The sequence below is a fragment of the Centropristis striata genome, chromosome 13 (assembly GCF_030273125.1).
Source record: "Centropristis striata isolate RG_2023a ecotype Rhode Island chromosome 13, C.striata_1.0, whole genome shotgun sequence".
NCBI classification, from domain to species: Eukaryota; Metazoa; Chordata; class Actinopteri; order Perciformes; family Serranidae; genus Centropristis; species Centropristis striata.
Genome location: NC_081529.1, coordinates 1,301,423 through 1,408,439, shown reverse-complemented (window position 1 = coordinate 1,408,439; position 107,017 = coordinate 1,301,423). Strand labels below are relative to the sequence as shown.

The 107,017-nt window shown below is 35.6% G+C and overlaps 3 protein-coding genes across 4 annotated transcripts; 2 read left to right on the top strand and 1 right to left on the bottom strand.

Moving 5' to 3' along the window:
* Window positions 1–28,540: 28,540 nt before the first annotated feature.
* Window positions 28,541–64,567, bottom strand: LOC131983736 (histone acetyltransferase KAT7-like). The gene is made up of 15 exons (XM_059348526.1): window positions 64,379–64,567; window positions 61,255–61,399; window positions 55,755–55,991; window positions 52,501–52,782; window positions 50,564–50,646; window positions 49,363–49,449; window positions 45,709–45,807; window positions 43,501–43,611; window positions 41,015–41,206; window positions 38,917–39,006; window positions 38,639–38,779; window positions 36,181–36,274; window positions 34,365–34,511; window positions 30,610–30,716; window positions 28,541–29,157 (listed from the first exon to the last, which is right to left on the bottom strand). Exons 1-15 carry the CDS (start codon window positions 64,391–64,393, stop codon window positions 29,059–29,061), a joined length of 1,929 nt encoding a protein of 642 aa, XP_059204509.1. The 5' UTR covers window positions 64,394–64,567; the 3' UTR covers window positions 28,541–29,058.
* Window positions 64,568–66,487: 1,920 nt separating this feature from the next.
* Window positions 66,488–88,044, top strand: aldh16a1 (aldehyde dehydrogenase 16 family, member A1). Its single transcript, XM_059348591.1, has 17 exons — window positions 66,488–66,782; window positions 69,274–69,373; window positions 69,463–69,589; window positions 70,618–70,787; window positions 70,874–70,951; window positions 72,966–73,153; window positions 74,268–74,426; window positions 75,261–75,419; window positions 76,107–76,263; window positions 77,215–77,290; window positions 78,062–78,167; window positions 80,345–80,484; window positions 81,103–81,273; window positions 82,662–82,866; window positions 83,667–83,852; window positions 84,776–84,901; window positions 86,792–88,044. The coding sequence occupies exons 1-17, from the start codon at window positions 66,693–66,695 to the stop codon at window positions 86,957–86,959; spliced, it is 2,406 nt and encodes an 801-aa protein (XP_059204574.1). The 5' UTR covers window positions 66,488–66,692; the 3' UTR covers window positions 86,960–88,044.
* Window positions 88,045–96,199: 8,155 nt separating this feature from the next.
* LOC131983769 (ferritin, middle subunit) lies at window positions 96,200–102,322 on the top strand. Of its 2 annotated transcripts, none has more exons than XM_059348583.1 (4): window positions 96,200–96,520; window positions 99,381–99,527; window positions 100,779–100,904; window positions 101,975–102,322. In XM_059348583.1, the coding sequence occupies exons 1-4, from the start codon at window positions 96,419–96,421 to the stop codon at window positions 102,128–102,130; spliced, it is 531 nt and encodes a 176-aa protein (XP_059204566.1). In that variant the 5' UTR covers window positions 96,200–96,418; the 3' UTR covers window positions 102,131–102,322. The 2 variants fall into 2 exon arrangements, with proteins under 2 accessions (XP_059204566.1, XP_059204567.1); XM_059348584.1 differs by lacking the exon at window positions 96,200–96,520 and adding an exon at window positions 97,033–97,092.
* Window positions 102,323–107,017: the final 4,695 nt, after the last annotated feature.

Here is a 107,017-nt window from a genome sequence, read left to right as displayed (position 1 = left end):
TTTTGGTCATTTTCTGTCTTTTTTTGTCATTTTGTGTCTTTTTTTGGTCATTTTCTGTCTTTTTGGGTAATTTTATGTCTTTTCTGGTCACTTTGTGTCTTTTTTGGTCATTTTGTGTCTTTTTTGATCATTTTGTGGTCAATTTGTGTCTTTGTTGGTCATTTTGTTTCCTTTTTTTGGTCATTTTGTTTCTTTTTTGGGTGATCTGAACTGTGCGTGTGAGATTGTGTTCAGTGAGCGGGGGTCGCGGACATCATGCATATTAAATTGGGGGTCGCGACTCAAAAAGGTTGAGAACTAAACTAAACTGAAAAACGAACTAAAGAGCTGGTTCTGGTCTAAAGAGCTGGTTCTGGTCTAAAGAGTTGGTTCTGTGGTTGGAGCCAGGTTGGAGCCACTGGAGGAGGTGGTGAAGAGATGACCTGTCAACATGTTGGAGGCCATCCTGAAATACCAGATCATCCGCTACACAAAACCTTTATGGACCAAAACAACAGCAGTGGACGGCTCCTCTCTCTGCTGCAGGACGGAGAGATTCAAAAGATCCTTCTCTCCTACAGCCATCAGGCTGTCTCATTCTAACAGAGTTATCAGACTAACTGAATTTCCCCTAAGGGGATAGACAAAGTAATTTTGATTGATTATTTTGAGTGATAAGACAACCTACCGGAACGTCTTCAAAATTAGCTGCCCTACCACTGGCAGTCGACATTTTAAACACATTATTAAAGATGTGAAAGGGTTACAGTTTGATTAGGTTTAAGCCATATTCATATGAACTAGTTTTACCAGGGGACGTCATGTGGGTCATCATGTGCCAAATTTTACAAATATTAATACTGTATTTTGTGGCAGAATTTTTAATTGACAAATTAAGGACATGGCAGATTCGCACAGGATTAAAATCACAGAGAACTTAGAAGAAGAATTATCGGTGTATGAATGAATTCCCATTGGTGGCAGGTGTGCCCTGGTAACCTTGGTCACCAGTATGAATGAGTGTGTTAACAGGTGAATGAGCGCAGTCTGTAGTGTAAAGCGCTTTGGATAAAGTGCAGTTAATTTACCATTTACATACCTGGATTCTCTTTTACTTGGTTACATATTTAATTGTCCTCATTTTGATTTGCCTGTTGTTGTTTTTTTCTTGTGATCCTTTACACAAAGATTAGTTATGCCGATTTAATATAAATCGCATAAAAAGAGTTTTGAAAAAACAACAACAATTTTGAAAAAAAAACGCAATAAAAGAAAAATGGACATTTAAAGTACTTACATAGGTGACATAAGTGATGGAAAGCGTGACATAGACTTCACACAGAAGTTGAGTTACGTAATTTCTATGGGGTTGTTCAAGTGAATGTCTCACTTGCTAGCTTAGCTTAGCATAAAGAACAGGGATGCCTGGCAAGTGCTCTCATTGTTATCTTTTGTACAAAATAAAGTCAAAATGTTGAGTCTTTCTTGTTTACTGATTTATCTTCTTATATATAATTTATTTTATGTATTATCATTAACCTATCCGCCAGAGATATGATATATGATATGTGCATTTCCTTCCTTTAATGTTTGAAAGTGGTGAAGCTGATCATACAAAGTGAAGCTGAGGTTGAAAAGAAAAGAAAAATGCATGTAATTACTTGTTTATTTACTCCCAGCCTCTCTCTTTCTCAAGACTCTGAGCAGTGCTGAGTGCAATTAGCAAAAAACAAAAGCACATTTGTTTCATGGAAGTGATCCCAGGCCATGATACAATGGGGAAATTAGCAGCATGCATCTCTTCTTCTAACACAAATTCAATACCCGTTTTAATAAATTTCAGTGAACCAAAGCTACATGTAACAAGCCATTGTCTCAAAAGAATTCATTCCTGTTTTAAAACACTAACACATTTTAATTATCTACACATGCATTAATAAATTATATGCAAGCTCACACATGCAGCCAACAACATTCATTGCACAGAAGAACAAACATGTACTTGTGTACACACACAGACATTAAAATACCCTCACACAACACAAAGACATATATCTCTCTCTGCGTAAGCCCCCAGCAAAGCAAAAATCTCTACAGCAAATGATTGAGCGATCTAATTATGAAGTGGGGAAAGCATCCAGTCGTATTTACTACCAGTATTCATTACCTGTTGTGGTGCTGCTCAGCAGGAGGAATTTCAGTGGAGACCTGTAACATATGGAGCAAATTAATGCAATATGGATTCAGAGCTTCTGGGCTAGAAGACCAGGATGACAAGTTTGAGAAAGATGTAAGAATAAACATACATAAAGTTGCCTACACTCACAAGGGAGCAGTAGCTGATTTTGCTTTGCTATTAGTTAGCCAAGAGCCACCTCAGTGACTTTATAATATACCTTTTTAATGTATCTGTAACTATAAGGATACAGTTCTGATTTAAGAGGCAATCAACACAATGAAAAAGAAGAAGAAATACAATGGCGGACACTTAATTTAGATTGTCCAGAACCCTGATATATACTTAAAAATAACATTGTTTTTTGCTTTTTTTTTAAATTGTATTTTTATCTATGTGTATTGGCTGGTGGAAAGATTATGGATTTGAAATTGAACCTCCACCACAGGGATTTTCATCTCTAGCCCAGCACCAGTCCTCCAGGAGACTAGAAATGTATTGCTGCAAAGCACAATAAGATTTATGACCAAAATATATAGATAAAACATGCCAGTACATAAAATAAATAACACAAAATACATGTTATTATTCATTAAAACATGTTTCTATACCATGAGGCCTCATGTTGTCCACCGTGGTCTGCAGTATTGTAGTGGTAGGTACTATTTGGCATGTACACTTTGCTAATTTAATTCTGCTTAACTAGCCTGGAGGGCATCATGTGTTTGGTCACATGTGACTACGTGAATGTTTATGTCTGTCAGTCTGTCCTCAGCTGATTTCAAATACTACTGCACTGCAAAAAAAGAAAAGTTGGGTGAACTCAAAATTTCAAGGCAACAAACTTCGATAAAATTTTAAGTTGGACAATTAAACTAAACATTTTAAGTTTTGTTTTTGAGTTTGCTCAACTCTGAATTAAGATTTTTGTCAACTCAACTGTAAATTGTACTAACTTATAATTTAACATTGTAATAACTTTTAATCCTTACCTCTGCTAACTTCTGCAATGTGCTGAATTGGCACGATTGTAACGCCGCTATGAAATGTCAGCTAATGTTGCGACTACAATTTACAGTTAGCATTGATACGCTAATGGCTACTCTTTTAGCGTCAGTTAGCCGCTAGCATCAGTTAGCCGCTAGCTTTCGCTAATGACCGAATTTCCCCGCTTTCCCGCATTTCCCAACAAAGAAATAAGAGTTATCAGAACTATTGTCCCTTGTTGTGAACCCCAACTTAAAGATATAAGTAACAACAACTCACCAACTTGTTTTTGAGCAGACAACTGGCTTCCTTTGTTGTGCTAACTTACATTATTGCCCTAAATGTCAATAATTTATATTTCCAAGTTTTACCAACTTAAATCACTGTTTTAGGCAAAAAATACAAGTTGGCTTTTTTTGCAGTGTGAGAGTTATGCTGTAGGTTGTAGTCTGATTTTGGGTGATGTTCCCTGCTGGGATCAGGACTTTTCAGTTTCCAAACAGTGCATCATTGTTTCTATTGGCTGACTATAGCTTCTTTCAGGCTGCTGTTTCAAGCTGCGATATCTACACCTCTGTGTTGCTTCGCCTTTAAGCTGAACATCCCAGAGGCATAATGGGGGAACCAAAAAGTAAGAGAGGCGTTAAATTGGTGCAACTGTTCGAGACTGGATCAATGTGAACTGGTGGAGCTGGCAAGACAGGAAATATGGGACGTAGGCCTACAATTTGCGCAATCAACACTCGGGTAATAAGAAAAGAAGTAGACCGTGTCATCAGAAACACGCCTCTCACTTGAGTCCGACAGTAATCAAATCACGTTAAGCAAAATGCAGAACAACTTTGCTTGAGTATGTATAATTTCTACAGTGAGTAACCACCGCTACCTGAAGCCTGACAAGATGGATTTGCGTTCTTGCGATCCTGTGTTTGCAGGATTTTAAGATATAGCAAGAATTCAGCTGTTGTGCAAGGTAAGACCCCTTCAGGATGTCACACAAGGAAGCATGTCCAAATTCATCCATTATAAAGGCGAGTGAGAGATAGAGCGACTATTCCTAAGAACGTGACCAATGTGATAAGGAACCTCGAATGTCTGTGCTGGTTCTCTCCCTAGTTCTGAACTATCACCAGTGCTATCGTTGTTTTCTTGATGACAAAGTTTAGTGCTTTTGTTGGCGCCATATTTGTACCATTTTTTGCCCGGTTAGCTAGCCACTACTGTTTTAATTATACTCATTAATTTTACACTCCATCACGAAGCTTGCGGGTTATGGAACAACAATAAGAGAGTGGATATTTGTTCCACCAATCTGCCCATGTTTACTTTGGTGCTTATGTTGCCTGGGAGGAGGCTGTCAGCACAATGAGCGAGAGAGGCAACAAGGGAGGGAACTAAATGCAGAAAGTGGAGGAAGCATTATGATATGAGCTGTTTACTGGAATCAAAAGGCTTACAGACACAACAAGGTAAGCAGGTAAGAGCACATGTTGCTTTAAACTAAAAAGCACATGACTTGACTGAGTTGATCGAGTTAATCAACTGATCTCAGTCTTCAGACAGTTGATTGGTCAAACTGTGTGCTTTTGCTTGGTTGAAACGAAAACCTGCAGCCACACGGCCCTTTGTGGAATAGTTTGGACATGCCTGCATTAGCGTATCAAAGCTAACTCAAAATTGTGGTCACAACATTAGCTGACATTTCATAGCGGCGTTACAATCGTGCCAATTCAGCACATTGCAGAAGTTAGCAGAAGTAAGGATTAAAAGTTAATACAATGTAAAATTATAAGTTCAAAAATCTGAATTCAGAGTTGAGCAAACTCAAAAACAAAACTTAAAATATTTAGTTTAATGGTCCAACTTAAAATTTTATCGAAGTTTGTTGCCTTGAAATTTTGAGTTCACCCAACTTTTCTTTTTTTGCAGTGTAACAGGCTGTGATCGCTCCACTCAGTTTTGTTTTACCCACATTGAAACAAATACATCTTAAGTGTCATTCATTGAATTCATTGAACAGAAATGTATTTGAGCAGAAAGACAAATCTTTCTCTTGTTCAGCAGACTGATATAAACTCACAGGGAGCAATTTGGAGAGGAGGAGCTTGGGATCCAAACAACGGTCCTATGATTAAATGACAACCTCCATCACCTGAGCACTTGGTGGAAATATGGTGCTCTTGTCTGCTGTGGATCCTCTTTGTGATTGAGCCTGATCACATCTGCCCTTTTTGCACTAAAAATATGCAGCTTTACTTGCTCTTGTGTCTAATAAAAGAAGACTGGAAGATGGAATCAGTGAATAACAAAGAGACAGACGCACATCGATGACAGAGCTTCCACTGCTTCTATATTATTAATCATAGTGGTCTGATATTACCTGTTTTTTAATAGTAGCCTCATGCTATGAAGCCATGCTAAATTAAAATAGCAGATCAAGTGTGCACATATATTTCTCTGTTTGTATTGCCTGTGTTGACCCTTCTGCATCCTGCTTGTTTGGATTCAGATGTGCAGTATTTGCTGTTCAGACCGATGGACAGCAAGAGAGAATGATGTCAGATGACAGCGAGGGAAAGGTGAGATTAGTCTGATCAGACAAATAAAAGCTGATTGGATCTGCAGTAAAATAATAGACAGCTTGACAAGAAGCTGCCATCATCACCTCCAATCATGGACCTGGGTCTACACACAGAGCAGACACTCAGAAATATCCCTTTTTCTTCTGCTTTTCCAGTCGTAGTTTGTGTTATTCAAAAGAATCTTTTGCAGAAAAATGGAGGAAGTGGCCATGAGATGATGACATACGACTAAAGTCATGACTGAGCTGGCTGAAATGGATGAATGTGTTGACATATTACATATAATACTTACACTACCGGTCAAAAGTTTTAGAACACCCCAATTTTTCCAGTTTTTTATTGAAATTCAAGCAGTTCAAGTCAAATGAACAGCTTGAAAGGGTACAAAGGTAAGTGGTGAACTGCCAGAGGTAAATAAAAAAAGGTAAGCTTAACCAAAATCCTTGGAGTCTGGGGCTATTTTGTCCATTTTTGAATTCTTTTAATGTCTTTGTAAGTCATTTTGTGTCTTTTTTTGGTAATTTTGTGTCTTTCAGTGTCTTTTTTTGTCATTTTGTGTCTTTTTTTAGTCCTTTAGTCCAACATAAAATGTGATTTTGAATCTTTTTTTTACTTTCAAAACACTATCATGCTCAATAAAGAATTTTAATGTTGCAAATGTGCATTAATTTCAGAGTACACTGAGACATTAAACTGCATCATTTTCAATAAAATTCTGGAAAAGTTGGTGTGTTCTAAAACTTTTGACCAGTAGTGTATGTCATGCATAAATCCAGAAAATTAAAAGAAAGAAAAACCCTTGATAGAGATTCTAACAAACCTTTAACCGAGCATATCAAGTTTTGGATTTTTCCACACGTTGAATGTATTTGCATGGATGGAAGTAAGTGAGAAACTGTTTAGAGAGTGCAATTTCTTTTTTAGCCTTTTTAAAAAGCAAAAATACAAGCACAAAAGGGTAAGAATCACCGTGAAATTCTTTAAACAGAATACTAGCTGAGGCTATTAAATGTTGTTGTCTTCTGCTATTTACCGTTATTATTATTATTATTATTATTATTATCCTGCTGGATATCAGCGTCTTCTTCACCACCCGAGGTGCCCGAATAGAAACATTTCCAATCAGCGCTGCCACACACTCCTCTGACTGGAACAGAATTATTAGTAAATGTAAAGAGGTGAATAATATCTCTCCATCATAATAATAGCAATAGGCTATGAGGCTTTATATATCACAATGTATAAATTAAATGATCCAACCTCACCAGGAGTTGGATGGTCTGCTACTCTGCTGACAGCACCACTGATTTCATTTGATGAAACTTTTTATTCTGCCAAACTAAACCAGTTAGTTGTTGCAGCTGTTGGACGTCAGTGTTTCACTTTCTGACTCTGAGAAATTCCTCTTCTTTTAGAATTAAAACATACTTTAAAACATTGTTTACCTCCTTCAACCAAAGAGCTGTTTGAGTTTATAACTATAGGTACTTTTATTTCATAAACCTCTGTCGCTGCGTATTTCTGTAATATGTCTTTTTCGCTCCTGGTGTTATTTATAACGGGTTACGTTGCTAATAAAGCTGACACTGGATCCTCTTTTTGGCCGTATTGTGTCCTTCGGTGTGGTAAACTCTCGAGGCAAGCCTTCTGAATCAGGTATATATTATATGTATATTATATATATTACGGCGTGGTATTTCGATGACGCTTGTTTCAAGCCGCCACATTTATCAACAGCTGATCATTCTTACGCTGTGGTTGGAGTGATAAGCTCGTTTTTTTTTTTTTAAACAATATGTTTATTGATTTTCACAGCACACAGTGAAAAACAAACAAACATAAAGAACAATCAAACAAATAAAATAGAATATATAAAAATAAAATTAAATAAAAATAACCCACACTGGGCTATACTACACTAAAACTCGGCTCACAGACACAGAGAAAAAAATAAAAAAATACATATCGACAGATGATTCAGAAATTATATAGATACAAAAATAAATGACAGTTAAGCACCCCACATGTTCCAGTCCTATGTAAATCCTCGTGTAAATATGGTTGAAATATTCATACCAATGTATAACATAAAAGGGGAGATACGATTATTTGTTAAATCCCACGTGAACTCTGTCGTAAGAAGAAATATACAGATAAAGTCCATATCTTCTTAAAACATATTAGTCAATCTCTTCCAAATATATCACGATGAAAATTAAAAGACATTTAACAGAGGAGTGTGCCTGAAAACAAGATTATTCCAACTTTATGGCCAACCGTGTACAATAGTCTAGAAGCTTTAAGGTCTTGGGCTGAAATGGGTGCTCCTTTCATTCTTATAACTTATTTTCTGCACATTTTAGGTGGTAAATCTGTAACTGCTATTATTTTAAACTACATATGTCATGTCAGAGCCTAAAGCTTTCATGCTGATAAAGAAAAAAAAAGAAATGTCTATTGCACAGCAAACGCAAAGCAAATTCTTTTTTTTTTTTTTTTAACCAGGTTTTGGTTGTTTATTTGACTGCATTATTTTTGTCTTTATGGGAATCATTTTGGGATTTAACGTTATTAAATTATGATCATGAGTCATAAAAACATGGCAGGATAATTGAATTAGTAATTTGCCTTAAATGGATGGAGAAACCTTGTTGACACTTCCCACCAGCTTTGTTGTCTCTGCTGATCCCTGGAGATGCTGCTGACAGCCAGACTGATGCCTCCTATTTTGTTTGGCAGGAACTGCTCCCTTGGTGGTTGACTGGATTAAAGCCTATCTCCATCTTTGTCCACAGAGTGATCACAAGAGTCAAACGTCTCCTGGATGCCGTCTATCATGGACCTCTGAGATTGGTAACTGGTTGTAAAGCCCTCACACACCATTGGACTCTCTATTCTCCCGTCAGTTGGCCTTCAGAATCCATGCGCAGAGTTTTGCACTGGTACAACTTCATTTACAAATCCTGTCTTGGTCTGTTGCCAAATCCATATAAAATTCATTGCATTATAAACTGAACTGTCTTTCCCATGCCAGGCACTGGAAATAAATGAATAAAGCGATATGTTTAGGCATTTCCAGCGAGTCCATGCACGGCAAAAAAAGAAAAGTTGGGTGAACTCAAAATTTCAAGGCAACAAACTTCGATAAAATTTTAAGTTGGACAACTAAACTAAATATTTTAAGTTTTGTTTTTGAGTTTGCTCAACTCTGAATTTCTCTGGCACGATTGTAACGCCGCTATGAAATGTTAGCTAATGTTGTGACCACAACATCACTAACTGGCTAACTGATGCTAGCGGCTAACTGATGCTAGCGGCGCTGCTTGTTACAGCTACAAGAGTAGCCATTAGCGTATCAATGCTAACTCAAAATTGTGGTCGCAACATTAGCTGACATTTCATAGCGGCGTTACAATCGTGCCAGAGAAATTCAGAGTTGAGCAAACTCAAAAACAAAACTTAAAATATTTAGTTTAGTTGTCCAACTTTTCATCCTGTAAGATAACATGTCTTCTTGTTCTTGCGCAGAATGCTATGTCAAGTCCTCAAGGTCGTAAGACTGTGCCTCCTTCCCAACACACACACATGTATTGTAACTCTATAAAAACTGTTTGCTCCCTTTGTCTGCAGATTCACTCTGTGCAGACCTTTTTGACTGTACCTTGTGCTCTCCTAATTGCAATTGGAATAAACCTTTTTTGCTTATACTCCAACGTCTCAGTGATCTTTCCTCCTTATAACGATTTTTGCCACTACATATCTGATGGAAGAAGTATGAATTTCTTGTGTGATTGGCTCTTACTACACAGAAGAAGGCAGGAGGACCAAACACTTCCATGCTTCTATTAAAGTTGCAAGATAATTGCAATGCTTCTCTAGTCACCCCCAGTGACTTCCACTTAATATATTCACAGACAAAGAAATAATAGTCTCTGCACAGACACAAATGTATAAATGTTTGATTATCGCTGTCAGTATAAGTGAAGTTCAACACAGATCCTCAAATGTTCTATAATCATTGACATTTTCAATTTGAATATTCATTCCAACAATTATGTGAGTCACTTAGTCATCATGGTAGAGCGGTTAAACATAACTGAGGTAATGACTTGACTGTGAGTCATGCAGCCGTCCAGCGTCATGTCAAGGCAGGCGGTCTCAGGTACTGAGGACAGGGAAGTTTGTTGTGTTTGACTTGAGGATACAAAGAACAAACACAAAAACACGTGGCATTTTGGCATGCTTTAAATTATGTTTGAAGTGCTGCATACTGGCACAGACCAAGACAGAATTACTGTTACTTACACCAGTAGTTCTCAACCTTTTTGAGTCGCGACCGCCAATTTAAAATGCATGTTGTCCGCAACCCCCGCTCACTGAACACAATCTCACAGGCACAGTTCAGATCACCCAAACACAAACAAATGACTAAAAAGACACAAAATGACCAAAAAAAAGGAAACAAAATGACCAAAAAAGACACAAAATGACTAAGAAAAGACACAAAATGACCAAAAAAGGAAACAAAATGACCAAAAAAGACACAAATTGACCACAAAATGATAGAAAAGACACAAAATGACCAAAAAAGACATAAATTGATCCAAAAAAGACACAAAATGACTAAAAAAAAGACACAAAATGACCAAAAAAGACATAAAATGACCAAAAAAATGACCAAAAAAGACACAAGATGACCAAAAAAAGACACAAAATGATGCAGAAAAGAAACAAAATGACCAAAAAAAGACAAAATGACTAAAAAAAACAACACAAAATGACAAAAAAGACACAAAATGACTAAGAAAAGACACAAAATGACCAAAAAAGGAAACAAAATGACCAAAAAAGACACAAATTGACCACAAAATGATCAAAAAAAGACACAAAATTACCAAAAAAAGACTAAAACACATTAACACATGAACACTTTAACACAGTGGAGACAGAGCTGACTTCCAAAATGATTTGGCGACCCCCAGAAATCATCTCGAAATCACTGTTTTAGGCCAAAAAATACAAGTCGGCTTTTTTGCAGTGTATAAACTGACCACACTGAAGTAATATATTACATCTGTGTTGTATAAGCAATTTTTTAAGCAACCTTCAATGTACCAGAATAACAGGAGAAGTTTCAGTCTCTGAAACCTTTTCATTGTTCTGAATCCTACGCCGTGTGGATTAAATGTGCATTTAACCAGCACCTCTCCGCTTGTTCTCCTCTTTCTTCAAACCTCAACAAAAATGAACACTATCTAGTACTTTGGAAAATAAAACTTCTAGTACTTAGTTTCTTAAGTATTTGGTCCTAAACCAACCTGTTGCAAAAGGAGCAAGAACATGAAATACAACATGACGCTCCCTATTTTATTCTCAATGGTTCTTGATTGTCAGAAGAAACTGAGTGCACCTAGTAATTTCTTCTTTAAACCCAACCATTGTCATTATATTAAAGAAGTGGCTACATAAATGGCTAATCAGTAGTCAACTGTAATTGATGCCACAGTTAAAGATGGCTGATTGAAGGTCGGCTCTGTGACCCTGAACTGAAACAGGCTCATATGGAGGACTAAAACATATTGAGGGTATCATTACTAGACTATATTTAGAGATCAGCTCAGGTCCTTTTTCTTTTTCACCACAACGGTCTGGAATAACGGCTGCATCACTGCTGATGCTGCACTGAGTCACTTTACCCTCACTCATCAACTCGACCCTGAGATACTTGAACTTCCTGTCTTGGTGCAGTTTCCCACCACCAACCTGGAGGAGCTACCCATCATCACCACGGCCTCAGACTTTAAGGTACTGACTCATCCCAACTGCTTCACATCATAGACGGATAAATAATGGACACCCATTTGTGTGTGGCCCTATTCTCAACCTTGGGGTCGGGACCCCAATTGGGGTCGCGAGATGATTTCTGGGGGTCGCCAAATCATTTTGGAAGTCAGCTCTGTCTCCACTGTGTTAAAGTGTTCATGTGTGAATGTGTTTTAGTCTTTTTGGTCATTTAATGTCTTTTTTTGATCATTTTGTGTCTTTTTTTAGTCATTTTGTGTCTTTTTTTAGTCATTTTGTGTCTTTTTTTGATCATTTTGTGTCTTTTTTTAGTCATTTTGTGTCTTTTTTTGGTCATTTTGTGTCTTTTTTTAGTCATTTTGTGTCTTTTTTTGATCATTTTGTGTCTTTTTTTGATCATTTTGTGTCTTTTTTTAGTCATTTTATGTCTTTTTTTGATCATTTTGTGTCTTTTTTTGATCATTTTGTGTCTTTTTTTAGTCATTTTGTGTCTTTTTTTGATCATTTTGTGTCTTTTTTTGATCATTTTGTGTCTTTTTTTAGTCATTTAATGTCTTTTTTTGGTCATTTTGTGTCTTTTTTTGATCATTTTGTGTCTTTTTTTAGTCATTTTGTGTCTTTTTTTGATCATTTTGTGTCTTTTTTGATCATTTTGTGGTCAATTTGTGTCTTTTTTTGGTCATTTTGTGTCTTTTTTGGTCATTTTGTGTCTTTTCTGGTCACTTTGTGTCTTTTTTGGTCATTTTGTGTCTTTTTTTGATCATTTTGTGATCAATTTGTGTCTTTTTTGGTCATTTTGTGTCTTTTCTTAGTCATTTTGTGTCTTTTTTTGTCATTTTGTGACACTTGTATTTTACTCAAGTAAAATAGAAGTATGTCAAATTTGTACTTCAGGACAGTACTTGAGCAAATGTATTTACATTCCACCACTAGTGTGGGGATACCAGAATACACAAAACAAACAAAAAGTGCTTCCAATTACAAAGTCTGTAGAACCACAGAACCAAATTGCTAAATGCAGCATGTTTTCCTTCCAGCTGGTCACAGAGTAAGGCAGACATTAATTGTTGTCAAAGACTGTTTGCTGCAGCGATTATTTAAAGTATAAATTCATCATGCTAGCTACCGGGCCACCCACCTGCAGAGTCACACAAACAAAGCATGAATACATCACAGCTGAAAATCAAATTGCATCTGTTGAAGGTGACACAAGCCATAAAGATGACACAAAACATGACGGTGACTCGGAAGGCAGGCCTGAAATTGAAAATATAACCGTGTCAGGATTATTTGTGATTTGGTTTGGCATATTGCGCTCTTCAATCTGTCTTTGCTTGAGGCCCTTTTTTCTTCTTCTTTGTGGTTCTTTATGGATCTGATAAGTCAAACACACGCTAGAATGCACACACTGTAAAACCAACTTGTTTCAACTAAAATATTTGAGTGTCGATGCTGCGAAAGAATTTGATGTCAAGACAACGAAGACAATGGAGTTAACTCAAATGAATTTAGCTATTTTGACTCAATATTTTAAGTTAAAATGACTTTTTGCACAAATCTTTGTTGTATTGAAAAGGAAAAATGAGTTATAATGACAAACAAGCAACATTGGCGTTTACAGTGCAGTTTTAACTCATTCATACTACATTCTGAGCGTGCCAAAGTGCCCTCTAGAGCAGCTATTCTCAACCTTGGGGTCGGGACCCCAATTGGGGTCGCGAGATGATTTCTGGGGGTCGCCAAATCATTTTGGAGGTCAGCTCTGTCTCCACTGTGTTAAAGTGTTCATGTGTTAATGTGTTTTAGTCTTTTTGGTCACTTAATGTCTTTTTTTGGTCATTTTGTGTCTTTTTTTTTATTCTTTTGTGTCTTTTTTAGTCATTTTGTGTCTTTTTTTGATCATTTTGTGTCTTTTTTTGATCATTTTGTGGTCAATTTGTGTCTTTTTTTTGTCATTTTGTGTCTTTTCTGGTCACTTTGTGTTTTTGACTCATTTTGACTCAATATTTTAAGTTAAAATGACTTTTTGCACAAATCTTTGTTGTATTGAAAAGGAAAAATGAGTTATAATGACAAACAAGCAACATTGGGGTTTACAGTGCAGTTTTAACTCATTCATACTACATTCTGCTGCTTAATGAGCTTGTCAATCATGTGAGTAAAAGAAAAATCACAGTGGAGTAACAGAAACAACTGTCACTGTCTCCTGTCTACGCACATCATGTCACTTAATGTCTTTTTTTGATCATTTTGTGGTCAATTTGTGTCTTTTTTTTTGTCACTTTGTGTCTTTTTTGGTCATTTTGTGTCTTTTTTTTATTCCAGAATACACAAAACAAACAAAAAGTGCTTCCAATTTGACAACTGGTGTCAGGATTATTTGTGATTTGGTTTGGCATATTGCGGTCTTCAATCCTTCTTAGCTTGAGGCCCTTTTTTCTTCTTCTGTGTGGTTCTTTATGGACCTGATAAGTCAAACACACGCTAGAATGCACACACTGTAAAACCAACTTGTTTCAACTAAAATATTTGAGTGTCGATGCTGCGAAAGAATTTTATGTCAAGACAACGAAGACAATCCTCCTTAAAAACACACTTTTTCTCCCTGGCTTTTAATCAAGTTTAAGTGGACATCTTGCAAAAACAAGATTTTATTTACATTTTTAATTTATTTTATTATATTTTTAATTTATTTTATTCTATTGTTGCACTGTGTTTATGTATTTTAGTATCTTAGTTTTTACCGTATTTCCTGCAACTGTAATATCTGTACAGCACTTTGGTCAACCCCGGTTGTTTTAAATGTGCTCTATAAATAAAGTTTGACTTGACTTGACTTGACAATGGAGTTAACTCAAATAAATTTTGCTATTTTGACTCAATATTTTAAGTTAGAATGACTTTTTGCACAAATCTTTGTTGTATTGAAAAGGAAAAATTAGTTATAATGACAAAACAAGCAACATTGGGGTTTACAGTGCAGTTTTAACTCATTCATACTACATTCTGAGCGTGCCAAAGTGCCCTCTAGAGCAGCTATTCTCAACCTTGGGGTCGGGACCCCAATTGGGGTCGCGAGATGATTTCTGGGGGTCGCCAAATCATTTTGGAAGTCAGCTCTGTCTCCACTGTGTTAAAGTGTTCATGTGTTTTAGTCTTTTTGGTCACTTAATGTCTTTTTTTGGTCATTTTGTGTCTTTTTTTGGTCATTTTGTGTCTTTTTTTAGTCATTTTGTGTCTTTTTCTGATCATTTCGTGTCTTTTTTTGATCATTTTGTGGTCAATTTGTGTCTTTTTTTGATCATTTTGTGTCTTTTTTTGATCATTTTGTGGTCAATTTGTGTCTTTTTTGGTCATTTTGTGTCTTTTCTGGTCACTTTGTATATTTTTTGGTCATTTTGTGTCTTTTTTTTTATACCAGAATACACAAAACAAACAAAAAGTGCTTCCAATTTGACAACTGGTGTCAGGATTCTTTGTGATTTGGTTTGGCATATTGCGCTCTTCGATCTGTCTTTGCTTGAGGCCCTTTTTTCTTCTTCTGTGTGGTTCTTTATGGAGCTGATAAGTCAAACACACGCTAGAATGCACACACTGTAAAACCAACTTGTTTCAACTAAAATATTTGAGTGTCGATGCTGCGAAAGAATTTTATGTCAAGACAATGAAGACAATCCTCCTTAAAAACACACTTTTTCTCCCTGGCTTTTAATCAAGTTTAAGTGGACATCTTGCAAAAACAAGATTTTATTTACATTTTTTATTTATTTTATTATATTTTTAATTTATTTTATTCTATTGTTGCACTGTGTTTATGTATTTTAGTATCTTAGTTTTTACCGTATTTCCTGCAACTGTGATATCTGTACAGCACTTTGGTCAACCCCGGTTGTTTTAAATGTGCTTTATAAATAAGTTTGACTTGACTTGACTTGACAATGGAGTTAACTCAAATGAATTTTGCTATTTTGACTCAATATTTTAAGTTAAAATGACTTTTTGCACAAATCTTTGTTGTATTGAAAAGGAAAAATGAGTTATAATGACAAAACAAGCAACATTGGGGTTTACAGTGCAGTTTTAACTCATTCATGCTACATTCTGCTGCTTAATGAGCTTGTCAATCATGAGAGTAAAAGAAAAATCACAGTGGAGTAACAGAAACAACTGTCTCTGTCTGTCTACGCACATCATGTCTGAGTCAGACAATGGAAAAAAAAAAAAATCTTCTCTTTAATGTGAGTCTGGAGGAGGTGGGGAGGAGCGAGCAGAGGGTCTTTATAAGAAGAACCGGAGACCTCCACTCAGGACCAGAGCACGACCTGCACCACTAAACCCAGTTTCTTCTCGCTTTGAACCCACTTGGCTCCTGTATGCGTCCAGACCGGAGCGGTTTTTCTTGACCATCTTGCAGCCACTTTTCATTCTGGCAGCCTGAGGAAACCATGGAGGCTCTGAAGTTTGCAGCGGTGCTGCTGGTGGTCGTGTTCGTGCAGGTTTTCGGCGCTCTGGGGACCCCGCTGTCCAACGAGGATGAGGACGGAGAGATCTGGACGGTGGAGAACTGGCAGGTAAAGAGACAGAGACAGCATCACAGGCTGATTTATGGATTTTATTGGATTTTTAAGTTCCATAGTGGATTAAAAAAAGCCTATATTTACGCGAGAAAGAGATCCGTGCAGAAAAATACACGTGCCTTATGATAAAATGCCTATGCAATATTAATTCAAACATAGTTTTATTGGGACTTTTATTGGGAAGTTATAATAGCTCCTATTTGCACCAATTTATTCTGATAATTATTGGTTCTAACCGTTAATGATTTCTCAAATGAAGAATAAAGGTTAAATCTCCAGAAACACAAGGAAGTGTCATTTATTTGCTTTTATTCAGTTATCTGTTTATTATTGTAACCTACATAATTAAAGCTGGTGCTCACATTTCACCAGTTTCAGTTGGCTTTGTTTAATTACCAGCCAGCCGATTAACGGAGAGAATCAAGCAGATGACAATTAAAAAAAAAAGAAAAGAAAACACAGCAATTTGAAAAGCAGCTGGAACATTAAACTTTTATTTTTTTAATTTTATTTTATTTTTTACAATTCTCCATAAGTCTTTCGATAACAGGACAAACAAAATTAAACTCACAAAATAGTTTATTTATTTAATTAACAATTTATTTATTTTAAGCATGGGTATTTCGATACTATGGAACACACCGTATTTAAAAATGATCGACGTATCGATACATAGTCTTATTGGAGACTGTTTAAAAAGTGGATTACAGAAAGGGAACATTAACTCAACAGCATTCAGAAAATACTGTGGGAGGCACACCAAGTCAGAAGTTCTTCTATATTATTTAGTTTGAAATAATATAATAAGTTATCTTGTTTTTGAATTATCCATTTATAGTTAATTATTAATTATAAATTAATTATAGTATGTAGTAGTTCAGTTCTAGCATCTTATTGCAGTCTCAGCTGCTTTTTAAGCCCTGAACACTGCCTGCAGGCTAACTCTCAGGCTGCAGGTACAATCTATCAGAGGGTCCGCAGGAGGCTGCTGAATGTTATAACTAATAGATAGATAGATAGATAGATAGATAGATAGATAGATAGATAGATAGATAGATAGATAGATAGAGTACTATACATACATTAAAAATAAAACAAACTTAACATATAAATAATAAACCTATGATAAATCTAAACTTTACAATAAAAACCTTTGCTAAAATACTTAAACATTTGCAGAGAAACTGGACATTACTGTGAAATATACACATTTGCAGGAAATTAAATTAAATAATGTGTTGATCAATTAAACATGTGCAAAGATGACCAGAAAAATAGTGCAAAAAACAGTCAAATAGTGCAAATAGTGCTGTGAGCGCACCAAAGACAGATGGATATCTATTTATATTTTTTACTGTCACACCCCTAGTGAACACTGAGGATGTGGATGCACATTACATTGATTTAAATGAGCTTATTACATTCTACCACAGTCCATAGAGACTTTTAAAAAAGGACTAAAAACATTCCTTTTTAGCAAAACCTTTGGTTCCTCCCATCTAGATGGTTTTTAGATTATATATGTATGTTTTCTGTTTTTTTGGCTGTTTTTCCCCCTTTTTTTTAATCCTTTTTATAATTAGAATGTTAACCTGTAGCACTTTGAGATTTCCTGTAATGTAAAGTGCATTACAAATAAAATGTATTATTATTATTATTATTATTATTCTGCTCAGTTTCAGCACCATGGACAGCACCAGCTCTCCCAGTCTGCAGCTGGACTGGATGATTTACAGCAGGAATAACTTGAACTGCTTGTCTGAACCAAACCTGAGATGACTCACAATGGTGGTTTGTTTCCCTGTGTGTGTGTGTGTGTGTGTGTGTGTGTGTGTGTGTGTGTGTGTGTGTAGGGCTACCCGCTAGAGAGAGGAATCACCATCCGGTTGGCAGACCTCATCAAGCGCTCCAAAGCACAGCAGTTCCACGGCCTGATGGGACGAAGCTTAGGTAATCAAACACATATTTTAGTAATTGTACTTTGTGGGAATATTATAGTTATGTTATTGTATTTAGGATGTGGTCTTATTCTATCTGCTCCTAAAACTGTTTAAATATCACCACTACACTATATCTCTGCTTCGTTTCAGGCACAAATCAACTTGTGAAAATGGGCAAGAAAAGTGAGTAATTACACTATCAGAAAGAAGATTGTTTCTTTTTATTTGTCTTTTTTTAGATTAATTAATTAAGATAATTTGCTTTTCTTCGACCCTAATGGAGATCTGTTTTCCTCTCTATCTCTATCTGTTTTTCTGTCCCAATTCATAGGAAATAAAGGCGAAATGTTTGTTGGACTCATGGGCAGAAGAAGTTTAGGTGGAGGTAATGATTAATAAATTAATTCTACAATGAGACTCTGGTGTAAGATGAACAACAAATGTTGATTCAAACACTGATTTTTTTGTCAGGAAAGTTATTCTGTTTTAAGTTTTTAGGATATATTTCCTTCTCTGCTTTAAAGTTTTAGATTTCTATATTCTTCACTGCTTCATGCATCAACTTGAGAGTAATATTTTGCTTTTTTTCTCTTTTTTTCCAGAGACAGAAGAGGAATGGAAATCTGACTCTTACTGAAGATGAAAAATAAAATAAAATAAATCATCATAATAATCTGATTCAATGATATGTCCTGTATAATTCAGTCCCATGTTGTTGATCAACAGGACATAAAGTATCACACAGTCTCACCAGGACAGATGGTCTCAATCTCTATAACCAACATTGTTATCAAATAAGTTTATTCATATTTCAATTTATGTACATGTATGCCTTATGTCTTTTAAGGGTGTTTGCTTATTTCACGCCAAATCCATTAAAGTTGAAAACATTAGCGACGTGTGTCTTTCTTCTGTGTTGCCAAATTAAAGACTAAAACTGATGAATTATAAAGTTAATTAAAGAGATTATTCACCATCATCAGGATGAACCAACATGACAAATAATTCACTTAAATCCTTGTATTTTTCATACAATTTTCCTTGTTGAGGGAAAAGAAAATCATACTCTAATAACTCCATAGTAATATAGTAATTAAATTATGTTGCAGATTAATTTATAAAACATTATTTTGTTCATATAGTTGTCTGTATTTGCTTTTGCATATTTCTATTTTAAAATAATTGTTCTGCATGAACTGGATTTTTAATTTAATTTTAATTACTTTATTTTACATTGGGAATATAATGCTGACATCACATCCCTTAAAGGGGAACTCCAGTTAAACTGTTTAAAAAACAATGTGAAAAAATGACAAAATGACTGAATCAGTAAAGCTGTATCACTTGTTGTCACTGGTATGGATAAAACACTGAATCCTACAATTCCCATAATGCACCTCAACAGCTGCTCTCTCTCTGTTTTTGTTTTTATTTTTTCACGGATGCTGAATACATTCTTATTAACACTGAACGTGAGATGTTAATGTTGGACTCTGTTGTAAGCTAACGATAGCCCGCTAACGTTAGCACACTAGCTCGCCTGTATTAATCACATCGAAGTTAAGAAAAAGAAAAGAATGCTACATGCCTTAGTTGGTCTCTCAACGGCACCAAGCTGGTCTGGGTCTTGCTAGCCCGCTAAGTTGTGATTAGACAACAAAGCTTCGGCATTTTTTGTTCAAAAAAAGGGCTTAAAACACTCAGTTACCATTGCTAAAGTCTTCTCTTTTTTTTTTAAAGCAAAGACCGCCATCTAGTGGGGTCAAAAAATAAAGCAAATGGTTCAAGAAGCTTCATTGTTACTTCACTACCGCTAACGTTAACACACTAACGTACCAGCTCAGATTTGGGAAATCCCAAGTGTGTTTTTCATAACAGGAAATTACAGGATGTTGAACCTTAGTTACACAGAAACAATGACACACCAACCTGCAAAGTAAAAAGAGAGAAACTGGGTGTTGTCTCTCAGTGTTTTTCTGACTTTTGGATTCGTCTGACACCTTTGGCATCTGAATCTGTTTTTTGATACTTGCTAAATAAATCCCGCACAAGGCTGCTATTGGAATCGACCTGGTCGTCAGTTGTTTTTCTTTAAAGATTTTCTACAACATCACCAGCTAACGATAGCACTAATGTTAGCCTGACGTAAGGTTATTATAGTTAACGAAAACTAACAAAATAACAAAAACTAAAATTGAAAAAACATTTTTGTTAACTGAAATAAAAATAAAAACAAGAGTTTTTTTTAAAAACGATAACTGACTGAAACTGTATTGTGTGGTTACAAAACTAACTAAAACAAACTAAAATTATAGTGAAAATGTCCTTAGTTTTCGTTTTTGTCAACTTTTTTCATACATAATTCAGTGTTTCTATTTGAACATGCAACACATGGTGAATATGTTTACTGAGACTGGGATGTTTACACTAGAACCAAAATACAAAATACCCAGAACTGTAAGAGTTAATAACCTTATTGGTGCTATGATGGATAAACCAAAGGAAATGAAGGCACATACCCATTACAGAAAAACTAAAACTAACACTAAAACTAATAATAACTAAATTAAAACTTAGCGTTTTCAAAAAATAAAAACTAAACTAAAACTAGCAAACTCACTCTAAAAACTAACTAAAAATAACTGAATTTGAAAACAAAAATTCACAACGAAATTAAAACTAAAACTAATGAAAAATCCAAAACTATTATAACCTTGCCCTGACGTAATCGGTTTGCAGTTCAAAACCAGCAAAGAGTTGGTGCTGCTCTGGAACCAGCTGGTTGAAAAGCCCCAAGAAAGGCAACAGTAACTCAATGAACTCCTCTCTAGTGTGTACAACCTCGCTGTGGTTAAGGTTTTATAAGTTGTATACAAAGGAGCCAATACTCCACCAGGTCCACCAGGGAAAACAGCAAACACACCAACAACACATGAGACCAGGCCCAACATTAGTTTCACCATTTGCATTTATTGAAGGGGACAGAAGGGGAGAAGCAAGTACAAAAGCACATTTGAGCTACATATCGATGCCACGCTACTTTTGTGTGTCGCTGCTTTGAGTGCGTAGTTTTAACAGGTAGCAGGGTGCGTTCAAGTGCTGCGGTACAACAACAGCTGACTGGTGGCCTATGGAAGGTGATGGTTCCCCCAAAGGAACGTTCACCAGCTGTGTTAATCACCAGCAAGGTGCTCTTAAGCTGCCCGTCTATAGCTGCCACTGGCACAGAAAAAAAACCTTTACACAATTAAATGTGATCTATTTGTGATGCTGTAGTGTAGTCGATGCTTTAATCAGCTTTTTCCAGTGAAGAAAAGTTACATTCAGGTCAATGTGTGTCTGTTGATGATGAATTGTGTGTGAAATATTAGCACAAAAAACCAGAATTGCTATTTTAATCACTCCTGTGCAGGTAATATTTAGACATAACAAAACAACAACAACAAAAAAAGTACAGTGAAGACCAAAAGTCATATATGAAGTCATCATCAAGGTGTTTTAGGATGGATTTTTTTTTCTGTCAAAGTGCACTTTGCTGTAAATGCACTTAAGAATTGGCAAAACAACCCATTTACTTTCACTTCCAAGTAATTTCAGAAGGCCATTTCAGACTGGTTTATTGAGAACAGGTGCTAAAAGGATAATTGTTTGAAATGCATGGCCTGTTTGTATTGATTTTAAGTCTGCTAGTCAGTGAAGTGACACTTGAACCATCTCACAAAAAACCCCAAATGAAGACAGGAAACCAAACCACAGGATTAGAGAACAAACAAACAAACACATATACATAAATCCACAGATGGTAGAAATATAAGAAAACAAGAAATACATCTTCAAACAAACTCAAAGGCAACATTTCTTTTATACTATAACACGCTAACGTAACTCTAGGCTGTGGTCTGTAAAGGGAAGATTCCCTCACATATGAAATTGTGACACAAAAGTATTCTGAAATAAAAGGTAACAACAGATGATTCATGCTGACATTGGTGGCCAACACCTCCAATTTCACAGCCAACTGCTGTCTGAGCTTATGATCAATGTTTAACGAGATAATTCAACATCTTTGGGAACAAATCTTATTTGCTTTCTTGCAAGAATTAGAGAAGAAGATTCATAAATACTAAATATTCTAAAATACTGCCTAATGCTAAGCTAGGTTAGCCTGGAAACAGGGATATAACTAAATATGCAACAATATCTTCCAAACAGCACCTCTAAAGATTTCTTATTAACACGCTATTTCTTATTTGTGTAATTTTTACAAACAGTGAAGTGTAAAAACAATAATTTGTTTGTGCTAAGCTAACTGGCTACTGACTGTAGCTCCATATTCAGTGTACAGACTACAGATTCTATCAAAATTATCTATTTTAGCTGTCATGAATCTTGATTTTTGGCCTTTGCCATATTGTTTCTTTGCAAACAGAGCATGGGCAGAACATATTGAAAGCTGGAATGATGCCATGCATAAGCTACCGCTAGAGCTAGCTAGCTAGCTTGGTTAGCAAGGGGTGATTGTACCTTTTACCTGTATCTTTTAGTCAAACCAAACACTGAACAAGACATTTCTGAGGGGCCAATACTTATGAGAATGTAGCTTACTTATGAGAAACTGAGGTAAAAAAAAAAACAAAGAAAGCAAAAAGAAGAAGGGTCATTTTCCTATTGACTTACATACAATCCGACTTCTTTTTGCAACCACTGGAGGGGAGAATTGCAGGTTTAAGGCACTTCCTTATTTGCTTCACTTTTCAATTTTATCAGAACATAACATATATTGTCTTTTTACAACTGAATACACGTCAAAAAGGGTTAGAAAATTATCGCATTGTATTTAATTTACATTTTAGACAACGTCCTAACATTTTTCCTGATAATTTATTTGTTTTTCATTAGTTATTTGATGCTCTAAAATAGAGGTTGGGTCGGATGTGGCCTCATAATTGACAGCTGTGACTGACTAGAAATATCAGTCAGGTGATACGGTGGCTAAACACTACTGCAGACTCTGGCTCCAACAGAGCAAGATGGCTGCCCCCTTGTGTGGGATATTTTGGCTTCATTTTTTTAAAAGTGGGAAGAGTCGAACTCTCTTCTCATCTAACACAAAACAGCAAATATGTATATATCCCAAAAATGTTGAACTATTCCTTTAACAAATATTAAAAGCTGGTTACAAAGTGAATATGTGGATCTAAATCAATAAATATAAAGATTGTCATTAAAATAAAATGTTTTTTAATCACACACAGTGGGCTGTAAAGAACAAAAGTAATAGAAAAAATGCTGCTGACCATTCTTACGCAGAAAGCTTGTGCTTGTATTTTCCTTACTGCTTTCAGCAGCAATTATGGTGGTAACAAGTAGTGACAATGTGCGAAAGTGACGTGTTTTGATTCAATCACGTCACTTTTGATTACAGGAGATAAAACCTCTGAAATGTAAAGTACTTCTGCCATTGTCTGTTGGTGGAGGATGCCTTGGATTCTCCCTCTTGTACCTTTACAGAAATTCTAAACACATTCAAACCTAAATAAAATTTTGAGATAAATATTCATATTCACAAGGAAGCTGGTCCTATAGAGTGCCTCTACTAGACAATGTCAATTACGTTCTACGCAGTTTTTTTTTAAAAGAATATAAATAGCATATATATATTTATTTTTTAGAAATCTAGTAAAAAACAAACAAACAAAAAGACATATACTGGCTGAGCACAGCTATATAGTTTCACATGTTAACACACAGAATAAAAAAAGAAATAAGAAGCTTAAAATGGGCCGTTGTAGCTTTTGTACAGTGGTAAACCTTAGAGGTAGAAAAAGTATAAAATATCATTGAGAACTTTAACAAAACCACCACAAAAAGACACAGAAAAGACAGCAACATGTTTGTGAGCTCCATCACTGAGAACAGCAGAGATTCTCCATGTACCTTTTCCATTCACAATATGACTGTAGACATCCTAAAACACCACAGCCGTCCATAAGATAAAAGGTTAAAAAAGAAAAGGAAGACAGGTGGGAATTAAACACATCCACATAGGTCCAAACATGGCCAATGGCAGCTATAGCTTCCTGACTTACTAGTCTAGACGGATTTCAGAATAAAGGCCTTCTATAAGAAGAGAGGAGCATTTATGGGTACAAGTCAGGAACCGGCCTACCTTACAGATCTCAAGGGTGCTGAGTCCAAAAAAATGGTTCCCAAGTGAAATTTTGAGTTTTTGACCTTCTAATTTGTATCAAATGGCACCAAATTGCCCATCTTGCTCAGTCGTTGGACCATTTCCCCTTAGTTTTTTTGTAAGTAGGCAATCAAAGATGAGGAAATTAAGTTTCTGGATCTATAGTCTAGAGTCAGAGCAAGAATATAGTGGAGGCTCAGTGTCCTTTTTATGTATATATATATATATATACAGTACAGGCCAAAAGTTTGGACACACCTTCTCATTCAATGCGTTTTTCTTTATTTTTATGACTATTTACATTGTAGATTCTCACTGAATGCATCAAAACTATGAATAAACACATATGGAATTATGTATTTAACAAAAAAGTGTGAAATAACTGAAAACATGTCTTGTATTTTAGATTCCTCAAAGTAACCCTTTGCTTACTAGAATATAAGACATGTTTTCAGTTATTTCACACTTTTTTGTTAAGTACATAATTCCATATGTGTTCATTCATAGTTTTGATGAATTTACAATGTCAATAGTCATAAAAATAAAGGAAATGCATTGAATGAGAAGGTGTGTCCAAACTTTTGGCCTGTACTGTATGTATATGTATATGTATATATATATATATATATATATATATATATATATATATATATATATATATATATATATATATATATATATATGCAAAATACCAACTGGAACATTTAAAAGTAATATTGATTGAATATTTATGTCGGCCTTAAAAAATGACACAAATAATGCTTAATTTCAAGTTAAAAGTTGATATTTTGCATAAATAAATATATATATATATATATAAAAAGGCACTGAGCCTCCACTATATTCTTGCTCTGACTCTAGACTATAGATCTAGAAACTTAATTTCCTCATCTCATTTCCTACTTACAAAAAAACTAAGGGGAAATGGTCCAACGACTGAGCAAGATGGGCAATTTGGCCGCCATTTTGATATGCAAATGAGAAGGTCAAAAACTCAAAATTTCGCTTGGGAACCATTTTTTTGGGGATTCAGCATCCTTGAAATAAGTAAAGTAGGCCGGTTCCTGACTTGTACCCATAAATGCTCCTCACTTCTCCGTCTAGACTCTACCGGCTGACTGCTGTGATTGGTTAAATACTGGACACAAAGTGTGTTTGTTGCATGAGACGGATGCTGAGTTGCTCATTAGCTCAAAGGGTTCAAACAGCCACTGTCATTATCGGAAAAATGTCTGAAGGCTCTGGACCGTAGATCCATTTCTTACATAGAAATTAAATCTATAGAAACACATTACTGTCACTCAAATGTCTGCAATCATTTTTCTAAAACAGAATTGTAAAATCTGCAGTTCATCAGCAAGTGTTGTTTGGATATTTCATTTTTTTATGGTACAGAACACAGGAGTGGCTGGACTAAAGCTGCCTTAATGAGTCGGGTTTTTTATTGTGTGACTTTGTGTGTTTTAAAGGGTTCGTTTGGATTTAACCAAAGTCACACAGTAATTAATCCAAGCAGCTACACCAGCAACTGTGTTCTGTGAGCTAAAATGACGAAAAAAATGAAGTCTGGCGGATAAAGGTGCATCTCAATAAACTAGAATATCATAGAAAGTTGATTTATGTCAGTAATTCAATTCAAAAAGTGGAAATAACACATTATATAGATCCATTACACACAGAATAAAACATTTCATGCCTTCATTTATTTAATTTCTTCTAATTATAATAATGATGGGTTACATTTAATGAAGACCTAAAAATTAGTGTCTCGAAAAATTTGAATATTAAAAAAAAAAGACCAATTTTAAAAAGTCTGTTTAATATGGAAATGTTGGCCTCTGAAAAGTATATCCATGTACAGATAGACCACCCTTTTTCTTCAATTTCTTGTTCATTTTAATGTCTGGTACAACCAAAGGTACATTTGTTTGGACAAATAAAACGATAACAACAAAAATAGCTCATAAGAGTTTAATTTTAGAGCTGCTATCTAGCCATTTTCCATGTTTTTTTTTTTTATAATAACCAAAATCATCAAGAAAACCATGTACCAAACCAACTAAATGTACCTTTAGTTGTACCATTCATTAAAATGAACAAGAAACTGAAGAAAACAATGGTGGTCGAATAATTATTTCCATGACTGTATATGCACTTAATACTAATAATTAATAATAATGATGGGTTACATTTAATGAAGACCTACAATTTAGTCTCTCGAAAAATTTGAATATTAAAAAAAAGAGACCAATTTTAAAAAGTCTGTTTAATATGGAAATGTTGGCCTCTGAACAGTATGTCCATCTAACTTGCTAACCATCTTTTGCACATGTTGAGGGATTGATTTTTTTTTTTTTTGTTCTGTGTATTTGTTGTTCGCTTCCATTTTTATTTATTTATTTATTTGGTAATTCTTCTTACTATTAGTTATTCCTTATCTGATTTCATTTTATTTGATGTATTATTTTTATTATTATTATTTTTTTACTTGTTACACTTGACACTGTTTTGACTCTCGTAATGTCATCTCTTGATTTTGTTATGTCACTGAAAAATCAGTAAACAAATATTTAAAAAAAATAAAAAATACTTGGTTGGGGCTGTTTGACTTGAACTACTGGAAATTGACTTTTCCCATGATATTCTAATTTATTGAGATGCAGCTGTATAATGGCAAAAGGGAATATTTTATTCCTGGTTTTATATTAAAAAAAAAAACTCTCAAAGAAATGATCAAATTCAAGTGTTTTCCAGTACGGTTAGGACGTACGGTAAATCAAGATCTGGGTTTCTATTTCTAGAAACTTTGCACTTTTTGTAGCGGTGACTTGTCCGGTTTAATCAGAGCCAGCTGCTCTGTGTCCGTCAGGATGAATTGCATGAGTCAACGTGCTGCTGACCTGCGTTGTGTCATCCGTCTCCAGAAACAGAATGAAAAGCAGCAACAGGTTCAATACCGGCAGCCGCAGATTGGATTAGCGTGTGTGCCTGGTGCTCTGAGCTAATCAAGTGTCTGTGAGTAGCTGCACGATTACTTTCAGCTAACTAACGAGCTGGAGGAGATATGAGCCTGATGCTACGTAGACAAACATCACCGGCTGCTGCTGCGCAATTCATTATTTTTGCATTTTTGTCATACTGTTTGTTGGAGCCTGACGCTAAAAATAAAACACCAAAAAAGAAATGTTTATAGACTAATTCTCTTCTATTAGTCCGGCGGTTTAGGACCAGATTTGGGAAGAAAGGGGACACGTCGGACAAAAGCACCACATTTTTTCCACATGCTCTCTATCACTATAGGTTTCAATTTTTGGTAGGAGCCATTTCATCAAGATTGCAGATCGGAGATGGCAGCCATATAAAATCTATGAGAACCAGTATATCTTCTAAGCCACTTAGAAGGTCAATCTTAGTGTCAAAATATACATTTTCTGGGTCAAAGAATAATTTAAAGCTACTGAGAATATCACTAGATGATCAAATAGATATGTTCATTTTGGCCATGTATTTACATAATTATTAGATTCCAAACGTTTTCAGCTCAGGATTCCCTGCTGCAGCACTTGAAGCGAGTTGCCTACCAGTCTGGGTGAAAATGAACATTTCTATTTGATCAAATAATCATCTAGTGATATTCTCAACAGCTTTAAATGATTCCTGGACCCAGAAAATGTAGATTTTGACACCAAGATTGACCTTCTGAGTGGCTTGGAAGATGTATTGGTTCTCATAGACTTTATATGGGTGCCATCTCGGATCGGCCATCTTGATGAAGTGGCTCCTACCAAAAATTGAAACCTATGGTGATAGAGAGCACGTGGAAAAAATTTGGTGCTTTTGTCCAGCGTGTCCCCTTTATTTAGCTAAGCCGCCTGACTATATGGAACTCCAAAAAATACAAAAAAAGACACACATAAATAAATTGTGTAAAATATATAAATCAACCAACAATTTGTAAAATAATTGAAGATACTATTAAAATTCTACTCAAATTACCAAATTTCCCAAAAAGTTATGTAAAATATTAGTAATTTAAGTGACTAATAAACAGTTAATTTAAGTGACTAATAAACAGTTATTTACATCTATGACATAAATAACATTTCATTAAACTATAACTCTTTTGTAACAATTAAGGTATTAAGAACATTTGAAGTAGTTTTTGTTTCATAGGTTATTAAACACTGCTGCAGATTAACCGTGACTGATTTGTTATTTTCCATATAAAATTTTAATTTTAACTACTAGTTTGGTCTAATTTTGCAGAGCCAGATCTTTACCATAGAGACTTTTAAAAAAGGAAAAACCTTTGGTTCCTCCGATCTAGATGGTTTTTAGATTATGTATGTATGTTTTCTGTTTTTAGCTGTTTTTTTCCCCTTTTTTATCCTTTTTATAATTAGAATGTTATGCTTTTAACCTGTAGCACTTTGAGATTTCCTGTAATGTAAAGTGCATTACAAATAAAATGTATTATTATTATTACCAGTGATCATTTGTTCAGGTCCAGATTCATGCACAACTTCCGTCTAATTTTCCGTCACGTCCGAAAAAAATCCTCTGGACAGACACTATTATAGCTTAGACTATTTTATTACTGCAGTCAGTTTTCTGAATGATGACAGTGGCTGGTGAACCAGCAGGTAGCTGACGCTGCTGTAGCTGCTGAAAGCGTTTTATACAAGAGTGAGTGTGTGTGTGTGTGTGTGTGTGTGTGTGTGAGGGTTTAAGCCCAGGGTCATTGAGCATGCCAGTGTTTGGTGGATGATCTGTGTGTGTGTGTGTGTGTGTGTGTTTGGATGTTCAGAGTGTGAAGGAAGCTCCTCTACGTCCCTTTAGGTGGAGTCCATTTTAAGGCTGTGGGGTCGATGGTCTTGCTGTTACCACGTTTGGTCTCCTTGGCCTTCCAGTCATCGATAAGGTCCTACAGAAACACAAGGACATTTAGGCTACGTTTACACGAGGACAGTCTGAACAGAAGACGCAAAAGTGGCGTCACGTCTTCACTTTTTATTCCTCGTTTAGACGAGCGTTTTCAGGAGGAAATCTGCTGCATACGGTGATCTAAAGTGTGTGAAATGTGATTGTATGCAGCCAGGCGGCATCACTTAAAGCCATAAGAGCATCTTTGGGCATGCAGAAGTTTTCACGCCACACATTTTCATCAGCTACTCCTTCCACAAAGTTCTCCACCATCACTAGATCTCCCAGGTCTCGTTCACAGCCGTCTGGCTCCTCCCACCAATCGCTGCATCCAGAATGTGATGGAGGTAATTCCAGATCCTTCTCTGTTCACTAATACTATCTGTACATATCCTGGACATTTGGTGGAAAGACTCCTGTAAGTTTATTAGAGCTGCCAGAGCAGCTTGAAGGTCCCACCATGGAAATAATCCCACGTTTCTTTATTTCCTGTCCTGGAGCATGTATGTGACGTAAACACATACGTGACGTGAGCAGATCAGATCAGAGTTTTGTGTCTTGTCAGTGTAGACGACACGCTACGGAGGAGAGGATCTAACTTTTACACTTTGGAGGGTGGTTTCAGATTTTAGCGTTTTTAAGCCCCCAAAACGCCGTCACCGTCTAAACGAAAGGCACTTCCCATAAAATATTTTGTCGTTTTTACCCGCAAGCGTCCTCGTGTAAACAGGGCCTTAGTTCAGCTGTTCTCAACCTTGGGGTCGGGACCCCAATTGGGGTCGCGAGATGATTTCTGGGGGTCGCCAAATCATTTTGGAAGTCAGCTCTGTCTCCACTGTGTTAAAGCGTTCATGTATTTTAGTCTTTTTGGTCATTCAATGTCCTTTTTTAGTCATTTTGTGTCTTTTTTGGTCATTTTGTGTCTTCTTTTATCATTATGTGGTCAATTTGTGTCTTTTTTGATAATTTTGCTTCCTTTTTTGGTAATTTTGTGTCTTTTTTTTGTCATTTTGTGTCTTTTCTGGTCATTTTGTGTCTTTTTTGGTCATTTTGTGGTCAATTTGTGTCTTTTTTGGTCATTTTGTGTCTTTTCTGGTCATTTTGTGTCTTTTTTGGTCATTTTGTGGTCAATTTGTGCCTTTTTTTGGTCATTTTGTGTATTTTTTTTGGTCATCTTTTGTCTTTTTTTGATCATTTTGTGTCTTTTTTTGGCCATTTTGTGTCTTTTCCGACAAATCCCTGAGTTTGTATGATCTGAACTGTGTGTTTGAGATTGTGTTCAGTGAGTGGGGGTCGCGGACAACATGGATGTTAAAATGGGGGTCGCGAATCAAAAAGGTTGAGAATAGCTGCCTCAGTTAGCTGCACTAATGTAGAACAATGTAATGAAGCAGAAGTTCTTCGTGCCCGGTAACAGTAACAGAACAGCAGATTTGATTGTTTTGTTACCTACCTGTCTCTTTAAAACCAGATGCTTTCCCTTCCAGTATTTGAGCATCTGAAGGGATTGCAGCGTGCTGACAATATCCACCGGGTTCACTGCCGTCTCCTGGCTGATTTCTGAGAGCACAAGAGTGGAAAACCAGGGGGTCAGAGGGATGAGACTGAGGCTGCATTCACACCACGGATAGCAATAATGTTAAGTCATTATGATTCTTGTAAAATATAGTAAAAAGAAATATATACTTTCACACGGTCACACAGATGCTCTTCATCTGCAATCCGAAATCCCTCCAAATTACAGAATCATTGTTTTTTTCTTAGGAACTAGCTCTTGCTAGTGTGCAGAGAGGAGCAAACAAATAGTGGTCATAAGTTAAGGCAACATCAAAAGATATTATATATATCGGTGTGGCGGTTTTGTCTCAACTACATATCTCTTTCTAAAATATATCTGTATAACTATAAACACCAAAATACCATTTTTCGTTAATTTGAGTTTTTATTTTGCTGTCAATTTTTGTTTTGAAATTCAGTTAATTTTAATTAGTTTTTGTATTTGCTTGTTTTAATTAGTTGGAAAATGCTTAGTTTTGATTTAGTTTTTTTTAGTTTTAGTGTTAGTTTTAGTTTTTTTTGTAATGGGTTGTGTGTTGTTGGGTGCCAGATTCAAAGAGATCACAATAAATGTTTCCTTTATTTCCTTTGTCTGATCCATCTCAGCCCCAATAAGTTTTAATAAGTCATAAAACCAGATAGATGAAATAGGTTTCATATCAATCAAAAGGTTTATGTATGAAAAAAGTTGACAAAGGTGAAAACGAAGGACATTTTCACTATAATTTTAGTTAGTTTCAGTTAATTTTGTAACCACAAAATACAGTTTCAGTTAGTTCTTGGTTTTTTTTGAAAACTCGTTTTTATTTTTATTTAAGTGAACGAAAATGTTTTTTCAATTCTAGTTGTCGTTATTTTGTTAGTTTTCATTAACTATAATAACCTCAATACCGCCCAGCTCTAATGCAAAGCTATTAGCTTAATTTCTGAGCTCCGATGTCGAAGTTCTGGCAGGTTCTGATTGTAGCATTATGATTCTTTTAAAATATAGTAAAAAGAAATATATACTTTCACACGATCAAAAAACTGTAGTTCCATCAGTATCTAGCATCAAACCAACCACAGCTAAACAACAACAGTGATGTCACTGGAATTTAAAGCAAAATCACACATTTTTATAATTTAAACATCACTATGTTATGCATATTAAACCATATGAAATATAATGAATAGTAATGAAATTACCATTCACACTTTTTTTTATGTTTTTAACTATATATTTATCATTAATAAATGAGTCCCATATTGGCTCTTACACTCAACATTTTAATTGTTTGCTTGTTTTTCAGCTATGCCAAGGTGTGTTTGTTGCTGTTTGATTATTTTAATGTTTATGCAAACCAAAAGTTCTGGTACTTTCATTTCAGATTTCCAATATAAAACTGAAAATATCAAAAGCATGATGATACTTAAAACTGTCTAGTTTTGGTCACTATAATCGTAATATGACATTTTCATAGCGTGGTATAGTCAGAATGTATGAAAAGGCTCCTAAATGATGACAGAAGCCTTTGTGCTAATCTCTGCAGGCCTGGCAGAGAATGGGAACACACCTTGAATGTAGCCTGGAGTGACTATTTGTATTTCTCTGTGTGAGTTGAAAAGATCTTCCTAAAGTCAAAATAACATGCAGAAATTATTTAAAAAAAGAAAAAGTAGACAGAAGGACAGGAAGGAACACGGTGTTACTGAACTATTGTTGGGTTTGTCATGGTTGCTGTCTGACCCTGCAGACAAAGTTTTTTTTTTTTGAGTGTGACAAAAACATTTTTGAATTGCAGTAAATCAGTTATTTGTAAAAAAAAATAAAATAATAATAACTCGACTGCAGCCTTTGTCAGCTGGAATTGTCTGAACAGATTTGAATGATCTAAAATTCAGAAACTAAAAAAAAATTGTTTTTTGAGTATATGATTGCCAGAAAAAACAATGTTAAAGGGAATTTCCATTTAGTATGGGATTATTTTGTTCAATACATTAAGGACTTGTCACAGTAAGCATATGTTGTCCTCGTTTTGGGTTGACTGCCGTTCTTTTTTTTTTTTTTCTAATTTAATTTAATTTAATTTATTTATTTAATTTATTTATTTATTTTATTTTTTTCCTGTCTGTTTTTGGTGTCTGTCTCGGTTGTTTGTAAGTGTTTGTATTATATGTTGAAAAATTAAAAATTAAATAAATACTTCAATAAAAAAAAATAAAATAAAATAAAATAAAATTCAGAAACTAAAGTCATATTGGGTGTATTAGCACCTTCATCAAAACATCAAACTTCCAAATACCTGCAAAACTAAAGACAATCCCATCAATTTTCTATAACGTTAACAATCAATTAATCGATTAATCACTGCAAGCATACATGGGCAAAATAAAAAATATATATACAGTACGATGCAAAAACCTGTTTTGATAACAAACACTTTTATTTTGAAAAGATGAAAAGAGACTTCCTGCCAATCTTAAAACTAACTCAACTGAGATTAAACTGTAAAAAAAAAAAAAAAACATCAGGGAGTTTAATGTTTTATGTTTTAGTCCGCAAAGAGGCATGATGTTAGTTTTCACAGTAATCTTGCATATTTAAGTGGGTTTTGTTTTTAAATTAATTACGTTTTGGATAAAATTAAACCTAGTAATTCATGCTAGCAAGGTTTGATACAGTTAGCTAGTTTTGCTCCAACAATACTCTTGTATTTCTGTGTGTTTTATAATTGTTATTGCAACTTTCAGTTTGCAATTGAACTAAATATTTTAAGTTTTGTTTTTGAGTTTGCGCAACGCTGAATTCTGATTTTTTTTGTCAACTCAACTGTAAGTTGCACTAACTAACTAATATAATTTACATTGTAATAACTTGTCAGCTAATGTTGTGACCACAATTTTGAGTTAGCATTGATACGCTAATGGCTACTCTTGTAGCTGTAACAAGCAGCACCGCTAGCATCAGTTAGCCGCTAGCATCAGGTAGCCGCTAGCTTTCGCTAATGACTGAATTTCCCAACAAAGAAATAAGAGTTAGCAGAACTATTGTCCCTTGTTGTGAACCCCAACTTAAAGATATAAGTAACAACAACTCACCAACTTGTTTTTGAGCAGACAACTGGCTTCCTTTGTTGTGCTAACTTACATTATTGCCCTAAATGTCAATAATTTATATTTCCAAGTTTTACCAACTTAAATCACTGTTTTAGCCCAAAAAATACAAGTTGACTTTCTTGCAGTGCAGCTTGATGAATAAACAACACAAGGGTGCAAAAGTTTGTTTTCATCACAGTAGCAGAGCTTTTCTCTAGAATAGATACGGCCAGGAGAAACAAAACAAAAAATGTGTTTAGGATGACCCAGTTTTGATCAAGTTGAGGTTCTTGTGTGTTTCCACCTTCATTTATCACCTGAACACTGACTCAGAGTGGCCTCAGTGCTCTTTGGTCCATTCACAAACACAAACACACACACATGAATGCTTGCATGCACATATTAAAACACATACAGTTTCAGACTCGTTGGCCTTTTTGGACCTTTGCAGATTCCTGATATTACACAGTTTATTTTACCGTTTTCTCAAATGAATGAATTGCTCAACAACGACTCTCTCTCCAGAGGTTTTCCTATTTCTTGCCAGTATTTCTTGGAGTGTAGTGCAGCTCTGACCTTTGATGGAGATCTCTTTGCCCTGAAAGTTGTTCAGGTAGCGCAGCAACACCTCCTTCCAGTAGCTCCGGTAGCTGATGAGTCCCAGGTCGGACAGGGGGCGCTCCGGGGACCCCACCTTCTCCTCCACCTTGGACAACAGGTAGCCTGGAAGGACAAATCAGGTGAAGCATTTTAAGGGTTTTTTTGTGTATTTATTTTCATTGTTTTATTGTTAACAAAAAGATATATACAAATTATATATACAAACTAGAATATTTCCTCTGGGGAAATTTTGAAAGGGCCACGGGGGCTACTGCCGGTGTGTGTGTGTGTAATTAAAATCACATAAAGTTACTGTGTGTGTGTGTGTGTGCATGTGTGCGTGCGTGCGTCTTCCCTTTTTCCGAAATCTTCCTGCGTTTTTAATATGGGAGCCAATGAGGCTGTTGGTGGTGTTGGTGGATCATCTGTGCGTCCTACGCCCAAACTATAACTCTGACAGCTTTACCAGAGGATTGTGAGTGAGAAGACTAATTTTCCTACGTTTCTATGTATAAATTATTTCTGTAGAGTGGAATTTGCGGCCTGGAGCGCAGTTTCCAAATTTATTTTTTGACAGTTTTTTCTCTCCCTCTACACTCTGGCGATGATGTCACACACTGTGACACGAACATTCCGTGCAATACACACCCATTATAATCTCAGAATTTCTCCAGAAATGATCATGGTCATTGAACAGGGATTGATAAAAAACTATATGACCTATCGAAACGAGGATTATTACACCAATACACAAGACTTGTGTCTACTGTTTAAAGTTTAAATGGAGTCTCTAGGTGAAATTATGCCGGAGAAGTAGACGTTTAAAAATCTCCAGTGATTGGTCTTTTTCGCTCATTTTTTGTCGGCCGTCCCATTCATTTCAATGCAAAATTTTGAGCAGTTTTTCACGACTTACGTCGCGAAAAATTAATATTCTGTAGAGAAAAGTAATAGCACACCGATCTCGATCAAACCGCACGTTTTGATATATAATTTGTCCTGCAACTCTTCAAGTTTTGCTCACATTAATCCTCTTGTATTTCTGTTTGTTTTATAATTGTTATTGCAACTTTCAGTTTGCAAACTGAAGCTTTATCCAACTTAATTCTCAGCTCATTGGTTTATTGAAGTACGGCTGCAGAACTGAACACTCGGCCGTGTTTCATTTCAGTGAGTACTGATCACGTCAGAGATAAAAATAAGATAAAAAAATACACAGATCAATTAAAAATTCCATGTGATCAACCAAATTCTTAACGAAAAATAATCGACCAACGATTAATTAATCCCATCCCTAGTTCATGTTACAGATTATTTTGAAATTTTAAAATGCAACATCAGAAAAAACAATTCATAATTTCCTACTTCCCATGTGTTAACATTTTTAAGATTTCTGAAAGAATGATTTAAGGTATTTTAATAGCCAATAAGGCCTTTTTAGATTCATGGATTTAATGCCTTTTTACGACTTTTTATGATCCGTTTGAACCCTGTTTTTTTTGGCTGCACTCCTCTTAATGATTTCCTTCTCCTACTGAGAAAATGGAAATAAGGATACAGAAAAATAAAGTGAAAAATTAATGACTGTAATACACCAAAAAACAAGAGAGTGCAGAGTTTCCTCAGAAGGGCAAGTGCTTCAGACAGCCTCCTAAATCTGAGGTTATTGTGCTGTGCAGAATCCTCGGGCCAGTGTTCACTTTATGAGACAAAAACACACACAAAGATGAACACACACACACACACACACACACACACACACACACACACACACACATTGGCGTGTACTCACTGAAGTCTATGAGCATCTTGCCGTAGCCCTGCCTCATGTACTGTGGCATGGTGAGGATGCAGGACACGTTGTAGTTCAGGAACGAGTTCTTCTCCTGCAGACGGAGAAGAAATAAAGAAATCCATAAACACAAAGGTTGGTTTGCTGCACTAATATTTGGGAGTTTGAGCTCACTGATATTTTGCGTTGATATTTACACAAATGGCACAGCAACAGAATAGCACTAATTCAGTTTTTAGACATTAAATCAAGAAAAGGTTGCCAGATTTTAAAAAAGATATCCTCTTTTTTTATCCTCTAGTCCAGTAGTTCTCAACCTTTTTGAGTCGGGACCCCCAATTTAACATGCATGTTGTCCACGACCCCCACTCACTGAACACAATCTCACACGCACAGTTCAGACCACCCAAAAAAGAAACAAAATTACCAAAAAGAGTAAACAAATGACCAAAAAAGACACAAAATGACCAAAAAAGACACAAAATGACCAAAAAAAGACACAAAATGACCAAAAAAGGACACAAAATGACCAAAAAAAGACACAAATTGACCATAAAGGACACAAAATTACCAAAAAGGAAACAAAATGACCAAAAAAGACACAAATTGACCACAAAATGACCAAAAAAACACACAAAATGACCAAAAAAGGAAACAAAATGACAAAAAAAGACACAAACTGACCAAAAAAGACACAAAATGACCAAAAAAGACACAAAATGACCAAAAAAAGACACAAATTGACCAAAAAAAGATACAAATTGACCAAAAAGGACACAAAATTACCAAAAAGGAAACAAAATGACCAAAAAAGACACACATTGACCACAAAATGACCAAAAAAAGACACAAATTGACCAAAAAAAGACACAAAATTACCAAAAAAGACACAAAATTACCAATTGGGGTCCCGACCCCAAGGTTGAGAACAGCTGCTCTAGCAGATATGATGTACCTGACACATTTCCCAGCTCTCTCAACCACATTTCAAATGTAGGAGCCCTGTCAGATTTCCAAGACTGTAGCATTAGCTTTCTGGCTAACAATGTTGAAAGGGAGATAGCCTTTAATAGCTTCATCACTACTTTTTACACTATCTGGATTTTAAGGGGTATTTTTAATGCCGCTTGGAAGAAAAAGTAGGACCAGTTTTACCAAAAGCAACGAACAATATTACTTTTGTAGAGCTTACAATAAGGTAAATACACTTAAGGTGATGCTAATACGAGTCAGGAATGCTAACTTCAATACTTTTCGTCTCAAAATGCCAGTTTCTAATCTTATTTCAAGTAGGTAGTGGACTTAAATCTAGAACAGTGTCACAATTATAGAACTTAAAATTAGTCAAATACACTTGAACCAAACAGGATGAAAAAAAAGAAGATACTTTTAAGGGGAAAATACTACTTTTGAGGATAACAACCTTATTATGAGACACAAAACATCACAATTCTAGTCAAATATAGCTAAAAATGAGTTTTCGCAGCTAATTTCAAGATCACTCTAATCTTAATATAATGTCTTATTTGAAGAAATCTTACCAAGACAATTTTCACTTGTTCCATTGGCAGATTTTTTGTGCTTATTACAAGCAAAATTATCTTGTATTACGTTTTTTTTGCTTATTTTTGGAGTGGCCTTTTTTCCAGTGTAAGAGCTGTCATCAATTTCTTCAGGTTACGAATGCCCAAATGTTTATTGTAACATAAAACAAGGGTGGAGCAGAACTTGGAAATATCTGGCGTTTGTTTGCCAAAATGTTTTTGGCAGTTGATGTTCCTTACTTTGTATTTGGTTTTCCACCACTTTTATTCCCATCATGCAAATTTTATTTTACCAAGATTACATTAGGTTAGATTATGTAATCTTGGTTAAAAGGCCAATTTTCATTTAATTTGCACTTCCTCTTGTCATTAAGGGTTCAGTACACTGCATCATATTAATGCAATTCTGTACATTATATATATATATATATATATATATATATATATATATATATATATATATATATATATATATATATATATATATAGTTTATGTTAGGGATGGGCGTTTGGAAGAAACCTGCCAACTCGATTATCCATAACGTTACTGATCAATTAATCGCTGCATGCAAACATGCGCAAAATAAAAGATATATATACCGGACGATGCAAAAGCCTGTTTTGATAACAGATGCTTTTATTTTGAAAGGACAAAAAGAGAGTTCTTCTCCTGCAGACGGAGAATAAATCCATAAACACAAAGGTTGCTTTGCAGCACTAATATTTGGGAGTTTGAGCTCTCTGATATTCTGTGTTGATATTTACACAGGCAGAGAATATATTGTTGGACACAAAAAAGTTGTTTTCGTCTGATCTTTTCCTTTTCCAGAGCTCATTACTTTTGGTTTGCTTATGCTAATTTTGTCTTCTATCCATGTGAAAGCAGAAGGACGGTGTAATTGGCTCCCGGTTACCTTGGAGAAGTATCCGACTAGATGGCAGCCTGTGTTGTCGGCTTCGGTCATCACGTAGAAGAGGAAAGGTTCAACATCGTAATAAAGAGTCTTATGGTCCAGGAAAAGCTTCGCCAGCAGACACAAGTTCTGACAGTAAATCTGTCAAAAAAAAAGGAGCATCAGAGTTAATATTGTGTATCAAAGTTTACAGGAAACACAGCTGGTTTACCTCATTCAGACAGGTATCCATCTCATTAGGTATGGAGTCTAGACGGATTTCAGACATTTTTTTTTACCTTGTTCTTCTTTCCATCCACCTCAAAGACAGAAATGTTTCCCTTCCTGTAGATCTCGTCTCCTGGAGGATGCTTCCACACACACTTGGCCTTTATGCAACAGAGATAAGATGAGATAAGATAAGATAAGATTTATCCCTCAGTTGGGAAATTTAGTCGTCAAAGCAGCTCAAGATACAAACATCGATATAGAAAACAGAATAAAGAATATAAACAATAAGACACATACATACATTCTATACTCATTATATTCATAACTTTCTGTTATTTGGCATTTTATTCCTTGGCTTTTTAACACTGCGTGAGTTTTGTGGTCCTCTGTGTCTTTTATTTATTTTATTTATTTTACTACTTTTAACTGCGTCTTTTATTTTATTTTACTATGTTTATCTGTTTGATTGTATTGTTTTATTTATGGCATCATTTTAGATTGATACACTTATTATTTATTGCTGATTGGTATATGGAATTGTTTGTTTTGTTGTTGATTTTATGTACAGCACTTTGGAGACGTTTGTGTTGTTTAAATGTGCGAAACAAATAAAGTGGATTGGATTATTATTAATATATTTGTTGTGTTTGTTTCCAGAAAGTACTACGGATATTGCACATTGGAGAAAATATATTGAACATGTTAAAGAGAGATAGAAAGTACCACTGGTTACATATACAAGGTTGGAAAAGTTTCATAAAGTGATCATTCTGGACTTAAAAACTCTTTTCAAGGTACAATTTAGACATGTAGCATGTGACCAGGCTTTAAGTATTGCACTTAATAAAAATGAGGTACTCACAACAGAGAGATTTTTTTTTTAAATGAAATAAAGAAAAACAAAGAATGGTCCAAATCAAAGCAACACAAGCAGAGATGACTTTCGGTTCCAAAAGCACTGAATCCTTCCTGCTTGTTAATGCCATTATTATTTAAACAAAGTTTATGTGTAAAAGTTTTTAATCCCAGTGTAATGTTGTTATTAATGTTGAAATTATAATTTTCTTTTTAATGGTAATACAGAAATGACCACAGTGTTGTTGGACATCAAAGCTTCAAAGCATCAAGTTCAGCAGAGCACCGAGTCTTGTAAAGGTCCTCTTTCTCTTCTCCCTAAAAATCTAAAACGAGTCTGCATGGTCTAGGAATATAATTATGAAGTGCCCTAGGCGTTAAGATAGTGAGGTTATAGGTGGAATTAAGGCAACAGCCCAGACTCATTTTGTGCCACAGTCCATTTTCACTTTGATGCTTCAACATCACTGAGTGGAAACTTCAATCTTTTTGGTTATCAATCAGAAACAAATCAGGTAAGATAAAGTACTGCTGCCTCACCAAACCTGAATTTATATATATATATATATAAAAGGCACTGAGCCTCCACTATATCCTTGCTCTGACTCTAGACTATAGATCCAGAAACTTAATTTCCTCATCTTTGATTTCCTACTTACAAAAAAACTAAGGGGAAATGGTCCAACAACATTTGCATATCAAAATGGCTGCCAAATTGCCCATCTTGCTCAGTCGTTGGACCATTTTCCCCAAGTTTTTTTGTAAGTAGGCAATCAAAGATGAGGAAATATATATATATATATATATAAACATATATATATATATATATATATATATATATATATATATATATATAAACATATATATATATATGCAAAATATCAATTTTAAAGGTGAAATTGAGCATTATTTGTGTCATTTTTTAAGGCCGACATAAATATTCAATCAATATCACTTTTAAATGTTCCAGTTGGTATTTTGCATGTCCTTGCTCTGACTCTAGACTATAGATCTAGAAACTTAATTTCCTCATCTTTGATTTCCTACTTACAAAAAAACTAAGGGGAAATGGTCCAACGACTGAGCAAGATGGGCAATTTGGCCGCCATTTTGATATGCAAATGAGAAGGTCAAAAACTCAAAATTTCGCTTGGGAACCATTTTTTGGGATTCAGCACCCTTGAAATAAGTAAAGTAGGCCGGTTCCTGACTTGTACCCATAAATGCTCCTCACTTTCACTTTTGGGACAATTCCGTCTAGACTATTTGTGAAACACTGCATCAGACCAAGCTGTTGAAAAGGTGCCTTACCATGTGCCTGCGTAGAATGGTCTGGCTCTTCATGTACTTAAGGCAGAACTCGCACATGTAAAGCCTCCCGAGGCGAGCGTACTCCTCCGGGTACGGAGAATGATACCACGTGTCCAGCTCGTAGCGGCCAAACACGATGGTCTTGATCATGTTGCTGCCCTCCGACACCTGGCCGGCCAGACGCAGCTTCTCCTGTACAGGCAGGACAGCAGGGGGAAGAGGGATATAGATATAGGGAAAGGAAGTGAAAAGGTACAAAAAAGGGACAACAAGAGAGGGCAGGCAAGTAGGCAGAGAGAAGGGGAGGAGAAAGAGGAAACATTACGATTATTTAGGGAAGTGGATCAGCTGAAGTCAAGATTGAACATAGGAAAAACCTCAGTGGAGGCAACCAGCCACAAAAATATAGATAAAATACCAACAAGATACAGTGAGAAAGATTGGGATGAGGAACAGATAGGAGAAGGCTTTATATGGATCCTTGTTGTTGTTTGACAAATGTAAAAGATTTGCATGAAAATAGTGCACTTTTGGTACCACAGTGATTTAAAAATCTCTGAAACATTTAAATGGTGTTAACCCTGATTACAAAAAAAGTTGTGATGCAAAACAAAACAGGTGATAGTGTCATGTTTGGGTAAGAAATGGGCAAAAGTCCACCACTTTGTCCACTTTCTCAATGTATAATTGTAAGGAATGTAGAGCTTTCACCATCTACAACTCATAAATCATTTCAAGATTTAGAGATCCATATGATTCTCTTTTTATCCTGGAATCTGTGTATATTACCAGTCTCTCTATATTTCTGTTTGGGCTGAATTTATGTTGTTGTGTGTTTTTTTGTGTGTTTTTTTTGGTCGTCTGTCCTTTTTCGCCGTGTGTCTTTGTACTGGTGTATCGTTGTTTTCATTTTTTGTTGTTGTGGTTATCCTTTATATTATTCTTTGTATGTTATTTGTGTGTACATTATGTCTAATTTGTAAATATGTTCCTGAGTCTTTGTTGTCTAGAATTGTGTTTTAGTGTTTTGTTTTCATATTGTGGCTCCTAATAAGTAATCCACTGTTCTTTTCTTTGTTTCTTCGTTAATAAAAATAATAAAAAAAAATAAAAAATAAAAAGATTTAGAGATCCAGAGTAATGTCAGTACGTAAAAACTATCAGGCAGCAGTGCATTAAAAACTATAACGATCAAATAAAGTATGTTACTAAATGGGCTCGGGACACTTTGGAAAACAATTGCCAAAGTGTGCTGTAGTCTGACCAGTCCACATTATGGATGGCCGTTTTGGAAGAAACCTGCCAACTCGAGCATCTATAACCTTAACGATCAATTAATCGATTGATCGCTATGTTTTTATACATTCTCCAGTATGTGTAAAACATACATACATGGGCAAAATAAAAGATATATATACAGCACTATGCAAAAGCCTGTTTTGATAAGGGACGCTTTTATTTTGAAAGCATGAAAAGAGACTTCCTGCTGATAGTAAAACTAACTGAAGTGAGGTGAAACTGTAAATATAACATCAAGGAGTTCAATGTTTTATGTTTTAGCCCCCGAAGAGGCATGAGGTTAGTTTTCACAGTAATCTTGCATATTTAAGTGTTTTTTTAGTGTTTAAATACATTTTTGGATTAAATTAAACTCAGTAATTCATGTTAGTAAGGTTTGATACAGTAAGCTAATTCTGCTCAAATTAATACTCTTGTGTTTCTGTGTGTTTGACAATTATTATTGCAACTTTTAGTTTGCAAACTGTAGCTTTATCCAACTTAATTCTCAGCTTGTTGGCTTATTGACCGACGGCCACAGAACTGATATGCAGCCAGAGGTAAAATTTTAATAAAAAAGGTACGCACAGGTTTTGGATCAACATCCAGACACCGTGTTTTCCAGGGACGTCCCTGTATAATTCAGCAAGACGATGCCAAAACACATTCTGCACGTGTGTAAACAGCATGGCTTCAAAAGATACTAACATACCCGGCTTGGCTCATTTAACTGCAGCAGTAACGATGAATGTGTCATTAGAGATTAGACAGAGTTCATATTTACGCACAGCATAATTCATTGGTTATTTTAATCTCCAGAGTCAGACGCGTCCATAGAGTTGGCTAACAGCACTTGGCTGAGTTGATAATCAGTATTTGTTGTGGGTTTTGTTAAGTACATACCATTTTTTTTTTCCTTTGGGACTTTTTAAGAGTATGCCTGATTAAAAATGACAATGAGCTTTTGATCCAAATGGGTCACAAAGTAACAGAGCAGAGGAAAAAAAAACAACACAGAATAACAGGAAGGGATTGTCCAAACTACCAAAAATATCTCAGACTCCTCCTGTGGCTGCAGAGGAGAGTTTGCTGACTGAAACAGAGAAGAAGAGGAATATAATGCAGAAAAGGGGGGGAAGGGGGGGCAAAAAACAAAGGGAAGGAGGAAAGAGTAAGGGAGGGAGGTGATGATGAGTTTTCTCTCTTACAAGGTCCTCCGAGGCACGTGCCTGCGCTTTCCTGAACAGCTCGAGGTCGTAGTCGCTGGTGATGTTCTCCAGCAGCGGCTCCCGGCTCGTCCCGTGGCTCTGACGATGCTCCTAAAGTAAACACAGAGACTCTTAAAATATAGTATGGGAAAGGTGTGTAATATAGTATGGGAAAGGCGTGTAATATAGTATGGGAAAGGTGTGTAATATAGTATGGGAAAGATGTGTAATATAGTATGGGAAAGGTGTGTAATATAGTATGTGAAAGGTGTGTAATATAGTATGGGAAAGGTGTGTAATATAGTATGGGAAAGGTGTGTAATATAGTATGGGAAAGGTGTGTAATATAGTATGGGAAAGGTGTGTAATATAGTATGGGAAAGGTGTGTAATATAGTATGGGAAAGGTGTGTAATATAGTATGGGAAAGGTGTGTAATATAGTATGGGAAAGGTGTGTAATATAGTATGGGAAAGGTGTGTAATATAGTATGGGAAAGGTGTGTAATATAGTATGGGAAAGGTGTGTAATATAGTATGGGAAAGGTGTGTAATATAGTATGGGAAAGGTGTGTAATATAGTATGGGAAAGGTGTGTAATATAGTATGGGAAAGGTGTGTAATATAGTATGGGAAAGGTGTGTAATATAGTATGGGAAAGGTGTGTAATATAGTATGGGAAAGGTGTGGAATATAGTATGGGAAAGGTGTGTAATATAGTATGGGAAAGGTGTGTAATATAGTATGTGAAAGGTGTGTAATATAGTATGGGAAAGGTGTGTAATATAGTATGTGAAAGGTGTGTAATATAGTATGGGAAAGGTATGTAATATAGTATGGGAAAGGTGTGTAATATAGTATGGGAAAGGTGTGTAATATAGTATGTGAAAGGTGTGTAATATAGTATGGGAAAGGTGTGTAATATAGTATGTGAAAGGTGTGTAATATAGTATGGGAAAGGTGTGTAATATAGTATGGGAAAGGTGTGTAATATAGTATGGGAAAGGTGTGTAATATAGTATGTGAAAGGTGTGTAATATAGTATGGGAAAGGTGTGTAATATAGTATGTGAAAGGTGTGTAATATAGTATGGGAAAGGTGTGTAATATAGTATGGGAAAGGCGTGTAATATAGTATGGGAAAGGTGTGTAATATTGCTCACACAATAGATTCTCATCCATTTACCATTAGAGGTGTGTGTGTGTGTGTGTTTGTGTGGGGGGATCGATACAGTATAGCAGAGGTGTCAAACTCTGGCCCACGGGCCAAATTTGGCCCGCAATATAATTATATTTGGCCCAGAAAGGCAATACCAAATTATTATTATACAGCGCAAATAATACTACAAATCCCAGAATGCTCTGCTGGTGTTTTGGCTTGAACACAGTAGATCAGTGTGTAGCAAACTGAGCAACAATTAAAGTCAACCTGGTCTCACAGGAATCCGTGAAATAGCCACGGATACGCTTAACTCAAAATCCGTGGAATAGCCACGGAATCACTCAAATTTCCGTGAAACTGACACGGATTTGGCTACAATGCAAGTTAATGACAGTCATATCCCGTGGCTATTCCAACATACAAAGTGATTATGTACATTCACTGAGTGAATATTTAGAAAATAAAACATATATTTCTCGCTACAAATGTGATCAAAATCCATTTTTATGCAGAAACTAAGTCAAAATATTATTTTTTTTCACTAAAAATGAGAGAACTGTCCGCCATGTTTTTTGTTCTGACCGCCGGGACCTTGAAAGTCACGTGACTTGGAACAAACCAATAAGAAAAATTATTAACTTGCATTGGTTTTTATTCAGGAAAGTGACTCACTTTAAATGCATATTGTATTAGAAAAGATGTTTTGTGGATTAACACAGAGTTAAATACATTGTTTAGAATGGCAGAGGCTTGTAATCTCTGAGTTAAAATGGCATTTTGGATAGTTCAATGTGACTGGAAAAATAGGAAATGTGCTGTAATATTCACCTGCCAGGCTCTCTGATTCTCTTCTTTGACAAGACAATTCTTGATTTAATTTCATTTTGTGGACACAAAATGCAGTTAAACAGTTAAATCACAATATATTGTATTGGAAAAAAACTCACCATATCGCAAAATGCTTAAAATCGCAATAATATTGTATCGTGACTCAAGTATGAGGATAAAATCGTATCATGGGGCCTCTGCTGATTCACTCCTCTACTCACCATGTAATTGTCCTTTTGCTCCTTATTGAGGCCTGAGTTCCTCTTCCTCCTCAGCTCCGTCACCTTCTCCTTGTAGCGCAGCTGACGGTCTGAAGGCGCCTAACACACAGAGAGAATTTTACAACTTCATTACCTCTTGCTGAATTATATACATTTCCATTATTTCTGTACTAGTACTGGTTTTAATGGAATAACCTTAGATTTATACGAATAAGGATTTCCCATCAAACGTTTAAATGCCAAATAAGGACAACAACTTTTTTTAATTATATATTTGTTTCATAAGCTGTCTTGCATGACACTGAGAAGTGAAGAAGACAAAATACACCAAACGACTGTGTTTTTAGGACTTTAACCACTTAACATGTGACTCGTGTAGTCCAAAATATGGCACAAACTATCACCTTCATCATGATTATCAACCTGAATCAAAAGCAAACATTTTGAGCTTCAATTAATTTGTTTTTACTGCACTACTTTTCCATTTTAAGACGTTTCTGTTATCTTGTCCAACCCCTGGCGTTTGTGATAAACATAGAAACAACATTAAAGAGAAACAAAAGACAAAAACAGGACCACATGTGCATTGTGATAGTGTTAAAGGTGTTTTTAAGGTTAAGTTTTCCTTTAAATAAGCAGGTGTTGGGCTGGACCACAGGGCTTTGCCTGGACTAGGATGGTTCCCTATTTCATCACTTTGTAATATTAATTTATTTTTAATTTAGTGTATTTTCTGGTCATTTTCTGTCTTTTTTGGTCATTTTGTTTCCTTTTTGGTCATTTTTTGTCTTTTCTGGTCATTTTGTGTCTTTTTTGGTCATTTTCTGTCTTTTTTGGTCATTTTGTTTCCTTTTTGGTCATTTTCTGTCTTTTCTGGTCATTTTCTGTCTTTTTTGGTCATTTTCTGTCTTTTTTGGTCATTTTGTTTCCTTTTTGGTCATTTTCTGTCTTTTTTGGTCATTTTCTGTCTTTTTTGGTCATTTTGTTTCCTTTTTGGTCATTTTCTGTCTTTTTTGGTCATTTTGTGTCTTTTTTGGTCACTTTGTTTCCTTTATTTGGTCATTTTGTTTCTTTTTTGTATGATCTGAACTGTGCGTGTGAGATTGTGTTCAGTGATAGGGGGTCGCAGACAACATGCATGTTAAATTGGGTTGAGAACTACTGGGTTAGAGGAAAATTAGCATTTTTGATTTTGGTGTGAATTGTCCCTTAAATCATTTGAGTGAGTGACTTCTGTTACTAATGTCCTTGAATGTTTTCTTTTTTCCTGACTTAATAGGTACAGCTTGCAGTTAACTACCATGTGTTACACTGTGACATCTTTTTTATCCAGTGTATTTTTGTTTAAGGGTTCCTTTTTTAATTTTAGGCTCACATAAACTTTCCTCTGAGACCAGGAAGATTCCTCTCACACTCACTGTGACTCAACCTACACAAAGCCTTCATCACTTTGCCTCTGAGCCGCTACACTGAGGAATCACAGTGTGACCTGAGGCATTACTGCTTTAAGAGTGATGCTGCAGTGTTTGTGTGTGTGTGTGGAATTCCCCTTCACACACACACACACACACACACACACACACACACACACACACACACAGACACACACGAGCAGTTCATGATGAAGTGAATCTGACAGGTGAAACTGAGCGAGGCTCACAGCTTTCACCTGGATTCACTGAAGAAATAACTGTTCCTGATATTCTGCAGCCTTACAGAAATCATGCACAACAATTGTTAAGTTAAAAAGGCTTTTAAAAAATGATATGCTAAAAAAAGGACATTCTTGTAACTGCCTTCAGTGTTTTGATTTGTTTGTTGTTTGTTTGTTTTCTTTGCGGGAGTAATAGAAATTCTCAGATCTAAGTTGTTTGATATACTATGGTTGACTAATAAGAAAATAAGTAAATATATAATAATAATAATGATAATACATATTTATTTAACATTAAGTGGCAATATATAGAGATACAAAAGTGTTGAGTATAGAATAGAATAGAATAGAATAGAATAGAATATATCTTTATTGTCTGTTCAACAGAGCAGAAATTTGTCTTTCGACACGGCTATAAAAATTCATGCAAAACACACAACAATTACATGAAGTTAGATAAAACAACAACAGCACTTCAGTAAAAACACAACACCAATAAAAAGAATGACGTGGGGTACAGTGCTACCGGCCACTATTTAGTATAGCGACTGCAGATGGTAGAAATGACTTTTTATAAATGTTTTTTGTATCAGGGGAGAGGCCTAGATAAGTATTTAATACTTCAGCCTACTCCCTTTTTTTGGAACCAAAATTATAAAAGGAAATGCATATTGAATATTAAGTTAACTGGTTCTTATTTCTATCTTATTACTTAAACGGGGCAGATGCATGTATATGTATAGGGCTTTATATACTGTATGTGTAAATGTTTATATGTTTATGTACATCTGTTTAATGGTGTCTATGTGAGTATGTGTATGAATATGTATATGCATCTAGCCCAGTAGTTCTCAACCTTTTTGAATCACAACTCCCAATTTAACATGCATGTTGTCTGCGACCCCCGCTCACTGAACACAATCTCACACACACAGTTCGGATCATACAAACTCAATTGATACGACGTATTTTGGACAAATAATGAAGCAGACAACAACTAAAAACAGTCAGCTTCAAGCCAGAGAACCAAATTGACCACAAAATTATCAAAAAAAAGACACAAATCGGCCAAAAAAGACACAAAATGACACAAAAAAAAGACACAAAATGACCAAAAAAAGACACAAAATGACCAAAAAAAGACACAAAATGACCAAAAAAGACACAAAATGATTTAAAAAAAGACACGAATCGACCAAAAAAGACACAAAATGATCAAAAAAAGACACAAATCGACCAAAAAAGACACAAAATGACCAAAAAAGACACAAACTGACCACAAAATGATAAAAAAATGATTAAAAAAAAGACACGAATCGACCAAAAATGACCAAAAAAGACAAAAAAAAGACACAAATCGGCCAAAAAGACACAAAATGACCAAAAAAAAGACACAAAATTACCAAAAAAAGACACAAAATTACCAAAAAAAGACACAAAATGGCCTAAAAAAGAAACAAAATTAGCAAAAAAAGACACAAAATGACAAAAAAAGACACTAAATGACTAAAAAAAGACACAAAATGACCAAAAAAAGACACAAAATGACTAAAAAAGACACAAACTGACCACAAAATGATAAAAAAATGACACAAAATGACCAAAAAAACACACAAAATGACCAAAAAAAGACATTAAATGACCAAAAAGACTAAAACACATTAACACATGAACACTTTAACACAGTGGAGACAGAGCTGACTTCCAAAATGATTTGGCGACCCCCAGAAATCATCTCGCGACCCCAATTGGGGTCCCGACCCCAAGGTTGAGAATAGCTGATCTAGCCTACGCTGTTGTAGTTTATGTTGTTTATTTTTTTCGGTTCGAAAAGAAGAATTAATAAAATGAAAAAAGAAAAAAGAAAAAATGAAAGACAGTATATGTATATATGTGTTGACATGTTTCTGTGTTTCAGGTGTCAGCATGTGTTATTCTTGTCTCATGCGCCTCCACATGCTGTTTACATGTATATACATATATGTGTGCTTGTGTGTTACCTGGTTTCTTGTGGAGTGTCTGTTCTCGTCCTGGCGGTGTGACAGCGTCCTCTCCTCGGCCTGTTTGTCGCGCGTCGATGCTTTGCCCTAACAAAACATCAACACCGTCACCACCAACCATCACAAACACCCCCACAGCGCTAAAAACTGCAGCTACCGCCTCCGTGTTCCTGGAGGCTTCGCAGCTTGACAACTTCTATTTGAGCCTGTTAGTCTAGACGGATTTCAGAATAAAGGCCTCCTATAAGAAGTGAGGAGCATTTATGGGTACAAGTCAGGAACCGGCCTACCTTACAGATCTCAAGGGTGCTGAGTCCAAAAAAAATGGTTCCCAAGCGAAATTTTGAGTTTTTGACCTTCTAATTTGTATCAAATAGCCACCAAATTGTCCATCTTGCTCAGCCATTGGACCATTTCCCCTTAGTTTTTTTGTAAGTAGGCAATCAAAGATGAGGAAATTAAGTTTCTAGATCTATAGTCTAGAGTCAGAGCAAGGATATAGTGGAGGCTCAGTGTCTTTTATATATATATATATATATATACATATGCAAAATACCAACTGGAACATTTAAAAGTAATATTGATTGAATATTTATGTCGGCCTTAAAAAATGACACAAATAATGCTTAATTTCACCTTAAAAGTTGATGTTTTGCATATATATATATATATATATATATATGCAAAACATCAACTTTTAATATATATATACACATTTATTTATACACATTTAATACATATATATATATATATATATATATGCAAAACATCAACTTTTAAGGTGAAATTAAGCATTATTTGTGTCATTTTTTAAGGCCGACATAAATATTCAATCAATATTACTTTTCAATTTTCAATTTTTATGTATATATATATATGGCAAGTTAAATATATATATATATATATATATATATATATATTTAACTTGCCATATATATATATATATACATAAAAATTGAATTACTGACATAAATGAACTTTTCTACGATATTCTAATTCATTGAGATGCACCTGTATTGTATAATACAAGCAACAATGTAGTAACTGAAGCAATGTGGCATAATTTGTCTGAAAAACATCATGGTTTCACACTCTCTTCATAGTCTTGAATCCCTGCTGATAAATCTTTGTGTAAGTGTGTGTGTGTGTGTGTGTGTGTGTGTGTGTGTGTGTGTGTGTGTGTGTGTGTGTGTGTGTGTACCTTGCATTCATCAGCAGAGAGGTTGTGGTAGAGAGGACATCCCGATATGGAGAAATGTCTCTCATGCCTTCCTGTTAGATGACCTGAGAGAAAAACGGAAAAAGGAAAGGGTGAGGGACACAGAGACGTAAAGAAAGAGGGATGTAGACAGATTGATAAAGATTGGTGGATCGGAGCAGCCTGGCTAACACCAGACTAATCACAAATGAGATTAGTCTGGCAACCAGCCGTTCATTTCTCCGTAGAGGAGGTGTGGTTTACGATCCTCCAGAGCCGTTTATTGGGCGCTTAGAATGTCTATCAAAGCGTCTGTAGGTAGCTCTTAGCCAATCAGATCAGTTATACCAGATGACGTATGTAGAGCGACAGAAATGAATGTTTACATAGCCGGACTAGCCCTCTAGCATCTCTACTTTGAGACTAAAATGCTCAATTCTGCTTCTGCAACGTTTTTCTGCAGCATGTTCTGACTGCTGCTTTGCTTCTCCAGTTCTCGCTTTCTGCAAGATTATTAATTTTTACGCCTTATTTCCCCCTCATGTCATTCAGCCACACACATCCACTGATTTTATGGGCAATAGACGAGCTGCTGGGGGTCTCTGGGGGCTTCGCTGTCCCCCGGCTCGTAGCCAGATCACCTGCGTTACAGAAGCGAGCGGTAGCGGGGCTAGTAGGGTGGCTAGTAGCGGCGCTACTAGCGGGGCTAGTATCGGGGCTAGTAGCGGCGCTAGTAGCGGGGCTAGTAACGGGGCTAGTAGCGGGGCTAGTAGCGGCGCTAGTAGCGGGGCTAGTAGCGGCGCTAGTAGCGGGGCTAGTAGCGGCGCTAGTAGCGGGGCTAGTAGCAGCGCTAGTAGCAGGGCTAGTAGCGGGGTTAGTAGCGGAACTAGTAGCGGGGCTAGTAGCGGGGCTAGTAGCGGCACTAGTAGCGGCACTAGTAGCGGGGCTAGTAGCGGCACTAGTAGTGGGGCTAGTAGCAGTGCTAGTAGCAGGGCTAGTAGCGGGGTTAGTAGCGGAACTAGTAGCGGGGCTAGTAGCGGCACTAGTAGCGGCACTAGTAGCGGGGCTAGTAGCGGCACTAGTAGCGGGGCTAGTAGCGGGGCTAGTAGCAGTGCTAGTAGCAGGGCTAGTAGCGGGGTTAGTAGCGGTGCTAGTAGCGGGGCTAGTAGCGGGGCTAGTAGCAGCGCTAGTAGCGGCGCTAGTAGCGGTGTCTGATGGCTAAAACAGGGCTAAGAAAGTTTTTATTTTTTCTATTTTTTACTCCTGTTTTACTGTATGTGTGCTTTTGAAGTGAATGTGAATTGATACTGATAATATCATACACAGTTGGTACAGTATATGTTGTTTATATATCGGACACAAAATGCTAATAAAAAATTAATTACAAAAAAAAGAAAATGGCAAGTTACAACAAGCAACAGTGCACACATTTCATATTTTTAAATGACTGTTTAGACTGGAAGTACATTAAGGTGTACCCAGATTACATCATTTTAAATGTGCAATATGTAATGCTAGTTGGTAGATTAGGCTTTGGCCAAATCCTGTCGGAAGCAATTCTAAAACATCCTTTTTCGCTGTGAAACAGGAGTGTAAAGTCAATTGTTGTTCTTCTTTTAAAATAAACTTTCACTCTAAACTATTTAAAACGCTGTCAGCTAGATCGAAAGAGAGTTTCGCGTCTGCAGCAGCCATGTTGGATCCGTAAGAAAACTACAAAACTACAAGCTTCCGTCTGCCGAGTAGTACGCGTCATCGTCTTGCCGTCCCTCCCCGCTCTGTGATTGGATCCTAAAACAGGGCAAAGAAACCTTCCTGGTTTCCAGACTGGATGGAGGTTTGAAATGAAATTCGAGCGTGCAAGGCATTATGGGTAAACCCAGGCTAGGATCGGAGCATGACATCTAATCCAATATAAAAGAAAGTGTTTTTGCCCTCACCCAATGAGTTGCAGCCAGGTGTGGGACACTTCATGTTGAAGTTGTAGCTCTCATGGAAGCGCCGTCGCTTGGGCCGGTGGGAAAGGTCGTGGGCGGCGGCCTCTTTGAGTGACAGCTCTTTGGCCAATCTCTCGTCCTCCTCTTGTGAAACTACGATGTCGTTGCTGGAAGACACGAGGTCGTTGCCCGGGCTGGAGACCTCGATGTCTGACTCTGAGGACGGGGCGTTGCCTGTCGGGGTCCGAGGAGGGGTTTCGTCTCGGTCCGCCCCTTGCTTCAGGTCTGCTGAGCCAATCAGAACGAAGAGAATGAGAAAGGAAGCAATGCTTCAAAAGATGCCTGAAAGCTCATTTAACTGCTGTTTTGTAATTCTAGTTCACACACAAATACACTTTTTTGTCAAAAAAAAACTGTGTCAATGATTCAAAATCAGTGTATGTCCCTACGTAGCCTTATTAACCATGAATATTTCCACTTCTTTAACCTCTACTGCTAAATATCTCTTACGGGAATTCTCTGTAGGTTGCAAATGCGACCACATTCAGATACAGTGAACAGCCTGCAGCAGTAGCTGCCTGCAAATAAATCCAATAGTGGAGACTGATGTCGCTGCAGTAGGAAACCAGTGTTTGAGCTCAGAGAGCCTGGCAGGTGAATATTACAGCACATTTCCTATTTTTCCAGTCACATTGAACTATCCAAGATGCCCGGCCATTTTAACTCACAGATTGCAAGCCTCTGCCATTCTAAACAATTTATTTAACTCTGTGTAGCGATATTTCAACAACTTCCCGACCCGATATCCTGACGCACATGGTGCCAGCTACGGCCTCTGGGGAAAAAAATGGCGTAAATACGCCGAATGCTAAACATCGATACTTGGCGGACATGAATCGATATAATATCGGCACGCAAAATATCGCAATACTATGCTGTATCGATGTTTTCCTTCCCTCTACAATTTACAAACTTTTAAACTGGCAAATTAAAACCACCATGGGCCCTGAAATAAGCCATGTGGAACACCAGATTTAACGTTAACAAGAGCTCATTCCTTACACATTGACCTTCACCTTTAGGACTGATGGAAAGGTTCAAGAAAATGTCTTATTATCATTAGCATACATGTGGTTCGTCCATAAAATATGTTTAAGCCATAGATAGTTGCAATATGAGTGTTCACTAGTTAGAATAATCAAGATATAATATGTAGTGCTTTGTTTTTTTCTACTTCGTATTGTGCAAATAAACAAACTAAATAGGCTTGCTGTGTGACATAAACATGATGAGAATTGTGTTTAATTTGTATTATTAAAGCAGCCTAATATTGTTTTCCTGATATGACTCAATGTTAAGACACTAAATAATAAAATTAAACAATCTAAGCACAGATACAGATCACCATCTGCTACAGTGTCTCTGTCAGGTCATTTATTGGGCCAGGATATGTACTGAGACATATTTGTCTTCTTTGTAATCAGGAACACACTGTGATCACAGTGACATTAGTTGAATGGCACGAAAATGAATGAATGCAACAAGCAGATAGATGCTCTTCCTCCTCCTCCTCCTCCTCCTCCTCCTCATCTTCACATCATTTCTCTTTTCTCTGCCCTTCCAGCTTCCTTTTCTTTTCTTTTTTTATTTACTTTTTATTCATTTTTCCTTAGTAACATACACATAAGTGCATAAGGGCACAAGAACATACAACATAACATAAACCATGCTTTTATGCTTTAATGTTTTTATGTTCTGTGTTTTGTATTTGTTATGATTATTTGTTTGTTGTGTGACATTTTTTACTACTGAATGCAGAACAAATTGCCCCTCGGGGACAATAAAGATTTATCAAATCAAATCAAATAAACGTAAACATAACATAACAAGGGGAGGATTGTGCATTAAGTAAAACAGCAGCAACATCATACATATAAATATAAGGATGCTGCTTGAAAATATTAAAGTGTTAATGTTAAAAATTCCTTCCCTCCCTGAAGTAAAATCCTTTAAGAGTTTCTTGCTCATAAAATCCCTGGGTAACACTTTACAATAACCAACTAATTTATGTTTATAGATGGTTTATAAACCAATTATTAACAATTTACTACATATTTAATCTTTAAATGTTTTCAACCAATTTCTTAAATGTATATGAATCTTTTCTAAATCATTAACATACTTAATATGGTGTCAAGATGTTATAATGGGTGCAAATTAAACTATTAATAAACTAATAATTTTAATTTAATTGTTTCTTAATGGTAAAGTAACTATAAACTTACATTAATATACCATCTATTTGCCATTTATAAATGATTTAGTTAGTTAAACATTAATAAATGATCTATTTACCATTATAATGGCCTATAAACGGTTTATAAATGATGATTAAACATTAATAAACTATCTGTTATCCATTTATAAGAATTCCTGATTTGTATCGAAAATGATCTTGGTTTTGAAGACCAAAATTTTTCTTTGAGGTCCTGGAAACTCCAGCTTCCTTTTCAACTCTTTCATCTCCTCATCAGTCTTTCCTTTTAGTCTCTCTTTTGTCCTTTTCCTCCTTCCCTCTATCCCCCTGACTAAACCGCTCTCTTCACTTTTCTCCCTCCCTCTTTTCATCACCCCTTCATTCAGTTTCCACTCTCTTTTAATAAATGGATTTGCTTGAGATTTCCCAACTCCTGCTCCTGCTCCTCTTTTAATAAAAAATGTTGAAAGCGTCCTTTAATGTAGTACACAGATGTAGTTTCTAAGACAGGGGTGGGCAACCTGAGGCTCCGGAGCCACATGTGGCTCTTCAGGCCATTTGCAGTGGCTTCCTGTGGCTGTGACAATAAAATTATAAGAAATTAATAGGTTATTTATTCAAATTGTAATGTTCATTTATCATTGGTGTAGGCCAAAAGAAATTTGTATTCTTCAGTTGTAAAGATGTATCGCTTATATACAGCGTTTAAAAAGTTTTTTGTCAACTAAAATGTGCAGCATAGCTTACGAAAGTCTACAGCTCGGTGCCTTAAACTCTAAATTTTTACCGACAAATAAAATCATTTTAAGAAATTCTCATTCATTATGACCTATTAGTGATGCTGCTAGGCTGATTTATCTTCATTGGAAGGCCGAAAAAAAGGTTTGTGGCTCCATTTGGACATTTTTTTCTCCTTTTTTGGCCAACAATGGCTCTTTTGTTAGTAAAGGTTGCCGACCCCTGTTCTAAGACATACAGGATACACTTCTTCTGCTCTCACCATTTGCCTCGGTGTCTGAACCAGACGACCTGCTCTGACGCAGTGGGTATTTCTTGGCGGTGGTGTTTGTCGCCCCCTGCTGGCTGCGTGTGATCCTGCGCCCGGAGGAGAAGACGGACGCTGCAACTGCTGCACCTCCTGCTCCTCCTGCTCCTCCTGCTGACTCTGCTGCTGAATCTGGGCCTTCGTCAGGACCAACAGCTGCAGGAGAACTGCTCCGTATAGAGCTGCAGTTATCTAGGAGAGGAGAGGAGAGGAGAGGAGAGGAGGAGAGGAGAGGAGAGGAGAGGAGAGGAGAGGAGAGGAGAGGAGAGGAGAGAGATTACTTTGGATTACATCCTGACCAGTGGTGGAATGTAACTAAGTACATTTACTCAATACTTAAGTACTATTTTGAGGTACTTGTACTTTACTTGAGTATTTCCATTTAATCTAACTTTATACTTTTTCTTCACTACATTTAAGAGGGAAATATTGTACTTTTCACTCCAAATTATTTAGCTGAAAGCTTTAGTTATTTTTCAGGTCAAGATATAACATAAAAAAATAGCATCAATTTAAAATGATGATGCATGTTTACAAATGAAACCACACAGAAGTATATTAATTAGTTAAATGAGCCCTACCTGGACAACATTAAAATGCTAAAATAATCTAATAACATCTTCAGACTATAGTGAAGTCATTTCAGTGTGGTATTAGTACTTTTACTTAAGTAAGGGATCTGAATACTTGTTCCAGCACTGATCCTGACTGATACTTGGGTTTTGGGGCCAATACGGATACCAATATTATGGAGAAACAAAATTCCCATTTCGATGTATCAGCCAAGTTCATTCAGAATATTTTTATTTCTCTCAGATTTGGCTGTTCTATATGAAGATTCAACTGTTTTCATTTGTTTTTGTAATGTGTCTGTTTACAACATTGTAACTTATGTTAGTGTGTCACTTTTGTGCTGATTTATAGTTTTAACCATTAACGAAGATTATAATGGGTGTGTATTGCATGGAATGTTCGTGTCAGAGTGTATGACATCATCGCTCAGAGTGGGAGAAGTGGTCTGAAATTGTCTGAAACGTTTCTCTTTCCACACTCCTGGCCACAATTTACACTCTATACACATTATTTTTTCCAAATTTGTAGACAAACTTCTTTTGTCTCATACAATGTGCTCAAAAAATCTGAGAGACATATGGAATTTAAATGGCCAGCCTCCAAGTGCGGCCATGTCTCTCTCTGCTCCTCATTAACTGTAACACAAAGATTTTCTGAGAGAAGCAGAACGGATCCGTTTTAAAATTGCACATGTCTTTTCTGATAGGAGCTATCGTTTGGTCAGAATAATGACAGAATAACAAATGTGAGACGAGCGCGAAACGAGGAGGAAAAAAACTCTTTTTCTCCATGTTTCTGTGGGTCTCTGCCTGGGTTGCCTCTGTCGTCATTGACAACCACCTGAAGTTGCCGTGGTAACCTCTGAGCCTCAGGCCACAGGTAATGAGTACAGTTACAGATAGATACACACACACTATGTATGTTGTATTGCACATCTCATGTAATATAATATTAGATCAAATTGTCTTTTATTTTTATTTGTGAGTTTATTGTTATTCAATTATGTATCTTGTATTGGATTGGATTTTGTTGTTGTTGTTATTCAGTTATGTAAAGCACTTTGGTCAACCTTGGTTGTATATAAGGTGCTCTAGAAATAAACGTGACCTTGACACTATTGAGCTGAGCAGAATTTGAACCTATAGTATGGGCTCAGTATTTTGCACAGGACACTTCAACTGTGAGAGCCGGGTCCGGAATCAAACCGCCGACCTTATGGTGGACAACTTGATCTACTTGAAAAGGAATGCTTGTTGTAGGTGTGCTCCTTGTATATAATATAGTATCATAACATTACTATTATTAATTGTTTGACATCTCTGAAGAATCTCATCATAGTGTACACACACCGGCAGTAGCCCCCGTGGCCCTTTCACTATTTACCCAGAGGAAATTTTTGATTTGACATTGATTTTAAATTAATTTGGCTGAGATAGTGCACAAAGAGTGGTATAATGGTTGGGAAAACCCTGGCAATTAAATGATAATGAAGATAATTTCAACTAGGATTGTAAACTTTGGAAAGGAATTTTGCTGCAAAAACTACTGAAGAGAGGCATTAAAGTGTTGACAAATTCCAGATTAATGTCTTAAACCTCAGCAGTGTGTAACTGAGCAACTCCAAGCAATTGTGATAAGAAGAAGACAGAGTTACTTGTTGCAAATAACCTCAATGGTTATGAAGAGACTAATCCCATCACAGGAGAGAAGACCGGACCTCTGAATCCATTTCTTTCTGGGAGAAAACGAGACTCTGTTTTGTTTCTAAGCCTCAACTGGGACCAGGAGAGCGTAGCCAAATTCTCTCAGGAACAAAAAGCAGAGGAAACAGTGTCACCTTTTCTTTCTCTGGTGTAAATCCCCTCTGGCAGCCACAGCAGAAAGAGGTCACACAGAGGGTGGGAGTAGAGTTTGTAGAGTGTGTGTGTGGGGGAGGACGGGCTGTCTGAAGCCATTCATGCTTTACAGGCTGCCCATATATAAGAGCTACAGCTGAACTGTTGAAGTAAAGGGGATTTCAAGTCTTTCAGAATAAAAGCATCCATCCTCGTTCAAATTACACATATAAATGAAGGAATATCTGGGTTAATAATCAATACACTACCGGTCAAAAGTTTTAGAACACCCCAATTTTTCCAGTTTTTTATTGAAATTCAAGCAGTTCAAGTCAAATGAACAGCTTGAAAGGGTCCAAAGGTAAGTGGTGAACTGCCAGAGGTAAATAAAAAAAGGTAAGCTTAACCAAAACTGGAAAATAATGTACATTTCAGAATTATACAAGTAGGCCTTTTTCAGGGAACAAGAAATGGGTTAACAACTTAACTCTATGGAGTCTTGGGCTATTTTGTCCATTTTTGAATTCTTTTCATGTCTGTGTAAGTCATTTTGTGTCTTTTTTTTGGTCATTTTGTGTCTTTTTTAGTCATTTTGTGTCTTTTTTTGGTCATTTTGTGTCTTTTTTTAGTCATTTTGTGTCTTTTTTTGTCATTTTGTGTTTTTTTTGGTCATTTTGTGTCTTTTTTTGTCATTTTGTGTCTTTTTTTAGTCATTTTGTGTCTTTTTTTTCATTTAGTCTTTTTTGGTCATTTTGTGTCTTTTTTTAGTCATTTTGTGTCTTTTTTTAGTCATTTTGTGTCTTGGTGTCTTTTTTTGTCATTTTGTGTCTTTTTTTTCATTTCGTCTTTTTTGGTCATTTTGTGTCTTTTTTTGTGTCTTTTGGTGTCTTTTTTTGGTCATTTTGTGTCTTTTTTGGTCATTTTGTGTCTTTTTTTAGTCCTTTAGTCCAACATAAAATGTGATTTTGAATCTTTTTTTACTTTCAAAACACTATCATGCTCAATAAAGAATTTTAAATGTTGCAAATGTGCATTAATTTCAGAGTACACTGAGACATTAAACTGCATAATTTTCAATTAAATTCTGGAAAAGTTGGTGTGTTCTAAAACTTTTGACCAGTAGTGTATGTTTATATATATAAATATCTGGGTTAATAATAAATATGTTTGATAAAATATGTATGGATAGCTCCCGAAATCCAGTGTAGGTGAAAAGCAAAACTGTAATATAATAAATAGTTTAGATTGTACCTACAAGGATAAATGTTCAATAGATTCTAAAATCCATGGCAAGATAAGGTTTGGAAAGGTCTTCCTAAAGTTGTGAAATACACAACATTACTCTGGTGTAATGGTGAAATAAATTGTTAATGTAATTACACAAAGGTTATTCTGAAAATATAGTCATGGAAAAAATTATTAGACCACCCTTTTTCTTCAATTTCTTGTTCATTTTAATGCCTGGCACAACTATAGGTACATTTGTTTAATTTAAGAGCTGATATCTAGTCATTTTCCATGGTTTTCTTGATAATAACCAAAACCATTATTAAGAAAACATGGAAAATGGCTCGACATCAGTTCTTAAATTTAACAAACAAATGTACCTTTAGTTGTACCAGACATTAAAATGAACAAGAAATTGAAGAAAACAAGGATAGTCAAGTCAAGTCAAAGTTTATTTATAGACATTTAAAAACAACCTCAGTTGACCAAAGTGCTGTACAGTTATTAAAATAGAATAAATCATACACAAATAGGTATAAATAAAAACAATAAAATACTAAAAACAGTAAAACAATAAAATAGAATAGAATAAAATAGTAATAAAAGCTCAATCCAAAACAGAGTTAGAGATAAAAAAGACAAATAAAAGAGTAAAAAAGTAAAAAAGAAAGCCAAGGATTCTTGCCTAGCTGGGACTGAACGCCAAGGAGAATAAATAGCTTTTTAATAATATTTTATGGTCTAATAATTTTCCCTTATCGAGGGTCGATACTGCCACATTACTTTTGTCTCTTTTAGGTTAAGGTTTCTACTTTTTTTGCAGTCAATACATGATTAAAACCAACTAAAAGTGCTGCTAAAGCTATTACAAGAGCTACAGAGGTAGGGAAATATACTGTATAATATATGAAAACGTCTGCTAAATGCTGAAAAAACTTATCTTCAATAATTATATAATTCTCATAAATTGGTTTGAGGAAAAAATATAGTATAACAGAACCAAAGCCATTACTTCAACACTGTAAATGTATGACAGCATAGCATGTAGCTGCCACTGATGCTAGCCTACATACTGTATTTATACATTCCTTTAAGATGATAAAAGTTCCTCTTTTTGTTTCTACTTCCACCATTTTTCATCCTAAATGTATAATTGTTCCTGTGCATGTGCAGTGTTATTGATTTATATGATTCTTTGTTATTCCTATGATCAGTGGTGGAATGTAACTAAGTACATTTACTCAAGTACTGTACTTAAGTACGATTTAGAGATATTTGTAATTTACTTGAGTATTTCCATTTTATGTTACTTTATACTTCTACTTCACTACATTTTGAGGCAAATATTGTACTTTTTACTCCACTATATTTAGCTGACAGCTTTAGTTACTTTTCAGTTCAAGATTTAACATAAAAACATAATTAATATGAAATGTTTGCGAACATGTTAACATGTTTTAAATTGATCATCATAAGAGTATATTCAGTAGTAAAAATGAGCCTTACCTTGGTAAAAATTAAAGCGGTCCGTACATAAATGCATCAAAAATAATAACCCAACAATATATTTTTAGAATATATAAAACAATCCAAGTGGGTCCATTCTGCATAAAAAGTACTTTTACTTTTGATACTTTAAGTACATTTTGATGCTGATACTTTTGTACTTTTACTTCAGTAAGTTTTGAATGCAGGACTTTTACTTGTAGTGGAGTAATTTCACAGTGTTGTATTAGTACTTTTACTTAAGTAAGAGATCTGAATACTTTTTCCACCACTGCCTATGATTACATTTTTTTCAAAAAACTTGAATTGTTTACCTTGTGAGCTCCGGCTGAGGCGCAGCGACGCGCGAGTAAGGCGCGTGCTGGTGCGCCTGTGCGCGCTCTCGGAAGCTTCGGCGTGCTCGAGATCGGCGGAAAAATCCGAGTCCTCAGTCCCGTCCGAGCTGCTGCCGGCGGTCCTCTGCAAACAGCAACATTTATCAGAACAAACCTGAGTGATTTAAATAAAAAAATCTGGACTGATGAGCTTGAGAAATTATGTGAGACTGATTTTTAGTAAATGTTTTTTTTTTTTTTTCCTACCAGCGGATAATTTAACAAAGATCCCATGCTGGGGGAGGAGCATCAATCACCTCCTCCACATCTCCTCCGGCTCAAAGCCAAGATGGACTTGTCAATAAATATTAAAAATAAACCTAATGGACATCACCACAGGGAACATCCAGAATAATGCCGATTGCATCTATTGTGCCAAGTGCCAAACCCAATTTGCCACAACGTCTTTCGCGTGAATTTCCAGTTTGTTGTCAATTGACTCGACTAACAATCACCAGGAGCGCCTTACAACTCACTTAATACATAAAACTAATAAAATAACAGGTCCAATTGACTTGTTTTACGGCATAATTTCTCAAAAGTACAGGCTGTCTGTCTCCCTGCCACACGGGATGAATGGGGTGATGCTGCTGACGGAGGCTCACCCTACACCAAAATCCTTCTGGGTGGGGGTGGGGCAAGGGTGCTCTAGTCATATGTCATTTGCATTGAACATTGAACATTGGGGCCCCCTGCATCCTCTGAAATAATATACCAAATGTGATATTATAGGAGCTCCTACAGCTGCACAATATTACATCATGACCAAAGAATTTGCATGCATGTCTGGGTGTGTTTATGTGTTTGTCTAAACTGGGTATTTTGAATTGTACATATTTTTCTTTTTATATTTATATTTTTATAGACTTAAATGTTGCACTTACTGGAGAGCACTTTGAATTTCGTTGTACATGTGACAATGACGAATAAAGACCTATTCTATTCTATTCTATTAAGCTATATACAGTTACAGAATAACAACTACAGTAATTATGAAAACAAAAACCAGAAAGCTCTGTACAATAGAATACCCCACTGTACAATGCTTTATGTGTAAGTGTCTTTGTCCTATTCTTATTTTTGTTTTTTTCTACCTCAGTATTTTATTCCATTGTATCTTTTTATTTATTTATTTATTGTATTCAAATACCCAACTGCTATGGCGACCTTTTTTCCCTTTTGGGATGAATAAAGTTATCTGTCTATCTATCTATCTATCTATCTATCTATCTATCTATCTATCTATCTATCTATCTATCTATCTACAGGTGCATCTCAATAAACTAGAATATCATAGAAAGTATATTTATGTCAGTAATTCAATTCAAAATGTGGAAATAACACATTATATAGGTCCATTAAAAACAGGTGAAACATTTCACGTCTAAATGTATTTAACTTCTTCTAATTATAATGATTATGGCTTACATTTAATGAAGACCTAAAATTCTGTGTTTAAATAATGTTAATATTACAAAAGACTAATTTTTAAAAGTATGTTTAATAAAGAAATGTTGGCCTCTGAAAAGTATGTCCATGTACAGATAGACCACGCTTTTTCTTCAATTTCTTGTTCATTTTAATGTCTGGTACAACCAAAGGTACATTTGTTTGGACAAATAAAATGACAACAACAAAAATAGCTAACAAGAGTTTAATTTAAGAGCTGCTATCTAGACATTTTCCATGTTTTTTTTTTAATAATAACCAAAATCATTATATATATATATAATATTACAAAAGACTAATTTTAAAAAGTATGTATAATAAAGAAATGTTGGCCTCTGAAATGTATGCCCATCTATATGCACTTAATACTTGGTTGGGGCTATTTGACTTGAACCATTGGAAATGGACTTTCCCATGATATTCTAATGTATTGAGATGCACCAGTATCTATATCTGTGAATTAATGTAGAATTCGTGCAAAATAATGCTAATAACATCACCATTAATACTAATAAAATTTACTAAATTTTCATACTAGTAAAAGACAGAAACAATCAATATACAAGTGGGAAAAGCAGGAAAAACATCACTCTACATCAGCTGTTCTCAACCTTGGGGTCGGGACCCCAATTGGGGTCTCGAGATGATTTCTGGGGGTCGCCAAATCATTTTGGAAGTCAGCTCTGTCTCCACTGTGTTAAAGTGTCCATGTGTTTTAGTCTTTTTGGTCTTTTTTTTTTTTTTTGGTAATTTTGTATCTTTTTTTGATCATTTTCTGGCCAATTTGTGTCTTTTTTGGTCATTTTGTTTCCTTTTTTGGGTAATTTTGTGTCTTTTTTTTAGTCATTTTGTGTCTTTTGGTCATTTTTTTTCTTTTTTGTGTCATTTTGTGTCTTTTTTTGGTCATTTTGTGTCTTTTCTGGTCATTTTGTGTCTTTTTTTGGTCATTTTGTTGTCATTTTGAGTCTTTTTTGGTCATTTTGTTTCCTTTTTTTGGTAATTTTGTTTCTTTTTTTGGGTGATCTGAACTGTGCGTGTGAGATTGTGTTCAGTGAGTGGGGGTCGCGGACAACATGCATGTTAAATTGGGGGTCGCGACTCAAAAAGGTTGAGAACTACTGCACTACATGGCAGCATGGACCAGAGCGCACATTCAACGCTAAGTATCTTTGACAACTTCACAACAAGTAGCCGAACGCCTCATTTGCATACGACCAATTAAATTAAAGAGGAGGCGGGGCTTAAGAGAGCCCGGCCAATGAACGCAACGCTAGTCCGGATCCTGTCCAATCACAGCGTTGTTTTGGTGAGGACGCTTCGTTCCATCCTGGCAGTCAAAGAACAGGCTGTTCCCAGCCCTACCAACAGTTAAAGCTGCTGCCGTTACTGACGTTAACGGACGCACGGCAGCATCTTTACGCGCTTCGCCAACTTGGTGGAGATGTGAGCAAAAATTAGCAAAGTCTAAATTATAAAAAGCTCTCCAAACTATACCAGGAAGAAGCGACACTTTATAAACAAGATCACATTCTTGCAATGGCTACCATTAGCTATGACGTTATGTTGTGTGTCCGATCTGCAGCCTGCTGCTCTAACGGCTGCAGACATCTCTTACCTTTCTCCGGGGCATCTCTTCAAAGGCCTTTTGGCAGAATATTTCTTCCTCCTTTTTGGGGAATATTTATCCCAGGTTGTATAAATAAGGAGAACAACAATTCGCCAGCTTTTGATATGAGCCAACTCAGCTGAAAAAAGCGCACCAATTTTTCCGCACTTCCTTGTGAGTACAGCGCAAACTCGTTTGTTTTGAGGGTCCGTCGACCAAATGCGTCCGTGTGAAACATGTAGCGGTGCTCCGTTCCATAGATGCTCCGTTCACTCAGCTAAAACACATACAAACATAATTTTCCCCGCATAGATACTACAAATAAAAAAAATAAATTACGAGAAAAGATCTCGTAATTACGAGAAAAGATCTCGTAATTATGAGAAAAGATCTCGTAATTATGAGATAAGGTGTCTATTTTTTTTATCTCATTATCTCATATTTATTTTATTTTATCTCATTATCTCATAATTACGAGATCTTTTCTCGTAATTATGAGATAAGGTGTCTATTTTTTTTTATCCAGTGAATGCAATGCGGGTCCGTAACATATGGAACAATAAAAATATTATATATAGAAACAAATCCTTATTTTACCCTTATTGGTTTATTCACAATATAGTTTTAATTCATTTTTAAGTCATTTAACTCAAACGGATCATTACTTACATATCAATAATTGATCATAAAATAAAGAATCCCAATTACTATTAGCGAATTTAATATTGTCATAAATACAATCCATCTAGGTCTAATTTTGTTATTTGAAAGTACAGTAATAAAAAATCCATCATTATTGCCCTTTGAAATCGGCCAAATTTGTTTTTCCTCTACACACAATAGTAACCGTAATATACGCTCTATATTTCAGAAAGAAGTCGTATCAACTCCATATGTAACAACCTATTGGAATAACTTTATTAATAACCTTAATTGGGAAAATATATGGAGTTTACCTGCTAGATATATAATCAATAACGGAAGTTTTTTTGTGTTTCCTGCAAAACTTGAAAAAATGAGTTAGATGATTATTATTATTTTTTTATTCACAATAACAATTTACAATATATACAGTTTTTGCCAGGGGGTTAAGAAGAAAGAACACAAACAAAATCAAATAAACAGCAATTCCAAAATAAGGGTAAGAAACAGACAAAACAACAAATAAATACATAAATAAATAAATAAATAAAGATCATGATGCATGATTCCTCAATCAATAAGGTATCGGTCCAAAACAAAGTCAGTTTTCAGAGCCTTCTTGCTCTTAAGTCCTTTAATAGAAGTGCAGTATTGCTCCAGTTCCTGTAGAGCAGGGGTATCAAACTCAAATACACAATGGGCCAAAATTTAAAACTTGAATAAAATCGCGGGCCAACATTGAACAAATAAACCTTTTAATATATACCAAACATGTTTTGCTTTAACATTAAATATGGAACCAGCAACGCTTATAAACATACAATATATAACTAAATAGTGCAGACATGCAAATCAAATTTAAAATAAAAAACACATCAATGTCATTAATTTATTAAATAAAAATTGTATGCCTCTTTTCTATTTGCATCCTTCTGATTTAAATATAAATCATATATATATATATATATATATATGAAGATGATATATATATATATATATGAAGTCACAAAGGCATGTTCAAAAAATTGCCTAAGTCACATTTTATTTTGACTTAGGCATAACAAGTCCGCTTAAGTCACACACTTGACATAGGCCATATATATATATATATATATATATATATATATTAAATGCGCGGGTCAGCTTTTATAGTACAATAATTATATAATAATTTGGTATTGCCTGGCGGGCCAAATAAAATTACACTGCGGGCCAAATTTGGCCCGCGGGCCAGAGTTTGACACCCCTGCTGTAGAAAGTGAACAAAACTGGGTTTGGAGTCAGAACATTTCTACTTATGTATCTGAAATTTCCCTAAAAACAGAAGTAACAGAAGAGTTAGGTGATTATTTTTAACAGGGTGACGATTTCAAAAAACGTAAACATTACGTTGTTTCCTACTTCCGGTCACAACACCGGAAGTAAACAGGAGGGATTCCTCTTGCTCCGCGGAGTTCAAGGAAGGTCCGCGAGCTCTGCAGGTTCACTTGTGCAGCAAGTCTCGTGGGTTTTTCTGAGTGGGAGGGAAGCTAGCACGTTGCATTTGACGTGGAGTCGCCTTCCTGTTCACCTTTTCCTCTTCAGCTTCTTTAAAGTGCCATATTACCCGCTCAGAGTTCAACTTTCCACTCAGGAAAACGCTACAATAAGGAGACTCGCTTCCTCGCTGATTGTAACTATTATGGCCGGAAGCACCAACAAGACAGTGCAGGACATTTTTCAGAGCATGGAGTCCGGACCAGCAGCTCCCTCCAGCGCTGCCACTGCACAGGTAAAGTTATTAACCCAGACTGAACGGCTGTGATTGGCTTAAAACGATATTGTGGCAAATATTAACATGTTTTACTGCACACTGGTGCACTGTTTGCGCCCATTTGGTGCATGTGAAGTTCATTAACTGTTAGCTGGCTGGAACTCACAAGACAAACATGTGACTTTCTGTACAGTTAGAGTTAGTTAGGTATGAAATGTCAAGGGTGACAAGGGCCAGATGTTTGAATGTTTCCTCTTAAAGAGGATTAAAAATCTGATCTGACTTGTGACTTCACTCTCTCATGTAAGCAGGTGTTCAATATTGGTGCTGTTTGTTTTTAGCGATTAGAAAATGTTCTCATATCCCAGTCAAGGTTATTATAGTCAACGAAAACTAACAAAATAACAAAAACTAAAATTGAAAAAACATTTTTGTTAACTGAAATAAAAATAAAAACAAGTAACTAACTGAACAACAGGTCCTGAAACTGTATTGTGAGGTTACAAAACTAACTAAAATATAGTGAAAATGTCCTTAGTTTTCGTCTTTGTCAACTTTTTTTATACATAATTCAGTGTTTCTATTTCAACATGCAACACATGGTGAATATGTTTACTGAGACTGGGATGTTTACACTAGAACCAAAATTCAAAACACCCAGAACTGTAAGAGTTAATAACCTTATTGGTGCTAAGATGGATAAACCAAAGGAAATGAAGGCACATACCCATTACAAAAAAACTAAAACTAACACTAAAACTAATAAAAACTAAACTAAAACTAAGCATTTTCAAAAACTAAAAACTAAACTAAAACTAGCAAACTCACTCTAAAAACTGACTAAAACTAACTGAATTTGAAAACAAAAATTCACAACGAAATTAAAACTAAAACTAATGAAAAATCCAAAACTATTATAACCTTGGTCCCAGTACAGTTCACCAAATGTGTTGCCATATCGTCTGGTAGTTTGATGAACATATCCAAGTTGACCTCTCCTCTGCAGTCTGTGTTAATGCTGTAACAAGAGACTGAATAAAGGTCACCAGAGGGAAATGTAGCTGTGCAATAATATAATGTCATATCAGAGGAGCTTTGGTTTGGTCTGTTTCCTAACCGAGGATGAGCTTGGTGGTTCATAGTGAAGAGCAGCTCTGTACTTTGGTCTTCTGTCTGTAAATAGTTGACACACTGTCTTTTTATCAGCCGTGGTCCAGCAGAGGTGGAGGTGATTCCTGACCAATAAAAGCTGAGCACAGGTCTGGGGATCTCTCATGTACAGGATCAGAACTGCCTCATTTAGAGGCATTTTGGCAGGAAGTTTTCATCGTTATTGTTCTTCGTAGTAGCTTATATTTAGGTGGAATTTATTTTGAAGGGGTGGTTGCCTGGTCTCTACCTCTGTAACTTCAAGGGGACATATTAAGTTCATATTCAGGTTCAATATCTCGATTATTTTTTGTAATTTTCCGATAACAGTAATGTGACGATGAAGCTGTTGAAATTCTTCTTGCTTACCAGGACATCTGGGTGGTTGACGTGAACTCAAATTCAAAGTGAAAAAAAGAATAATTCAAAATTTTTTGTCAAATGACATACAATTATATTCCCTTATATGTGAATAATTCAAAACTGAATGTGTCCATTTCTAATTCTTCATATATTTAGCATATTATTCACTTTTTGGTGTGGTAGTCCTAAAATGTGTCCACCGGTGCAACAAAATAAAGAATGTCATTATTTGATTCAGAGAATGTTGGACAGATAAGATAGATAAGCCCAAGGCATATTAGTTATGAATATTTTTATCAATTTACATTATTTTCAATGATCAATCAATGTAAATTGATAAAAATATTCAGATCAATGCTTAAACTGCGTTGTACCAAAGGACTACCTTATGACGACCAGTTCCAACACTGCACGGAAATAGTAATATAATAATAATAATGATAATAATAATAGTAATATTATGAAAATATTTGAGACAGAAGTGATCTTGTGTGCAGTCCACCTGCTCCAGAGATTCTTCTGTCCTTCCTGGTTCTGGAAGGACCCCTCTCAGTAATGGGCTGGTCACATTAATGCCTGTTTTATATCGACATAATGGCGTTGCTCCAGGAGGACCAGTTTTTGGACAAAATGTAATGTGTCATAATAACTCTACATAGGGACCTCATTAAAATGAATGAATGAATGCTTTATTTCGGTTACAAAAAAACAACAAAACAAAAAACAAAGACAACACAATAAAATCATGTTTTTACAAAAGAATCCATCAGACAGCAACCGAAAAAGGAACGGGCTGAAGCCCCGAGGCTTATTTTTGCCTCTCCTGTACCATCTACATGCATATACATTACATTATATACATTACGTTAACTGAGTAATTCACATTGTTACAAAACACTTGTTACCTTAAACTGAAAAATCTAATTTTAATCAAATTTCATTGTAACCCTGGATAATGATTACTTCACCTCTACTTCTCCTCTCTCTCCTCCTGCAGGCTTGGCTGGATCACCATTCCCGTTCTCTGGGTCTGTTCGTCGATGGAAAGTTCGTCCGTCCAGCCGGCCGACAGACTCGCTCCCTGTCTGACTCTAAAGGTAAGAGCTGCCTGGAGGTATGTTATAAAGAGACATGCAGATTCTCTGAAGAACAGAAGATGAGTGTGTTTTCCTGCTCTGGTCTGCAGGAGGTGATGTGTGCAGCATGGTGTGTGCTGTGGAGGAAGATGTTTCCCAGTGTTCCTCCTCTGCTGTTAACGGCTTCAAGGCCTGGAGCAGCCTGAGCTGCTACCAGAGGGCCAAGGTGCTGCTCAGGTACAAATAACTCACTCTGACACATCTTAGTATGGCTGGGCGACATGGCCAAAAATTCAGTTTATTATAGCTGAATTTCACAAAGCATGCCTCAAAGGGCTGTACATAAAGTTGCAAGAAAAAGTATGTGAACCCTTTGAAATTACCTGGTTTTCATTCATTATATAAATATATATATATTGATCCGACTTCACTTTGAGCGTCCCGAGTTCTTCCTGAACGTCTACATGTGATTTTTTTAAAGAAAAATTTAAAAATAGCTTTGTTAGAGCGATCTAAAAAAAACAGTTCATCTTCCTTTTTTCCCAAATCTCCCTGCGTTTTTAATATGGGAGCCAATGAGGCTGTTGGTGGTGTTGGTGGATCATCTGTGCGTCCTACGCCCAAACTATAACTCTGACAGCTTTACCAGAGGATTGTGAGGGAGAAGACACATTTTCCTACGTTTCTATGTATAAATTATTTCTGTAGAGTGGAATTTGCGGCCTGGAGCGCAGTTTTCAAATTTATTTTTTGACAGTTTTTTCTCTCCCTCTACACTCTGGCGATGATGTCACACACTGTGACACGAACATTCCGTGCAATACACACCCATTATAATCTCAGAATTTCTCCAAAAATGATCATGGTCATTGAACAGGGATTGATAAAAAACTATATGACCTATCGAAACGCAAATTAATACACGAATACACAAGACTTGTATCTACTGTTTAAAGTTTAAATGGCGTCTCTAGGTGAAATTATGCCGGAGAAGTAGACGTTTAAAAATCTCCAATTATTGTTCTTTTTAGCTCATTTTTTGTCGGCCGTCCCATTCATTTCAATGCAAAATTTTGGGCAGTTGTTTGCGACTTACGTTGTGAAAAATTCGTATTCTGTCAAGAAAAGTAATAGCCCCGAGCACTGGTCCCTACAGCTATTGCTGTATGGGACCAGTGCTCGGTGCGATTGCCCCGAGGCCCTAATTATGACCTCAGTCATAACAGTGTCCAGTATAGAGATGAATGTGTGTCCTCCTCTAACAGGTTGGTGAGCGTCCTGGGGCAGCATGGTCAGTGTGTGTCGGAGCTGTGTGAGCTGTGCTCCTCCTCCTGCTCCTCCTCCTGCTCCTCCTCCTCCCTCCTCAGGCTGCTGCAGTACTACAGCAGCTGGGCTCAGCTCAGAGACGCTCTCCTCTCCAGCTGGACGCCACTGGGTCAGACTTACAAACAAGCATTTACTGTTAATATTCATTTCCAGTGGAGCTTTTAATCATTTCCTGTTTGTTCTTCCTGTTTCCAGGTGTGGTGGCGGTCGTTGTCTCTGATGACTGCTCTCTCTATTCACTGATGCACAAAGTCCTGCCGGCTCTGGCCATGGGTAATAACACACAGCGTTATTTAGAGCAGTAGTAGTTAGAGCAGTTCAGATCACCCAAAAAAGAAAGAAAATGACCAAAAAAAGGAAACAAAATGACCAAAAAAGACACAAATTGACCCCACAAAATGATCAAAAAAGACACAAAATGACCAGAAAATACACAAAATGACCAAAAAAAGACACAAAATGACCAAAAAAAGACACAAAATGACCAAAAAAGACACAAATTGACCACAAAATGATTAAAAAAAGACACAAAATGACCAGAAAATACACAAAATGACCAAAAAAAGACACAAAATGACCAGAAAATACACAAAATGACCAAAAAAAGACACAAAATGACCAAAAAAAGACACAAAATGACCAAAAAAGACACAAATTGACCACAAAATGATTAAAAAAAGACACAAAATGACCTAAAAAGACACAAAATGGCCAAAAAAAAGACACAAAATGACCAAAAAAGACATTAAGTGACCAAAAAGACTAAAACACTTTAACACAGTGGAGACAGAGCTGACTTCCAAAATGATTTGGCGACCCCCAGAAATCATCTCGCGACCCCAATTGGGGTCCCGACCCCAAGGTTGAGAACAGCTGATTTAGATACACATGAAAACACTTCCCTTGTGTTAGGATCAAATATTTCTGTTACGTCCACCAGCTCTTAAAGGGGTAAAAGGAGGTAACATAAACCAGATGTAATGGTTTTAACTGATGTGTTTTTAATAAGAAATAAAATAGCGGTAAGATATATTTACAAACAAAAGGACCCTTCAGGCTAAAGTTTAACAAAATAAAATAACAACAAAAACCAGGGTCAGTTTAACTGTTACACAATAACTAAAGAACAACCACAACTAATCACAGCGTACAATATAACGAAGAACCGTAACAATTTCACTGCAACTAATGATTTGTTTCATTATCAATTAAGCTACCGATTGTTTTCTAATACCTGGAAATCCTGAAAATGGCAAAATAAAACCAGTTTCTTGGAGTCTAAGATGATGGCAGCATCTTGTTATGTCCGACCAGAGTTCAAAGATATGCGTTACATTTTTATTTAAGAGGTACCACATTTAGATAAACCAATATCCCCCATCAAATGATAATGCCAGCGCTAAGTAGCACATCTGGAGAGCTAACAGCTAACCACACAATGGGACTGAAGGTTTCTGTTTAGAGCAGCTATTCTCAACCTGGGGGTCGGGACCCCAATTGGGGTCGCGAGATGATTTCTGGGGGTCGCCAAATCATTTTGGAAGTCAGCTCTGTCTCCACTGTGTTAAAGTGTTCATGTGTTAATGTGTTTTAGTCTTTTTGGTCATTTAATGTCTTTTTTGGGGTTATTTTGTGTGTGTTTTGGTCATTTTGTGTGTTTTTTTTTGTCATTTTGTGGTCAATTGGTGTGTTTTTTGGTAATTTTGTGTCTTTTTTTATCATTTTGTTGTCAATTTGTGTCTTTTTTTGGTAATTTTGTGTCTTTTTTTGATCATTTTGTGGTCAATTTGTGCGTTTTTTGGTAATTTTGTGTCTTTTTTTTATCATTTAGTGGTCAATTTGTGACTTTTTTGGTAATTTTGTTTCTTTTTTGGTCATTTTGTGTCTTTTTTTAGTCATTTTGTGTCTTTTTTTGGTCAATTTGTGTCTTTTTGGTCATTTTGTTTCCTTTTTTAGGTCATTTTTTCTTTTTTGGGTGATCTGAACTGTGCGTGTGAGATTGTGTTCAGTGAGCGGGGGTCACTGACAACATGCATGTTAAATTAGGGGTCGCGACTCAAAAAGGTTGAGAACTACTGGTTTAGAGGAACATGAAACTTTAAACAGTGAACTGCAGTTTAATGTGACAACACAACATGTTGACAGTAAATAGATGCATTGTACTTCAAGTACTTCAGCTAAGAGTTTGGCGTTACAGACACTTTACATTGTAAAGTCAAAGAAAGATTGTTAATTATCTATTTATTTTGTGCAAAAATATTTATTATCTATTTATTTTGCCTTCCAGGCAACTCCGTCATTGCTGTCGCCGGGCAGAGCAGCGCCCCGCTGGCGCTCCTATTGGCCCAGCTGTTCACGGGAGCAGGACTTCCTGCTGGGGCTCTTAATGTTTTAACAGGAAGTGACATGTCCCTGGGCGCCAAAGTGGCCCAGAACCCCAGCGTCACCTACGTCACCTACAGCGGCACCAAGCAGGTACGTGTGAGAAAATGTGCGTTAAAATTTCCAGAATTTCATAAATAACTGTGTTCCACTTGAAAAAATTACATATATACTCAGGAATGATTATAACACTTTTACAGAGATGTGGCAGCCCTATTTAGCATCTATGGAGCTTCTATGGTGGACGGGTTGTAGTTTTTGCATTCTCTTTGTTGTCAGTGCTTACTCTTGTCTTCCTTGCCTCTCGACCTTCTTTTTTATTTTTTATTTATTTATTTTATTTATTTATTTTAATTAATTTTATATCATTAATACTTTCATTATTTAATTTTATTTATTTGTTTTAATTAATTTATATCATTAATATTTTCATTATTTAATTTTATTTATCTATTTATTTATTTATTTTAATTAATTTTATATCATTAATATTTTCATTTTTTAATTTTATTTATCTATTTATTTATTTTATTTATTTAAAGTAATTTTATATCATTAATATTTTCATTATTTAATTTTATTTATCTATTTATTTATTTTATTTATTTATTTATTTATTTAAATTAATTTTATATCATTAATATTTTCATTATTTCATTTTATTTATCTATTTATTTATTTTATTTATTTATTTTAATTAATTTTATATCATTAATATTTTCATTATTTCATTTTATTTATTTATTTATTTTAATTAATTTTATATTAATATTTTCATTATTTAATTTTATTTATCTATTTATTTATTTTATTTATTTATTTATTTATTTAAATTAATTTTATATCATTAATATTTTCATTATTTCATTTTATTTATCTATTTATTTATTTTATTTATTTATTTTAATTAATTTTATATCATTAATATTTTCATTATTTCATTTTATTTATTTATTTATTTTAATTAATTTTATATTAATATTTTCATTATTTTATTTTATTTATCTATTTATTTATTTTTTTCTCTCCTCTCACTTTTCAGTTTGTGGGTGGGTTGGGGAAGGGGTTTGGAGTTGTGTGTTTGTGTTTTTATGTATATCTGTATATCTTGTTGAATTGAAAACTGAAAAATAAAATATTCTAAAAAAAAAAAAAAAAAAATCCAGTATTTCCTTTCTCATAACATCACCGTTCCTCTCTCTTCCAGGACGGCGTGACGCTGTGTAAGGCCACAGCAGGGATGGGCGTTCCCGTCTCCGTCTCCCCGTTCATCGGCGCCATTTGTCCCTTCATCATCTTCGAGTCAGCTGATATCGACAGCGCAGTGGACGGAGTGATTGAGGCCGCCTTCAAAAAGAAAAGAGAGGTACAGATGCATCTCAATACATTACAATATCATAGAAAGTTTATTTATGTCAACAATTCTATTCAAGAAGTGGAAATAACACATTATGTAGATCTATTACACACAGAATGAAACATTTCATGTCTTTAATTTCTTCTAATTATAATGATTAAAGCTTACATTTAATGAAGACCTAAAATTAAGCGTGTCAAAAAAAATAGTAAGTAGTTAGTAAGTGTCCCCTATAGCAGCTATTGTCAACCTTGGGGTCGGGACCCCAATTGGGGTCGCTAGATGATTTCTGGGGGTCGCCAAATCATTTTGTAAGTCAGCTCTGTCTCCACTGTGTTAAAGTGTTCATGTGTTAATGTGTTTTAGTCTTTTCGGTCATTTAATGTCTTTTTTTGTGTCTTTTTTTTATCATTTTGTGGTCAATTTGTGACTTTATTGGTCATTTTATTTCTTTTTTTTGTCATTTTGTGTATTATTTTAGTCATTTTGTGTGTTTTTTTGGTAATTTTGTGTCTTTTTTTGGTCATTTTGTTTCTTTTTTTGTCATTTTGTGTCTTTATTTGGTCATTTTGTGTCTTTTTTGATCATTTTGTGGTCAATTTATGTATTTTTTGGTCATTTTGTTTCTTTTTTTGGTCATTTTGTTTCTTTTTTGGGTGATCTGAACTGTGTGTGTGAGATTGTGTTCAGTAAGCGGGGGTCGCGGACAACATGCATGTTAAATTGGGGGTCGCGACTCAAAAAGGTTGAGAATAGCTGCCCTATAGGAGGACGTGTGTGCCTAACGCTATTCTACGCACCATCACACCTCTTTAACAGTCTTCCTCCTCTCTCCGTCCTCAGGTCCACTGGGTGCTGTGTGTGCAGGAGAGTGTGTTGGACGGTGTTGTGGATCGTCTCCGGCTGCGGATGGCGGGGATGAAGAGTGTGGCGCTACGCGGCGACGGGGACAGAGTCCTGGTGGAGGCTGCAGTACAGGAAGCTGAGCAGCAGGGGGCCACGGTGAGTCAGAAACACAAGCTGGGCTCATAGACTGTATATAAATAATGGACGTAGTCACTGTGACGTCACCCATTGGTCACCAAAATGTATCTTTCTTACCTCAGAAAACTGAGCAGCGACTCCTTGGAGTGTCTGTTAGTCCAACCAAACACTGAACAAGACATTTTACTGAAGAAAGCGTTCAAATAAACTGTCATTAAGTGAAAATACAGTGAAAGGGTCAAAGTTATGAGACCAAACCGCTAAACGTCCTCTTTTCTATCTATATAACGTTATATATAACTTTATTGACACGTTTCCGTGGATACGCATTGTTCAGCTTCTCTCCTGATGACGGCTCGCCTTGTCAGTGACCTGTCAATCAAAGGTAGCCCCGCCCCAAATCATATGATTCTTTATCTTCTATTTTCTTCTAAATGGGGCCATTATTAGAACTATTGACATCAAATTGTCTTAAAGAGGATTGTTTACTAGTGATTGAGACCATAGTGTTGTCCTGAAAAAAATTTCTGAGGTAATAAATCAAGTCAGAAGTTTTCAAATTTTGCACTGAAATGAATGGGCCGATTTTTTTTGCAGCCAAACTTAGCGCCCCCTGCTGGAATTTTCGGTGGATTGCAGGCCTAAGGCACTTCCTGGTTGGTAGTGAAAGTAACGAACATATTCTTTTCTCTTTCTGCTCCCCAGTTGGTTCAGTCCTGTGCTGTCCCCCCTTCAGGGGCTCAGTACCCCCCCACGGTGCTCTGTGGGGCGGCCCCCTCTTCTCCGTTCGTGGTCAGCCCCAGTCCTGGTCCGCTGCTGCCCCTCATGACCTTCAGAAGCAACACGGAAGCAGTGACCCTCGGTAGGCCTCTGTCCATCTAGATCAGACCTGGGCAATGGGCGGCCCGCGGGCCACATCCGGCCCGTTGGCTGTCCTGGTCCGGCCCCCGTGAGGTTACCCAGAAATTAGAAATCAATACAACCGCAGTGCTTTTATTTTGAAGGCGATTTACGTATAAGTTACCCGAGGTACCTTTAGTCAAAAACACCTATTGCTTTTTGCATAAAATTAATAAATTAACAATTAACAAGTTAATAAATTCCTTGGTCACCTTGTGAATCCACCGTAAGAGCTACGAGGTGGAAAACAATAACAAACATTAGCATTAGCACTAGAGCTAACAAGCACTTTTACTATAGTTAAGACAACAAATATAGCCACTAATATATATGACAGAAGAAAATAAACTTTAACAAACCTTGTGTCCTGTCAGTCAGCCACTATAGAAGCCTTTAGATACTTTATATCAACTTTATATGAATTACTACGCACTCGTTATTATTTACCGTTCGTTTTTTCATTTAACCGTTCCACCTGTTATTTCCTGTCACTACCTTTCAAAATTAAAGCACCCGTTTCACACTGGATGGCACCTTTTCAAAATAAAAGCATCACAACATTGTAAAACACCTAGAAAATGTACAAACATGAAAAACAAGCTATATAACACAAAAACACCAGTAGGAACCATGCTAAAGGTCATTTACAGTTGAGTTTAAAATAAATGTTAAAGTGATATAGTGATTGGAGTATTTCCTACTTTTTATTTGATTTACTCCACATTAACAGTCTCATCATAACATGTGTTCCTATCAGTAGCAGCTCAAAACCAGATAATTTACTGTATTTTATAAAGCGATTAAATTAATATTGAGCAGAATTTTGTTCAGAGTTTTTGTCTTTTGAACACGATGTTCTCCTGTAATTTAATTTCCACTTGGTTACCATAGTAACGGTGTCTGGTCTCCACAGGGAACCACAGTCCTCATGGCCAGGCGGCCTCCATCTGGACAGAAGACCTGACTCTGGCTCTGGAGACGGCTAAGAGGTTCACACCTTTACACACTTCCTCATCTTTCTCTTCCTCCATTTGTTTTTCATCCTCTACTTTCTTGCATTTCTTGTATGTTTCTTTGACTTTCCGAATTTCTCTTTCTTTTTCTTTTACCGTTATTGTAGTTAATATTTTTTCTACAGTATATCTCCTTTCTGAGTCCTCTCTGAGACTTCCATTGAGCCTTTTCACAGCAGACATTTCGACTTGTGAAAGCAGGAAAAACAGGTGAAATGAAACGATATTAATCCATTTGGGTGGAGCCAGTTCCAGTGCTGAGATATTGTGCATGCTCCCTCACTGACACTATTATTATAATGATGGAGCTGTTCATGTTTTTATTACACCTGTGCTTTTATAGATAGATAGATAAAGAGATGGAGAGATAGACAGACTTTATTTATCCCAAACTGCGAAATTACAGTGTAGCAGCAGCATTACACACAGACACAATAACAACACAATTAAATAAAAAGAACAACCTAGGCATACTTCAAGCAATAGAATATAAAAATACAATAAAATGTCATGTAAAAATAAAAATAAAGTGTCTAAAGAAGGAGTATGTATTAAGGAGTAGAATTCCAGTGCAGAATAAATATGAATATGCAGTATAAAAATGTTGGTGCTATGAAACAAATAAGGTGCAATGAACAGTGTGCATAAAAAAACACATGAAGTTTTCATGCTCTGGCAAGTCAAAATGTCTGCTGTAAAAAAAGACTGTTTTCTCCCTGTTGATATGTGTTTCTCCTCTCTCCTCAGCCTGTCGGTGGGATCAGTGTGGGTGAACTCCCACTCTGTGTCCGACCCCTGTCTGCCCGTCTCCGGGCACAAAGACAGCGGCACCTGCACCGACGGAGGACAGGAGGTGGGTTAGAGTCCTGTAGTAAAGATGTATCAGTGGTGAATAAGTATTCAGATCTCTTACTTAACCCATAAGAACCAATGGTGACACGGGTGTAACAAAAACTTTAAATCTTCCAGAATCTCCCATATTCAGCTTTATGCTTCACATTAACTCATTAAATCCCAAATCAAGACTGTTTGACTGTGACAAGAAGTGACTTCTCCAAAATATGGCTGTGACTGGAAACAGAATGTGAGAAAGTAACTATTTTCAAAAAGCTTATTTTTTTGTTGCAAGGCTCAGTTTAAACCCAATAACAATTCTAATCCGTTAATGTCCTGTACTGCATTTAACCTGTTTTGACCATATTTCCTGAGCTGTGATGTATATGTCAGAAAAAGCACAGTTCAGATCACCCAAAAAAGAAACAAAATGACCAAAAAAAGGAAACAAAATCACCAAAAAAGACACAAAATGATTTAAAAAAAAGACACAAAATCACCAAAAAAAGAAACAAAATGACCAAAAAAGACACAAAAGGACCACAAAATGATAAAAAAAAAGACACAAAAAGACCAAAAAAAGACACAAAAAGACCAAAAAAGACACAAAATGACCAAAAAAACACAAAATGACCAAAAAAGACACAAAATTATTTAAAAAACAACAAAAGTAACAAAAATATCGCTGTGATTTATATGTCAGAAAAAGGCAAACGTTTCTGTTAGCAGAAAATGTGTGTCTAGTTCATTTATTTTAAAATAAGAAATATCATAAACGCCCAATGAATCGTATATGTCACATCACAGATCTTTGACATTTAGGGGTAGATTTTTTTTTTTTTTTTAAACATCAGAAATGTGTTCTACCACTTGGTCTGTGGTATATCCCCCATAATGTTCCTTTAAGGATAAATATGTCTGGGTTCTTATGGGTTAAATAAAAGTACTAATACCATACTGTGAAATTACTCCACTACAGTAAAAGTCCTGCATTCAGAACTTACTGAAGCAAAAGTACAAAAGTATCAGCATCAAAATGTACCAAAGTACCAAAAGTAAAAGTACTCTTTATGCAGAATGGACCCACTCACATTGTTTTATTTATTCTAAATATATTATTAAATTATTTGTATTGATGTATTTATGAAAGCAGCATTTTAATTTTGTACAGATGGGGCTCATTTAACTACTTAATATACTGTTATGAGGTTTAATTTAAAAAACATCTCATGACTTTAAATTGATCATATTTACTCAAAATGTAGTGGAGTAGAAGGATAAAGTTACAAATGTGGAAATACTCAAGTAAAGTACAATCACCTTAAAATTGTACTTAAGTACAGTACATGAGTAAATGTACAGAACAGAAGTGAACAGAATCTCACACACACAGTTCAGATCATACAAACTCAGGGATTTGTCAGAAAAGACACAAAATGGTGCAAAAAAGACATAAAATGATTAAAAAAAAGACACTAAATGACCAAAAAAGACACAAAATGACCAGAAAAATACACAAAATGATCAAAAAAGACACTAAATTACCAAAAAAAGGCACAAAATGACCAAAAGACACAAATTGACCACATAATGATAAAAAAAGACACAAAATTACCAAAAAAGACACAAAATGATCAAAAAAAGACAAGAAATGACAAAAAAAGACACTGAATGACCAAGAAAGGCACAAAATGACCAAAAAGGTACAAAATGATCAAAAAGAAGACACAAAATTACCAAAAAAAGACACAAAATTACCAAAAAAAGACACAAAATTACCAAAAAAGACACAAAATGATCAAAAAAAGACAAGAAATGACAAAAAAAGACACTGAATGACCAAGAAAGGCACAAAATGACCAAAAAGGTACAAAATGATCAAAAAGAAGACACAAAATTACCAAAAAAAGACACAAAATTACCAAAAAAAGACACAAAATTACCAAAAAAGGAAGCAAAATTACCAAAAAAGACAAAAATTGACCACATAATGATAAAAAAAAGACACAAAAGGACATTAAATGACCAAAAAGACTAAAACACATTAACACATGAACACTTTAACACAGTGGAGACAGAGCTGACTTCCAAAATGATTTGGCGACCCCCAGAAATCATCTCGCGACCCCAATTGAGGTCCCGACCCCAAGGTTGAGAACCACTGCTGTATATGACCTCCTCTCTGCTCTCTGCCAGGGTCTGTACCAGTTTCTCCGCCCGTCCTCTTCCTCATCTCCTCCTCTACCTCGCTCCTCCCCTGTCTCCATGGACTACTCACTGTTTGGAACAACAGCAGCTGCTGCAGCAATCATTCCTGATGACTCGGACTCTTCCAGGTGGGTTATAATGCTCTATGTCATTCTAGGTAATGTTTATAAGGTATGACAAGGCATCATAGCTATGTATATAATGAAATGGATATGCACCAAAAAAGAAAACAAAAATATATGTTCGGGGGAATAACTGGGAAAAAAGAATACATAAATGAATAGATACATTTAAAAATATTTTTTAAATAAATAATAAATCAATGAAAACATAAATAAATAAATAGATACATGGGGAAGTTTATAGGGGGGATGCAAAAGGAAAATAATGCATGAATGAATAGATGCATTTACAAATATTTTCATAATAAAAAAAAGAGGTGATGAATTTAAAAAATGTATTAAAAATGTGTAAAAAAAAAAAAAAAAATTAAGTTTTTTAAGTAAATAAATTATACATTAAAACATTTAAAATTAAATAAATACATTGAAGAAAAAAAAATGTTCTTACATTTTTGTGAATGTATTAATTTTTGATTTTGGCAGCTTCTGTTTTCCATTCATGGCGCCATAATAAATCCATCCATTAATATATTGCATTAATCTCCTTCTTCTCCTTCTTCTCCTTCTTCTTCTTCTTCTTCTTCTATATATGTCCCATGTTTCCCTCTCTTCCTCCCTCCCCAGTGCTCCGAAGCCCTACCTGCAGTTTGTTGGAGGTAAACCCTGTAAATCAGTGTCTGGCTGCAGTGTGGCGGTGCAGCCACCAGGGGGCGGCGGTGTGTTGGCCTATTGTCCAGACGGAGGCCGCAAAGACGTCCGTAACGCCGTGGAAGCTGCTGCCAAAGTCCAGCCGGGGTGAGAGCAGGGCCACAGAAAGAGACACAATCAAACACAAGTCCAGGCAACGAACATTAATATGGATTTGTTGGGTCCTAAACATAAAAAACACAATTCCACATCCAATGGGGAACAACAAGCTCATATACATACAGTTAACACACACTGGTATTTTTTGTCTCCTTGGATATTCCAAGGTAATATACAAATAATGCATTCATTGCAATCAGATCTTGTAACCTTTTTTCTTTTTTCCCAACTTTGTTTATTGCTTTTCTCAACAAAAACTGACACAACGAGTAAGACCATACAGATGACAAAACTGAAAATAGTTAAAGTAAAACAATGTTGCGAGACAATATTAGTCTAGACGGAATTGTCCAAAAAGTGAAAGTGACTAAATATATTCTCTTTTTTTATTTAAAATGATGACTACATTATTTGTATATTAACTATTTCCTTCTTTAAAAAAGGAAAACGTGTATATCTAAAATATCTTGAACAGATAAATGATAATAAAAATCAATAAATATTAATAAATAAATAATAATGTCTTTCATAATACTAAGTGATGCAGGATGTCTAACAAATTAAGTCAAAAGTAGATGACTCCTTTGCTGTTTAAAAAGAAAGTTACACAATTCATTTTTCATTTTATTAAGCAACTTACTTTCCTAATAATGATTAATAATCCAAAGCAACAAGTCAACAGTGTTTCCTGACCACACTAAATAAACAGAGAGGATTATTCAATGTGAAACCTACTTTTAATAATAATCATAATAATAATAATACATTTCATTTATAAGCACCTTTCTAAATACTCAAGGACACTGTACAATAATTAGAACAAGACATGAAAACAAGACACAATAAATAAAACAAAATAAAGAAAGTGCGGTGCAAAAACTGAGACTTTTAAGGCTAAACTGAGCTTTAAACCTGTCCATATATGCCCAAAATAAAACTTTTACTGATTAAATTTGGTCCTTTTTAATGAAAAATATTTATTCACGCCTTCAGACTCCCAAGGACACGTTTTATTTATACAAAGGCAGCAAAGTATTTCACCATCCAGTGGGCTGTTTGTGTTTGTCACCAGTCAAAGTTCAAGTTAACACATTTGCTGAGTCAGTAAATCAACAAAGTACATGAGTGTCAACAGTTTAGTTTGATTACACTGAAATCCAATAAACACAGCTTGTCTTATCAGTTCATGCAAGCCATTAAAACTACGGTACATGTTAACTTTGTTCCTGCAGGACACTCGACATTTTAGTTTGTAAGCATCATTCCCAGTTTAATAGATCTGAACACAAATAAAAAAAAGAGACTCAGAAGATCACATGTCAGTGTTTGCTTCTCCAGAATCATTTTATGTCTTTATATGTCATCTTTTCCTCTAGCTGGATGAAGAAGAGTCCGTCTGCACGCGCTCAGTCGCTCTACTCTCTGGCCAAAGGCCTGGAGGCGAAGAGGCGGGACTTGGCTGCGTCAATCAATGCTCAGACCGGACTCTCATTGGACGAGGCTGACAAGGAGGTGGAGCTTAGCATCAGCAGGCTCAGTGATTGGGCAGCTTACTGTGACAAGGTTCAAGGAGGAACCCTGGTGAGGCTTTTATACATAGACCTCAACCTGACTGAGAGAAGCTGCTGCTAATTCATGTTAGCATTAGCTGGAGCATTAACTGGGATGTTAGTTTTGGCTAGCAAAAAAACAAAAACAAAATGTATCTTTCTGACCTCAGAAAACTGAGCAGCGACTCCTTGGAGTGTCTGTTAGTCCAACCAAACACTGAACAAGACATTTAATGAACAAAACGTTCAAATAAACTGTCATTAAGTGAAAATACAGTGAAAGGGTCAAAGTTATGAGACCAAACCGCTAAACGTCCTCTTTTCTATCTATATAACGTTATATATAACTTTATTGACACGTTGCCGTGGATACGCATTGTTCTGCTTCTCTCCTGGTGACGGCTCGCCTTGTTAGTCACCTGTCAATCAAAGGTAGCCCCGCCCCAAATCATACGATTCTTTATCTTCTATTTTCTTCTAAATGGGGCCATTATTAGAACTATTGACATCAAATTGTCTTGAAGATCATTTTTTACTAGTGATTGAGACCATAATGTTGTCCTGAAAAAAATTTCTGAGGTAATAAATCAAGTGAGAAGTTTTCAAATTTTGCACTGAAGTGAATGGGCAGATTTTTTCTGCAGCCAAACTTAGCGCCCCCTGCTGGAATTTTAGGTGGATTGCAGGTTTAAGGCACTTCCTGGTTGGCCTCCATGCTCAGACACGGAGATTGCCGCCTGGTTTTATACTATAAACAGTTTATATATATTTTCCAATACTGATCAAATGAGATGATTGTCTTGTTCTTCTTGTTGTGTCCCTCTCCTTCAGCCTTTTCCTCAGTCTGGCTCTGCTCTCTCCATCCCTGAAGCCCTGGGAGTCGTGGGTGTCGTCCTCCCTGACAACAGTCCCCTCATCTCCATGGTAACGCTTCTTGGGGCAGCCATCGCCAACGGCAACGCTGTCATCATGGTCCCCAGCCAGAAGTATCCCCTACCTGCCTTGGCATTCATTCAGGTAAGATGCTGAATGTGATGCTGAAGGTGGTCAAAACAAAAGTTAGAAAATACTTCAAAATAAAAGCATTCAGCACAAAATCTCAGCCGGCTGGAGACAAACACACAATAGCATCAACAACAACAAAAAGACAACAAAGCATGGGTTAAAAGGGGAGGGAATTTCAGTGAGTATAACTTAAGATGTTTTTAATAAGATGGAGGTTGAATTAGATGATCTAAAAGAAGAAAGTATTCCACAATTAAGGAGAAAAGGCCTTAAACGCCTGATCTGGGAACATTCAGTAACGTTAACATTAAGAAAGTATATGAAGGGGTTGCAGGGTTTCCGCTGCATTCATTTACTAAGTTTTACAGTAAGAATGCCTTCAAAATAAAAGCAAACACATGTAGCTTTCAAAATAAGAGCACATGGATGTGTTAGCAGAGTCCACCGCAGAATTTACAATAAGACTGTCAAAATAAGATGCCTTGAATAAAACATAGAAGAACCCTTATTCTTCTTTATAATAATTCATTAAAATATGCCACAATAAAGATGGAAAAGTGGCATTAGAATGTGCGAGAGGCACCAAATTTAGGTTTTTTTTATTTTTATTTTTTTATTGCCTTTATGCACATTTACAGACAATTAACATCACAAAGGAAAACAAATCAAAACATCTTGTACAAAGACATTTGCGAAACACATTTTCTATCTGAGCTATCGGCCTTCTTAAAATTATTCAAATAACAAGTAACAAGACCCAATGCACCACATGACACTGTGTGAAGCAGGAAGTAAGGCAACACGCTGACCAATCCCAGCGCCGCAGGGCGTGTCTTGATGATGCGTCTCTAACTGATGACATCACCGGCTGCCACTGAGAACACCTGTGCCGACTGTATTTGTATCTGTAAACTGATGGTCTTCCTCCTCCTCAGGTGCTCCAGTCTTCAGACCTGCCAGCAGGATTGGTAAATGTCATCACAGGGAATAGAGATCAGCTGACGGCGGCTCTGGCCAATCACAGCGTCATCAAGGCCATCTGGTACTGGGGCAGCGCTGAGGTGAGAACTACACACAATCACATTGACCAGTGTTCAAACTACATACCAGGAAGTTTGTGTTTGTTTTGGCCAAAGCTAAAAAAAAACTTTTGAAAGCTCAACAGCAGGGTGTCTTTCCAGAAATCATGACCTTGTTATTCAAGGTAATCCGCAGATTGTTGTGAGTAGCTGTTTTTTTTGTTTGTTTGTTTTTTGACTGGAACTACACCCACCAACTAGCCTGGCTAACACCAGACTTATCACAAATGAGATTAGTCTGGAAACCAGCCATTAATTTCTCCGTAGAGGAGGCGGGGCTATTAGCGGCGCTAGTAGCGGGGCTATTAGCACGTGTAGCAAGTGTTGTCGTATAAGGCAGCTATTCTCAACCTTGGGGTCGGGACCCCAATCGGGGTCGCGAGATGATTTCTGGGGGTCTCCAAATCATTTTGGAAGTCAGCTCTGTCTCCACTGTGTTAAAGTGTTCATGTGTTAATGTGTTTTAGTCTTTTTGGTCACTTAATGGGTTTTTTTGGTCATTTTGTGGCCAATTTGTGTCTTTTTTGGTCATTTTGTTTCCTTTTTGGTCATTTTTTGTCTTTTTTTGGTAATTGTTTTTCTTTTTTTGGGTTATTTTGTTTCTTTTTTTGGTCATTTTGTGTCTTTTTTTGTCCAATTCGTGTTTCTTTTTTTGTCAAATTCGTGTTTCTTTTTTTGGCCAATTCGTGTTTCTTTTTTTGTCATTTTGGGTCTTTTTTTGGTCATTTTGGGTCTTTTTTGTCCAATTTGTGTTTCCTTTTTTGTCATTTTGTGTGTTTTTTCGTCATTTTGTTTCCTTTTTTGTGGTCATTTTGTGTCTTTTTAGGATGATCTGAACTGTGCGTGTGAGATTGTGTTCAGTGAGCGGGGGTCACGGACAACATGCATGTTAAATTGGGGGTCGCGACTCAAAAAGGTTGAGAACTACTGCTATAAGGAACAATAATGTAATGAATACAATTGTCCGACTTAAAGTTCAAATTGTCATTTTCATGTATGTTATTGTCCCGACATGAGTAAAATTAAGGTATTTAATCCAAACAATGGTCTTTTAAAACTCAATTAACCAAATATTTTTTGTTTTCTAAACCTTAACGGTGCACCTTAACGTAACAACAGTAAATAGTTTAATGTCTCACACATGAATGACACTGATAGCTTCTGATTAAGGACCATTTAATGGACAGATAGTATTTGAAACAAGTTAAAAAATATATACACTACCGGTCAACAGTTTTAGAACAGCCCAATTTTTCCAGTTTTTATTGAAATCCAAGCAGTTCAAGTCAAATGAACAGCTTGAAAGGGTCCAAAGGTAAGTGGTGAACTGCCAGAGGTAAATAAAAAAAGGTAAGCTTAACCAAAACTGGAAAATAATGTACATTTCAGAATTATACAAGTAGGCCTTTTTCAGGGAACAAGAAATGGGTTAACAACTTAACTCTATGGAGTCTTGGGCTATTTTGTCCATTTTTGAATTCTTTTCATGTCTTTGTAAGTCATTTTGTGTCTTTTTTTTGTCATTTTGTGTCTTTTTTTTGGTCATTTTGTGTCTTTTTTTTAGTCCTTTAGTCCAACATAAAATGTGATTTTGAATCTTTTTTTACTTTCAAAACACTATCATGCTCAATAAAGAATTTTCAATGTTGCAAATGTGCATTAATTTCAGAGTACACTGAGACATTAAACTGCATCATTTTCAATTAAATTCTGGAAAAGTTGGTGTGTTCTAAAACTTTTGACCAGTACTGTATATATTTTTGATTTTTGGGGGTGAACTGTCCCTTTATTGAACCGTAGCCATGACAACAACAAAGAAACAGGCAGTATAGTTATTACCCATAACTTATTATTACATTCTCTCTGCTGTAGGGATGTCAGTACCTCCAGTTCACCTGCACCAGCCCTCTGAAAACCCTGCGCCTGTCCTGCCAAAAGGAGGACGGAGGGAAGGACTGGACTCTGTCTGATCCCTCTCTCCTGGAGGAGATGTGGAGAAACGCCGTCCAGTGGAAGAGCGTTTGGATTCCTACTGCATAGAAGAATGAAACATGAAGGTGACAGGACAGAGAGAAGAGTTTCAGATATCCACAGTTTTAAACATCATCCTGCAGAGTTAAACTGTGACCTGGACGATTTAGATTTAAAAGGAAGGATCAAAGTTAACTGTGACCATGACAGTTATAAGAAGGCAGTGAAATAACAGTGAAAAGACAACAAATAACCCCAATAATTGTTTATTTTCTCAGCCCCACCCTCCACGCTCTCTGTGCTCACGAAGCACATACAGTCATAGTAAAAATGATTACACCACCCTTGTTTTCTTCATTTTCTTGTTCATTTTAATGCCTGGTACAACTAAAGGTACGTTTGTTTGGACAAATATAATGATAACAACAAAAATAGCTCATAAGAGTTTCATTTAAGAGCTGATTTCTAGACATTTTCTATGGTTTTCTTGATAATAACTAAAATGATTGTCAAGAAAACCATTGAAAATGTCCAGATATCAGTTCAGGGCAGTAGATGTGCTAGTCAAGAACAAATAACCCCACAAACTAATGCAGTTAGTTGTTATATGGTAACACATGATTACTACTCATTGGTAGGTTAGTAAGCTAGTTAGCCGGACATGCTAACTATGACAACAAACAGCAGTTAAACACTGTTTAATCCATTTCTTACATGTTTTGCCTTTGGAAAGACTCCTGTGTTTAGTCAATGGGTGCTGAGCTGTGATTGGACAATAGCTCTTTGGGGGAGGAGTTAAGAGTTATCTTTTTGTTTTCACTGTTTTCCACAATTTGTTATTCTTTTTTTTTTGTGGAAGCCTGTGATTGGTTGATTTATAGATCAGAAATGAAGCGTCTATACAACCTGAAACATCAGGAAATGAAGAAAATCAAAGAAGTTGACTCAAATCGTAAAGCCCAGGAAATCCAAATATCATAATATGAAGTACATTTTCATGTATTTTCAGAAGCTTTAGGGTTTCATCAGCCTCAAGAACATATTATAAAATACTTCTAAAGGAACATGAACATGAGACACTGTGTGAATGTATCATAGAAAACTCTGTCCTGTTATCTTTTCCTTGAATATAGTCAAGCAAAATGCAAACAGAACATCCTGTGAAACAAACAAACATTGGTTTGACATAATAACTGAACATTTTTACTAGAACTAACCAAGTGAATGCCACCTGGGATTTATTAAGCATGTCAGTGAGCAGAATGAGAAAATAAGAGAATATATAAAGATTTAATAAGACTCCGTCTGGGTCGGATATTGAAGGAAAAAAGCACTTAAAACTAATATTGGATTTTACTAAAAACTTTTTTTTTTTAAAGTTATTTTGATGAAGGTCACATGTCGGTAGCATTGCTGACATATTAACACGTTATAAAATAGTCACTGGTAATAAACCTTAAACTAGCAACAGCATAAAACACAGAACTTACATTTTTACCATTAAGATTTCCGGTAACGCTTTATAATAAGGTCCTTAATAACCATTAATTAACAAGGAATAAGGCATTGTTCTCGCTTTAGATCCGGTAGTTGCAAAAAGCATAGTTAACTTATAGTTAACTTATAATAGATGAGCAATAAAGTATATTTTAATATCAATAAGCAAACAAAATAAGATTAATAAAGGCATGGCAAAGACATAATGGGTGGGTCATGGGTGTTTGTAATGCCATTATTAACACTTATATAAGCTTAGAAACACACAATAATGTTAATAAGCATCTTGTAAGGACTTACAAGGGCCTTATTACTTGTTCATTAATGGTTATTACAAGGACCTTAATATAAAGCGTTACCAAATTTCCTTTATTAGTCCCACAATGGGGATATTTTTTCCAGAGTTACAGCAGCAAAGTGGACAGCAAAATGACAATAAATAGTAAAAAGCTGTATAAACTAGAAGTATAGGAAAGGTTTTAGCAAATAAACAAGTAAAAACATAAAAAGTTTTAACAATTTACAGCAAAATGGATGTGTGTATGGATGACAATGAAGGATGACAACAAAGATAATACTAACTGGTAGGAGTTGTTGATAATAGAAAACATTCTAGTCTAAAAGGAAAAACTCTCAGCTTTGAAAAAAACATCAATTTGTGTGAGAGCGATCTCAGAGTGACGTGACCTAATGGCTGTTGAACTTAATATCCTCAAGTACACTGTAGCTCAGACATTCACCACACAGACATGAAGACACGGCTGCTGTTACCTAGATACAGTCATGGAAAAAATATCACACTGCAAAAAAAGCCAACTTGTATTTTTTGGCCTAAAACAGTGATTTAAGTTGGTAAAACTTGGAAATATAAATTATTGACATTTAGGGCAATAATGTAAGTTAGCACAACAAAGGAAGCCAGTTGTCTGCTCAAAAACAAGTTGGTGAGTTGTTGTTACTTATATCTTTAAGTTGGGGTTCACAACAAGGGACAATAGTTCTGATAACTCTTATTTCTTTGTTGGGAAATGCTGGAAAGCGGTGAAATTCGGTCATTAGCGAAAGCTAGCGGCTAACTGATGCTGGCGGCTAACTGATGCTAGTGGCTAACTGATGCTAGCGGCTAACTGACGCTAGCGGCGCTGCTTGTTACAACTACAAGAGTAGCCATTAGCGTATCAATGCTAACGCAAAATTGTGGTCGCAACATTAGCTGACATTTCATAGCGGCGTTACAATCGTCAAATTGCAGAAGTTAGCAGAAGTAAGGATTAAAAGTTATTACAATGTAAAATTATAAGTTAGTGCAACTTACAGTTGAGTTGACAAAAATCTGAATTCAGAGTTGAGCAAACTCAAAAACAAAACTTAAAATATTTAGTTTAATTGTCCAACTTAAAATTTTATAGAAGTTTATTGCCTTGAAATTTTGAGTTCACCCAACTTTTCTTTTGTTGCAGTGTAGACCATTGTTTTCTTCAATATCTAGCCATTTTCCATGGTTTTCTTGATAATAACCCAAATCATTATCCATTTACTGTATATCACAGACTCTTCTTAAAAAGAGAAAGATGCTATTTCTGCAATCATAAACACAGAACCTTATGACTTTCTACCTCTTTCTTCTGCTATTCTTGTTTCTATTAGTCATCACACCTCTGTTTTGTTTAGTATCTTAACTTTAAGGCCAGCTTTTGTTTAATCCAGGCAGACTTCCAGGTAGTATTCAAAAGACTGTGTTTGGAAGTGACATAAAGTATTGGAGAGTCATGGTCGACTTATAATTTCAATAGAATATCTTAGTTGTAGTACAAGAGGTTGTTTTTTTTTACTAAAAATGCATCCATTTTTTCCCGTCTGATACCTGAAACCTCATCTGCTTCAATGTTCTGTTAATGACGAAGCAACAAAAAAAACATCAATCCTCTACACAAAATCTAAATATGCAAAAATACTGTACTGTTTATTTTTGTTACTGTACAATAATTATGTAACTGCCAACCTGGCTCAAACATTCCCAGTGAAATCTAGTTAACATTGTCAAAAAAAAGTTTTTCAGTGTGTTTCTGGAGAATTACACTGTGGGTCTCACTGTCTAAAAGCCATAATTAAACACATATAATTAAATGTTGCTATACAGTCGTCGTGTCTGTTTATTTCGCCGGATTGAATGTAAAATATGAACTTGCTCTTGACTTCACTGACAGTCTAGCACAGCTATTCTCAACCTTGGGGTCGGGACCCCAATTGGGGTCGCGAGATGATTTCTGGGGGTCGCCAAATCATTTTGGAAGTCAGCTCTGTCTCCACTGTGTTAAAGTGTTCATGTGTTTTAGTCTTTTTGGTCATTTAATGTCTTTTTTGGAAATTTTGTGTCTTTTTTTGGTAATTTTGTGTCTTTTTGGATCATTTTGTGGTCAATTTGTGTCTTTTTTGGTCATTTTGTTTCCTTTTTTGGTCATTTTGTGTCTTTTCTTAGTCATTTTGTGTCTTTTTTTTAGTCATTTTGTCTTTTTTTGGTCATTTCTGGGATTTTTTTGGTCATTTTGTGTCTTTTTTGGAAATTTTGTGTCTTTTTTTGGTAATTTTGTGTCTTTTGATCATTTTGTTTTCAATTTGTGTCTTTTTTGGTCATTTTGTGGTCAATTTGTGTCTTTTTTGGTCATTTTGTTTCTCTTTTTTAGTCATTTTGTGTCTTTTCTTAGTCATTTTGTATCTTTTTTTTAGTCATTTTGTCTTTTTTTGGTAATTTTGTTTCTGTTCTCTGTCATTTTGTGTCTTTTTTGGTCATTTTGTTTCCTTTTTTTGGTAATTTTGTGTCTTTTTAGTCATTTTGTGGTCATTTTGTTTCTTTTTTGGGTGATCTGAACTGTGCGTGTGAGATTGTGTTCAGTGAGTGGGGGTCGCAGACAACATGCATGTTAAACTGGGGGTCGCGACTCAAAAAGGTTGAGAACTACTGGTCTAGCAGACAGTTTCCAGTAAAACTTGTCAAGTCACTGCTTCCTTTTTCTATCTTTCATGATCCATTTTTTATTTTCTCAAACCGGTTCCAGCCAGCAGACTGAGGTTAACTTCCTGTCTGGCATTTCTTTGGTCACAAGACTTCTCCCTTCAAACAGGAATGCTGAGTCACAACAGTGACACAGCAAAAATCCTCTGTTGAACCTGAATCCTCTCTTTGTACGAGGCGGACTAGTGGTGCTACGTGACTCGGCACAAAATCAGGATGGCTGCTGTCTGAATCGCTGAGTCACTTTTTTGTGAATAGAAGAAGTGAGATATAAGTATAACCACAGACCTCTGTCTGTGATGAGTGTTCCTTATTCAGTTTTATTGTTCACTGGTGCACAATAACAGGTTATAATGCTTTTTAGTGCACTGAGGAACAAAACGTTTCCTAACCATTAACCTCCTCTACCTGTCTAGATGGTTTTAACTGTTGAAATTCCCATTTCTGAAAAAGTTGGCCGGTCTCTACAACTTAAAAGAAACAGATTGCAATCAATTAATAATATATTTTAAATGTATATTCAATTGAATGTCATTGAATCTTTTAATTATCTTATGGATTGTAGATAATGAAATCCCTAGATTCTTTGCAATTGTGTTGAACCTCAGCCATCCTTGCTTCTAACCTGTTTTCATACCAATCATGATACTATCACCTGCTTACCTGTGCAAAGTTCAAAACTCTTTTGAGCTCTCTTTTGTTGCCACTGTCCCCAACAACCAGACTAATGTTTATAGAATAACGCCCTCCTGAAAAAATACAATAAAAATATTAAAGCGGCAAGCAGCAACAGGTCCTCGCCCGTCCTTTCAATAGGTCATATAGTTTTTTATCAATCCCTGTTCAATGACCATGATCATTTTTGGAGAAATTATAATGGGTGTGTATTGCATGGAATGTTCGTGTCACAGTGTGTGACATCATCACCAGAGTGTAGAGGGAGAGAAAAAACTTTTCTGTACGTCTCCACATGAGACGTCTGTGTACCAAGTTTCCTTTCTCTAAGTTGAACCTACTGCGGGGGTTTAAGTGCGACAATTTAGTGCAATTTTCTCATGAAGTAGGGAATGTGTTACATAAAGGTGTCCTGTAATTAGCCAGTCATCTAAAAAACCAGACATAGCTGAGATGTAGCAGTGATGTTAACGAGCCTGTAGTTCTGGCTGTCAGCAGTAATGTCACCTGATGTATACTGAAGTACGAACATGGCACTTTTGAAATCCATCCATGTCAACAGCTGTACTATAGAGGGAACTGACCCACTGACAAGCTGTTGTACACGTAAAAGGACAAATTCCACACATTATTTCTGACGGTGTACCAGCTGTCTGCAAAATGAGACATCAAACCTAAAGGAAGTAACTAATCAAGGTCCTTTACCAGCTCAATAGTGGTGTGAATCAGCAGAGGCCCCACGGTACGATTTAATCCCAATACTTGAGTCGTGAAACGATATTATTGCGATTTTAAGAATTTCGCAATATGGTGAGTATTGCGATACAATATATTGCGATTTAACTGTTTATCTGCATTTTGTGTCCACAAGATTAAATTCAATCAGGAATTGTTCTTTCAAATAAGATCAAATTCTCAGTCTATTCATCTCACTTCAGTCTTTTTATTTCTCCACAATGAGAGTCAAACCCACAGACTGACCAACAAAGTATTCAGTCAAACTGAACTGATATCAAACATGTTGGACGACAACAACTGCAGCATTTTTTCTCATATTTTCCTCAACTTTAAGCTTCACAGCTCTTTGCAGCGTTATTTCAACAACTTCCCAACACGATCTCCTGACACACATGGTGCCTTTAGATTCCTCATATGATACCAGTATCTCCAGTATATTCCTAAAAGTACAGCAAAAATACTGACGGCCCTTTAGAACGCTAAATATCGATACTTCACAGCCTTGAATCGATATAAAATTGCCATGCAAAATATCTGTATCGATTTTTTTTGCCCCCACCTCTGATAGCCCTCTTGTTGGCTTGTAGTTTTGACCTACTATAGTTTAGCTGAAACTTAACTACTACAACTTTATACCAATGGGTAAAAAAATGTCCACACTGTAAATTACATCCACCAACAGAACTAAAACAGCATTTCAGGTAAGATTAGATTTAGTTGTTGTCGGGTAGAATACAGAACATAGAATCAGTGTGTTGACCGGTCCACAGTGGGAGCTCCTTAGAGTTTATACAAGAGGAAAACTGCTGTCTCACAGGGCTGAGTCAGTTTATTGGAGTCTGATAAGGGTGAAAATGAGATCTTGTACAATTTGATCAAAGTTTAAAGGTAAAGTTTACATGAGGGCAAACTTCAACTCAATCTCAGTGTGTTTTATAACAGATGGTCTGGTTTGCTACAGAGGCTGATAATTAACAGAGCATGTACAATATAATAAGTCGAGTAATAAGTAATAAGTAGAGAAGGAAAAAGACAAGAAACACAAAAACAATATCCTAAATGAACTGTTCACATACAGGAACTATTAAATATCTACAAATTGATCTTCTTCTCCCAGGGCTTTTCTAGATCAGTAGTTCTCAACCTTTTTGAGTCGCGACCCCCAATTTAACATGCATGTTGTCCGCGACCCCCGCTCACTGAACACAATCTCACACGCACAGTTCAGATCACCCAAAAAAGAAACAAAATGACCTAAAAAAGGAAACAAAATGACCAAAAAAGACACAAAATGACCACAAAATGACCAAAAAAAGACACAAAATGACTAAAAAAAGACACAAAATTACCAAAAAAGTCACAAATTGACAACAAAATGACCAAAAACACACACAAAATGACCAAAAATACTCACAAAATAACCCAAAAAAAGACATTAAGTGACCACATTACACATTAACACATGAACACTTTAACACAGTGGAGACAGAGCTGACTTCCAAAATGATTTGGCGACCCCCAGAAATCATCTCGCGACCCCAATTGGGGTCCCGACCCCAAGGTTGAGAATAGCTGCTCTAGATAACCTGCTAATGTAAGTGAACAGTCTCGACTGAGCACACAGATATCTTTTTCTTTTTCCCTGCCATGTATTTATTAATCACATCATTTACCCAAAGTATCTAAAAACGTCATTTGGAACTTCACCTCTGAGCTAAAATTGTGACGCTCATAAAAGAAGAAGGTCTCGTCTACTAACAAACTGCACATCCAGCATATTCTTGTTCCGCATGTTGTTTCAGCGATCAGGCTTTTCAGGCTTTTCAGACCCAGTCGTGTCTCGCAACACTGCTGTGGTGTTGAGTAATACAATAAAAACCTCCTTGGCTGAAAACACGTTATCAGCAGTTTTCAGCTGCATTTATGAGGTAAAACAAGGTCAGTTAGGACTGGAGTTGAATAGGGACAAAAGTTAACTACAGCATATATTACCAAGTGTATGGAGAATATAAGCCAGAACTCAGAATCTCTCTAAAAAATCATGAAAGTAGCAAAACAAATGATTGTGCAATAACTATTGGAAGTTATTCTGCAGTGCTACTGAAGTGTGTTGAGATACAAAAATGTTTGGAAACAATTTCTGATTAAATATGTCCTGATGTACTGTAGTTCATACAATACCAGAGGATTCTTGTATGTATGTATGTAGCATTGGTGGAAAAAGTATTCAGATCTCTTACTCCAGTAAAAGTCCTGCATTCAAAACTTACTGAAGTAAAAGTACAAAAGTATCAGCATCAAAATGTACTTTAAAAAGTATTAAAAGTAAAATTACTTATGCAGAATGAACCCATTCAGACTGTTATATATTTGATATACTGTTATGAGGTTTAATTAAAAAAAAGAAGTAATCACTTTAAATTGATCAAGTTTTATGTTAAATCTCGACCTGAAATTAGAGTAAAAAGTACAAAAAATGCCTCATAATTTAGTGAAATAGAGTATAAAGTTACATAAAATGGAAATACTCAAGTAAAGGCCAACTCTTGCCTTAATCCCTAATAATAATAATAATGAAAAATAAATAAATAAATAAAATAATAATAACAGTAATAGTAAAGTAGATGACGGATAAATACAATACAGAAGTAAATAATAGAAAAATAAATTAAAACCATAAAAATTATAGAAGTTCAAAGCACAGTAAATTACATTCAACAAAGGTCATACAAGTACTTCAAAATTATACTTCATTACAGTACTTGAGTAAATGTACTTTCCACCATTGGTATCTATAAGCTGACTAGAGGATTTCAGTTTTTAGTTTTTTATTTATATGCAAAGAAAGAGAATGGGAAATTACAATTTTACAAACCACCTTTACACACAGAAATTAGCCTTTACCTATTCAATATTTTAATTCAAATATAAAGAATTAAGTTTTTTATTTATATGCAAATAAATAGAATGGGAAATTACAATTTTACAAACCACCTTTACACACATAAATTAGCCTTTACCTATTCAATATTTTAATTCAAATATAAAGAATTAAGTTTTTTATTTATATGCAAATAAATAGAATGGGAAATTACAATTTTACAAACCACCTTTACACACATAAATTAGCCTTTACCTATTCAATATTTTAATTCAAATATAATGTTTTGTTTTTTTTATCTTTTGCGATAACAAAACTGCTTTGTCATAAATGCTTTTGTAATAAATCAAATGTCTATTAATCCTTATTTTCCATGAATGACTCGGGAAGAAAATGCAACGTCATCCTTTTGCAACTGCCATACGCTACCTGAACTCTGATTGGCTGAGTGACGTCACGTCTGTCACGAGGTCTTTCCGTCAGGGTATAAATACACGTGGCGTCTTCTCTCCCAGTTCACATTTGGGAAGAAAACCTCGAGGAGTTCTTGCTTCAACAGTGTTTGAACGGAACTTCTTCCTTCGTCCCGCTTTCTTTCTACTCGTCTGCATCCCGGACACGAAGAACTAATCTCCTACTTCTTGAACACTACTGAAAAAGTCGCCGTTAAGCTTTATTTTTGTACCGTTTTTGCTAAGAAAAACCTAAGAAACCGCCAGCCAGGATGGAGTCCCAGGTGCGCCAGAACTACCACCGAGACTGCGAGGCCGCCATCAACCGCATGGTCAACATGGAGCTGTTCGCCTCCTACACCTACACCTCCATGGTGAGAAAAACTACTATTTTATTTACCATTATATTTATGCTATGTGTTAATCATGTGCTTATATTGTGTTGTGCAGTAATTCTTTGCACCCACACAGACTTAATGTTAAAAACAGACGTTTTAAACACTTGCTAATTAACTGTCTAAGTAACTAAACTGTAATTTAGTTTAATTTAACTGTGTTTAGTGAGTATTATAGTAAAGTAGTGCAGTATTTCGATAGTAGCTTGCTGTTTCCGCATTCGCTTTTCTTGCAGTTGTTTACCACTGCTTGTTGCCATATAAGGAGTTCCGCCCACATTTAAGGATCAAATGTGCTGTGTCATGCTGAGCCGCTTGCATTTTTTATTTTTATTTTTAATCTACAGTCATGGAAAAAATTATTACACCACCCTTGTTTTCTTCATTTTTCTTGTTCATTTAATGCCTGGTATAACTAAAGATACATTTGTTTGGACAAATATGATGATAACAACAAAAATAGCTCATAAGAGTTTAATTTAAGAGCTGATAGTTAGACATTTTCCATGGTGAACATGGAGCTGTTTGCTTCCTACACCTACACCTCCATGGTGAGAAAAACTACTCCTTAATGTCCCATTCTAAGAGATTCTAGAGAATAAGGTACCATCACTGCCAAATTCTAAGCAAATATAAGATCTTAACCCTATAAAGCCTGAACCATGAAATAATTGCCAGAAAATTCAATTTTTTTTAAAAAACTGAGTGCTTATTAACCTGCTGACGAATTTTAAAAAACAAATAAATTGCATATATGAATTCTAATTTGTATCATATTTGATACATCAGGTCTTTTTGTGCAATTTGTTGCTCAGTTTGTTTTTTCTCGAACTAACAAAAACACATAAAATCGAACATGTTTAACCTATTAAGACTTTTCCTTTTAACATTTAATTCAAATATGCAAGAAAAAAAATATTTATCTGCTGATATTAAGTTTTCACCCAGCAATGAACCTGTATCATTTTTGCTACATCTGGTATTTTTTGTGCAATTTGTTGCTCAGTTGTTGTTTTTTTAAATCTCCAACACATGTATACATCAGGTTTTTCAGGAAAAAAATATATCAGACTGATGATGTAGAGGTCTCAACAACTTGTGTATCAAATATGATACACTTGGCTTTATAGGGTTAATCATGTGCTTATATTGTGTTGTGTAGTAATTCTTTACACCCACACAGACTTAATGTTAAAAACAGACGTTTTAAACACTTGCTAATTAACTGTCTAAGTAACTAAACTGTAATTTAGTTTAATTTAACTGTTTAGTGAATATTATAGTAAAGTAATCAATGGTGGAAAGTAACTAAGTACTTTTACTCAAGTACTGTACTTAAGTACAATTGTGAGGTACTTGTACTTTACTTGAGTATTTCCATTTTATGTCACTTTATACTTCTACTTCACTACATTTTGAGGCAAATATTGTACTTTTTACTCCACTACATTTAGCTGCCAGCTTTAGTTACTTTTCACTCGAGGTTTAACATAAAAAAACACAATAAATTTAGGTGATTAGACACAACAGAATATTAAGTAGTCAATATGAGCCCTACCTTGAGAAAATTAAAATGCTGTATACATAAATGCATCAATAATAATAATATAATATGATATTTGGAATATATAAAACAATCTAAGTGGCTCCATTCTGCATAACGAGTACTTTTACTTTTGATACTTTAAGTACATTTTGAATGCGGGACTTTTACTTGTAGTGGAGTAATTTCACAGTGTGGTATTAGTACTTTTACTTAAGTAAGAGATCTGAATACTTTTTCCACCTCTGAAAGTAATGCAGTATTTCGGTAGTAGCTTTCTGTTTCCGCATTCGCGTTTCTTGCAGTTGTTTATCACTGCTTGTTGCCATATAAGGAGTTCCGCCCACATTTAAGGATCAAATGTGCTGTGTCATGCTGAGCGCATGCATTTTTGTTTTTTTCTTTTTTAATCTACAGTCATGGAAAAAAATATTAGACCACCCTTGTTTTTCTCCTTGCTTTCTTGTTCATTTAATGCCTGGTACAACTAAAGGTACATTTGTTTGGACAAATATAATAACAACAAAAATAGCTCATAATAGTTTAATTTAAGAGCTGATATCTAGCCATTTTCCATGGTTTTCTAGATAATTTTGGTTATTAAGAAAACCATGGACAATGGCTAGACATCTGCTCTTAAATTTTTTTTTTTTTTTAGCTAATTTTGTCGTTATCATATTTGTCCAAACAAATAGTTGTACCAGGCATTAAAATGAACAAGAAATTGAATCAAATAATGGTCTAATTTCTTCCATGACTGTATAAAATCAATGCTTGAGCCTGACCGATATAATTTGAATATTGGCCTGTCAAAGAAACGTCAAGAACAAACATTTTAATGCAGAACTGTCTTGATTTAGAAATGGTGTTGGCTATTTTTTTTTATTCTTTCTATATTTAATTGTCACTGTACATGCAGTACTGATTTATTTAGCTAGTCATTCAACATTTTTAAAAGTTTTTATTTGTAGAAATAGTTGACGATATAATAGATTAAAAGACTAATGTAAAATCTTCAGTTATTTGTGTAGAAAACAGCCCTCTGATTACCTTTTTGCACAATCATATTGGTGCACCAAATGCATAGAAAAGGTCTTTTTTTTTTTTTTTCATTCCTGCTCAAAAATGAACTGTGGCCGCCATATCAGTTATTTGTCTAAACCGACTAGACTTTCCTCCGTCCCAGTGACTCATGTGTCTGACCACCAGCTGGCTCCATAAATACTGTTTGTCACGACTCTTTAGTTTAGTCTAATCACTGTTTTTAACCTTCGTCTCCTCTTGTCCCCCCTCCAGGCCTTCTACTTCTCCCGTGACGACGTGGCCCTCAACGGCTTCTCCCATTTCTTTAAGGAGAACAGCGACGAGGAGCGGGAGCACGCTGAGAAGCTGCTGTCCTTTCAGAATAAAAGAGGAGGACGCATCTTCCTCCAGGACATCAAGGTCAGTACGGACTGGAGAACACATCTATCACAAATAAAGCAGAATTGCCTCGCTCCATGCCCCAAATCAGGCCTGAATTGAAAACTTGTTTCTAGGGTTTGGGAATACATTTTTTTTTTTTTAAACAATTTATTTATTAACATTTTTTCATACAGTTTACAGCATCAATAATGGCAGTAGAACTTCCAATTCCACCCAAATCAGGCCCCAAAGGCCAACTCTTGCCTTAATCCCTAATAATAATAATAATAATAATAATAATAATAATAATAATAATAATAATAATAATAATAATAATGATAAATAAATAAAATAATAACAACAATAAAAAGGATAATAATAACAGTAATTTACATTCAACAAAGGTCATGATATTGGAGATATATAGATGATTAGATATAGATAGATAGATAATTAATCTAAAATCGATTTATGATCGTTAAGAATTTACAGGAGTATTCATTTGGGAAAACTAGCTTACTGTATCAAACCTTGCTAGCATGAATTACAAGGTTTAATTTCATCCAAAACTTATTTAAACACATTTAAATATGAAAGATTACTGTGAAAACTAACCTCGTGCCTCTCCGAAGGCAAAAACATTGAACTGTGACGTTATCTTTACAGTTTAATCTCAGTTGATTTAGTTTTATGATCGACAGGTTTAAGTCTCTTTTCGTCCTTTCAAAATAAAAGCGTCTATCAAAACAGGCTTTTGCATAGTTCCTCTGGCAAGTGCTAGGGAATAGTGTACCCTAGTAATCCCACAGTGCTTTTAAAAATATCCCATCTTATTTTAATTTATTTTAAATTAAATTTTGTTTAGTTTTTTTTGTTTTCTTTGTTACCTTTGTCAATTCTGTATTTTATTGCACTTTCTTGCACTTTTATGTGAAGCACTTTGGTGCGGCTCAGCCGTCTGTAAATGCGCTATATAAATAAATCTGACTTGACTTGACTAGTACTGTATATATAGATATATATATTTTTTTTTATTTTATTTTGTGCATTTATGCATGCAGTGATTAATTGACTGTTAACAATAATATATAATGGAGTTGGCAGGTTTCTTCCAAACGCCCATCCCTGCTTGTTTCCCCTCTAACTAATCCTCTGTGCTGGTCAGACATGGGCTCATGTGTAATAGTAGCGTTGGTGTTGAGGCTGTGACTCAGCTCTCTGTGATCTGTGTACACAAGGCTTAGTGTAATGACTGTTCAGTCGGCTATAATTGAATGTTTTTCTCCGTAGAAACCGGAGCGTGATGAGTGGGGCAGCGGCCTGGAGGCCATGCAGTGCGCCCTGACGCTGGAGAAGAACGTCAACCAGGCGCTGCTGGACCTGCACAAGCTGGCCTCAGACCACGTCGACCCCCATGTAAGTATGAAGAGTCTAAACCAGGGGTGTCAAACTCTGGCCCGCAGGCCAAAATTTGTCCCACAGTGTAATTTTATTTGGCCCTGCGAGGCAATACCAAATTATTATATAATTATTGTACTATAAAAGCTTACCCGCCGGTATTATACGGCGCATTTACCGCTAATACTACAAATCCCACAATGCCCTGCTGTTGTTTTGGCGCGTCAATCAGGACAGTCGTCATAGCAACCTCAAGCTAGAGCTGTCTCCCAGCTACCCCTTCCCAAAAATGGAGAAAAGAAAGGCAGAATTTATTAACCTGTTGAAAAAGTTTTTTATATTTAAATCAGAAGGATGCAAATAGAAAAGAGGCATACAATTTTTATTTAATTTTTTATTTAATAAATTAATGACATTTGAACAATTTGAAATTTGATTTGCATGTCTGCACTATTTAGTTATATAATGTATGGGTAACACTTTACAATAACCATCATTTATAGATGGTAAATAGATAAATTATTAATGTTTAATCATCATTTATAAACCATATATAGGCCATTTAGAATGGTGAATAGAAAATGTAATGTTGAACTATAATTTATAAATGCCAAATAGATTACTTTACCATAAACAAATATAATTATTAGTTTATTAATAGCTTTACACACATTATAACATTTTTAACACCATATTAAGTATGTAAATTATTTCAAAATTATTCTTATACCTTTAAGAAATAGCTTGAAACAATTTAAAGATTAAATATGTATAGAATTTTGTAAATGGTTAATAATAATTCATTTATAAACCATCTATAAACATCACTTAGATGGTTATTGTAAAGTGTTACCAATGTATGTTTATAAGCGTTGCTGGTTCCATATTCAATGTTAAAGCAAAACATGTTTGGTATATATTAAAAGGTTTATTTGTTCAATGTTGGCCCGCAATTTTATTCAAGTTTTACATTTTGGCCCATTGTGTATTTGAGTTTGACACCCCTGCTCTAAGGTCTCATGTATCCTGGCTCCACTACTTTTGGATTTGTTGGTTCTAAATCACCTTTCTTCTCATGGTGTCTTCAGCTGTGTGACTTCCTGGAGAGCCACTACCTGAACGAGCAGGTGGAGGCCATCAAGAAGCTGGGCGACTACATCTCCAACCTGTCCCGTATGGACGCCCACACCAACAAGATGGCCGAGTACCTGTTCGACAAGCACTCCCTGGGAGGGAAGAGCTAAAGACCAGAATAAAACCTGGAGAGAGTTGATCACACACCCTTCTATTAATACAGAGTGTGATCTATCTAATCTGTTGACCTATAAAGTTAATGGTTGTTGGATAATTACCAGGTTATTGCTTTGGCCTCTCTTCATCTATTGATTGTGACCAAATGTTTCTGATCTTAATCTGAATAAACATTTTGAGCTGGACTCTGGTGTCTGACTGTTTCATGACCTGTTCACTTTAACTTAACAGCTGGCTGCCTTTTAACCCATTGAAGCCTGGAAAGCGGATACGTCGTTTTTTAGTATTTGTATAAGCTCTCAAATACTTTTTGAATTTCATTTCTATCTGCTACAGAGGCTGAAAAATCTATTATTTAGTAGAAGCATTCACACTTTTTTTTTTCCAGAATTTCCAGAAAATTAGAGGCTTATTTTAAAATCGCCCAGCGGTTTTTCAGGCCTCAATGGGTTAATCAAAGGGATGTTTTCAGTTCAGTTCAGCTTTTATTTCGAACATGTGCGAGTAACACAACAAAGTAAACACAAAAACAAATGCATCCAATGAGAATAATCAAAACAAAACAAAAAATAGCAATAGTCAAAACAAACAATGTAATGTGAACGCAACATGTCCGAAAAGGAGTAGGATGAAGCATAATATGCTTATTTAAACCTTCTCCACTACTCAATTAACACTTTTTTTTTTTCTCTCCCCTAAACATACATATTTAAATAATACATATTAACAAAAAAGATTGAAAATAAATAGATTACATAAACAAATGCATGAATAATTTATCATTTATGAAAACACCCGGTTGTTAAAGCCCTGTACCTTGTGAAAACCATGTGTTTGTACCGCTTTTTGACTTTGAAATTAAAAGAAAGTAATCAAGTAACTTTAATTATTTAATGGGTCTTGTTTAAAGCTATAGTAATCAGCTGATTATTGGGTCTATTATATCAAATATCTTTAATGACTTTATGTAGCACCTTTTTAAAACTGCAGCCTCCAAAATGCTTCGACGGCCGTTACGAGAATGATGCCATAAGGCTAAAAACAATTCTTACATTAAGAAAAAACATGACGGAGCAGGAACGATCACGAGATCTTCTCAGATACTCAGAAAACAAAGAGTAGTAGAATAGAAAACATTACATAGTCTGTTAAAGTGGGTTTTAAGAGTTTTAGTCTGCTAAAGTTACTAGAACTTGGACAAAAAGTACCAAGGGACTAATAAAGGAATCTTAAATTATAGGACTTCATACATATTCATAATGCCTTATAATACCATGTTGTCTCTGACTCTTTCATTAACATGAATACTGCTGTAGAGGAATGAGCTCTGATCATTTAGAGACTCGCTGCTGCAGGTTATCAACTAGGTTTTGCAGTTTGTACAAATTGTTTTGAAAAATGCATTAACTGTTGTGCAAATGTAAATAGTGATGTGAGAAATGCACCAAAGCGACTGAGACAAACTGTATTAGTAGGCCTTATATAGTTAAAATGGGCTAAATGTAAAGTTGTGCCCCTAAATTTTCTGCTTGTGCCCCTAAAAATGTCAAGTTTGGAGCACCAGTGCTCAGTGGCGGACTCAGACTGTTAGAAGGGCGGGGGCGAAAAAATAAAAAGGGCTCATTCTGCATAATATGGAGCCCCACCAGCACACAGAAAGCTATGATGCATCATGTATGATGAAATATTAGCATTAAGTTAAAAGGAGATCCAGATCAAAGTAGTTAATGATTTGGTACTGACAATTAAAAGTATCAAACCAAACCATCTAGGGGGGTCCGGGGTCCTGCCGCCCGGAGAAAATTTGTACATTTTTAAGTAAAATGCATCTATTTTGTGCACTTTGAGAGCTAAATGAGAGCAAACATCTCACATAACATTATGCACAGTTGGGTGATACTGTATTATAGAACCTCTAGAGGGCACATCATCATAATTTACCCTAGAGGTAAGGGCCTAGAGGGCAATCAATACGTTTTTTCATGTGTAAAGGGCAGCCAATAAGGCACTTTCTCTCATTTTCACCACTCTAGAGGCACTTTAGCGCGCTTTTTCAACCACGGAGGCATGAGGGGGGGCAGTCGCCCCTCCTGCCCCCCCTCTGAGTCCGCCACTGCCAGTGCTCCTATTAAAATGAGTCAGTCTGGAGCCCTGCAGTACTCCACAGGACTCCATCTCTGTAAAATGCTTCAAAAGATCTCTAAACGCTCATTTAACTGCTGTTTTTTAAATTCTAATTCACACACAAATACACTTTTTTACCATGTTCATTTTTGTTTGTTTAATTGTTTTTTTTTATTGTCATTATAACTTGTTGATGTTATACATTTGTTTTTTCTATTATCAGTTTCTATCATCACTTTCTAATAACTATGAAATTTTAGGTGGAGGCTTTAAATAAATAAGCCCATCTGGGTTTTCTGCCTCTCCCTGCACTTTACATTATATGTTATCTTTGTAATTTTATGTAATTCTAACTGTGCAAATAAAATAAAACCTAAAACCTAAGTATGTTCCTGTAGCCCACTAGAGGCTCTGAAAAACACTGTAGTTATAGGGACCACAAGGGGGCGCTGGCCACCCCTTAGAGCTGACTTCAGTCAGCCACAGATACTCAGGTATCCTGTCTCAGTCCCAGGGGTCGTGACCTTTACTACAATCAGTGTGTTGGAGTGCAGGTTCCCTGAGACTGGAGGAACCCGGAGCTGTCACTGGTTCTGGTTCCTGCAGGATCAAGAAACTGGAGCCACTGAACTACTTCCAACTACTATAAACTTCTACAAAACCAAAGCACAGTAGATATATCGGTAACGCTTTGTTATTGTTGTTATTTAATTAATTAATTAATTAATTAATTAATTTTAATTATGTATACTTTCATGATTATTATGACTGTGCATTATTGTTTTATTGTTATTTATTTATTTTTATTTTTTTAAATTAAATTTATTAAATGTATTTATTAATATGATTTAAATTTAATTTATATATTATTATTATTATTATTATTATTATTTATTAATTAATACATTTATTTTATTTTATTTTTTATTAACTCAAGTATTTGTTTTCCTCCGAGATTACTGTTGGTTATGAGAGGGAGGGATGGGGTTTTATGACTGTATGTATTGTTTTGGGAAAAAACTCAATAAATAAAGTTTAAAAAAAAAAGATATATCGGTAACGCTTTATAATAAGGTCCTTAATAACCATTAATTAACAAGTAATAAGGCATTGTTCTCGCTTTAGATCCGGTAGTTGCAAAAAGCAGAGTTAACTTATAGTTAACTTATAATAGATGAGCAATAAAGTATATTTTGATATGAATAAGCAAACAAAATAAGATTAATAAAGGCATGGCAAAGACATAATGGGTGGGTCATGGGTGTTTGTAATGCCATTATTAACACTTATATAAGCTTATAAACACACAATAATGTTAATAAGCATCTTGTAAGGACTTACAAGGGCCTTATTACTTGTTAATTAATGGTTATTACAAGGACCTTAATATAAAGCGTTACCGATATCTCTTTAATTTAGCTTATTTCAGAGTTTAATTTCAAATCAGCGTCCCTCCACAGTGTGAGCAGATTAGGAGGAGCAGGGAGGTGGAGGAGCTGCTACACTGAAAAAAATTAACACCTTGACAAATAATTTAGAAAATATCTGTTGAGTTTACAAGAGGAGTAAAAAATAATTCCACTGAGTGCAGCAAGGTCTGCCTGATTTGTTTTTTATAAATAATTACACTTGTTTATTATGACTTTTTGTGCTTTCTTAAATAAATAAAAAATCCCAAGCAGCCATTCCAGCTGCTTATGTTATTTTAATAATTAAATAATATAATACATAACGTTTATCTCAGTGCAATTTTTTGCTAACAGAGCCTGAAAGTCTATTTTATTTGTTTTGGTTGTGTTTTATCCAGGATATTTTAATATTTCTTTTCCACATTTCAATTTCAATGTTTAATATTCTCATGATTTTGAAATTCATTGCTGTGGAAAAGGATGTACTTATTATGCTCTAATATGGTTATAAAACTAAAACAACATTGATACAACGATACCATCGTTTATCGTGATAGTTTCTGGGAAAATATATCGTCCTAAAAAAAATGTGTTATGGTGACAGGCCTAGTCCCAATGATTTGTAATTTTTTATTTTTTTTTTTAACTTTATTGCCTTTATGCACATTTACAGACAATTAACATCACAAAGGAAAACAAATCAAAACATCTTGAGATTGGGTCTCTTCTGTCACACAGATGGCACTGTAAAGGGTATTACACATATTTTATCTGGTTCTGTATTCCAAAAAATTATAAATAAATAAATAAAAAGGGCTAATTTAGATAATAATAGCGTATAAGAGTCTTAAACAGTATAGTCTGTAACTGGGGCCCACCTTCTCATAAAAACAGGTACTTTTAGCTGTAATTGGTCATATATTCCATCATGTAGACATGTTATACTTTCTGTAGCCACTGAGTGATCATGGCGGGGGTCTTTCTTCATCCAATTTATAGAAAGAATTTTTTCTTGCAATCATCAACAAAATGTGTAATATATAACATTGTTCTGTGGTAAACAAGTGGTCAGGAAACACATCTAATAAAAATAACAAAGAGTCCATTGGAAGTTCTACTGCCAACATTTTTTCATGATTTGTAATTTATCCCAAAAAAAGACTGACATGTGATAAACTTTAATTTACGTTCATAAAAAGGCTGCTCTGTTAAACAAAAGTAAACAACAAACAAAAAGCACATAAAAAAGAAGAAAAGAAAAAAAGCTTCCAAACTGCATGTAACAAATGTGGAATTTCGTACTTTATTAGCGTATTAGGACTTCAAGTGAAGACTCTGCTGGTCCAC

Bases quoted from the DNA above. Each gene is read 5' to 3' on its own strand.
- LOC131983736 (XM_059348526.1), bottom strand. The intron at 49,450-50,563 runs GTACACACACAC...ATGTTTTGTTAG, and splicing joins TCTCTGCTGATGAATGCAAG to GGCAAAGCATCGACGCGCGA. The intron at 29,158-30,609 runs GTAGGTAACAAA...GTGTTTCTGTAG, and splicing joins ATCTGGTTTTAAAGAGACAG to GACCTTATCGATGACTGGAA.
- aldh16a1 (XM_059348591.1), top strand. From the start codon at position 66,693: ATGGCCGGAAGCACCAACAAGACAGTGCAGGACATTTTTCAGAGCATG. The intron at 69,590-70,617 runs GTACAAATAACT...CTCCTCTAACAG, and splicing joins AGGGCCAAGGTGCTGCTCAG to GTTGGTGAGCGTCCTGGGGC. The intron at 75,420-76,106 runs GTGAGTCAGAAA...TCTGCTCCCCAG, and splicing joins CTGAGCAGCAGGGGGCCACG to TTGGTTCAGTCCTGTGCTGT.
- LOC131983769 (XM_059348583.1), top strand. From the start codon at position 96,419: ATGGAGTCCCAGGTGCGCCAGAACTACCACCGAGACTGCGAGGCCGCC. The intron at 96,521-99,380 runs GTGAGAAAAACT...TCCCCCCTCCAG, and splicing joins CCTACACCTACACCTCCATG to GCCTTCTACTTCTCCCGTGA. The intron at 100,905-101,974 runs GTAAGTATGAAG...TGGTGTCTTCAG, and splicing joins CAGACCACGTCGACCCCCAT to CTGTGTGACTTCCTGGAGAG.